The sequence below is a fragment of the Argentina anserina genome, chromosome 4, assembly GCF_933775445.1.
Source record: "Argentina anserina chromosome 4, drPotAnse1.1, whole genome shotgun sequence".
Classification (NCBI taxonomy): Eukaryota; Viridiplantae; Streptophyta; class Magnoliopsida; order Rosales; family Rosaceae; genus Argentina; species Argentina anserina.
This window is the reverse complement of record NC_065875.1, coordinates 15228156-15347666: the sequence shown is the minus strand read 5'-3', so window position 1 is coordinate 15347666 and position 119511 is coordinate 15228156. Positions and strand designations below refer to the sequence as shown.

The window sequence follows — 119511 nt, the reverse complement described above, 5'->3', positions numbered from 1 at the left end:
ATGACCATTTTCATAACTTTTTGGCCCTTTTATGGTCCTTTGGCCCTTTTCATTTTTCTTGTTGGAGTTCATTATAAGGCTAAAATTTAGGAAATAGCCCTTTAACCACCCTTATTGGAGATGGCCTAATACATAAAGGTTCATTATACACCGATCCATGCATTTGCCGGACAGTAACAGTTCTAATGATGTGACTAATTAAGTGATTAGTATGCAATCATGAATTAACATTATATAGGAAAAAACCTAGCAGACCAGCCCTGGTCAGCTCTAGTTGACCCTGGCCAATCTGATCATGACACCTGGCTTTTTTCTTTCTAAAGTGTTATCAGCTCGAGCTCTAAACATCATCACCATCTAACTTTCTCTGCTTGTGTCTCTCTCTTCCACGGCGAGTCGGCAACACTCAAAGTTGGGATAAGATGTATTCATCTTGTTGTTGTGATCGATATTCATGAAACTCTTGTATCTACTAACTGCTCTTAACCTGAGAAAGCTTCCGCGAACCCAAACTTGACAACATTGCTCGGAGGAATGAAGATTAATGGGCTGCCGGATTGCATGGCTCGCAACACTGCCGCTAATTTGGTGAAGTTCTATCGGTTGAAGAATTCATACTGTTCCGGCGAAGAGAAGGAAGAAAAATTCCAGATTTTAGGTTAGGTGCCTGAGTTTCCCTCCTTCCCCAATTAAGACAAATCCATGATTCTCTTCTTCCAAAACTAAGCTCCATGAGCACGGCTCAGATTCACCCTTAAATTCCATTTTCTTTTGTTTATTGCTTCACATAGAAAGAGAGAAGCAATTTCCAAGCTTCAACTAAGGTATAGAAGAAGCATTCAGATAGAAATCATTCGTTCCTAAACTGCTTTAGAAAATAATAATTAAATATTTCCATGTGTTATGATATGATTGGCCGTAGTCAGTTGGAGCTAACCAGTGTTGGTCTGCTAAGTTTCGTTCCATTATAGAAATCACAAGTATGTTTTCATGACTAATTCAGAAATTAAACGAATGGGTAAAAAAGAAGGTTCAAATATCTCGATATTTTCAATATATTTTCCGATATTTCATTTAATATATATATAAAATAAAATGATAAATAAGTATATATATTAGAGATAAATATCTTATTTTCTCTCATATCTACGATATTTCTCCGATAATATAAAATATCTGAAAATTTTCACTTAAAAATTTTATTTAAACTTAAGGATGTCTCACATTTTCAGATAAATGGACCGAAAAGCCCAAGCCCGGCCCATTAGATAATTGGTATATATTGAGATATATCCCAAGTTCCCAGATTATGCACTTAGATTTTACAGATACCAGGCTACTTGATTATACATCTACAAACACCTTAAGAGCTTCAACTCTAGCATTTTATTTATCATTTTCTATAGAGAAGTGCTTTGTTCTCAAGGATTTGATAATGAACCTCGCCAAGCAAGGGAAGATTGAGCTGGATGTTGACGACGTTGCTGAAGTCAATTGCACTACCGTAACATTTGGGTCGTTCGAGCCAGTTCTACTCCATTTTCACCCGATGAAAGCACCGTTCTATTTTACAAAGGAGGCGCGCGAACATAAGAAGACCAAAGAAGTTAAAGAATGTCATGCTTCCACGCATATCCTCCAAGTTGCCCCTAATGCCGATGATGAAGGATGGATATTGGTCACGCGGAGAAGAACTCGCAAATGTATGATGATAAACTCACCGGTTGCCCGACCAAGTCATAAGAAATCACCTCCACGACGGGAGGAGAACAGCTGAGAACATTTTGAGACGAAAGTCGTTCCATATTTGTGGAAGCCTCTTCGCCGGAACTTGTCAATAGAGCACTTGCCTACAAAACAACCGAAGGTCACTTCAATGGCCACAAGTTGTGAAGTCAACTTCAAAGAAGATGAAAAGCCTGAAGCAAGAGAAATAGGTGCAAGTCAAGTGTTAAAGAAAAATGAGGTGTTGAAACAATTGGAAAGTCTACCTTTCCAACTTAGCCTCTCTGACTTGATGCAGTTGCCAAAATCAACAAGATGCGCACTTGTGGAGTTGCTTATCGACGTAGGAAAACACTCCACAAGCATGAAGGAATGTGGCGCGTGTGATGCATATTGTGATACCATTCACTTCACAGATGATGACCTCCAATTAGGCTCTAAGCCACATAATCGGCCTCTTTTTGTGACAGGGTACATACGAGAGCGGAAATTGAATCGCATGCTCATAGACGGAGTGTCAGCAGTAAATATCATGCCCAAGTTAACCATGTCTCAACTCGGCATCAATGTTGATGAGTTATCAAGGAGTCGTCTCATGATCCAAGGTTTCAACCAAGGAGGACAAAGAGCGATAGGAATGATCAGACTAGCCATGGACATCGGAGAGCTAAAATCAAACACCTTGTTTCATGTCATCGATGCGAAGACCTCGTACAAATTGTTTTGGGACAACCATGGGTACATGAAAATGACATCGTGCTATCCACTTTACACCAATGCTTCAAGTTCTATCGCGGAGGTGTGAAAACCGTGGTAGGAGATACCAAACCATTCACAGAAGCTGAATCATACTTTGTGGATTCTAAATTCTACACAGATGAGGAGTCAATGAAAGAAGTCCTTCCGGTCGGAGTACTCTCCACATGGAAAGCCACTAAAGTTAGGGAGAATGATGCCAAATCAAAAGACGTTGAGCTTCTTGGTGAAGTGTCGCAAAAAGTCTCATATGAAGCAGCAACATCATTTGCGGAAAGAAAAGTCAGCCATGCCTTTCCGGTCCTTTGCTATATTCTGAAGTCTAGACGAAGGGAGGGGGAGTCTCAATTTATAGGGACGAAGTCACATGAGTGTCCATGAAGGATCAATCATAATGGTGTCGGTTTTTGACCGTATGAACAAGACAACATGTAGAGGTTCAGTCTTCAATCGCATCGGTAGTGCAACCACTCGGCCTTCCGTATTCAAAAGGATGTCAAGTTCATACAAAGATAAGAAAAAGTCAAACCTCATTCCGCAAAAGCCTGCATTAGAAAGGATCCAAGCAGCTAAGGAACGACAAATATGCAAGAGGAAAACAACTTGTAGTAAAGTGGAGAGCAAAAAAATCCGAAGTCTTATCCCGTCACGCATGAAGATGCATTGTGTGTTGGAAGTGGATTCCACGGATCAACTCAAAGTGGAGCAACATACCATCATATTCACTGGCCAAAAAGGAGATAGCAACCTCGGTAATGGCGGTGAGGATAACATTGTGGTAGCAGTTCATCGACTTGCTGTCAAACCGGAAGCTCGGCCGACCAAGCAAACACAGAGACGCTTTCAAACAAAACTTATTCCTCAAATTGAAGCAGAAGTTGATAAGTTGATTGCTGCATGCTTCATTAGAGAGGTTCAGCATCCCAAGTGGATCGCAAAAATTGTTCTTGTCAAGAAGAAGAACAGACAAATCCACGTTTGTGTAGATTTTCGTGACTTGAATCAGGCATGTCCAAAAGATGATTTCCCTCTGCCAATCATAGAGCTCATGGTGGATGCGACAACCGGGCATGAGGTTTTTTCATTCATGGACGAATCATTAGGTTACAACCAGACAATGATGGCCTTAGAGGATGAGGACTCACTGCATTTCGAACTCCCAAAGGAATTTATTGCTATAAGGTCATACCATTCGAGTTAAAAAATGCATGTGCAACGTACCAACGCGCTTTGCATAAAATTTTCGGTGACATGCTACACAAGTATGTAGAATGTTATGTTGATAATTTGGTTGTCAAAACAAAGAAAATGAGTGATCACCTGCAAGATCTACGAAGAGTGTTCAACATGTTACGCAATTACCTGTTAAAAATGAATCATTTGAAGTGTGCCTTCGGCGTCAGTTCTGGAAAATTTCTTGGATTCATCGTGAAGCACTGAGGCATCGAGGTAGACCAATCCAAAATTAAAGCCATCCAGGAAATTCAAGAGCCAAGAAATTTGCGCGAGTTGAAAAGCCTCCAAGGACGACTTGCCTTCATCAGACGGTTCATATCAAACCTGGCAGGCTGTTGCCAACCATTCAGTCGACTCATGAAGAAAGATGTTCCATTTGTATGGGATGAAGCTTGTTGCAATGCCTTTAAGAACATAAAGAAATACATGGCGAATCCTCCGGTGTTGGGTGCACCTATCGCCGGGAAACCTCTTATCCTTTACATCGGGGCTCAAGAGAGATCACTTGGGGTCCTTCTTGCCCAAGAAAATGAAGCCAAAAAGGAGAAAGCTTTGTACTACTTAAGTCGGACCCTCACCGAACTTGAGCTTAATTATCCACCGATAGAGAAGATGTGTCTTGCACTCGTCTCCGCCATTCAAAAATTGAGGCATTATATGCAAGCTTACACAATGCACTTGGTGGCGCGAGCCGATCTAGTTAAGTTCATATTATTTAAACCAGTTCTAACCGGGCACATGGCTAAGTGGGCGTTACTATTGAACCAATACGACATCGTATATGTGCTTGCTAAAGCAGTAAAAGGACAAATGTTGGCCGACTTCCTGGCAGACCACCCTATTCTAGCGGATTGGGAAATCTCAGATGAATTCGCAGACTCGGAAGTCTTCCTTGCAAAGGTCCTCCATACTTGGAAGATGTTTTTTGATGGCTTATCTAGGGTAGACGGAGCTGGGGCTGGTGTTATCTTTGTCTCTCCACAAAAACAGATATTACCTTATTCTTTCACTCTTGGATAACTGTGCTCCAAAAATGTTGTAGAGTACCAAGCGTTGATCATGAGATTGCAAACAACGTTAGAAATTGAAATCCAAAGTCTCGAAGTATATGGAGACTCGATATTGGTGATTGATGAACTGCTCACTAATTACGAAGTCAAGAAGCAATATTTGGTACCTTATTTCCAACTCGCCACATAACTCTTGAAGGGTTTTGATAATGTTACACTCATACATGTGTCACGGAAAGAAAATCAAATGGCGGACGCATTGGCAAACTTGGCGGCGACTTTGGCATTGTCTGGAAATGAAATTTTAGACATCCCAATTTGCCAAAGGTGGGTCATGACAACAAAACCTTCACTCCAGTGTGCCAGCTCTCATGTAGTGTCAGTTTACACCATTGATGTTGAAGATTGGAGACATCATTTTATCGACTATCTTGAGCACAACAAGCTTCCTGAAGATTCGAAGTAAAGGTGGAGCATCAAGCGGCGAGCACCACGCTTCCTCTACTACAAAGAAACTTTATATCAGAGGTCATTTGACGGATTACTCCTTCGATGCTTGGGAAAAGATGAAGCGGTCAAAGTCATGGAAGAGGTTCATTCTGGAGTGTGTGGAGCACATTATTCAGGACCGAAGTTACATTTTCTAGTAAGACGACTAGGGTATTATTAGCCCGCCATGGTCAAGGATTGTATGGAGTATGCACAATAATTCAAAGCTTGTCAGTTTCACCAACTTCATTCATCAGCCACCTGAGCCGTTGCATCCGACAATTGCTTCGCACCCACTCGACGTCCGTGGAATGGATGCAATCGTACCCATCACTCCGAAATCATCGGCTGGTCATATGTACATTCTAGCGGCCACAGATTCCTTCTCAAAGTGGGCAGAGGCGATACCGCTCAAAGAAATAAAGAAAAAGAATGTTGTGGACTTCATTACGGGAAGTATTATATAGCGCTATGGTATACCACGGTACATCATCACAGACAACGCCAAGTATTTCTCGAATACCGCCATAGAAAAATTGAGCAAGAAATTCCACTTCAAGCTTCACTTCTCTTCGATGTACAACGCTCCGACAAATGGTTTGGTAGAAGCATTCAATAAAACACTTTGTAACATTCTGAAGAAAACTGTCAGCAAGAAGCAGAGAGATTGACATGAGAAACTGGGCGAAGCTCTCTGGGCTTATAGAACGACCTATCGGATAGCCACAAATGCTACACCTTATTCTCTCGTCTATGATGTCGAAGTCGTGTTACCATTAGAGAAAGAAATTTCGTCATTGAGAATCGCTTTGCAAGAAGATCTCACAAATGAGGAAAATGTCAAGTTGCGACTTCAAGAGTTAGAAGCTTTGGACGAGAAGATGCTTGATGCACAACAACACCTGGAATGCTACCAAGCTCGGATGTCACACGCCTTCAACAAAGGGGTTCGACCACGGTCATTTCAAGTTGATAATTTAGTTTTTGCTGTTCGAAGACCCATCACTATAACGCACAAGACTGGTCCCAAATTCAAGTCAAAGTGGGATGGTCCTTACATCGTCATAAAAGTATACACCAATAGAGCTTACAAAATTGTGGCGGAAGACGGTTTGAGGATCGGTCCCATTAACAGCAAGTTCTTGAAGAAGTATCATGCTTGAAAACATAAAAAAAAGCTCCACGCCTGCACGAGGCACACAAAAAAAACAAAAAAAAATCCTTGAACTACGTGATGACTTGATTCATTCTTTAAAAGGATATATAGACAGTTTGAGAATAACAATCTTAAGTTCAGTCACACTAAAATAAAAATAAGGGTTTGTCCATTAAATAATAAAGCAAATTCTTATTTCACTGATAGTAAGTTGAATTTCAAAATTGACTTATTACAAGATGATTGAAAAAAAAAACACATAACAAAAAAAACTAGCAAGTCTCGATCATTCAAGTCAGCTATTATATCCAGGTCAAACTCTTGAAACTACTACGATGTTCTTTAAAACTGGCTCGCAACTTCTTTGCTTCTTCAATCTCTGTTGCAGTCAGTTCTGGAATCTCTCAGATTTGACACATTTTCTGTTCTAGATCAACAAGTCTTGCATCGTGAACAAAAAGGTCTGCATCTGTTGTTCTTTCTTCAAGTTCTCAAGGGACTCAAGCGTAAACTGACGCTGATCAAAAGTATTTTATCAAATTTCTTAGGCTGTTGTGATTTCAGACTCTGTCTCTGCCAATTTTTGGGCACTTGTGCCCATGGCGCATTTGTGAGTGCATGCAAGTCTTGCCGAGTCATACAAGGTAGCGCTTGTCGTCAATTGCTCTAATTTATTTTTTATTGTAGATGGGTGGACTTCGTATTTGTTAAGCTCATTCGTCAACATATCAAGCTCATTCTTCCCGGCAAGAATCATCTTCAGAAAATACGTCACTATCAAGCCTTCTATCTTTGCACAAACTTCCGCAGCTGCTCGTATGCAGATATCGCGGAGCCATTGACTTGTATCCACTATCTCAATATCGCACACATAAACTTCAGGAAATATTGTTCTTTCTAAAGGTTTTGTACTCCCCGTCGCTATGGACAAACCTGCATATAAAAAAAACAGCTGGATGAGCATAAATTATTGAAGAAATACGGGAAAATAATATATATAAATATATTCATGTATACCTCTCTGGTCAACTAGTTGTGGTTCACTCTCTTTTCGACGTACTTCTTTTTCTGGGAGAGTATTAGCTGCACATTCCTCAAAAGGAAATTGAACGTCATCACCTGAGCATATTTCATCAAAATAACCAATATCTTCAAGTTGGGAGGAACAAAATCGGATCAAGTCGGCAATAAGTGAACTGTTGAATATGATACATTCAACATAACTAAATGAGACAATTACAAAAGCAAATACAACAAAACTTTTAAGTGAATACCTCAACATGCGCGGGCACAAGTTTTGAAGGACCAGGAGCATCCCCAAGAAAATTGCCGTCAAGATCAAAATTGGCAATGAGATTATAGTAAATAGGGCCAAGATCAGCATCATCCCTCTTTTGACGTTTGAAGTGCACGTCACTATGAGCACTACTGCTGCTTCTACTACACCTTCTGGATGTAGTAACCTTCTCCTTCGGCTTAGGGCGAGAATTAGATGAATCTCTGATTCCTTCTAAAACTGGAAGAGGTGGAACCTGATAGTTATCAACTGGGGGCAAAGCTTCGGCGGAAACCAAAATTTGAAGAAGAGTTGTCGCACGGTCGTCTCCTTTAGCACTGCTACTAAATCCATTAGCTTTTGGAGGCTCTTGTTATGGCAAATTCACAATGGTTATCTTCATAGGCTTCTTCAACGCACAATAATGAACTTTGAACCAAAATTGGATGTACTCTTGAGTAACCATAAACTTTGTGATGTCACTTTTCAAAGGTAGGATTGTCTCACCATTTGTGCCAAGGTTCATCAAACTACCCCAAAACGAGTATGTCTGAGCCAAAGTTACGGGCCGACGATCTCCGTGGGCACCTCCAGGAACACCATGAACATATCCGAATTGTCGGCTGAATCGTTCAGGGCTATAAGGTTCGACTACTCGCCAACTATCTTGCCGTAAGAACACAAATCTGGAGCGAAGACTAATGAGATAGGCAGAATCCGAAGGAGAGGCTCCGTGGGTGTCAACGATCAGTTTGCGCACACTCGGGATTTTGTCAAATCGTTCCATTTGCACATCATCACAAGCAGTGAACAAGGAACGGGCTTGCTCATCCTCGAAATGCCTTGCCGAAAATTCCCCTAAAATATGGACCATCAAGGGCCTGAAGCTTTCTGGATGTCGATAGAAGAAATGGGTGCCGAAATATTCGCCCAACCACCCATACAAGTAATGAAAAAGAAGCGCAGTTGGATAACTTCCTGGATCATTAGAGACAGATATGACATTCAAACCCTGATATATATTCGCTAATACGGGAACCGCCAGACAATAGTTTTGACCTCGGGATATTCTATGAGCGATCTTAAAAACTCTCGGACGAATAAAACTTGCATGCTTGCTTCTTCTACTCCTAAATCCTCGAATGGTGAAAGGTCTTCCAGAGTTCACTGGCGAATTCCCAGAATGGTGCCAGATGGATTGTGAGTACTGGCGGGCGCGTCCCTTTTGTTTCGTGTACTTTTGGCGGAGGTCTCTTGTATCTCGTCTGGCCTTTATACCAATATCGTATCCATGTAGTTATCTTCACATTACTACGCTCTGTCTTGCACAATCTATGGTAAGGAAGAAACAAATAACGACAGCTTTTGGGGATAAGAAGCTCACCTTCTTTGCTCTTTGCAGAAAACTCACCAATGGGTGGAATGACATGGTCATAAAACCTGCCAAGGATAGGCAAGCCTCCAATATGCTCAAGGTCAAAAAGAGATATAGACATCTCCCCTTGCGATATTTGCAGAGTGTTCGTAGCAGGGCACCAATATTCACAAAAAGCTCGCACCATGGGAGCAACACAATCATAACTGAATAATGACGCAAACACTGGCGATTGTGTTGCTCCTCGTTGCCTGACTTGGGCAATTGGAAGCTGGCTACTTGGCGATTCACTGCGTAAGTCCACTGCGAGACGGGAGTTGAGCTGCCATAGAATGGAGCTTTAAAGACGAATGGCCCAGTGAGAGAGGGATATACGGTTAAGGTGGTACCGTTATTTTGCTAATCTTCAACATTGTCAAGGATAGTAATCGTCCCATCCTTGAAACTCTTGAAAGCAGCCATGCTGAATGTGATGCGTAAAGCCTAAAACGCTTTTATTGAGTGCTGTCAAGTCTATAAAATGAAAGTAGTCAAACGATTAGGTCGTTTACGTTCTTCAAACTCTTGAAAGCCGCCATGGTGAATGTGATGCGTAAAGCCTAAAACGCTTTTATTGAGTGTTGTGAAGTCTATGAAATGAAAGCAGTTAAGCGATTAGGTTGTTTACGTTCTTCAAATCCGCCAGAGATCAATGCGTTTCGAAAGTAGTCAAATGCCTAAATTGACCGCGACTCTCAAATTGTTGTCAAAATCTTACAAAAACGAAGTCAAAGTCAGACCAGTAAAAAAAAGTCAAAAGTCAAAATCAGACAAAAAAACAGGATTGAATACCCGAGCCGAGCTGAACCGAGCCCAGTCGAGTTGGAGCAGTCCTCAGCCCGAGGAAGACAAAGTTTTTTTCCACTGTCTATTTGTCCTTGCTTTTGCTTGTTCTTTTCAACATGGTCGGCTTTTTCTTTTGCTCTTCTCACTCCAAAATGACATCCTGCGCTGTGATAAAGACGAAAGACTCTGAGTGTTCAAAGCATTGCAGCTGCAGTAGCAGTGGCTCATCTGGAGCAGGTTCTCACCAAAACTCGTGTTGACTCAGCACCAAACTATATGAAGTCCACCAGTTGTTTTGATGCAAGGAAGGAGCAGTCACGGGGATATGCAACAGTGGATGGGAAAAGCTAGGATGTTATATCTAGCAAAAGAAAACGAGTGCCAACAAGTTTTAGTGAACTAATAGTTTTTATGCAAGAGTTACAGAAGAAGGATGAATTGATTGAGCAGTTGCATAAGGCCAGGTTTGAAGACCAACAAAAGCTTCAAACAGAGAAGTTTAGGTTTGAGCATGAAATACACTTGATGAATAATCTCTTGGACGGTTATAGGAAGGCTTTAAAGGCAACACAAAATGCCTTTGCTGAATATAGAGCACGTTCTCCACAGGCTGTCGAGCACCACAGAACTGGAAAAGCTGCGCATAAAGCAAGAGGAAGAAAAGAGGTCACCAAGAACGTGGTGAGGATGTGGATCTCAAGCTTAAAATTTGCTGAGGAACATCAATAAAGAAGATTCGAATTCGTGAAGCACAATGGGAACTGCTCAGAGCCACCATACAATCTGGTCATCCACCTCTGTGGCCAAGTACTGTGCAAAGAAGCTGTCAAAGGATTGTGGGTCTAGCGCAGTACAAATGCTTGCTCAGATCAGATGTTGCACTACTCACTGACCCGCAGGCGGCGCGGGTGTCAAGAAGCTTCCAAAACTTCCATGTCTTCATGGATCGTTTTGGTAAGTCAATGAAGAAAATGGGTGACATTAAAATCAAAACAGGAAGTGATGGAGAAATTAGGAAGAATTGCAGAGTGATTAACAAGCTTGATTAGGATCTACATCTTCAATTAGTGATTCTCTGGTTCTCTATCTTCTTCTTTTTTCTTTCTTTATTTCTTTCTTTCTTCTAATAATGGCATGTCAATGGATAAACAAATAGTGTGATTAGTGTCTAAGGATTTGTTGCAAGTCCATCTGCAAAACCTGTACGGTATAAAATAAAGAAAAGATGATCAATATCAGTTTTTACCTATAGTATTTTCGTTCGTAATTTCATGATAATCAATCTTCAGCTTTCATACTAAAAGTTACTTGATCGAGATCACCATTTGTGAGATGCATGGATCTAATAAGCTATTGTCGTTCATACATGAAAATCTAACGGTAAAGTAATAACTAATGTGGGTATGTATATGAAAGTAACACAAGAGTTCTAACTACAAGTATCATCATACAGAACACGAGTGGCCGTTTATATTATACTAGCCTTTTACCCCGTGCTAATGCACGGATTCAATATTGGGACGAAATTATCACATTCCTTATTTCTCAACTACAATTTCAAATATTTCTCATATTATTTTAATTTTGTGTTTGTTTTACCATTGTACCCTTTCAACATATTTGTTTTATGGACTAATTTATTCATAAAAAATGAGGTCTTTTGAAATTTAAAAAAATTAATGAAGCTGTTGACACTAAAAGAGAGGAGGGGCCCATTATACTAATGGAGATTTCTCTTATGTTTAGCGCAAATTTTAGCGAACTGCTAGTTTTCCGACATCAAATAATGTCATTTGGTAACTGCTATAACCAAACTCGTTATGAAACTACCTCTTCAAGGCATGCATGTATATGCATTTTCAAATCCCTTTTCACCTTGCATGGACGATTGTCCATCTCATTCAACTATTCAAATGGGGAAGAAGAAAAATGAGCAAGAAGTAAAAGTAAGAATTCCTACTCCATTGCTAATATAATGGCGAATTAGAATTACAAAAATTACAGATTCGCTTATTTACCATGTAGGTTTTCGTTGCAGAATTCAAAGTCACAATGCACTGCAATGCGTGTGAAAGAATAGTTTCCAAAACCCTGTTGAAGATCAAAGGTACATTATATTCGTTTTTCACCCCTTTCTCTCTCTTTTCAATCAAACCCTAACGGATCGTTAGTTTGCTCTTATTTTTGTATTTCTTTTCTGGGTTCATTAGGGGTGGAGAGGATCGCAACAGACATGAACACTCACAAGGTTGTGGTAACAGGAAAGACCGACCCAGAAAAGATTTTGAAGAAACTGTAGAAAAAGATTAAGAAGAAAGTAGAGATAATTGATGACAAAGAAAAAGACTCAAAAGATGATGTTTGTGCAAAATGTTTTGCTCCAGCAAGGTCAAACAACAATCGTTGAATTAATACGTGGAAAGATGTGGGGTAGGAGCCCAGGCTCAAACTCGAGTCGTATTCCACTTACACGATCGGCCTCCAAGTTGATATATGCAGCGGGATCTTGATGGAACTATCCTTCGCACACCAAGGACACCGGCATGGTGCCAGTCTAGAAAGCTCCGATGATAAAGTCAGAGAAAAACAATATGAACTTTTAAGTGAAGAGGAGATGAATAATGTCTTTTTTTTTCGTTACTTGATGGACGAAGCAAACCCTCCTTTTATAGGGTTTTTCGGGGTGGTTGAACTCTACTGTGGAAGCATGGGCTATGTTCTTCGAGTATGGGCATGTGCTTACTTTCTGACATTTCTCTTACTCAATAAATCTGCTATGTATGGTTTCAACAGAAGTGGTGACAGATGTCATAATTCTGTGACTAGCTCTAAACCCATACCTTGACCATGGGCATGGCCATGACGAGGACATCCTCCAAATGATTTGACTAGACCTAAGTCCTTAATTTAAGGGGTTTGTAAGTCCTTTATTGAAAAAGAAACAACATTCTTTACATAATGTTGCCTTCTTTGACGGGAACTCGTCAGCCCGATCAATTGCTAGTATACCTTTGCTTGAAAATAATACTACTGACCCAGAAAACTACCGAGCTTGATGAGTGCCGCTCCAACCTTAGATCCTTGACGTGAGTTGGACGTGAAGTAAGAGCTATGGTTTCGTCTTCCGCATGCCGAGTATGAAGCTTATACTTTTGAGTGCATCCCTTGGATCTATAACTCTTCACTTGGAGTCAAACTGATGAAAAGTGCGAACTTTACGGATGTTTGGACTTTTCAACGTATCTTACATGTTCAAAGTTGAAATGTCGTGATTAATGTTATGAATAAATTCCGACATGAACATGCCCCCAGCTCCATGTTCGACGTTACTTCTAATGTCGGACCGGGAGTTTCACCTTGAGGAATTTACAATCATAAACTTACTTTTAATTTTACAAAAAAAAGTAGACGTAAATTTCACAACCGAGCATAAAGGTGTTTCAATACATGCATGAACGAGTGTGTTTTCATGGAAATAAGTAATGGCAGAGATCAATTTATTTTTAACATGAGGGCACACCCCTCCTTCCTTTTCAAAAATGCTAGTGAAGAGATTTCAAAAAATGGAGACCCACTTGTGTTTCCAGTTATGTATCCCCACCTTCGTCAGAGAGATGTTACCACACAAGTGAATTTAAGTATTCTTTCTTAAGAAATGGTGGGAAACTTTTTGGGTTAAGTACACATGCTCAACGTAATCATTAAGCTAGGGAAGGCTAAGTGATGGCTTGAGCGTGTGTTGCAAGCCAAATGTCCTTATCATAATTTTTAGCCCCTCTAAACGGTTGAGATTCTCTTAAACCACAAACCCTAGTCTAACTAAGTCTGACGTGTCGTAACTAGCTTTTTCACTATCCCATTTTTCTTAACTTTTGAATTTTCACTTTCCTTATTTTAACAACCGGGTGGTCACCTTTATCTTCATACAAACAAGAAGTCTTTCGCGGAACCACTGAGAGTGCTACAGAACAGTTGCAAATCTTAATTTGGTGACTTCCGATCGGCAAAGTCTTTTTCCGATTGCCGTCTTGCTCGGGGTTTTAAGATTTGCACCCGAACTCTTTTTATGATTTTTCTATGGTTTTTAGTTCTCATCCTCATCTTTTCTTTTATTATTGAACTTCATACCACCACCTCTGCTCATATAGAAGTTTCCTAACTAGTTTGTTGGCAACTTAGAGACTTTTGGATGCAGTGTGGAAACGTTTCCAGCCCCCCCCCCGTTCCCTAATCTTTTGCATTTTTTTTAGGAAAAAAGGATCTGGAGATCTTTTGGGTTTATGGAGGGTTCTTCGGGTGGAGAGGAAGGTTTTAGTGATGGTGATACTGATCTTACATTGTCTAGTGAATATAGCATAGCCCCCCTAACAATCACCTTCTAACTCTAGTAGGGACGAAGAATCCGACGTACGTTCGAGAGTGAAAGATGAGCCCCACCAAACTCCAACGCAATCTAGTGGTAGCTCCTCTCCTTTAATTTCATAGATGAAGATAATGATGACCCCTACCTTACGAACCTCAAAGTCACAATCTTAACAACCCGGGGGACGAAAATATATCTAGGATTGAAAAGCATAAGGTGCTCCTTATATCTAGAAAATTGATGAGCGCCTCTAGGGTGCAACTGTTAGCTTACAGGGCCACTCGTTCATTATGGACTGCCGACCAGGAAATGACCAAGGTTAGCACCGATGTCTTGAGAGAACTTAAGTGGAATTATCAAGTTCTCGACTTAGTTTAATTGAAATTAATTGAAAATGATGAACTACCTAGCAGCCCCCCAAAAGAGTACGTTATTTTGTACCCTGCCATGCTCAAGATAGGCGTTAGGTTGCCCTTTCAACCTACCTTGCAGAAATGGGTGAGGGAGTTAGGTGTTGCCCCCGCCCAAATCAATACCAATGGTTACCAAATGATCATTGCATTAATCACGCTGTGGTTAGACAAGTTCGGTTGTAAACCGCCGCTAGCAATCCTTTACCACCATTTGAAATTGAAAGAGAACCATACCGCCTCCAAAGACCCTATTAAGGGCTTTTATTGCATTGTTCCCCATTGTCCTCCCCTTGTGGTTGACGTCCCACGTCTAGTCAAAGGTTGGAGAAACAAATGATTTTATGCCAATGATTGGTCACTTACCGCCGGTAGCAATGGACTCTCACTTCCAAGTATTAAGAATCGCTTTTGTGATGCAGGTTGTGCAGTTTCACAATAATTATTTGCACTTCAAATTTTATTTTGCTATTTAACTGAACACGTCGCTATTTGTGACAGGTGAGTGGTCGAGGCTTAAGTAGCTCGACGGAGTCGCGAAACAGCAGCTCGAGAACTTGATTACTCTCCCTAGAGAAGAGTGACATTTCAGGACCACTGTTACTAAGGAAAAACTAGAGAGACTTGGCATTGCACTTCCTGCTAGAAGTAAGTTTTTTTACCAACACCCTTTTATTTAACATACTAAGTTCAATTATTGTAGGCTTTGAAATACTTGTGCACCCTTTGTACCTCTAAACTCTCTCCCTTTTTTTTGCAGACATGGAGTGACAAGAACGACCCTGAACTTAAAGCTAGGATCCTCCAACAACGTCAGAATTTTAGGGGTGGAATCTCTCCAAAGCCTTTGATTCCTATTGTAGTCGGCCTGCCTTCAACCAGGGTCTCAAGCCCTAGCCTGGGTCTCGGCCTACTAGGGCCGAATCACCTCTATGACTTCGAAGGTCCCTACCTAAGTCCACCACTGGTTCTTCCGAGAAAGCTTTGGGAAAAAAGGAAAATGAGTGGAAGGAGCTAGATAGGCAGGAGTCTACCAAGAAGAAAATAAGGGGGGAAACTCAAAATGAGAATATGGAGGATGCACGGAAGGTGCCTCGGCCTACCAAGACTAAGCCACGCCCTACTCAGCTTGAGGTCCCTGACCTCTTTTTTGATTATGTGGAGGACTTGATCAGGCTTTTCGACCCAATTGACTACAATGGTGGATTTGTGTAGAGTGAGCTTTGTGGTGACTTTACTTCCCTAGTGGATAGGGCCAAGAACTTCCAAAATAAGGTGAAGATCCCTCTCTTTGTTTTCGTTTTTTGCTTTACTTAGTGCGCTAAACGTATTACGAAGTGAAAATTACACTCTTTTGTGTTGGTGTCATCTTGATAGCATGTCTTGAAGAACCATCTAGTCCTTGACAAGATGGCGGAGAGGATCTGAGAGTTGGACTCACAAGCTGTCTTGACTGACAAAGAGATTAGGTCCATGAAGGCTCAATTGGGTCAGAGGAAAAAGGATATGGTGAGACTAGAGAATTGCGAGAATACTCTGAATGAGAGGGGATAGAAAATTTCCCAACTTGAGGGGAAGCTTGAGACCATGGAGAAGGCTATGGCAAATGAGTGCAAAAAGAACACTGAGTTGACATTGGTAGTTGGGGGACTCAAGGAGAAGATTGAGGAGCTTAATCTTAGGCTTGAAACTGACCCAAGCGAGATTGTGAAGGCATTTCAGGAATCAAAGGAGTTCCAAAACGCCCAAAAGGCGGCTCTAGAGAATAGCTACTCAAAGGGTTATGTTGACTTGCTTAATTTGTGCGAGCTGCACTTTGGCGTGGGTGGAATGGAATGGGTTCATTCTGAAGGCTTGAGAAGACGCCCAAATATGAGCCTACCAATTAAGCGGTGGGTACCATGGATCATGGTGAGGGCATCCGCGGGCATGAGGATATTGTGGCGTCGGAGGGTGAACTCCCTGTCGAAATACTTGAAATAGCTAGCACCCAAAAGGAGTAGGTATCCCTGAGGGTGGCGACTACGTGGGTGAGAAGGTTCAGGCTACTGATGTTGATCCTTGAAAGCTCACGGATTAGACTCGTTTGGTCTCATTAATTATGTTGAAGTTCTTTTGACTTTGTATAAATTACGAACATGTGACCCTAGATTTTACTAGTTTGGACGGTCAACTAGCTCTTTTGTAATAGGGCAGTAACTCTCAAACATCTACGGTATTCTCTGTAACCTTGATATGTCTGAGGATGAGTAGCTGACCTAGTAGTGCTCATCCTTAGATATATTTTGTCACCTAATTAACTTAGCCTTGTTTTAAGTCTTACGTTTTGGGTTGGTAGACTTGCGACTTTTTTGATCGCAAGACGCTAAATATCTAACAAAATCACATCATTATATGTGCGTTTCTCTCTAGGGTTTTACTGACGCACAAGGATATATTCTCATGTTAAATCACTTCAAGGGTAGATAGACTTTTGTTGAGATAGCTATACCTTTGCGTTCTTGCAAACTTTTTCTTCTTTCTGTTTGCATTTTAATAGATGTGTAAAACAAGTACCTCGTTTGGTCTGTGTCTGGGCATTGACCCTAGTTCATCAGTAATGAGTTGACGTAACTAGAATTGATTGATCATATGCTTAGCACGGGAGTCTTTGCCAAATTGTTTGATTTGTGATGGATATGATATCAAACTAATCCGATTGTTCCAAATTCCGATCTCAACACGATTATGGCTTGCTAACTTAATTAAATACCATGGACACAACTAACATTATGAGATTGAAGGCTTGATAGATATGTTAATGGCATTACATGAACCAGTATACTACCATGTAAACATGGGTGATACACCAAAAACGAAGATATAAAAGCAAGTAAAGTCTCCTCCCTACAAAGGTAGGAGGGTGCATGGAGGGAATCTTTCATAGTAAAAATGACGTAGTGAAATTCCAGCGCGGCTTATTCGTGATGGTAGATCTTCAAGTTTTGGATGTTCCAAGGGTAGACAAGCCTTTTCCCGGATAGGTTGGCCAGCGAGTAAGTTCCCGGACGATTGATGCTGACAACTCAATATGGTCCCTCCCAATTAGGACCGAGAGTTCCAGCGAGTTTATCTTTTGAGGCGAGCGTGACTTTTTTTAGGACCAAGTCCCCCACCTGAAAGCTTCGCTCCTTGACCTTACTATTGTAGTATTTGGTAACACGTTGTTGGTACGCGGCCCGACGTACCTTTGTGTCTTCCCTCTTTCTTCTAGCAGATCTAGACTGAGACGTAGTTGTTGATCATTTTTCTCCACATTAAATGTTTTGACTCGATGAGTCAGGGTTTTCAACTCTATCGAAAGTATTGTTTTTGAGCCATAGGCCAGTGAGAAAGGTGTTTCTTTGGTGGAGGTGCACGGCGTTGTCCTATATGCCCAAAGTGTCCGGGGCAGTAAGTCGGCCCATGCTCCCTTGGCTCAACCAATGCGCTTCTTGATAATTTTTTTGATGATCTAGTTTATAGCCTCTACTTGGCCATTAGCTTGTGGGTGGTATGGCACTGCATAACACATCTTGATTCCTAACTTTGTACAGAATTCACGGAACGATGCACAGTCAAATTGTTTGCCATTGTCCATCACCAACGCATACGGGACTCCAAAGCGACAAATGATGTTTTTCCAGATGAACTTTTGGGTTTGGAGGGTGGTGATGGTTGTTAAAGCTTCGACCTCTGCTCACTTGGTGTAATAATCAACGCACACTATCGCGTGAGTGGCCTTGGTAGTGCTTCTAGGCATTGGTCCGATGAAGTCGACACCCCAGATTGCGAATGGGACTGATGAGCACATTGGTGTTAAGAATCCTCTTGGTTGGTGAGGGATTGTAGAGTTCCTTTGGCATGGCTTACAAGTTTTGCCATTGTCCATCACCAACGCATACGGGACTCCAAAGCGACAAATGATGTTTTTCCAGATGAACTTTTGGGTTTGGAGGGTGGTGATGGTTGTTAAAGCTTCGACCTCTGCTCACTTGGTGTAATAATCAACGCACACTATCGCGTGAGTGGCCTTGGTAGTGCTTCTAGGCATTGGTCCGATGAAGTCGACACCCCAGATTGCGAATGGGACTGATGAGCACATTGGTGTTAAGAATCCTCTTGGTTGGTGAGGGATTGTAGAGTTCCTTTGGCATGGCTTACAAGTTTGGACCATCAACCTCGCATCTTCATTTATGGTTGGCCAATAGTATCCTTGTCTTAGTGTCTTTAGAGCCAAAGATCGGGCACCAGAATGGTTTCCACAATGCCCCTTGTGGATGCTTGCCATGATAGTCCTTCCTTCATCCAAAGTAACACATCGTAAGTAGGGGGTGGAGTATCCCCGTTTGTATAGGGATCCATTGACAATTAGATAGCGGCCGACTCGATACTTGATTTTTCTTGATTCAAGATTTCTGTTTTTGATCCAAGCAACGGTGTATACTTTCTGTACCTTGACAATGGCAACATTTCCCCCAATATTGGGTTGTCGCGGCTTCTTATGCTCGTTTGCTGGTGCCTTTGCTACAAATGCAGTATGATTGGATATTTTTGCTCCGACGACAGGTGTGACTCAATGTCCATATTTCGTGCGCAATTGAGATTTTATGCCCCTGAATAGTTTGTTGCTTCTCGCATGAGAGCTTTCAATGAACCTGGTGGGTCTTGTATAACCTTGAAAAATGCTTCAGATCGAAACACCCCCATCATGGCGGTGTATGCTATCTTCTGTTTGCTCCCTCGCACCGATGGTACTTTCCTTGGAAGCGGATCACATGGTCACGCAAATTTTCATCTGGACGCTGGCGTATCAGAGTCAGATCGTTCGGAGTGTAGACCCAGTCAGAGACGATCATAAATTCATCAAGGAATGCCCTCTGCATATCTCTTAAGCTTTGGATGGAACCTACTGGGATACGCCTAAACCAATTGAGAGCTGAGCCTTTTAATGTTTGGGGAAAGGCTCGGCACCAGTGATAGGAGTACTTTGTGCGACGTTCTTAACATGTTTTTACCTCAATTTGTACTTTGCTTAGCCCTTATTGTTGTACTATTGAGTCATTGAGTCGTAATAAGAGTCTTGGGCGGTATTGGATGCATTTTTGTGCTTACATGAGTTAAAAACGCATAATTGGTCTAGAGTCCTAGTTTGACTAGGAATCCTTGTTAGGTTTTGAAACTAATTATCTCTTACTTATGATTTTATTTTCTTATTTTCAGATTTGATTGAAGAGATAATTAAAGAAAAAGAGATGGAATCAAGTCATGCAACAATTAAAGATGATCATTAAAAGCATAAAACATGACATGTTTTAGGGAATAAAACATGACATGATTTAAGGATTAAAGTATGGCATGTTTTAGGGAACAAAACATGGCATGATTTAAGGGATTAAAGCATTGCATTATAATATGAGGAAAGATGCAACTACCCTCATTCTTTCCTCTATATATACATGACTTCATCTCTCAAATAAGAACACTTCTCCTTTGCATTCAAGAGCCAAAACTTTACCAAAATACTACCTCAAACATCCTTCACCAAAACAACAAGCCATTCTCCCCCATATACAAATTTCATCTCCACCGAAATCACCATTGAAGACACACCTCCAAGGTTCTTACAACGTGTGATTCTCGCAACTCATCTCCACGGGTTTGTTCGTTTTTGATTTTTTTTACAATACTTTATCTATAAAGATTGTAGTATGATGTTTGTGTGGGATTATTGTTTTGTATTAAGAATCGAAATTTTCAGATTGTTTTATTGGATTTTTGGATCTTTGCCGAATTGATGGTTTTCTATAATTAATGAGTTTGTATTTCTATTGTTGTGTTCTAATCATCTTTCTCATACTTTTAGATAATTTTCAGATATGTGCATATGAATTTAGTGTTTGGATGCATTCCCTAAGATTGTGTTTGAGTGTTATATTCATCAACCATATTGACACAAATCGAATCATGCCCTAAGTAGGTTCGATTTGTGTTGATTAAAAGTGGTAAAAATTCTGGAAATTTGCATGTGAAACCATGGTGGGTGACGCCATACATGAAACATGTCTCCAACAAAGATTTGGTGCTTAAATGTAATCTTGTTTGATTTCTACTCTAAGTGTTATTGAATTCGATTGCATGCAAATTTAGATTAGGCCCTAAGTCAATCTAAATGTTAATTGAAATCTTGCACGATTAGATGATCCCCTAAGGCTCTAATTGTATTGGTGTCTAAAAAGTATGTAATTGGTCGAATTAGAATGCATGATAGGTTCGAACTTGTAATTATGTGGTATAATGGTAAATTTGGTTTAAGTTTGTTAAAGAGAAGTCGATCATTTAAATAATAATTTATGTTTTATTTTAGTAGTTAATAATCAATCTCAAACCCACCATTATTTGTTAACACTAAAAGTTTAGAGTTCCTTCAATTCCCCAGACTGAACGATCCCTGCTTATTCTATACTAACAATGATGTTTTACAGGATTTATTATAGACGTTTTAATAAAACGCTCTATGAACCAGTCAGCCTCGGTTGCACTCTTGGCATCCATGGCTCATCGAAAGTTGTCCAAATGGTCGTATGGGTGCCACCATCGTAAAGATCGATCTTTTGGAACTTAGTATTCTTAAAGTCTTGACGTGCAATATGGAATCCGAATATGGGAGCGGAAGCTCCTCTTAACCAAGGTCTGTAATGTAGGGTGTCCTTCATCCATCTGATCCATGCGTCGGTACACGACCCCAAGTTCGCCTACCACTACCTGCCTGACTAAAGCTGCCATGGATTCAGCCGTCAATGGTTCTGGTGTTGAAGTGGTTGTGTTGGCATATTTCTTACGTCGACCTTCCGATGCTGCTTTGCGCTCCCGACTCCTTACTCTTGGGCGCCTCTGGTCATCCTTGGACTCCGACTCTTTGTGCCCTGAGTCCCCTGACATACTATCTTCAGGCCCACTAGTCTGTTCATCGTCCGCTTCCGACTCCAGGGGTTCCTCAGAATCTTTGTTCTCATTGAATTTTCGCTCTAAGCGTCGAGTTCTCTCCCGCTGTGCGAGGAGTCCCGCGTTAACCTCTTCCCATTGCTTCGCCAAACGCTCACTGCTAAGGGCCTGGCTCTCGCATTTTTGGTTGATCAACGAAGTTTGAGTTTGGCTGTCTTCCAAGATCTTGGAGAGAGCCCCAAACTGATGGACGAAGCAAACCCTCTTTTTTATAGGGTTTTTTGGGGCGGTTGAACTCTACTGTTGAAGCATGGGTTATGTTCTTTGAGTATGGGCATGTGCTTACTTTCCAACATTTCTCTTACTCACAAAACCTGCTATGTATGGTTTCAACAGAAGTGATGACAGATGTCACAATTCCGTGACTAGCTCTAATTACCCATACCTTGACCATGGGCATGGCCATGACGAGGACATCCTCCAAATGACTTGACTAGACCTAAGTCTTTAATTTAAGGGATTGATAAGTCCTTTATTGAAAAAAAAACGACATTCTTTACATAACGTTCCCTTCTTTGACCAGAACTCATCGGCCTGATCGATTGTTAGTATACCTTTGCTTGAAAATAATACTACTGACCCAAAAAACTACCGAGCTTGATGAGTGCCCCTCGGACCTTAGATCCCTGACGTGAGTTGGACGTGAAGTATGAGCTATGGTTTCGTCTTCCGCATGCCGAGTAGGAAGCTTTTACTTTTGAGTGCATCCCTTGGATATATAACTCTTCACTTGGAGTCAAACCGATGAAAAGTGCGAACTTTGCGGATGTTTGGAATTTTCAACGTATCTTACGTGTTCAAACTTGAAAAGTCGTGAATAATGTTACGAATAAATTCTGACATGAACAGATGCGTCTGATGAATGAAACTTGATGAAGGAAACTTATCGAGACCATTGATTATTCATCCACTTATGTTTGATTGCTGCAAAGAATGTGAACAATTCCCTATGATGTTTAGTGATGAGAATCCAAATGCTTGAATCCAAATGCTTGTTCCATATTGTGAAGAGTATCCAAAGTATGTACATTTTGTGATTTGAGATTAGATACTATTGGTAGTTTCATGCATTTACTATTTTGGTTCCGTAGTGACGTTGGTTTAATTTTGAGTTCTTGAATTCTCAAGAACGGTCGTAGTCGTGACTAGTAAGTAAATGATTCTCTTCGTATCAACCAACATGCGGTGGTCTGGCCTACGGAATTGACATGTTTCTGGAGGCCACTTGGCCTATGGTATCAATAATAGGAATATCAAAAGTTCAAAACCTAATTTCTACTCTTTCAAGTCTCAACCGGTCACCATCTCCCACTATCATCATGTTGTGAAATGGGAGATGCATCGCCGACCTGCCCACTTCTTTGCTTCTGATGGATATATAATTAGCAGATGGAATTTGTATCAGAAAAATCTCAAGTGCTTGATCATCAACATGCATTCATCATTGCCAAGGGTGTTACCATGATAAGCACTACTAGATTAAAAATGCCAGAAAATATCAAAATAGTGATAATACTATTTGAACCTTTCCTACAACTCTATCCTCACTAGAACTACTACCAAAAAAAAAAGCCTGAGATGCATCTAAGTTTGGTTGAAACAGATTCTTGAAGTGCACCCTCGTCGTCCAATTTCGATTTTCCATCTAATTTTCTTTTATTGATCAACATGAAATAGATGGGCTTGTTCACTCCACCATATCGCAGTTCTGCTATGTGGCAAATTCACAATCAAAGGGTTATTCAATTTTATCTTAAATAAAAATTAGTATAAAAATTAATGAAAAATCTTAAATTGTTGTAGAGAAAATAGAATGATTTAATCATCTCATTGATAATCCCCTTTATATAGGGGTCAAGATTACAATAGAAATAAATTGTAATTACAATGGTAATTAAGACTACATAATGGTGATTGATCCGTTACATCCGTTGACCATAAACGTCATTAACTTATTCCTTTATTTGCATTAACGAAGGCACACTAATGATGTTTTTCCTTCAACACTCCCCTTTGTGCCGAGTTTAAAAATATAATGGTACATAAGATGTTGCCTCATTAAAAACATTGCCAAGTAACAAAACCCAATGGGAGAAAATAAAACTTTGGTCGAAGGAGAAAAGAGCACAACGCATTTATTACATTTAAGATTAACATATATGTGCTAGACTCCCCCTGATGTCTGCACCTCCCCCTGATCTTTACATTAATCATGAGAGTTTTGATAACTTTTACATATTTTATTATGCATCTTATTTGGTACGTATTTCTTTACGCCAAATGTGTAACGACATGAATAGAATTCATTCTAATAATGTCGTTTTCTTTTTTCTTTATAGGGACTATAAACCTAAACCTTTAGGTATTGTTGTTGCGTGAGCGCTAAGCTATACAACGAATGAGAGGTCGAGTCAAGTATATTGTATTAAGTGCAATAATGCGTCTTTGCACTTGTATATGGAATCTCATTTCCTGACACTTATTCGTCATCTTTCATTTAGACGAAAACGGATATATCTTTAAAGACTTCGACTGATCATGGGAGCTATGGAAGCCACATTTTTAACCTTTAGAGTGCTTAAATGCCGATTGATGGTTTAATCATCAATATTACAGTCCTCAAGATTCATTTTGAGACTGTGTCTTCCCAATGATCTTTTTCATTCTCGACTTAGGATTTGTAATGGCGACATCTTTTTAGTTCATCAAAAGACTCTACAAATCCATATTGAATACTCAATGACATAACACATCTGATCCCTATTCATAATCAAGTATTTTACTTCGTGAACGTTTCAATTCCTTTTGTAACGCTACGTGATCTAGAACCATTTATTGGGTGGATAAAGTTTGTTCTATGACTTTCATGTATATCTATTAATTTCGATCCCCATAGAGATACCTTATTTCATCATTCATAAGCTGCATTTGTCAGTTTTTCAGAAACTACCAAACTGATAAGGTAGTGGAGTGCAATGACTTCTATTACGAGAATATCTCTTTATGGTTCATTACAAGAGAATATTTCCTCGTAGTCGATTCCAGTGCGTTTGTGAGAGACCTTGCGCCATAAGGTGAGTCTATACTCTTAATTCTCATACGCATCCTAACAAAGATATATGATAGGGTTTACACTTGCGGTGTCGGCTTCACCTGCCCAAATACATATCTCTTTGTTAGTGAACTTTAGTTCATGCTGGATCACTTCTTTCCATTGGGCCAAAATTACTACGTTGTTATTTCTCAACGAAGTATGGTTCGATATGAAGACTCAATATCCTACATCCTCATGTGGTTTGTATTTGGTAGAGATCTCTATACATTCAAGGATTTGTTCTAAAATCTGAGGCGTCCCCCAGTGATAACCAAAATCCAAGAATTCTTATGAGGCGGATTTGAGATTATGGATCAATGGATCCAATTGTGCCAAACTCGCTTTCTTCCCTTAATCGTGTATATATCGAACATCAGGTGGTCTCCCCCTCTTCCTTGGAGAGCCACGGCCTATGACACCATTTATGCCACTTTATGGTGCCAACATGCCACCATCTATGGTGGCAACGCAATGCCCAATTCCTTTTGGGTGGCGTCATGTCCTCTTCTTGCAAGCCTATTTGCAGCTAATATATGTTATCTCATCACTTGTGCAATAGTGAGGATTAAGATGAGACACAGTGGGGACAAACCATGACAATTTCTGTCGTTCCACTTGAACATTCTTTGTTCTTATCTCCCCCTAACGATAGGAAGACTGTCTCATCAAAGTGATATTCCACATATCTAGCGGAAAAAGAGATCGCCTTGTCAAAGTTGCTATATTCCATAAGAACATTTACTCACGTTAGTTGGATTCACCATTATGCGATGTGGCGTCGCAATTTGGCACGTAGGTTAATCTAGTTGAGCTCAAGGATTGTAGATCCGTGTCAATCCTGGCGAGCTCAAGTATTTCGATCCTTTGATGTTATCGATTATAATTCCTTTTACAATGATTAAGGTGATAGCCAAAAAACTAGTGAGTAATAAGTTGTTTATGTAAAAATTACATTACCCTAAACGGAAAAATTGGTGCGTATTACCATTTACCAATATCAAGACTAGTACTTTAGTCATTTTCTGTGAGACCAAGTGGGTTTGTAACTAGCATAAGTAACATTAGTTTTAGTAGTGAATGGTGTGATGACATATGACCAGCGTGTCGACACATCAACCAACACCATAAATTATTTAAAGTGTCGGCAAGTTGGTTGAATTAATCCACATAATTGTCAGTGGATTCAATCCTTGAGCACAGTGAGAATACACGTATTTTGCATAGGATGATCTCAATCCAAATTTCTTTTCAAAAAATTGATAAGATTTGAATGATTAGCTTTACATACCTAATCACAATGGATATAAGAAGCATAATATGGTGTTAGTGCATATACTTATGCATCAAAAATATCATTGTTCCATCTTAGGGGAGCGACGAAATCTGGGGATGAAATTACATCTTCAATTCCTCTATAAAAATAAATTTAAGGATTTTGACAGTACTTTGTTTCCTTAGTTCTTACTTCTATTTTATCCAAAAAATATGAGTGTTCTGGTGTAACTTCTTTCATATATGAACACATATAGCACGACCTGGGTATCCCAGTAAATCGTGTCAAAGCCCAAATATGCCAAAATCCTGAAGGTCAATTTCTTTTGACGTGTTGGATTTATTAAGCAGATTCATATATACTTGCTAAATGGACATATGAACTTCTCTAATATTCGGTTACATCCGTAGTCATTAGAGATAGTGCAAAAAGAAGTAAATTGTAATCTCACTTATTATTTTCACATGAAATAGTCGTTGACATAAATACTCCAAACATTTAAAGGTCTGATTCTCTGTTGTTGGCTCTTGTTACATAAGATGTCAATGAGGTATATAGTTAAGACATAAAAATGGAATATTAACTCAAATGCTTTAGAGTATTTGATAGTATCGTAAAACAATATTTCCATTCCATCATGTATGTACATTATGAATCCCGAAGGATTATAATTAGCGATCATTATTAATATTATTATTTATACTCATGGATATAGTACGATTATTCTTCAGTACTACTACTGTGGGGATCGCATGATGTATTTCTTTGCATTCAGTTATTCATGTCATACTAATATTTTGTGAAGTTATTTTACTTTATGCGTTACTTCGCAAAGTCAAATATTAAAAATCGAAACCTAAAATCAAACATGTGTATATCTCAATTAATATTCGAATATTCTCAATTCATTGAGAAAAATTCATAACTTTGGTTGTATATCATAACGAAATTTTAAGCATATATAATAGTCATTTCAAGTATATCTTGAAAAATCAGTGACAGACTGTAATCGAAGTCTGAAACAATTTGAATTGACATTGATTTGTGTCGCTCTTAAAATTGAGGAGGTTTCTCCTCGTAGTTTGATATTGAATATACTTTTTCAAATTGTCGTACTCTTATTATTCTATACTCTTTTTGTAAGAGAGCATTCCATTGCTCATATCATATCTCCGATGCATTTTTTAAACGGTACATTGTTATCAATTGTCATGGATCGGTTTGTATGAACCTACATGTTCATAATAGTTTCCCTTTGCTTTAGGGTTATTTCTTCATTATTATCTAGAGTTTGTTTTGAGAATTTTTTTTCTCTCTCTTTTTTTTCTGAAAAACATTTCTTTGTCTTGAGAGACAATTCTTTGTCATACAAGATTTTAAATATGCTTCCAAGTTACGTGTAGGAAAACATGTTTGCATAATTTGATCATGGTTGAGCCTTGGTTGGCTTGTAGGGAAGGTTGGTACTCAAATTCTTTAGAGTCCAATATATGTTGTGTTGGTTTAACCAACTGTAAATAGAGTACGAGACTTATTAGTTTCGCAGTCTAAAAGTCTAAATAGACTTACACGAAAATTAAACATACCAAAATATATTATGGTCACTTTGGAGCTTTATGAAGTTGCTTTATCACAGTAAAGATATACAATTTAATTAATTTCCAAGAAATTCAAATCGGATTGCAAGACCAAGAATTGAAATGGTCGTATTTTTCGATGATTCATGAAAATATTTTATCACAAGAATATGTTTGTCCTCTCTTTGTTTTGGAATTATTAAATTATCATGAAATTTCATTATCATGACAATGCTCATATCATATGCTAAATACCATAATTATAAAAATTATATAAACATAGCATATGTAACAAATAGAGCATATCATTTAACATGGTTAAGTAATTTAGCAAGATTTAGGCATTTATCGTATTCATGATACATGCCAATGACCATGTATAAATATATAATGCTTAAAAATTTAAATCATAGCATCACGATTTAATGACATGCTAAGTAATTAAATTTTGATAAAAAGCATAGCATATAACATGAATAATATTTAGAGAGTACTGTACTCATATAACATATATAATTTCATTTATATGAATGAAATGCTATAAGCAAGAAATATAATTGAGATCTTACTTGCATGTGAGTTTGCCATATAAACCGCATATTAAGCGATTCTTGATCTCATAATTCCATGTTGCTTCATTGTCGATTGGATCATCGCATTTCTCGCATTAATCGTCGTAGTGTAAGTGATACGTTACATACAAAACAATTAGAATTATATGATTAGGTCACATTTAATCATATATATATATATATATATATATATATATATACAGTCCCTATCCAGAGTGAAGCTTCACTCTGAAATTTCAGAGTTAAGTTCCAATTTTGGCACATTTTTCGGTCAAATTTTTTCAGCATAAGCGATTCAATATTTAGGTATGCTATTCAAGATCATCTATACAAAATTTCATCCAATTTGACAATGATTTGAGCTTTCAAAATTGAGATTTACACGAACAGTTCACGTTGAACAGTTTTAATTCATTCATTGATTTAATCTAATTTCAATACCTTAACGATGTCCGAATTAGATGAAATTTTGTAGAGATGATCTTGAATAACATACCTAAATATTGAATCGATTATGCTGAAAACATTTGACCGAAAAGTGTGCCAAAATTGGAACTTCACTCTGAAATTTCAGAGTGAAGCTTCACTCTGGATAGGGACCGTATATATATATATTTAACTTACCATAACAATAAGTGGTAAGTTGACAACAAAACATGAAATAATTAATGGTAAATTGCATAATTACTGTATACTATTTTGGTAAAACATAAATAATGAAATAGTGAATTAAAAATCACTATGTGATAATTTTTTAAATTACCTTTTAGTTTACCACTTTAGTAAATTCTGATTTCCCAAAAAAAATCCTTTTTTTTTGTGGATCGGATTGAGTAGATCCGGGTCGAGCACATTGGTGGGATCGACAGATCCAGGTCGAGTGCGTGGGTGGGATCAACGCAGTGAGAAGGAGGGTGGCATGCGGCGCCGATGGATCTCGTCATCAGGTGAATTATGGTTTAATAGCTTGATCATGTTGTGCCCTAGCTATATACTTGGGATAAATAATTAACAAGTCGTCAATATTCAATTATATATAAGAACTTCAAGCAGTAAAAGAGCATAAGAATTTTCTTATCGTTTGGAAATTTGTGATGCCCCCATTCGCTCATGCGGCTGCGGTTTGAGCTCCCAAGTCTTGTTGCTTAGGTATCAATCTCGTTGCCCCCACTTTAGGTTGGATGAATATAATGTGTCAGAATAAAGGTTGTGCAGGCTGAAGGGCTGCGACAGAATTTTGCTAGGGTTTTGATCTCTCTCTCCTTTTCTTTGAAAAACTCAATGGTTAAAGCCACGTGCTGATAACGTGTTGTAGAGAAAATAGAATGATCTACTCATCTCATTGATAATCCCCTTTATATAAGGGTCAAGATTACAATAGAAATAAATGGTAATTAAGGCTACATAATGGTGATTGATCCGTTACATCCGTTGACCATAAACGTCATTAACTTATTCCTTTATTTGCATTAACGAAGGCACACTAATGGTGTTTTTCCTTCAACATAAATAACTAAACAAATTATTTTCTAAATAACCAAAAACAATAACTGATTTTTTATCAACCAAGACTTTAAAACAGATGCACCAGCTCTTTTGTTCTGTTTGTTTCTAATTTATTTTGAGTACAATCTAGAAGCAAAGAACTTTTATTGCTGGTAAATGCTGATAAAACCCTTTATTTTTTTATTATGAATTTATCATATAATTGAGGACAGTGAAAAACTAACTTTTCTTATGGTTAAAAACACAAACTTTACCTAAAATTTATATATATTCTATGGTGCACGCAAGGGCAGAAAGGCATATATTATGCTCAGTATATATCACCAAGTTGTGCAACACTGATGATGGGATTCTTCCCCCCAAACTAGGAGAGAAATAAAAGGCAAAGACTTGAACAAGTATTTGAGAACTTAGAATTGGATTGCCAAACAGTTCATAACATACACATAAGTTGACACCAATGTGAAAGACACGAGCTCCCTTCTAGTCTACTAACTCATTCCTGCATAAACTGCATTTATAGGACACTAAACTGTTTGTGACTTCAACTAGTTGGAGCTGCTAAACTGCTAAATGATGTAAGAAAATTGTTTAAGTTGGCGTCAACTAATGCTATTCTTTACTGATAAATGCCCCTACTTTTATACAGATGTAAATGTAAAAATGTAGAACCCGAGAGGTCTCACTTTATTCTCTTCATGACATTACCTGCAGTGCCTCTCTTGTTTGTCCGAGCATATTCAATACTGTTGCTGCAATATGGGCAGGACTGAGCCCGGCATCAACCAACTGATCAGCTGGGGCACCGTGGTCAATGTACCGATCTGGCAGAACCAGAGGTCTCCACTGCAAGTTATTAACAATGAGTATAAAATGCGCTCAATACTACTGCAAGTTTTGATATATCATTTTTGTTAGGATTACATAACTATAGATTCATACCTTCAGTTTGCCATCCAAAAGGCCGTCAAGTGCCAGGAACTGAACAACATGAGAACCAAAGCCTCCAATGGATCCTTCTTCCACAGTAATCAGATACTCATGTGATTTCGCAAGCTTGCGAATTAGAGCATGATCTAGTGGTTTGCAAAATCGTGCATCAGCGACCGTCAAATGCAAACCTAGAGGTTCCACCAAAGTTGATGCAGCCAAACATGTCTGAACGGCTGATCCATAGCCCAAGAGGGCAACTCTTTCCCCTTCAATTAATATTCTTCCTTTTCCTACCTGCGTGACAACGCCAAATGTAATTAATTTGTAATGTAATATCAGGAGAATGTATAGGTAATTTAATAACAGAGACCGTTGATAGTCACCTCCAGAGGAGTGCCTTTATTTCCTGTTGGCATCTCTACACCAATCCCATTTCCTCTTGGGTACCGGAAACAACTTGGACGATCATCAATCGCAGCAGCAGTGGCTACCATATGGAAAAGTTCAGCCTCATCAGAAGGAGCCATGACCACCATATTAGGGAGGCATGCCATAAAAGTAACATCAAAAGCCCCACAATGTGTGGGGCCATCGGCTCCAACAAGTCCAGCTCTATCCATAGCAAATCTCACAGGCAGTTTCTGCAAATCCACATCATGGACTACCTGTGGCATGAACCCAAAAGACACCATTTTGTAAGTTAACAATCTTTTACTGATGAAGCAAGTATCAAGAAATAAAACCATGATATATCTAACAGATTATGATATTTCAAGCTGAAGATTGAAAGGTAGTTTGACTTGCCTGGTCATAAGCCCTCTGTAAGAAAGATGAGTAAATTGCACAGAAAGGTTTTAGGCCTTCACAGGCAAGACCAGCAGCAAAAGTAACAGCATGCTGTTCTGCTATTCCAACATCAAAGCATCTTGTTGGAAAACAGCGTTGGAAGAGATTCATGCCTGTTCCACCTCCCATTGCAGCATGGATTGCCACAATATTTCTATCCACTTCAGCTTCTGCTATCAAAGCCTCTGCAAAGTATGTTGTGTATGACTGTGTGCTAGCAGTGGCTTTAAACTGCTTTCCGGTCGCAGGATCAAACTTGGCCACTCCTGCCAAAGCAAAAACAAAACTAATTTAGTCATCTTTGATAGACTATGGTGATGCGTTTGTAGACCATACCTACAATGAAACCTGAACTATATCTATGACATTCTGCATTTACCATGGTACTTGTCGGCAGCCTTCTCTGCATATGGATATCCCCGACCTTTCTCAGTGATAAGGTGGATCAGGACAGGACCTGTTGTTTGTGTTGCTTTAACCTCTTGCAAAATTGCTATGAGGTCATCCACATTGTGACCATCGACTGGACCTATATAATATAGTCCAAGCTCTTCAAACAGTGTCGAGCCAGAACCACTGATCATTCCACGAGCATACTCATCAACTTTTGCTGCCAGTTCATGCACAGAACCACCAATTTGTTTTGTAACTCCCTGTAATAAAATCAGATTAAAGTTAAACCATATGACAAGATAGACAATTAAAATGTCAGCCTATATTATCATAAATATTAATTGGGATTCTAAATTGTAAATATACTTACTTTAGCAACTTCTCTTAATTCTCTAAGTGGCCTGTTCGATTGTAGCTTACTCAGAGCACTGCTTAAGGCTCCTACAGGAGGTATAGGTCCATCGAGATTGGCAGTAGGTAATGAAACCTGTTTATTATCGTTGAGAACGATAATCATGTCGGAATCGAGGTAACCCGCATTGTTCATCGCTTCATAAGCTTGCCCTGCTGTCATGGCACCATCACCGATAACAGCAACTACATGATTCTGTTTTCCCTTTAGATCTCTCCCTACGGCCATTCCTGTATGAGCATCAACATCCAACCAGTTATAACCAAAGAACATGATATCTAGTCATTTGAACTGAGACAACATATTCGGTATTCAATTACAAGATAGTGGATATCAGATAAAAGGCCATAGTGGTTGTATGAGTGATAATAACATGCTACATTCTGAATTTATCCATGACACAAAAATACATCAATGCATATGCTTATCTCCTATATAGACAATTAAATGTTAATTGATTAGAAATAGTTACCCAAGCCAGCTGAGATAGTAGTAGAACTGTGACCAGTGCCAAAGCAATCATATTCACTCTCAGATCGTTTAGTGAAACCAGCTAACCCATTGGTCTGCCTCATAGTATGCATCATATATCTTCTCCCAGTTAAGATTTTATGTGGGTAAGACTGGTAATCAAAACAGAAGTTTACAATGAAGTATCGAAAAATAAATTAGTCCAATGTTTTTCAATATTGGTAAAATCTTGAAATTAAAGAAGCATTAAGATTACCAACCTGATGACCAACATCCCACAGAATCTTATCCTGAGGAGCATTGAACACATAGTGAAGAGCCACAGTGAGCTCCACAACACCAAGGCTGGAGCCTAGGTGACCTCCGGTTTTCGAAACATTGAAGATGACATCAGACCTCAGCTCATCAGCTAATTGTTTGAGCTCCTGCAATCAACAGATTAACATAAACAGACTAAACTAAAAATCCTATGCAAAGACAAATACAGTTATCAAGTTACATTTACTAGATAGGCTTTCAGTTATGTCTGTATTTACCTTGACAGAGAGGTTTTTCATGTGAATTGGATAGTTGACAGTGTCCAAGAGAGGAGTGGGTGGTCGCTGTGAGTGATACTCTCCACTCTCCGACAGTGAAGCACATATCCCAATTGGCCTTTTCTTCCCCTGCATGTTTCACATAACAACAAAACGACATTCCATTAACATACGATCTTATCTTTGAGCAAACAGCTTGTGTTCAGTTTCTACAAGACTCTGAATTTTTTTTTTTCAAACAAGAATCTCAAAAACTTCATTAGAACAATGAAATTGAATCATGAAAACCAAAATCAAGAAGAACCCAGTTTTCTCGACTGATTTCATCCATGCAATGAGTTGGGTTTTGTTGAATTCACAAAAGAAAGATGAACTCTGCTCACCTGATTGAAGAGCTTCTGCTGGTGATGAGATGGCAGAGCTGGTCCAATAGAGAAATGGGATGAGAGGTTGGAGGTGGGTTTTTGAGCTGGGATGGAGAATGTGCTGAGAGCCATTGCATGTAGCAGAACAGCAAGGAGGGAGAGAGAGAGAGAGAGAGAGAGAGAGAGAGAGAGAGAGAGAGCTTGAAAGCTGAAAGCTTAGAGAAAGAGGAGAAGGACCCAGAAGAGATGAGAAGTGAGGAAATGGATGAGGATTGAGGGGGGTTTATAAGGAAGAGCGGATGTTGTTTGTTTCCACTGAGGAACAGAGATGGTGGTGATGAAAGGTGTGAAGATGTCAGTGGAGGTTACATAAAATATACAGTGAAAGAGAGAAACCGAAATGCGTTATGGAACTTGAGGTGTGTGGGAAATGTGTGGTAGCTGGTAAAGTTTAGTCTCCAATTGGCAATGGAAGTTCAAAAATGAAGAGAGCCAGGGGAAGGGCCTTCCTTCCATACCTGTAATGGCCAACACCGATGTCTGAGGATCAAGGTTTGCATGTGCTCAATCATTGGGCCACGTCAGGGGAAATCACAAGAGGATAGATTTATGATAGGCATCAATACAGCAATACACCAACTTATTTTTTCAAATTACCAACAGGTGTGGCTGATGTGGCAACACCACTCTTTGCCATCTCATCAGTATTGATGTAATGAAAATTTTTCCTTTTTTCATTTTTGACTTCTAGTCATTATATTCTAATTTTATGAGTATGTTTATGTACTCTTAACGAGAAAATCTCGAGTACAATAATTATTTATATAATAACTATTAAAGGGGAAATGAATGTGGAAAGAAGAACGTAGTTCGTTAGGGTTCTTAACGCATCTTAACGAGAAAATCTTGAATAATAACAAAATATAACGGCCAAAGGAAGTAGTACGTGCATGGCAAAAGAAGAATCTAGTTCGTTAGAATTCTAAACGAGAAAATTTTGTGTAAGAAAGATATATTATTGTTGTACAGAAAATGTGTAATCATTAAAGATAGTCATTGAAATAAAAGAACTAGTTTGTAACACCACATTACAATTTCAAATGAGATTTTTTTTTGGTAAAAATGTTTATGCATTTTGTTATTGTACGGACAAAATAACATCTCATATAACTTAGAAGTTAAAATCAACATGTTGTGTTTTTTAGAGAAAATTAGACATAAATCCATTTTTAGAGCCTTATTTAAAGTTAACCCCACACCTAAATAATTTTTAAATCTACAACCAAATGAATTATTTCAATATTTCTTATAGGTTTGTATCTATAAATTCATTTTTTTCGTTGGCTGGCTTCACTGTTTTGCACTTCTGGTTAAATAAGGAAAACATCTCTTAAGTAGTTACTATTAATCAATTTTTATTCCTTATATAATCCTTATTTATGTTACTGACATGAACACACATTCTATATATATACTAATTTTATTTCTAACACAAATTGATCTATAGTTCTTATCTTTATTATATGTAGGTAGTCTCTTTTGAAAGAATTCCATACATATTTTTCTCAATAAAACCAAACGTTACCGCATAATATTGAGAATGAGAGATGCAAGACGAGGCCAATCATGCATGGTACTTCTCGCCTACCCTCCTAGTCATAGTTGAAGAAAGATGATTGAAAGAGAAGAAAAACTTGGGAGATTTGAGATTAAGAAATGTAAAATGATTTGTAAGTACTTTATATATTATGTTAAAAGTTCATGATCGTAAGGTACTCCTCTTTTTTCTAGATAATGTCGTGTTCCTTATACTTATATTTAAATAAGACAATATTGTCTTCCTTGTAGGTATATTTTCTTATACTAAAAATTCCTCATTGTAAGGTACTCATCTTTTTACTAGATATTTGTTATCTTTCTTATAGGTATATTTTCTTATTCTTAGATAATATTGTCTTCCTTATAAGTATATTTAAACAAGACAATGTTGTATTTCTTGTATGTATATTTTTTTTATGCTAAAAATTCCTCATCGTAAGGTATTCATATTTTTTCTAGATTATGTTGTTTTTCTTATATGTATATTTTCTTATTTTAAACAAGACGATATTGTCTTCCTCGTATGTATATTTTCTTATACTAAAAGTTTCTCATCGTACGATACTCATCTTTTTCCTAGATAATATTGTCTTTCTTATAGGTATATTTTCTTATTTTAAACAAGACAATGTTGTCTTCCTTGTAGGTATATTTTCTTATGCTAAAAAATCTTTTATCGTAAAGTACTCATTTTTTTCCTAAATAATGTTGTCTTTTTTGTAGGTATCTAAAGCAATACACCTCTTATCAAGGTATTCAAAAAACTCATACACATAATTCAAGTGTTTTACATAAATCTTTTATGTTATGTATTTTACCTAACTCCTAGAGGTTAAGTATATCTTCAAACGACTCCTATTAGTCAGATATATTATAATAAGTATGATGGAGACAAACAAATATTTATGTAATTTTAGTAATAATAAATTACCTATAATGAAGATATCAATAAATTGAGCTTTAATCATGGAATAATCTCAACCAATTTTTGTTAGGATTGGGTAAATTAACATTGAATCAGGATTGTGGTTTTTTATTTAGGTTGATGGCATGTTTAGTTTTTATTTAGGTTGATGGAATCAGGATTATTTTAATCTATTAAATGTTAGGAGCTTCTATTCATACCTCTTAAAATGACACTTAAACCTTCTTTTTTCCTAGATAGTTTTGATTTAATCAATGTATATGAAATTACCAAAACAAACATATAACAAATACAAGAAGCGAAATAATTCTTAACTTATCTCTTTTAAAATACAAATGTAGATAATTATTCTTTTATATTTATTTCTAAAAAATCCTAAAATGGGATATCAAATTGCATAAAATGATTTAATTTAAGGCAAATTAGAAAAATGTATCATTTCCCATGATAAATTATAAAAAGGTCAGCACTTATTTTCCTATTATAAAAAAATCATCTCAATTGACTAGAAAATATAAAATAGTCAATAAGCTTAGAACCAAAATAAGAAATTAGTCACTTTAAAAAAATTCCGGACTGTTTTACCCTTCTTCTTCATCTTCTCCTTCTTTTTCTTTATTCTTCTAATTTCGGCCATAACTTTATCGTCCAACGATGAATTTGAACGTGGTTGGTACCGTTGAAAAGATCTTTCTCCCTTCTTTCATTTGATACTATACCCACTCTGAACCGGCCACCGTGCAAGGCGCAGAAACCCTCACAAGGGGCTGCCACCTTCTATGGTGGTGCTCCAAGCTATTCTTGCGAAATCAGAGCTCAAGGCTCCCAAATCTCTCTTAAATTCTATATATTCTCTTCATTCTGAGCATATTCATACCAATCTCCTTTGAATTTTAACATCATTTCACATATTTAGATATTTCCTCTCGGCATGTCACACATGTTGTCACACCCGCTGTCACATTACATGTCACAACTCTTGTCACACTACATGTCACAACCACTGTCACATCCGTTGTTACACTACCTATCACACCCCCTATCACAATACTTGTCACAATACATGTCACACCCGTTGTCACACTACCTGTCACAACCCATGTCACACTTGCTGTCACACTACCTGTCACACCCCCGATCACAATACATGTCACATTACCTGTCACACCTACTGTCACAACCACTGACACACCCCCTGTCACAACTCATGTCACACTACATGTCACACCCCCTGTCACACTACCTGTCATAACTCCTGTCACACACACTATCACACTCTCTGTCACAATATTTGCCACACCCCATGTCACACTACATGTCACAACTCTTGTCACACTATATATCACACCTCATTTCACACTGTCTATCACATTTACTGTCACATTCCCTGTCACACTGTTTTTATGTACTGTTGTGACAAGAAAAAGAAGAAGAAGAAGAAGACAAAGAAAATGACTGGAAATAACAAACCTTTGTTTATTGTTATGTTATCTTGAACTAATAGGATCCACATGTTGACACTTATGTTGTCGTACAAATAACATTAATCACATTACTTATCACATTAGCTATCACACTACATGTCACACTGCTTATCACACTAGCTATCACAGAACCTGTCACAGTACCTATCACAGTAGATATCACAACACAAAATTAGTGTGTCTAGTAGTGTGATAGATAATGTGACGGATAGATCGGAAACTAGTCTATGAAATTAGCTACATTTCCCGTCACAATACTAGTTACTCAAATCTATGAAATTAGAAACTAGTATTCAAGAATGGGCACCCAAAATCTGCTCTGGGCATCCATGTCATCTTCTCCAATCTCCAAGCCCACACTAGAGTTGATATCTCTCTCCAAGAATCTCGTCATGGCCTCGCGCGCTCTCTGACTGAAATCAAACCCCAACCAACACCGTTGCAACATCTCGGAAAATCAATTCATCTTGAAATAGCCGGTTAAATTATTTGAGATTGGTTTTCTCCTTACCGTCGTCGATCGGTTGGCAAAGAGGAGCACGGCGGTGCTGCATAGTTGAGGTTGTTTGATCCTCAGATCTGAACTGAATCTAGATGAATGAGAGAGAGAGAGAGAGAGAGAGAGAGATTGACTTCAGTGGTTGACGTGGACCGGGATCGAAACCCAATCCCAGATCTTTTGCTTAACGACCACCATGGTGTACTTGATGACCAGAATCCCATCATCATCGTTGGAGCTAGTCGTGGTGATTCTACATCGACTTGATGTCGGGCACCGAGAGAGACATGTTGCAGCATCGACGGCGTCAATGTGTGTGATATGTTGCAGCATTGACGGAGATCACAAAAACCTGGACGGTAGCTAGCTTGCCTGAGGTTAGAGGTGAGGGACGGTGACGGTTGTTTCAACACCAAGATCTAATGCGCGAGTAACACCAATTTTAGGGCAGTGGCATTTTTTGTAAATTTTATGAAGTTGATGGGCAACGGTTAAACAAATTAAAATTTGTGACTTTTTTCTAATTTTGCAATCTTGTTTGATTTTTTTTTAATTTCATGTGTCAAAATAGACTTTTTTTTATAAGAAGCCCTTAATTGATTTCCTTTTTTTTATAAACATCATTAGTAAAAAATTTAATGTAGATGATTAGCATCAAATTGAATGTAGACTATTTAATGTATAAACTATATAATTATCTAGAATTTCTCATAAACTTCGATTTGAGCCAAAGAACAAAACTCATTCATTTGAGATTTGAATATTTCATATACATTGATGTTACTTCTTGATGAGTTGCATATGTATATAAATATATATCAATGAATGAAAAAAATAAGTTACCAATTTTATTATGAATTAAGGAAAATGAGTGGAAGAGTGAAGTAATTCTATAACATAGTTTATGTGATTATTATGCATTTTTTGAGTTCTATATAATAAATGAATTTGAAATAGAGTATGAAAGAAATTAGTAGATAGTAGTCTGATTTGATATATCAAATTAGATAATGGGCATTTTAGGAAAACTATGAAAGTCTAAATAACATTTAGGTATATGTAAAAGCAAAATAGAGGTTACTAAATAAGGATGTCTAAATACTATTTTTAAATGTATGAATAAAAACTCCCTTAAATGTTCTTTTTTCTCTAAAAAATAAGTTGGATTTTTTTATTTGGTCTTTAATATATATGAAGACATAGTTTTTCTTATGTTGAAAAAAAGAAGAAGATGAACACATCAATAAAAAAACAATTATTTAATTTTTTTTATATCTATGAAGAGATTTCATTTATGCCCAGTCAATTTCAAATTTTGGCTCCGCCACTACTAATACTCTCTAACTTGACAAAAGAGCATGTAGCCTTCAAAAAAGTTTAAAACGTAAAACAAGAAGAAATTTCAACTTATTAAATGATAAAAAAGAAGAATGACCTTACTGAATAAGAAATTTCAACTCAGTAAATTATGGCTAGATTGAGAAAATTTTCCATCATCAAATAGATAGCACTTCTAAAAACTGTAAGCTGTAAGTTAAAATTTAGTGCAAACTGTCACAAGAGACAAAACAGAGGACTATAATGAATACATCATCCATAGACACGTTGCTCATTTCATTTTTGCCTCTGTAAACAGAACGTGACGATTCACCCGAGGGTCAAATTTTCGGAACTCAAGCTTCTCCACCATCCTAGCAGGCTTCTTCTTGACGTAGAAAAAACCAGTTCCAGCAGCTGAGACAAGTCGAATGAAAATCGTGGCCTTCTTCTTCTTGTCGCCCATGGCTTAATTCAAAAAGCACAAAGTCAATCAAGTAAGTAATAGAAACATGCTACACCGGAATAAGGATGGAAGTATATTATTTACACAACTAAAGATGTAACACTGCAAGAAAGATGAATTCATCAGATGCCCCTAATACATATTTTTACCCAGCCATGACCTACATTTATAACAAAGATCCTACATACTTTTGGGTGTATAATAGTTCCAAACTGGTTGGGTGCACTCACAAACAGAAGCAAAGAATCAAGTGAACCCTCTGAAACAACAAGATCCCATGACTGCTGTCCATCATCTATGCCCATAAGAATCTCTCCATAGTAACATATCTTTATCTCAGAGGATGTTATGTCTTAACTTTGTGACATTGCATGCACATATACACAAATATTTGAGCCAACTAAATTGTAGTATGTGTAGCTATAGCTGGCTAACTTTTTATATAAAATTCAGTGCGCTTATGTGTTCATCCTCTTTAATTAAGACATCTTCAGAGCTAAAATCTACCAGGTTGCAATCACATCATCTGGCCACATTTGACTCAGGATTATTGTGACTGCTAGTTAAGAGCCCAATTTTGGAAGCATGATCAGTTGTATATTTTGCTATAGACTAGCCTATATACATTTGGGTGAAGAACTTCAGCATACCACATGACTAGGGAGCCTGTTAGAAAAATCGTAACATACAGAGACTAAATATTTTTGGGTATCAAATAATGTGAAAGTACATGGGGAAAACCTCAAACATAAGCAAAGAATCAAGAAAGATCTCTGCACCAACAAGATTCAATGAACGGGTATATGCCTACAAAATCTCCAAGTTGATTCCTCTATATGAAATCAAATAACCTTGAGTTTTATCGTAACACCTGTACCCTACCACCCTCAATGACAGTCTTCAGACAACCACAGATACTGCAAGCGCTTAAATGAGCTGATATTAGAAAATGTCCTGTGATTTCATTTCGCCCAAACTAAACTCATCTCAAACTCATCCTCAGAAATTACAATAAACCGCCACTATCAGACTCCATATAGAGAAAATCCACATGCGCATGATACAGACCGTGTTATATATCAAGGTGAACCACAATGAGAGACATACTTGCTTTTTTAGGTCAGGAAAACTAAAGAGCACAGAAATACTAACTCTACACTGATAAACCATGAGCTGAACCAAACCTTAACAACTGCAGAATACCAATATTCACTTTTAAGTTTAGCCTCTATCAAAATCCCCACCTTCCTTCTCTTCCAGTTTGATACCACAGTTCAACGTGATAACTCGTAATGTTTCTCTCAAACAGAAACATATATACATATAATTACATACTCATATGGTTTGCCAATCTCAATAACACCTTCAGCAAGCCTAAAACATCAAACCCAACTTATAAATCACCTAAGGATGAGCTATCATCATCAACAAACCAAACAACAAGAACATTGTTCAATCCTTTATTACATCTTCCATTAGTAGAACCCAAGTAGAACAACAGCAACAAACAATAAGGAAACAAAATTGAAGCTTTCTTCCAGAGATATAAAAGGAGAGAACAAAGGACTTACTGTTCAAGCTTTGCAAGTAGTGACAGTCCTGAAGGAGGAGAAGGAAGCCTAAAAATGGAGCCTTTGATTTCGTTTGAGGAAAGCTGAAATAGAAGAGAGACGAGACCTAAAAGACGGCACCAGAACGCAGCGTTTTGGGTGAAGTAAAGACCAAAAAAGCCCTTACCTTTATAGTTATAGTCCTCCAGCTCCAACTCAGCTGGTAGCCTGGTACTAGTTTGTTATCACCAAAAACCTAAACTTTGCATTTTCCTCATTCTCTCTTGTCTCAGTCTCTTCAGTTTTGAAAGGTAGAGGGCATTTCAGGATCTGGGTTTGTATTGTGATTTGATTTTTGGGGGTTTTGGATAGTAAAGGTTGGAGCTTTGTGGGCAGAGAATCGATCGGAGATGGCGAGCAGCGCGGTGGACGCAGCAGGAGATCCGATCCCGACGTCGGCGGTGCTGACGGCGGCGGCGAAGCACATTCAGTTCAGGTGTCAAGAGGAGAACGTGGCCTTCCTCAAGTGCAAGAAGAAGGACTCCAATCCCGAGAAATGTCTCGACCAGGGTCGCCAGGTCACTCGCTGCGTCCTCTCCTTGTAAGCAACCCCTTTTATTACTCTACCCTCCTAATTGAATTTTCCATATTATGTGAGCTTTGTTGAGTATGGTTTGGGATTTTGGCTTGTTCATTTTAGCTCAATGTGGTTCATATTAGCTCAATTTGGTTTTGCATATGATAGAAGTTGTAGAAGTTGTCGATGTTATGGTGTTACAAAATAGTTGCTTTGAAGTTTGAACTTATAGAGACATGATCTATAACCGGAATTCTAGAGTTGATCGTTCGTTTTAACTTTTAGGAACAGTTTGTGAATGTGTTTTCGTATTACCCTTTTGAAATGAGGTATGGAAGGGGAACTTAATGCAATGGATGTCATGGGGAAAAAAATGTGTGTTACTACAAGTTTGGTAGCTATACCGGAATTATGGAAGTCTGGTTAAGTTACTTCTGTGTTCATCTTCTCCGTTATGAACTTGAGAACGGAATCTACTGCTCGGTACATATTGTAGGAATTCATAAGACTTGTTATTTGTTGGCAGCCCAAATTTGGCACATTGGGACCGTGTACTTTGAAAGCTCTAAGCTAGATGCTACTTGCTAGGAGGCTATTAGTAATGTGTAGATTAGTTTTTCATTTATATCAAGATTGTCAAGTTCCTGGGCTGCAGATTTCCAGATGCTTGTTTTGAGCCTTGTAGTAGTTAAGTTACTACGGAGTACCGTTAGGTTAAGAAACAGAAGGACGAAAGCTCTTCTGCAAAGAAAACTAATGATGATAGAAAATTTGTAAATTTTCCTTTTTGGTTTCTAGTAAAACTAGTCCGGCGTACCCTAACAGTAGATTGATGTAGGTTTACCTTCTACTATCTTTTGATCAGTCTATTTGTTGCTTTTCTTTTACATTATGGACCATGTATGCAAGTTTCCACTCAACATAACTTTCACTGTTCAAGTGTTCAGTGACGGTAGCATCCCCGAGTCATGTTTCTCCTACATGTTGCCCCTTGTTGGCTAACACAGTGGCCTAGAGGCTAGAGAAAGTCTAAACCAATAATGAGGTATTAGGCTGAACTGCAAAGACCAATGTATTATGGACTTAAAGTTTCAGGTTGCATTCTTGAAATTAAAAGACAAAAGAGTATGCTTGCCTTATCTTGTATTTCACTCTGTATGTTTGGTGTTCAGATATATGTAAAGCCTTCATAGCAACTTTAGAATTCAACTGACTTTCAAGCATCAACATTCGCTTCTGCAAGTTTTTAAATCTGCATGAGGAAGTTTGTATTTAGAGTAATAGAGAGTTGGAATTATTTATGATCTGAGTCCCATGATCTCCAGGAAAACTTGATCGTGAATATTGACTGGTAGAAATGATCATCAGTAGATTGTATCGCAGCACACTGATGTGCACCTTAACACTTGCACCCCCAACATACATGGACATCCATTAAATTTATTTTGTTTCATGTCTAAATGTGGCATGCTTCCCCCTGCAGGCTGAAAGATCTTCATCAGAGTTGCACGAAAGAGATGGATGAATACGTAGGATGCATGTATTACAATACAAATGAATTTGAATTATGTCGCAAAGAGCAGGAGAAATTCGAGAAAAAATGCCCATTGGAATGAGAACATACTGCTTGCCCCACCATGATTGCAATAATATATGCAGTACGTGTGCAATGAGCAAATACTATTGCGTACAATTTCAGTAGATCTTGTTTTTGGATCTGGGATGTTTTCTATCTGTATGTCCAAATTTTGCTTGGGGAATGCTTCCTAGCCGGAAATGTTTCAACTTATTAAGCATAAAGGATTACTTCTATTGTAGTTGGAATGGTTGGTGATCCAACTTTGGATCCAATAGTTCATAGAACAATTGATTTTTGCTTCAACAGTTCATGTATGCGTTGCCAAAGCTGAAATCACGGGCACTTCATATCAATAACTAGATATCCTACCTTCCTCATCCTCCGAGTTGTTCTGATTAGTTTCTACACGCTGAAGCCACATAACCATTCTTGTGCCTTTGCATACAATGTAATGTTTATCTTGGACCTGTCCGTACATCAATAACCACGGCAAGGATTTCAAACTTGAAACAAGAACCGTCTACATTTATTTTCAACATACCAGACTACCAGAGGGAACACCTTGTATTCTACTCCATCCCCGACCTTGGACTGGTTTAGAGATGAAATTGATATGCGTGCAACCTTGTAAGTGATATGAGTAAGACATCAATATCCTGACAGCTTGCATTGTTCCAAATACAATTCCTCTCCTTCCAGATCATAAAATTCACCCAAATGCACCAAAGATAGACCAAATAATCTAATAACGAAAAAAAAAAGTCAAGGCGAATATGAATAGGATATGCAAATATGCAATTACAGTTCACTAGGCATAACTGAACGGCTTCTTGATCGAATCGATGCAAAATCATATCTCCTTGAATGTCATTAGTTTATGTGGGGTGACACCCATGAAATCATTATGCACATTGGCATAAGCAACACGTCTCCTGTATGTCATACGTTCTACTTGTTGGTCCTCTATATATACATTTATTGTTGTTTTCATTAGTCAACAATAACAATGTCACACTCATTTCTTGAGACTATGGAGGAAACTAATCCAAATCTAAGAAACATCAAATAAAATCGTTTGTACCAAGAGTAAGTAGTTATTATTCTATCAACAATTCATATTCTTCTCAGTTCAAATTCTTTTTAAACCAGTCAAGGCTAATGAAAGAGAAAAGATGATGGGAGTTCTTGGCTTATGTATCGCGTGTGATAGCCCTCAAAAGTCAAAACAGTATGATTTTTTTTTTCAGGAGTTGAGTTCTTCCGGCCCTGTTTTGCGGGTGTGGTCGAGTCGTTTATTTTATTGAAATGAAATTCAATTTCCTTCTAAAAAAACAATTGAAAAAATGTTGTGTTAGAAATAAATTCACCAAAGTATACCAAACAAAGCTCATGACACCCCTACTCTGGAAAATCTACAGAAATCCCAGCAAATATGTAACACTTTCTGAATAGCCGTTATTGCACCCGATAAGCCTGTGATTCCAGTTTACCTACCCCTTTCCGAGAGGAGTCTATCCATCGGTGGTAGAAATTATGCTCAATGGAGAAGACCTAACCTGCATTTGCCAACGGGTTATAGGTCGTCCACAAGTCAAACTTCGTTGTCAATTATCTCACCAAACATTCACCTCCATACCAGAACCAATCTTGCAGCAACTGTTTTCTTTCAACAATTCCCTTGTACAGAAAACTACAGCAAAGCATAGGATACAAAAGATATAATTCTTTGAAGCTTCATTGATTTGCACTATTGGAGGGATTGTAAACCCCTCCCATCATAAGGGTTTTCTCCCAAGGGATTGTACAAACAATGGTCATTCTATACTTCAATCCCCCTTCTTCTCCCAAGTGACATGTACTTGCTTAAGAAAGCATCAAGTTTAGTGAAATGTACTTGCTTAAGAAAGCATGGCCAACACTTGGTGGCGAAATTCCATCATATAATCTCCAGTGACTTTTGGGTGTAGGTAAAATGCCAAACATCGGCAACCAATAAGAAATGCTCTTGGGGGCTTACCATCCATTATTCAAGACCTAAAGTATCTGCTTTTATGAATATCCATTCTAACATGTTAACAGTGCAAACTGAACATTCCGGCAATGTTGGAATTGCACACGCTGAATAGACCATGCAAGAAATAATACGCAAGGATATGCATGAAAAATGTTCATATACTAGAGTGCAACAACTGTAGCAAGTTCTTTTCGAAAAGAAAACTGTAGCAGGTTATACATGTTTTATGGAAAACCAGCTACATCAAGTTCTTTCAGTGCACTACAATCTACAGGCAACATATGAAACTACAAAAGATTATGAGACTACTTCCCGGGGTTGCTCTCCAGACAGAGAAGTGAACATTCACATCATCATCATCCAAAACAACCTCCTATCATTGTGTTGCTTCTTTTCCTTCTCCATGCTCATCTCTGTCAGCATGAAATTAAGTTATACAAACTATAGAAGATTGATCCAAAATGAATTACTAATGCACTAACAAGTGGGCATCTTATTCCTTGAATGACCATCATCCTTATTTATAATTTTTTTTCCAAAATCCAGTAAAACATGCTTTGCAGACCCAGGCTCCACGTTGCAGCCCCTATTAACTTGGCACTGAATTTATTTTAAAGCAATGTAAAGTATTAATTTAAAAACTGCATCATCTCATATATCACAAGTTTTTCTTCAGAAGACCAAGCTCAGTAGGTCCCTTACGAATAACAGTTATATAAAAATTGCAGGTCTTCTATACATAACAGAAGAGGCACCTTACCTGTGAATGCTACATCGGACTGTAACCTTTACTCCTTGAACTCATTGACCTGGTAGGTGCATAGACTCTCTCATAACGAGGATCCTGATTATTCTCCCTTGGACTTGGGGACCTACTGTATTCGCCCTCAACACGTTCCCTAGGAATTGGGCACTGCCTGTAGTCTCTTTCATTGCGCGGTGAAGGAGATCGTGAAATTGATCTAGACTGCACAGGGGAGTGATAACGATTCTTTGCTCCACGGTCCCTGCAATGGAAATAATACATACAACATTATTCCCTTGTGGAGTAATTCTAAAAAAAAATCACCAGCAGTATAATATCATATATATTGATTCATTAAGAGCTACTCATTAAAACCATCTCCATTTTCACATAAATAAAAGTTCCCAACAATCATCACAAGAAAAAGTAAGTAGCCACAACTTAATTGATATAAGTTATCTGTTGAAGATCACATCCTCTTCATAATCTAATTCATCAAAATGTGACCTTTACCTGAACCTTTTCAGGGTTCTGAACAAAAAACATGTAACTTGATCCAAAAACTCAGTGTTAGCTAGTACTGGTTGATCGGCATCTGACAACTTCATAGCTCTCTTTGCCCCAACTTTCTAAACCAGATAATAATTTATCCTTCAACAATGTCACCAAACTCTACCTGTGAAAATCTTTGAATTGCTTCTTTTCTTTGTAGATGATTTCTTTCTTTGGCCAACTACAAGCTTTATATTCTTTCTTTACTGGATCGTATATGCAAAACAAGATATCAAACTCAACAAATTTTCTTATCAAAAACTTACTTTTAACAGTTGATAGTAAAAGGATAGAAATAACCATTTACTATGATTCTAATCATCTCCCAGACCTAATTTAGCTCGTTAGTTCAGTCAATCATAGAATGGCTCACAAACTCAAGCCATAAGAGTGAGAAACCCAATCCCATTTGTAGAAGATTGATGGTGCATATATAGTACTTATGCAGGGACTTTGGTAGAAAGATAAAGTTGCCATCACTTTTATGATCTCTTTTTGCTTTATACTTTATTAACCCCGAAGTCTTTAAAAGTCTCCTTTTTCACTTTACTATCTGCATAAACAAGGCCTCCAGCAGACATTATAATTTTCCATAAACATAAAAGAAGCAATCTTTGTAGATAAAGAGTGAAGTAAACAAGCTCATAACCATACGAAATAATCACACAGACACAAGTCCATGAATAAACAAAAATATAGAAAAGGTAACTGTCCAAACATGCGATCAGTAAGAGCTCCCACTAAAACTCTGAAGGTTAGAGAGAACAAATATATTGACCAAGAAAAAAGAGTAAGAGAAACAAACAATTCAAAAGACGAATAAAAAGCGGGGTAAAGAAACAGACAAGCAAACTCTATAACAACAATATAATTCAACTATGGCAACAAAAGATGGGACGAACTTCTTTGCATTTCCTCCATATGGCCTCCAAAAATATCAAGCAATATGATAGAAAATGAAGGATGCAGAATCTACACATCCGTGAGAAATAACAATGCAAAATTATCACTATTAACACCATATGGTGCATGTTATTACCATTATAATAAAAAATGAAACCCTGCCTATGAATAGCATAAACTTCTGGAGACAATATACAGACCTTGGGTCACGCCTAGGAGGTGAAACTGATGGGGAGTAGGCTGTGAGCAAAAATGAATAATGGAAATTAAGTACACAGTACAATCTGAGAGGGGACTTCATATAAATATTTTCTATAATTGGAAACCCCAAGTAAAAGTTCAAACTCACAACGATAGTGGCCTCTAGGAGACCTAGGTGGAGATCTTCTTCTTCTAGAGCTTCCTTCGCTACACGACAAATAAACTCTTAAGAAAGTGAAATTGAACAATAAACATCTAATTCAATTAAAACCACATGAGGTGATTGGTTGATTTGAAGGGGGAATGTAATGAACCCTACCTTACACGAGTTGTTGTGCGCATTTCTTGAGGAGTTTTCCTATTCTCCTCAGCAAAAACAATCCTTATTTCACGTCCACCAATAAGTTGATGGTTCATTTGCAGCTTTGCTTCGGCTGCGTCCTCTGCATACCGGTACTTCACAAAACCAAATCCCCGTGGCTCCCTGTATTGGAATTACTTAATTAACATAGGTTGCAATTGCAGCAATATTTCTCACACCAATCAACAAGATTGACTTCTAGGACTTCACAAAAGTATTTATTCAGAATTTTTCAGTTTGACACAAGCAAACTTATGAGCAGGAAAAAGATCCCAATTAGATTTCAAGCAGAATCCGAAGTCTGAAATTGTGAAAAGTCATACCCAGTGTAGTAATTCTTAGGAAGATACACATCCTTCACTGGACCAAAGCGCTCAAAAGGGATCCTAAGATCATCAGACCTGCACATACAGATAAGCAATAAAAAATATGGTTCCAGACATAAAAATAACAACATAAGAAGGATTAAAGAAGAAGAAAAAAACTTAATTTTCAGAATTCAAGATTTGGGGTAAAAATAGTTTGCTGTAACTAACTCAACGCATATGTTTACCATTAAGCCTGAGCTATATATAATATAACATACAGTTGTCTTTGTCAATATCAAAGCATATTTATCATATATCCCAAACACTCTGTCTTATAACACGAACAAACTGACACCATGCCTCATCAGTCTAGCATCCATACCTAAAAATGAGAAACTAAAAGTCCGAACGCCATCATGAGTGAGCTGAGGTACATATACGCTAGCTATGACAAACATTACGCCGCAGATGACTTTCATAACCAAAGTTTCGTAAGTCTATAAGTTCCATTACAGCTCCCACTATCATTTTAACAAATGCGTAATGCAATAGCATCACATATTCATGGAAACTCCAGCATTACTTCAGTTTTCGGCTGCGCATCACTTTGGTTTTGATTGCCAATATATACATAATATTCTTCTTCTTCATATAATACCGTCTAGTTTCGGCTTATTTGATAATCACAATAAAAATTAGGTTTAGCTAAACAATGACGAACATGAACCCTTACAAAACCAGCAAGATCCCCAAGGCAATTAGAAAGGAGATAAAAATCAATACCTAGCGTTAAGAGGAAGATTGCGAACGAGCAAGCCGGACGGAGGCGGGGAGCGGCGGTCACGGTAGCGGTCGCGAGGGGGCTCGCCGTCGTAGTCGAAACGCTTGCGTCCACGTGGCGGAGTTCTGCTACGGCGGCGAGGGGGGCTGTAGCTTCGGCTAAGGCTTGGGCTGCGGCTGCGGTACCTGGCCATTGGTGGGGAGAGGGGTTTGAATAGAAGGGGGAGGAAACCCTAACCCTAGGGGCTGGCGAGCAAAAGCGGCAGGTGGTTTCTGTGTGGGGGGTTTGGGAGGGTCTGGAATTTGGAGGGACGAAGAGATACCCGATTTTAGTTTTATTGGGAGTTTACTACCAAGTAAAATAGTAAAATACTGATGATGATGATGATGATGATGATGGTAATTGGGCCCCAATTATGACTCTCAACTTTTAAGCCCAACCAGTAATTTTGTTAAAGTGGGTTCTACCCAAGATGTTATACTTGGCTTACTCAAATTAGTAGCCTTGCTCAATACTAGTCTGAACTGGTTTTTTTGTTTTCGCGCGACAGAGAGAAAGAATGGCAACTGAAACCCTCTAACACAGCCACTATCTATTGCATCGAAGAAGAAAAAACCCAAGAAGTAGTGACCAGCAATGACCCGCAAACCAACCTCGTGTCATGTCTTTCCCGGAGCATCCGCCACGATATTCGGTTACCGTTTTACATGAGGAAATGAACGAACCAGAAGGCTTCAGGCAAGTTGTAGTTTGTCATGAAGAAGACTTCAGAGATGTCAAGTATGTAAGTAGTAATTACGTAGTTATTGAAGAGAGAGAAGTAAGCTTTCATAGGTGTGGTGAGGGGACTGATGTGCTTCCACGACATCTTTAGTGTCTTCTTTGAGCATCTCCAACATCTTTGGCATTTTGGAAAAAAAATATATAAATTTTAGAAAATATTGAGTTTTTTCTTCTCCAACAAATTATGTATCACATTCTCCAAAATAGAGAAAAAGATGTGAGAGAATGAGAAATTATGTAATTTTTTGCAGAAGCAAGAGCATTAAATGTTATACTTTCCCTAATAACTCAAGTTTTAATAACAACCAATCAAAATAATAAAAAAAATTGAACTATTTATTTCAAATTAGCAAATTAAATATATAAAATAATTTATAGTTATAAAAATAAGATTATATAATATTTTTATTCACTTGTAATAAATGCAGAAATATATAAAATTGAAAACCTGTTGGAGTTTGAATATAACTTTTTTAGAGATTTTGGTACTTTGGAGTCAGCTTTTACCATAGAATCCTTAAGGCCGTGATACCATTAATAACACTCAAAGTAGGTGCTTCAGAAGCAAAAACATTCGCTACTCTAATATGTTTAGTAGAAACAATGATGGGATTTCCATCGGATTCAAGGAATATAAAACCAGCAGACTGAGCAGAGCCATTACAATGTCGAACATAACCATCGAAATTTTATTTGAGGACACCAGGAGGAGAAGGATGAGACCGCACAAGTAAGGAGGAACGTTCTTGACAAGGAGATGAAGTAATTAGTTGGCTTGTTACGCTTAGAATGTAATAGCTGAAGCAAAGAAAATTTGTTTGATTGAGATGAAGAGTTGTAGAGCGGAAAATGGAATTATTGCGAGCTGTCCAAAGATGGTAAGTTGTAGTTAAAGCAATGGTAATGGAGACGAGGAAGGAGAAGATTAAGAATCTAAACGATGGAGAAACTATAAGAAAGAGGATAAGAATGTCCTAATCAAATCAGGGAAGGCAGAGTTCCAAACTTGAAACGCAAAAGCGCAAAGAAAGGAAAAGATGGTTAATTGCATTCAAGGAGTTGGAAGTTGGAACAGAGAGGCTTTGAGTGGAAGTGGAATCATGAGTTGAAAGACGGAGACTTATTGCCAACAAAAAAAATTAATTAATTTTTTGAAGGGAGACAAAGTTTCCAGAGTTTGGACAAGAGATTAGTTTAGAACTTTAGATTGAGAATACGAATTGTGTGCTTAGAAAGAAGAGAGGAATAGCTGAAGTAATAATGAAACGACCATGACCAGTAGCATCCCAGAACATGGTCATATTGAGGGAAGAAAGGTACAGGAATAGATATATGATCAACGACAATAGAATGAAGAACTGAATTATCTTATTCCAACTATTATTCTGACTATAACTGCAATCGTTTTAGAGAAACAAAGATTAGTACAGATAGTATCCAGAATACGATTCACAAAAGGAAAGGGAAAAATCCAATCAAAGAGCCAGATATTAATGTCATGAGACTCATGACTATTGCCAGGGTATTTGATCTTGAAGTAAATTATGAGACTTAGAACGTCTTTCTAAGCAAAGAAGAATGAGCAGAGGAGGGGAGGACATAACATTTCAGAAATTTTGACGCTTCAGAAACTTAGCACAAATCACTTTGACCCACAGATTCCCAAAAGCATGCAGCTAGTAACTTCCAAACAACTTTAATTTTGCTAAGGCATTACTACTGGATTGTCATAGATGTTAGAAACCGATTGCAATCACTATGTTAAGGTAAAGATTGCCATCATCACTATGTTAAAATAAAGAATTCCAGATAAATAGTTGGAGCAACGTAAACAAATTCAGTTGCATTCAGGTGTTCAAATTGCTCAGAACAAGGTCATTACATATCTTTCAGATCAAAAGACGTCAACACACAATCTTTGATACTTGTTTTCCAGCAAATCTAACAGGTGATATCTCTACATTGCCTGAATCACAATCTACGTACAATATTACTTGATTTCTAGCAAATATAACGTACATGTGGTATCTCTACATTGCCGGAATCACAATCTACGTACAATACTACTTGTTTTCCAGCATATATAACATATATGACATGCCTTCCCTAACTATTTGAGCGTCCGGAAAAAAAATTGAGCATTAAGGTGGCGTTCGGTAACGTTTTCATAAAATATGGTGAAAATGTGTAAAACACTATTAGTGTGTCTTCGTTAAAATAAATAACGGAATGAGTTAATGACGTTTATGATAAACGGACATAACGGATCAATCATCATTATGTAGCCTTAATTACCATTTACTTCTATTGTAATCATGATCCCTATATAAAGGGGATTATCAATTAGATGAGTAGATCCAGTTCCATATTTCCTACAGCACGTTATCAGCACGTTGCTTTGACCTTTGAGTTTTCAGCTAAAAAAGAAGAAAAATAGAGAGATGTAAGCCCTAGAAAAAAATTATGTCGAAAAAAGACAGAAGAAGTCAAAAAAAATTCGTCATTCAAAGGGCACCCATAAAACTTATATGGGCACCACTTCTTCTCCTCTTATTTGTCATGATCGGGATTCCTCCACCCGGCGTCTAGCATCAACGCCATCTCCTCCGATCTACATCAGCGTTGCTGCCGTCCCCCGACCTCAGACCCGGTGTTGCTATCGAAGCCCCGACGTCGTTTTTAGCAGACCAGATCGACTCGCGCCCAGAAGCCCAGAACTCGGCTTCAATCTCAGACAATGTTGTGCGTCTCATCGATCCAGATTGGCGGCAAACGCATAACCACTCAACCTCCGGTCACGACATTAAAGCCCAGGCGACGATCCTCAGCCTAGCCACCACCGTATACCTCAACGCCAGCAGTCTCAGTGCACAGCAGACCCTTTCTATGCTTCTTAGATCGGCGCTTCAAAACGATCGTGTTCCAGCCCAAATCGGCGACTGCAATTTGATTGATTGGAATCTGTCAAACCCGACGAACCCACGACTCGGATCTGTTCGGGCCCCGATCCGACCCATGGAGAAAAAAGTTTTTACCTTTGGTAAATTCAAAACTTACCTCTACAGTAAAAAGATAAAGGTAATTATTTTCTATTTTTACCTCTCAGTGAATCATATTTACTATTCACCGTTACTTATCTCAATTTAATAACTACTGCGTAAATGGTAAATGTGCAATCAACTTTACCTTTTATATATTATTTAGTACCTTCATTGAATAAGGTAAATGAATATAATTAAAGTGACTAATCATGTCAATATTGTTTTTTTTTTCATGTGATTTATTTATAACCATATAACGAGCAACATGAAATCACGAGATAAAAAATCGTTTAATATATAGTTTATTTGGAAAACTTACAAGTAAGATCTCCTAAAATTACCGCTTTTATTAAATTTCATTCATATAAATGATATTATATATGTTATGTGAGCAAAGTACTCTATGAATATTATGCATGTTATATGCTATGCTTTTTATCAAAATTTAATTACTTAGCATGTCATTAAATCGTGATGCTATGATTTAAATTTTGAAGTATTATATATTTATACACGGTCATTGACATGTATCATGAATACGATAATTGCCTAAGTTTTGTAAATTACTTAACCATGTTAAATGATATGCTCTATTTGTTGCATATGTTATGTGTATATAATTTTTACTATTATGTTATTTAGCATATTATATAAGCATTGTCATGATAACGAAATTTCATAAGAATTTTATAATTCAAAAACAAAGATAGGACAAACATATTCTTGTGATAAAGTATTTTCATGAAGCATCGAAAAATACGACGATTTGAATTCTTGGTCTTACAATCCGATTTGTATATGTTGGAAATTAATTAAATTGTATATCTTTACTGTGATAAATCAACTTCATAAAACTCCAAAGTGACCATAATATATCTTGGTATGTTTAATTTTCATGTAAGTCTATTGAAAATTTTAGATTGCGGAACTAATAAGTCTCGTACTCTATCTACAGTTGGTTAAACCAGTTCAACATATATTAGACTCTAAAGAATTTGAGTACCAACCTCCCCTACAAGCCAACCAAGGCTCAACCATGATCGAATTATGCAAACATGTTTTTCTACACGTAACTTGGAAGCATACTTAAAATGTCATGACAAAAAAATGTCTCTCAGGACAAAGAAATTTTCTTAAAACGAACTATAGATAATAAAGAAGTAATAACCCTAAAGCTAAGAGTAAATATTATAAACATGTAGGTTTATATAAACTGATCAATGCAAATTGATAACAATGTAATGTTTGAAATATGCATAGGGGATATGACATGCGCAATATGGAACGTCCTCTTACAAAAAGAGTATAGAATAATGAAGTACGATGATTTGAAAACGTATACTCAATATCAAACTACAAGGAGAAAGCTCCTCAATTTTAAGAGCGACACAAATCTAGGTTAATTCAAAATGTTTCAAACTTCGATTACAGTCTACCACCAATTTTCCAAGATATAATTTGTCACACCCCGGAACCATTTCAAGGACCGGAATGCAACAGCATTCACCGTAGCCCCGAATTAATAAGCAATCAACAAACTTTTATGCATCACCATATATCAAAATCAGAAACACAAAGGCAAAATAAGAGGATTTACTACCTCAGTGACCTATGGAAGGCAGACTGCGCAACACTTCCCGACGTCGTCCCGAGATGCTGTTCCTCCACCAAAGCCTCCCCGGAGGTCTGCTACTGTCCGGGAGTTCCATCTCCTCCCCAAGCTCAAAGATAAATCGTCAGAGAGACGAGATCGATAAAAGGAGTCCGAGAGGCTCGCCATAATCCTTAAGGTCACACCGACTGTCCTCCCCTCAATTCGTTCTCAATTGATATCAAATCTCACATGCAATTTAGGGTTTTTGTCGAGGAAAGGGAGAGGAATATTTTGGTGGTGGTATGCCGACCCAGTTCGGCCGAATGGCAGTGGCGCACGGCGGCAAAGCCGCTGTGGTTTCTGGGTTGGAGGGGAAGAGGGAGAGACCGAGCGGAGAGAGAGAGAGGAAGAAGAGAAAAAGAACAAAAGAAAATAGGCTGAGGCCTCTTTAAATGAAAATGGACTGCCCAGATTAATCCACCTAGAACCAACGGTCTTGATATAAAAATAAAAAATAAAGGAAAATCTGTAAATACAATTTAATAGTTGTTAACTTCACAAATGCGTAGAAAGTTAACGAGTGTCAAAAAAATATTATGCGAATACTCTCGCACTCGTGTCGACGTGTAACTTAAACAAAAATATTAAACTACAAATTTGATATCGCGTAAAAATGTCGATTAGTGTGTTCTATATATCGGAAAATGACGAAAAAAATTAGGAGCTCACACTCTAAACCCCCCCCCCCCCCCCTTAAAAAAAATTTCGTCCCGAAATTTCCACAAAAGTAGGAAAAATGCAGGTTTGCTCCTCGAACTCAAGCTCCAAGTAATAATCGCTTGTAGGTTGCATCTCTAAACTTCCACTAGTTCGTTTAGGCGACTTGTTTAGAGAAAGTGCTCTGCTATCTATCTCAAACAAAAACATGTGGCATTTACTGCGAAATACTCTTGTGGTACCCTAACCCAGATTAATAGAGATTAATCAGAATCAAGGTCTTCAAATGTACTACTATCATCAATCTCTCAGAATTATGACCTCAGTTAATAACCCCCCATAGACAAAACTCTAGTCTTAACACAATTGATTAAAACTTAATTGAAACAATAAACTACGGCGCCAGACACGGGCATTAACGTAATCATAATTATAAACTACAGTACTAGACACGGGCATCAACGTAATCATAATTATAAACTACGGTGCCAGACACGAGCATCACTGTAATGATAAATATAACTACGGTGTTAGACACGGGCTTCATCGTAAATATAAACCATATATCAAAAACAGCAACACAAAGGCAAAATAAGAGGATTTACTACCTCATTGACCTATAGAAGGCAGACTGCGCAACACTTCCCGATGTTGTCCCAAGCTGTTGTTCCTCCTCCAAAGCTTCCCTGGAGGTCTGCTACTGCCCAGGAGTTCCATCTCCTCCCTTAGCTCAGAGATAAATCGTCAAAGAGACGAGGTCGACAAAAGGAGTCCGAAAGGCTCGCCGGAGCTCGAAATCTCGCTAGAATTCTTAAGATCACACCAACTGTCCTCCCCTCAATTCGTTCTCAATTGATCTCAAATCTCATATGCAATTTAGGGGTTTTGTAGAGGAAAGGGAGAGGAATATTTTGGTGGTGGTGCGCCGACCCAGTTCGGTCAGATGGTGGTGGCGAGGCCTCTTTAAATGAAAATAGACAGCCCAAATTAATCCACCTAAAACCAACGGTCTTGATATAAAAACATAAATAAAGGGAACTTTGCAAATACGATTTAATAGTCATTAACTTAACAAATGCATACAAAGTTAACCGAGTGTCGAACAAATATTTTGTGAATACTCTCGCGCTCGTGTCGACGTGTAACTTAAACAAAAATATTCAACTACAAATTTGATATCGCGAAAAAAGTCAGTTAGCGTGTTCTATATATCGGAAAATGACGAAAAATTTTAGGGGCTCACAAAATTGTAATGGCTATTATATATGCCTAAAATTTCATTAAACTTCGGTATTGAAGTATATTTGGATTGGACAAGACCTTGATGCAATTGTTGACATACAACCAAGGTTATGACTTTTTCTCAATGAAATGATGAGAATATTTGAATATTAATCGAGATATATGTGGTTCGATTTTTAATATTTTGATTTTGTGAAGTACCGCATAAAGTAAAGCAACTTTACAAAAATTAGTATGATATGGATAACTAAATGCAAAGAAATGCATTTTTGCGATCCTCACAGCAATAATACTGAAGAATAATAGTATTATATATGTGGATATAACAAATAATATTAATCAACGATCGCTAATTTATAATCATAAAGGGATTCACAATGTACATACCTTATGTGATGGAAATATCGCTTTACGGTTCTATCAATTACTCTAAAGCAATTTAGTATTTCATTTTTATGTCCTAACTATATACCTCATTGGCATCTTATGTAACAAGAGCCAACAAGAGACAATCGAACCTTTATATGTTTGGAGTATTTATGTCAATGACTATTTCATGTTAAAAGAATAAGTGAGATTACACTTTACTTCTTTTGCACTATCTCTAATGAATGCGGATGTAACCGAGTATTAGAGAAGGTCATATGTCTATTTAGCAAGTATAGGTCCAATGAACCCTTGGTCCAATAGTTCATCTATCTGCACCTTCAACTCCTTAAGTTCATTCTGTCTCATTCTATAAGGCGCCTTTGACATTGGTGCCGTACTCGGTACCACATCTATGCAGAAATCTACAACTATTCGAGGAGGTAACTCCGGTATCTCTTGGAACACTTCACTATACTCTGATACTACCACAATGTCTGCAATAACCACTTTTTGATCTACAGATTCCACATGTGCCAAAACTCTTGTTCTCATGGCATTATTTGATTTACTGGGATACCCAGGTCGTGCTATATGTGTCTGTATATTAAAGGAGTTACAACATAACACTCATATTTTTTGGATAAAATAGAAGCAAGAAGTAAGTAAAAAAGTACTGTAAAAATCATTAAATTTATTTTTATGGAGGAATTGAAGATGTAATTTCATCCCCAGATTTCGTCGCTCCCCTAAGACGGAACTGTGAAATGTTTGATGCATAAGTTATGAACTAACACCATATTATGCTTCTTATATCCATTGTGATTATGTATGTAAAATTAATCATTCAAAGCTTATCTCTTAAAGAAATTTAGATTGAGATCATCCTATGCAAAGGACATGTATTCTCACAATGTTCAAAGATTGAATCCAACAAAAATTATGTGGATTAGTTCAACCAACTTGTGGATACTTTAAATAATTTATGGTGTTGGTTGATGTGTCGACACGCTGGTCATATGTAATCACACCATTCACTACTAAAACTAATGCTACTTATGATAATTATAAACCCACTTGGTCTCACGGAAAACGACTAAGGTACTAGTCTTGATGTTGGTAAATGGTAATGCGCACCAATCTTTTTGTTTAGGGTAATGTAACTTTCGCATACACAATTTCGTACTCACTAGTTCTTAACTATCACCATAATTATTGTAAAAGGAATTACAATCCATAACATCGAAGGTTCGAAATACTTGAGCTCGCGAGGATTGACACAGATCTACAATCCTTGAGCTAAACTAGATTAATCTACGTGTCAAATTGCGACGCCATATCGCATAATGGTGAAGCCAATTAAATAGAATAAGTGTTCTTATTGGAGACGAGTATCCAGATAGTCCGCTATATTGCAACCTTGACAAGCGATCTTTTTTTTTGCTAGATATGTGGAATATCACTTTGATGAGACAATCTTCCCGTCATTAGGGGGAGATAAGAACAAATAATGTTCAAGTGGAACGACATGAATTGTCGTGGTTTGTCCCCAATGTGTCTTATCTTGATCCCACTATTGCACAAAGTGATGAAATCACAAATTTTAGCTGCAAATATGCTTGCAAGGTTCAATGTCCTAAGAATAGGACATGACGCCACCCAAAAGGAATTGAGCATTGTGTTGCCACCATAAATGGTGGCATGTTGACACCATAAATGGTGGCATGTTGACACCATAAGTGACATAAATGGTGTCATAGGCCGTTGCTCTCCAAGGAAAAGGGGGAGACCACCTCATGTTCGATATATACTCGATCAAAGGAAGAAAGCGAGTTTGGCACAATTGGATCCATTGATCCATTATCTCAAATCTGCCTCATGAGAATTCTTGGATTTTGGTTATCACTGGGGGACGCCTCAAATGTTAGAACAAATCCTTAAAAATATAGAGATCTCTATAAGTACAAACCACATAAGGATGTAGGATATTGAGTCTTGATATCGAACCATGCTTCGTTGAGAAATACCAACGTAGTAATTTTAGCCTAATATAAAGAAGCGATCCAGCATGAACTAAAGTTCACTAACAAAGAGATAGGTATTTGGGCAGATGAAGCTGACACCGCAAGTGTAAATCCTATCACATGTCTTTGTTAGGATGCGTAATGAGAATAAAAGCTTAGACTCACCTTATGGCACAAGGTCTCTCACAAACACACTGGAATCGACTACGAGGAGATATTTTTTATAATGGACCACAAAGAGATATTGTCGTGATGAATGTCATTGCACTCCACTACCTTATCAGTTTGGTAGTTTCCGAAAAACTGACAAATGCAGCTTGTGAATGGTGAAATAAGGTATCTCTATGGGGATTGAAATTAAGAGATATACATGAAAGGCATAGAATAGACTTTATATACCCAAGAAATGATTCTAGACCATGTAGCGTTAGAAAAGAAATTGAAACGTTCATGAAGTAAAATACTTGATTATGAATATGTATCAGATGTGCTATGTCATTGCGTATTCAATATGGATTTGCAGAGTCTTTTGATGAACTAAAAAGATGTCGCCATTACAAATCCTAAGTTGAGAATGAAAAAGATCATTGAGAAGACATAGTCTTAAATGGATATTGAGGACTGTAATATTGATGATTAACCATCAATCAGTTATAATTGCAGTGGTTGGTTTGGAAAAATAACTATTACACTATGGAGGATATTGATGGTCTGCAGGCAGAGTGGGCAAAGTATGTTTTCAAGTTCAAGGATAACAAGTATGTTCAGTAATCATGAGTAGTACTTAGCTTGCTATAAGTAGTTAGAGATGCATTGTAAGCATAAATAAATTTTGAAATGGCTGGGGTTGTGCCTTTTGTAAGCTATTTTAATTTGATGCATGTACAAGTTGTTTAGTTAGTTACCCTTTGTGTACAACTCCTACTTGTAGTACTTTATGACGCTTTTGTGTTGCAAGGATAATATATACCATGGAATGTAAACTACTATTAGAAATAATTTTATGGTGCTTTATGATGATTGATTCTCAGGTTTTTATGAAACTGCATGCAAGCAATATTCTATTTGGAATGTGTTATCTTAAGGAGGCAGAGACAACATATATGTGTAATTTCAGCTGCATAGAAGTAATACAAACCTTTTGATATCCATTGGCTTTTTGATACTAAGATAACACAAAAGAACAAAACATATGACGTCTCAAGGGTGCAACAACAACACATGAAAACAAGTAAGACGTTAAATGATGCTATACTAACATTCATATGACATATATATGGAAAAAGTGTTACATGGGAGGTTATATATCGCCTTATATCAAATCTCGCGACTAATATTTGTTCTTTCAGAAGAATTACAACCACTTTTTATATGTCATAAGAAAACCTAATTAAACAGCCAAAAGAGGGTTTCAAATATGTCGCCTCATAGAGAAAAATTCAAATATGTCGCATACTAGCCTGTCGTCGTTATAGCTATCAGGCGACATATAATATTTGTCGCTGAAAAGAATATCATGCGACATAATATTTGTCGCTGGAATGAATATGAGGCGACATAATTTATGTCGTTGGAATGAATATGAGGCAACATAATATCTGTCGCTGGAATGAATATGAGGCGACATAAGATATTTTTCTCATATGTCGCCTGATACACTTTACAACGACAAATATTATATGTCGTCTGACATCTATAATGGCGACAGGCTACTAGGCGACATATTTGAATTTTCTCCAGCGACACAACATATATGTCGCCTGAAGGCATAATTGGCCTAGTGAAAGTGAGGCTTCTATAAAATCTCATGATCAGTCGAAGTCTTTAAAAATAGATCTGTTTTCGTCTAAATGAAAGATGACGAATAAGTTTCAGGAAATGAGATTACATATACAAGTGCAAAGACGCATTATTACACTTAACACAATATACTTGACTCGACCTCTCATTCGTTGTATAGCTTGGCACCCATGCAACAACAATACCTAAAGGTTTAGGTTTATAGTCCCTATAAAGAAAAGAGAAAACGACATGATGAGAATGAATACTATTCACGTCATTGCATATTTGACGTAAAGAAATACGTAGTAAATAAAATACATAATTAAATATGCAAAAGTTATCAAAGCTCCCATGATTAATGTAAAGATCAGGGGAGGTGCAGACATCAAGGGGAGTTTATCACATATATGCTAATCTTAAATGTAATAGGTGTGTTGTGCTCTTTTCCCCTTCGACCAAGGTTTTATTTTGTCCCACTGGGTTTTGTTACTTGACAAGGTTTTTAATGAGGCAACACCATATGCACCATTATATCTTTAAACTCGGCACATGGAGAGTGTTGAAGGAAAAATATCATTAGTGTGCCTTCGTTAAAATAGATAACGGAATGAGTTAATAACGTTTATGATCAACAGACATAACGGATCAATCACCATTATGTAGCCTTAATTACCATTGTAATTACCATTTACTTCTATTGTAATTCTGATCACTATATAAAAGGGATTATCAATGAGATAAGTAGATCTAATTCCATATTTCCTACAACACGTTGAAATTTGTCTCAAAATGCAGAAAATGAGAAATGAAAATATTTTCAACTTTTATAAAGGAAAAGTGAAAACACATCAATTTAACGTTTTCACTTTTTTATTTTCTCATTTTCATTTTTTTAATTTATTTTTGAAAACTATTTTTAAAAACGTTACCGAACAGGGCCTTTAGTCTTCTGTCATGTTTTGAAAGTTAGACTTCTGTCAACTAAAAAGAGTATAATTTTTCTAAATAAAAAATAAAAAATAAAAAATAAAAAAATAAAAAATAAATAAACTATAAAGAGTATAATGGAACTATTGGCTAAAGCATTATATTTGAAAACTTATATATAGCATTATCTTTTGGTTTCCTGGCTATCAATATGCTTTTAGTTTTTTGATTAAGTATGTTATTTTGATAATTAATATAAGAGACTTTGTTTCTTGGCATGCCATATCATAGGTAAAAGTTGAACCCATGGATCATGCCGTGCGTGGACTCCATTTTGTTTCCCTGAAACGAAGTTTTGGCATCTGAATATTTCACCATCTTGAGTTATATCGTACGGTTCGTTGACTATTTATTTCATATAGTACTTAATAAGTTGATGTACAAGCAATTTTTCATTCATACTGACCCAAAATTTAACCTTATGTGCTTCATATAAGGTTTCATTTTCCATCATGTAGATATGAACATGAACAATAATTGATAGGAGCACAAAGTGTGACGTTCTTAATGTTTATATACCATATTCTTATGCTTTGTTACTTCTTATTTAGTTGTTTTAGGTTCATATTTGTCATTTGTATGTTCTAAGTAGAGCTATGTCGAAACTGAATGACTTGATGATGAAATTGTGTTAAGTGTTAGAAATCCTTATTGAGCTAGGATTCCTTACTCGACTAGGATTCTACTTTCCTATTTTCATTCTTTCATATTCCTTAATCGTCGATTTCTTTTCAGGAAAGACAAATCATACTTGGAAAGGAAGTAGTGATGCCGTGATGCATTCCTAGTGAGACAAGGAAATCATACCTGAGTTGAAGAATGAGAAGAAGAGGCCGACCTAGCTATTCCTAGTTGAACATGGAGAGATGTCGTGCAGCCATACATGTCTCCCTATTGGATTTGGAGTACATGAATCAAAATCCATAACAAAGAAGATTTCAGCTTCCCAATTGGATTCTATCTCCTAAATGGGACGACAAAGAGGGCTTTGTGACTCCTATATATAGAGGCTCGGCCTCCCCATTTAATGATCATCAACCTTGCACACAAACACAAGCCTAGCTCTGCCAAATTTTATACTCACCCTTCCAAGAAATCCTAAAACCAATTTCACCATTCTCCACCAATCTATAGCTTCGAAGTACGATTGTGAAGAAGTTCCATTCCTTTAGAAGTCACGGCTATATTTTGTGAGATCGCTTGATTGATAAAGTGTAACCATGATTCTCTCTATGTTTAAATTCGGTTTTTAGTTTTTCTTGTTCTTGGATGAGTATGCGATTTGTGTAGAGTAATCTTGTTTCGATTTTGTCTATGAAATAGCTACTTGATTCAATTTATATAAAGTTGCGATTTCATGTTTTGGTTTTATGAATTTTGGTTTCTGCCGTGCCTTGTTATTGAGTGATTTCGATATTTTTGTGTTATGTATGCGATTGTAGCATGATATTTAGGTTGTTGGATTAAAGACTTATGCTATGAACATGTTATTCTTTTCTATATGATTTTCGAAATTACATGATTGAGGGTTAAGTAGGTGGCATACTTAATGAATTCGATATGCATGGCTTTGGAGTTGTATGGTAAGATGAACATGTTAAATTTCGATGAAGCCGAGTGGCAAGACTTGAATGTGTTAAGTGTCTATGCATATATGTTACTGATTTGGAACTTAGATTGCATGATCCAACCTTAGTTGTTCATGAGTAAGTCTCGGCATGATTCTAAAAGGAGAGCTAGAACTTGTTTTCGTTAGCTTTGTATGAATTGTTTAGGTGATTGCTTATGTGTTGGTTGGTTGATCACATGTATATATTAGTTTAGGTTTTATTTTCTGTTTTTATCTTTGAATGCCGAACATATATCAAATCTTTTATATCTCTATGAATTCGTGTTAAGTGTTGTGGTCCTAAGCCCTGGCTGGATCCCCGGTTTGTAAACGATACTCTCTTGCTTTATACTACTAATGATGCTTACAAGGTTAAATATTGATGTCGAGTAATCGAACAATCATCAATAATCGAAGACGCAAATTAGGTGACCAAAACTATGAGATAAATCAAGGAGAAATCATTGTCATTACATGAGTGATATAACGAAAAATGTCAATCAGGAATGAAAAACTAATAAGATTGAGAAATCATTGTCATTACATGAGTGATATAACGAAAAATGTCAATCAGGAATGAAAAACTAATAAGATTGATATATATATATATATATATATTATATTTCATAGACGTGATAGAATTGTAGTGGATATACATATATATGTTATGCATACGAGAACGCGCGGCTCATATGACAATGACGGTTATAGTGATGTCAAGTTCCATATAATTATTGGATTTTCTTAAAAATAAATTTATCGCTCACTTTTATCATGTATAATTTACATAATTTACAAATAAATGTCAAATGATTTTTATAATAACCATTATTATAATTTTATTGAAAAAAAATACTTAACATTTATTTATAAAATAAGCGACAAATTTGCTTCAGAATTTTCTCATTGTCGTCACTCAATTCAGGTCGCCACTCGACTTCAAGACACCGAGTAATCGGGAGATCATCAGGCCCACCTCTTGTCCCACTCTCACTACTCTTCTCCGTTCCACCCAAGGACTAAAATTTCGATGATTATGGAAATTTCGATGGTTCAAAAAAATGGAAATTTCGGGAAATATCGATGGAAATTTCGGAAAATATCGATATGAGTAAAATTATTGACAAAATTGATGGAAATTTGAATAAAAACATGGAAATTATATATGAAACTTTTATAGATGATTATTTGACTAATTATCTATTATATTTCATATGGAAACCTTGTACAAACATTAGTGCATAGTTGGTTATAGTAATATAAGGTGAAATAGTCGTTGAGAATTCTTAATTATAATTAATTAAAATTATTATTTTAACTATAATAACCAAATTACTACTAATATATTTTATATAAGTGCATCACTAATCCACTACAATAGGAGGTAAGTGACGGTCGCTAGAGTCTATATAATGCAGGAAGATGGAGTGTTGTATAATTTTTTTCGTATAAGAATGAACTAATGAAAAAAAAAAAATGTATTCAAAATGGATGCTATTAATAGTGATTTTATTTTTGAAAGTAGTTAAAAAAATATTTTATAGTTGAATAATTAGAGGTTGTAAAAAAATAAAGTAAAAAAGTTAATTGGAATTAGATATTTTATATTTTAAGTCCACATTCATTTTGAGTGGATATATATTATAAAGATCCAATAAGAACACAAGGTTGAGGTTAGTTTTGTTAGCTGAGCCCTTAAGGAAATAAGGGAAAGAGCATGGTTCGAATCTCCTCACTTGCAAAATGATTTTGAGCTATATTTTGGTGAAAGGAGGGGCCGCCACATGGATAAGCAACACGTGGGCCAGAACTGATATCGCGATATTTCGAAGAAATTTGAAAATATCACGATATTTCGGAAAATGTCGAGAAATTTCGGAAAATGTCGAGAATTTTGTGTGAAACTAACTTGATAGGCTAAAGATATATCCTCATATGAAAAAAAAACGAAAATATCGTCGAAATATCGACGATATTTTCGATTTTTCAAACCTTTGTTCCACCACACACGCGCATCACGACCAAAAATAGACCACCTACACTGCGCGTGGATACCAAACGCCATATTAAGGAGTAATAATCCCCAGGATGTCGTCACTGTGGCAACACCTTGTTTAAAATGAGCCACCTGATACATTACTGCTTTCCCTACTTTAGGGAGATCTCTAGTTCTGTACTTCAGGTAAAAAATTATTTCTCCACTGTAAAAAGTGATCATTTCTTTTAGTTGTTACCTTTTGTCTCCATATTTATTGTTACCTTTTTGGTGTAAATGTGATTTAACGATGAATATGAGTGTCTCTTTTCCATATTTAATTTCTTTTAAATTACTTTAACACAAAAAACAAACTAGGTCATTACTCATTAGTTGTGAATTACATTGGACCTCCTTGAGTAATTGGGTTGGTAGATTGTTGAGGACCAAGTTTCACATTAAGGCTCCTTCACCAGTTGGTGATTATCTAAATTATAATTAAAAGTTTCATTTTCTATGCATCCTACGAACATGAAGGCGCTTTGTGGGAAGTGCAAGCTCATCTTCAACTTGTAATGAGCAGACTGTGTTCAAAAGAGAGTCTCGTTTTCGTGTGTTGGTTCTCGTATTTGTAAGTACAACTAAACCCTAGACATTAGTGATTTGGTAAAATCAAAATCCATAAAGAACTAGAGGTTTTAAAATACACGCCCTATATCTTTTAATATACACCTCTTTATTTTAATTTTTACATAATCTGATTTAATTATGTTAAATAACCATGATAGACATATTATTATTGGAAAAGAATAAAGAAAGAAAAAACCAGTCTAGGTTTTTCGACCTAGATGTATGTTTTTGTTTCTATACCTCATAGTTGTCAAAAATGTACTGGAGTTTGTTAGCTTAGTAGTTTAACTTATATTGAAACAATTGGATATTTTTTTGTATCAGATTTTGGTTTTTCTTTCAACCTTATTGAACAAGTATTGTATGTGAGAATTGAATAATAAGTTTAGTTGAGATGTTGGGTTACAAGACTTCACTACTGAATAATAAGTTCCTATTTGATGTCAAATGTTTCTAGTAGAAAACGTAAAAAATAAATAAATCTATGTTAGTTAAATTATAATTATACTAAATAATAAAATATTTCATGATATATAGATAAAGGGTAATTTTGGTACTTTGGGATGTGCATTTAGAGAAGAATTGACATAAAATTTTGGATTGATAGTGTATTAAGAAGTGACTGTGTATTAAAAAAATGGAGTGTGTATTTAAACATTCTCATAAAGAACGCATTTATAATAAGAAACATGGATACATGAATCTAGGGATGGGCATAAAAAGCTGAAATCATGATCCCGTCTCGAAATGCATAAGGATGAGATGAGACGGGACAGAAATCTAAAAACGTCCGTCCCGTCCCGATCCCGTTCCGTTTAGGACGGGACGTGAGTCGAATAATTTATATCTCGTTTCGTCCCGTCCCGTTTTAAATTTCATTTGAATTTTAACCATCAAATATTTCATCATCATCATCATCATCATTATCATCATACATTTATAATTTATGAAAACATCTTAGATGCATTTTTGATAAGAAAATGACTAACTTCAAAGAATGAATCTTGGACCTTGGTTTATTTTCTAAAGATAAACAAGTCCCGGTTAATTTTCTCATTAATATATGATTCGAGTTATATGATATAAATAAAAATGATTTGTATATTGCAAATTTCTATGAACTTAGCAATTGAAACCTATATAATCTTATATATAATATATAATTATATATGTTTCTCTTGTATGATAACACTATAATTTTTAAGTACAATATCTATAACGCTTATAATTTAAATGATTAATTTAATTTTATAATAATTAAACTCATGGTATCGAAGTAGATGATGAATGATATTTGGAACAATCTATATGTCTCTTCTATTATAATAATTGATACTAAAATTTTATTAATAGTAAATTAAGTATTTATTATTTAAAGTTTGAGAACGTGGGATGAATCCGGTCCCATTCCGATCCCAACAAGATTGATCCGGGGTGGAACAAACTTTTAAAAACACAAATTTCGTCCCGATCCTGTCCCGTGCCCACCCATACATGAATCCGAAATTTTAATGGTTACTTACACGGCGGCGATATGTGTGTATGTTTATTTTACATATGCTTATTTTACGTAGTACAATTAAACTTACCAAAAGCAGTTAAAAAAGAACAAAAAGGTCGACTTCATTTTGGTGCGTCGGACGTTCAGAGGGAATCTTGAAGTCTGAGGGATGGTGTCTGTTAGGTGTCCCGTATGCTTCGGTTAGGTGACTTCTGATTTTGACCCTAAACGCGATGCAAAGGTCACCCTCCTCCTCCTCCTCCTCCTCTCTTTCCCCTACCCATTCCCAACCCACCCCTCCTCCTTCTTCTCACCTCCCCCACCCCCCAATGGCCGCCGCCGGCGACACCTCCACCTCCACCTCCGTCTGGGACTGGGGCGATCTCCTCGACTTCACCGTCGACGACGACCTCTCCATCTCCTGGGACCTCCCCCCTCCCCCGCCCCAGGACCCGAATCCGGATCCGCCGGCTCCGCGGATAAGGAAACGCGACCCGAGGCTCGCGTGCTCCAACTTTCTCGCGGGCCACGTGCCGTGCGCGTGCCCCGAGGTGGACGAGAAGATGATGGAGCTGGAGGAGGAGGAGGCCGGGCACGGGAAGAAGCGGGTCAGGACGGGTCGGGCCCCGCCCGGGACGGCCCGGTGTCAGGTCCCGACTTGTGGGACGGATATTAAGGAGCTCAAAGGGTATCACCGGAGGCATAGAGTCTGCCTCGCCTGCGCTAATGCCGCAACCGTCGTCATCGACGGCGACACCAAGCGTTACTGCCAGCAATGCGGCAAGTAAGCTCAGTTTTCTTCCACTTCTTTTTCGATTTTTCGAATGTTGTGATTTCACCATTCAGCTGTTAGTTAGTTTTGAACTAAGTTTATGAGCTGAACTAGCTTTGTAATTAGTTAGTTACCTGTCTCATAAGCCTATAACACCCTTCAATGACCAATGGGAACTAAGTATCATTCTCACTAATCACACGATTTCATTTCTGGGGTTTGCATTTCTTGCACAGGTTCCATGTTTTATCTGATTTTGATGAAGGCAAGCGGAGCTGTAGAAGGAAATTAGAGCGTCACAATAACCGAAGAAGAAGAAAGCCCAGTGATTCTAAAGCAGGAAAGGAATCTCAGAGGGAAATTCTAATCGAAGACGGTAATCCTGATGGTGAAGTAGGAGAAGGTATTTTAATGTTTTGGTTCATGTTTTTTTATACCCTTGTAAGAGGCAGTGAAGAGTTGTTGTCTTTCCTGGAAAAGATGTCTAAAAGTCTAGTTTGTATGTGTACTATGCAATGCAGACAGTTTACAGTTAAGCAGCCAGATAAATGAGAAGGAAGAGTTGCTGGAGTCAGAAGGTGGGGGTATTTCTACTCTCTTTTCGATGCCTAATGCCCAGAATGTGGGCAGTGATCGTGTTGCTTCCGCCCTGACTTCTGGTGATACCCAAATGGATGGAGGAAAACATGATTCGAATCACTCTCTTTCTCCGCCACAGTGTGAGAACAAAAGTGCCTACTCATCTATGGTGGGTCTTTTCTGATGCTTTGTTTGCTGCATGTATAGAACATGATTATGAGGAGATATACTGATTTCGTACATACTTGTAGTGTCCGACAGGTCGTATCTCATTCAAGCTCTATGATTGGAATCCAGCAGAGTTCCCTAGAAGACTTCGGCACCAAGTAATATTTAAAGATTACTATTACAGTTTAGTATGTACAGAGAAAAGCTTTTCGTTTGTTGCATGCCATAGGAGCTGATTAATGTATTGGAGTGTGTTTACAGATATTCCAATGGTTGGCCAGTATGCCGGTGGAGTTGGAGGGGTATATCCGTCCTGGATGTACTATCTTGACTGTTTTTATTGCAATGCCAAACTTTATGTGGATGAAGGTAATGATATTTGTAATCTTGTTTTGTAAGATTGATTATTGACAAAATTTTCTCCTGATCTTGATTCAACACATTCGTTCAACTGTTTGATTTGGATTTGATTTTACTCAGTTACTTGATGATCCTGCATCGTATCTACACAAGTTTGTTATTGAACCTGGAACGATGCTATCTGGGAGGGGAAATCTGCTTGTTTATCTCAATGACAAGATTTTCCGTGTTGTGAAAGGTGATTTGATGTTATGAGCTACGCTTGATATAATTTGGTATTAGAATAATTTGGAATATAAATGGTCTATGCTAGTACTTTGATGAACCATTTTGGTATATTGCTTTTGAAACATACTGTAAAATTTTTTGGGTCTTGAGACACTTTCTTTGATTACATGGTTTGTGTTTTAAGATATTACCTATTGTAGGTCGCTCCTTCTGTTTACAACTTTACATTGAATAGCTTTTGGAAACTCGTCTTACCATAACATTTATAGAATGATGTCGATAGACAGATGCATGAATAAAAAATTTCTTCCAGTTCCCAAATGTTGTGGGGTCAGCTGGAAGCCAGGGGATTAGTTAGGTCGAAGATCCTGACACCCTAGTTTTTTTTTTTTTAAATCTTCTTACGTACTTGGATTTTGTATTTTCAAGGTAAATGTGCTTCTTCACCCAACAGTTATACATTTGTGTCTTTGTTTATACTAACCAACATGCTACTTCTCATTTTCATATGCAGGGGGGACTTCTGTAATACAGGCCAAAGTGGAGGTGCGGGCCCCCAGGCTTCATTATGTTCACCCAACATGTTTTGAAGCAGGCAAGCCAATGGAGTTTTTTGTCTGTGGGAGTAATTTGTTACCACCCAAACTTAGGTATTATGTCCTTTAAAGCTTTCCCACCTATTCTGTTTGTAGGAGTTTCTTGTGTTGTATTTTTTTATGATCATATTATTCAGGTATCATTCCGGTTAAGTCAGCTTAGTAAGAAGAAGTTTTAGATAGATATTCCAAATATAAAATCTGCACACACACACAGAGAGAGAGAGAGAGAGAGAGAGAGAGAGAGAGAGACGCAAAGAGAGATTCTAGTTTTGTGCTACATTTGTCTTACTGAAGTTCTTTTTAAGTGTCACAAGGCTGTCGAGAGGGAATATCTATCGAATGAGGTCTAATAAATGATTATTACGGTGGCAGGTTTCTTGTATCATTCTCTGGAAAGTATCTGGCCGATAATTATGATCCAGAATCCTCTCATAGTCGGATTGAAAGGGACAGCACTGCGGGTGATTCAGATCATCAACTTTACAAGATACATGTCCCTCATACAGAAGCAACTAGTTTTGGTCCTGCATTTATTGAGGTAATATATTGTGTCTCCATTTTGCTTATCGCCTATGATTCCTGACCATCAATCTATGTATAGTTGTTGTTGGTCAGCGTATTTAGTTTGCACTTATTTGGCCTCTTTCCGCTGTATGTGTATAGTCAGACTCCAGTGCTCATAATTAGGACCAAAATTTCTCACCGGGATATCAAAAACAGTAGATTCAGTCTTTCAGGATAATGATTTTTTAATTTGTCTGGTTACTGATAATTTATCAATGAATGTAACTGTATTGCAGGTTGAAAATGAATCTGGGTTATCAAACTTTCTACCTATACTTGTTGGGAACAAAGAGATTTGTGCTGAAATGGAGACTATCCAAAAAAGATTAGAAGAATCTCTTTCCGTGGGGGGATCATCAGACGTTTCGTCCAGTGGTTCTCTGCTGAGCTCTTGTGAAACATGTTCACTCAGACACAGAGCATTTGCTGAGATAATTATAGATATAGCATGGCTTCTTAGAAAGCCCTCGTCAGAAAATGTCCAACATATCATGACTTCTTCACGGGCACAAAGATTCAATTACTTATTGAACTTGTTGATATTCTTCAAGTCAACAACCATACTGGAGAAAGTGTTTGAAAATCTGAAGATTCTAATGGATAATGTGGAGACAAACAACCCCGATAGTGGCAGTCTTGATGCTGATTTGAGGCTATTACAAAAGTACATGGATTGTGCTCGTGATATTCTTTGTCAAAAACATCAAAATCCTGGGGTTTCACAACTGAAACCTGAAAGGTTGGTCTCTCATGAGGATCTTAGCTCTCAATATCCAAGTGACCCCCAGAGCAAACAGCATTTTTCAATTTACACTCAGGTGAGTACTTAAGTTTTGCTACGTGAGATTTTTATAATATCTTTTGGTCATGCTTGTTCGTTGAATGCTTAAAATATGCCAGATCAGTTTGGGAATCAGTTAGATTTGATATCAGCTGTTTTGATTTGGTGCTTAGAATTTCTACTTAATATGAAAATATTGAAACTCCAACTGGCCGGAAACATAAATAAAAAAACTAGGGAAGAAAAATGGGGAGAATTTAGTATATCCTGATATTAGTTCTAATTGCCTTCGGGCTGACAGTAAGAACCTACATAAATCCTTTGTTACCTCCCTTTATTGAAATATGACAGTTTTGACTGGTCATCCTTGTCTGTGAATGTAATATTCAATTAAAAAAAAATTATACTAATAAAATAAAATAATTTATTTGTTACCAAAATATTAAATGAAGAGATTGGGAAAGTTTAAAGGCATTTAAGTGGGTGTAGTTATCTTCTATAGGAGAAGATGACTAAGCATAGATCATCTCTCATGTTGACACGTACACAAGGGGAGGATTGGAGACGGGTTCTGGAAAAAAAAAAGGGGGGGGGGGGGGAGAGAGGGAACCTAGGCTGCACGGAATCGGGTACGGGTACGTAGAAGCGAAACGTTTAGAAACGCGGTAGCGTGTTTTTCAAAAATTTTAGGAAGTGGGTACGTTTTGGAAACGTCGAAATAAAAAAAAATAAATAAATTATACAAAAAATAAATATAATAACAAATTTTTAATTTAAGTAACTCAAATAACTTAAATAACTTGGTATTCAACATTCGAAATAATACAAATATAATGAGAGATCTAGGTATCAACAAGAGAGAATGAGGGTCGGCGACTTGGCGGGAGGTCAAAAATATGTTGAAATAAGTCATTTGACTCGACGAAGGTAGGTCTAGCACTTTTTTGGAAACTCGCGTTTCCAAAACACATTTTTCTGGAAACACGTTTCCGGGCGTTTCCGGACGTTTCCGTCGCGTTTCCGGAGTGGTTCTGCTTCGGAAGCGGGAAACGTGTAGGCACGTTTCTGTGCTTCCTAGGAGGGAACTGGGGAGGGGAGGACAAATAAATAAAGGGAAGAACGAGGGTTGCTCTCTGGATCTCTCTTGATTTTCCTACGATTCTTTTGGCACTTGTCCTCTTTCTCTATCAGAATTGGGGATTTTCTCTGTAATTCTAGGGGTCAGGATGTCACAGTGAACTAGTTGTATTATTCAGTGTCAATGCTAGTGCTTTACTTGTGCTATGGCGCATAATTGCAACTGCCAATTTATGTGCTGCTGATATTTCTTTCCATTGTTTGAAATCTTTTAAAAATTTAATAAGCTATTGGTATTTGTTTCATCAATTGTTTTGTGTAAATATATTGCAGGATACAGAAATTACTGTAGATGGTAAGATGGATTTGACGTTGGGTTCAATTCCTAATGAGAGAAGTGAAATTCTTCCGCTTTTAAACAAAAAAGCGGCCAACTGTGGTAATTCTTCTGGGGAGCTCGTATGCTCTCGCTCTAGGCGAACTTTCTTGGGATTTCGCTCGGCTCTGTATGTAATATCTGCCGCAGCTATGTGTATAGGAGTATGTGCAGTTGTCTTTCATGCTCAGAAGGTTGGCAACTTAGCAGTAACAATGCGCAGATGTTTGTTTGACAATTTCTAATTAGATGTCTAGTGTTCCCAATCCCTTTGCCTGTACATATCCCTTGTAGACTACATTCTAACACTGCACCTAGAGAAGACATTAACAAAGTGCGTCTGTGTCACTGTTGGAATCCTTGGTGGATCTACACTGCTTTTGTTGCCAACAGTGTTTGAGACCGTAATTTCTTCTTCAAATATAGGAGTGTTACCTGGCAGATTTTGTAAACAGTAGTTTTGTTGTGTAATCTATTGATGTCCTTTACCGAGAAATCTGTTGTGCGCCTGTGCTTAATAATAAATCAGAAGCCTCTTGCCTGATCTTACTGCTGCTTATTTTGGTGCAAGTCTCTAGTAAGTGGTCTCCTTACCTTGCTATTATAATGTGTAATTGTGCAAAAAAAAAAAAAACTTTGCAATTGGCAGACTCAGGAACTCTTCATTGTTATTCAGCTTTCGTCTCTACTTTAAAGGCAAGTCTTTTATCTGAAATTAAGTATGAGTGAGTCTGATATATGTCTATGTCTGACTGAAGAAGCATGGAAATTGGAATATATCGATCTGAAATAATTGTGTATTATTGAATGATATGGGGGCCTATATATAGTCATTACAAAACCACAATCCCGTATGATTCGGAGTCCTAATCTATTACGGAGATGTTAATCTATCTCCTAACAGGAAACCTATTAGGCTAAGACACACATAAGGGTAGAATAGTAATTCTCCCGGAACACTCCCCCTTGTGTCGCATGCCTAGGTTGCATGGTGCACACATCGTTGCCTCGGTAAAAACCTTGTCAAGCAAAATAAAAACCTCTTCGGTAAAAAAAAAAGCTTGATCGAAGGGAAAAAGAGCACAACGCACCGTCTACATTTGATAGCATCATGTGAGCTAGACTCCCCCTGAAGTCTACGAAACAACTCCCCCTGATTAGTGCCATAATCATGGAGTACAAAGAACAACGTACACAACGTTCATTACATGCTTCTCAAACGTAGTCTTGGGCTAATGATTAACCATTAATCTAGCCACACATCCTTAGATCATCCATGCTATACTTAGCCAAACTTAGATCTTAGGAAACAAGATTGCATAACAACTCCAAACAAGAGTTTGCAATGAAAATCAGATTCTCGGGTAGAATGACCTTCACTCACTTAAACGGCCATAACTTCTTCGTCAAAATAGGTATCAGTGAACCGTAAAATGTTCTGAAAAGTAGACACCCGTGTCTTTCCAGTGACATAAGGTTCACAACCTCATCCGATCGGAGAAGTTCACAATGCTCTGTCGAAGTTGACTGACTTGCAAATTTCCGGACAGGACTGTCCTACTTTGCTAAAACGGCCATAACTCACTCAATATGATAGCTATGAACGAAAGGTTGATGTCCCTTGAAAGTAGACACATAGACCTTTCCAACGGTACTAATTTCACCATATTTCATCGAGCGAGCTGTCCTGTAGGTCTCGTTGAAGTTGACATACGAAACTGGACAGATTCTGATTTGTCACATTCAATGTGTCTTTCGCAAAAAGAATGGGGGAATGGACCAATGAAGGACTGATTTTGGTCCAAGACGGAACCGTACGCATCCTCTACGCTACCAGTGTCGACTGCTACACCAAGGCGTACGTTGATGTTGCTGGAGCTGCTGGCGGCGTTGGTGTGGATAGGATTTGTGTTGGTTCACTAAGTGTAGAACTAAACCCATGTCAAAGAAGCAATGCAAGTCCAATGACAATGCATAGGCGCATAATTAATCACGTCATAATGAAAGCAATAGTGTCCGAACAACACTAGCATGTATGAATGTATAGCTCATTGAATCTCTTCATCATCTATACTTAGACGGAATAGAGAATCAAGAATTAGCTTCATATGAACACATATGGGTATGAGTTCTTGCAACCGATTGTACTACGTTCTCTCGAACGTCGCAATCTGATTACATAAGCTCTCCATGGTCTGGAGGCATTTAAAGTCCCTCGGGCAATCTCATATCTGCGTCAAGATCCCTTTACAGATATTCTATGACCACTATCATATGCTGCATATCAGTTTTCATGGACACTACTACTGATCAAGTAGCGGAAAGAAATTATGTCCATAACGAGAGAATATAACTCATCGTAGTCAATACTAGGATAATGAGACAATCTTTGCGCCATAAGTCCTGTATATATCGCATGACTTTCATCTTTCTCATTACACTTACGAACAACGACCAACATAACAAGTTTAGTTCAGCCTGTATTGATTCTTTCCACTTCGGTCAAGTTGCTCATCGTTGATGCTTTACAACGGAATAAGAGCATAAGCGAATACATCATCAATCATGGGAGATCAATCCATTAAACACACGCGCACGCTGTATACGATCAATTCGTGAGATTTCTATTCTTCTCTAACATCAACAAAAGGAGTCTGTAGCGTCCCACAGAAACTTAGTTGATACACATGTTTAGAGGATATCTCTTGATGATGGGCGAAATACTTGTGCCTACGCACTTCGCTTCTTTCTGGTTTTGATACCAGAGAATAATGGTCTCCCCCTCATCTAGGCAGGAGCCAAGACCGAAGCTATGACCCTTACTAGTCCATCTTTGCGTTTGCCGCCCTTGTTTTGTGGTGTAATACCACGGGCGCCGACAACACCACAGCGTACGATGGTGCCATCGCCGGCTTCATTCCCACTGTCAGGGATGGTGCCAACGGTGCTAGGACCAGGTCATATGAAATTCTCCCATATTCTGAGAGTCCCAACCTTACCGGCACATCACAGCATTTATGTGTGATCTCGTCACTTTCGTAATATCGGTAAAGTCATTGAGCATCGAATTTTTGACTTTCTGGAGGTCGATAGTGCGTTGCACATTGACTCACTTTGAGTAGTGCGGGATCTTAATGAGACATAGTGCCACACCACGTCAATTCCTGGCATTAAAACCAGAATGGGACCATTCTATATCTCCCCCTAATGACGGGAAGTATGTCTCATCAAAGTGACCGTCTGCTAATATCGCAGGATAGAGATCAACGGTTGTAGATTGGAAATAGCGGACAAGTGTTGGTGATTCATAAATCATAACCAACCAGAATACTTAATCGTTTCAAGTAGACCCATTGAGATAACTACAATAGAGGCACATAAACAACTTTAACCAAATAGGCGTTTAAGGAAAAGAACGTTGGGATCGTATCCAGTAACCATCTGGTACGCACTAAACACTTGGCAAGTTGTGGGTCTGAAACGAATAAGTGTCGCTGCATGCAACATCATTACATATCTCCATGCAAAAATCGGCAGGTTAGTACCCATAACCAAGTCCGAGCTCTGCTAGATCGTGCAGTGAATGAACATGAGGAACTATGTTCAACGACGATCCCAGTAGATATGCAAAACAAAATCATCAAAGTCGTGGAGGTGAACTCTCCAACGGTATCCAATCAAATAGATTTGAGAGGATGGGAAGGGTGGTGAGCCCTTAGTATGATGATCATAGCTAAAAACTTTAGCAAATGCAGCGGTTCTTGTGGAAAGCAAAGCGACGTGTGACCAACGCGTCGATGCTCTTAACCTATACCATAAAAATACCGAAAAATGTCCGTATTCGGTTGGATATGGTCCACTAATGTCACCTTAAATACTTCGTAAGAATGGAATGTTCTCGGTTGGAGCATTAGCAAATAAGGACTTCCTTGAAATCTAGCAAAAGAACAAGCTTTGCAAAATGAGCGATGAGCATCATAGATTACCATGGAGGCATTAGAAAACACGGGAGGCATCACAAGATCCTGTGAAGGAGGGGATGCCGCCACCGACGGCCTTAATGCCATGGAGCCGCCGAAATAGGCAGGCTCGGCCTCACCGTGTGGAGCATGGGTGAGGTAGTCCTCTAATCGCTTTGTGAACATGAAAAATATATGATAATGTGAATTTCAAAGAACTCGAATCATCATATCTTGTTCAAAATGACCAAAAAACGATCATGTCAAAACCGAGAAGATAGTAAAACCGAACCCATGATTCAAAGAATCTTGAGTTACATAAAGCTACTGCTGCAGACAAGCAAAACGATGTCTGCAGGCTAACAAAGCTACTGTCGAAGCTTGAAAAAGATACTGTCAATGAAATCTGACAGATTTAGTCCTCTCCATTCTTAACACAAATATCAAGATGAAAATCCATCATTGGCATGAATGGCCTTTAAAACTTAGCAAGGCACGAAGATATAGAACACAATCTCCGCACGAGATCCGTAAAACAACTACCTGCGCCGTAGGACAGTGTGGGTGGTTACGCAATTAGCAAGACACTCGATTTCATGGCGGGACATTCTCAAAATGAAGATTAAGAGAGTCAACGACGCGGTGAACTTCTCTACACAATACGCCGTAGGATATTGTAAGAGAGGGGATTGAAACAAATGGCAATCCCATCGAATGTATCACATGGCAATAGAACTACATTCTTCAACTCAAGAGTTGGAAAAACATGGTATTGGAGCAGTTGAATACCAAACAATTTGGGTGGTAAAAACCATCCAATTGGTGCGGGTGGTCACCAATAATAATAAAATCATTTGAGCTATGAAACAACTTGGAGAAAACCGGAAAATTAACCGGAAAACCATGTCAAATTAACTCAAAACCGGGTAAATTGTGGACTAGGAAAACATGGCAGCAAGAACTGCTGAGATATGCCGGAAAAATGACGAGAAACGACGAAAAAAAACGTCGGAAAAACTCGTCGGAAGCCGGCCGGAAGTGGCTGGACCTGGCCGGTATGGAGGCCATAACTTCAGGTCCGACAGGGAACGCCGTCCGGAACCGGATGGCGGTGCCGGAAACGCCGGAATATGGCCGGAAGGTGGCGAATACGCCGGTAAAACGTCAAAAAACGTTCCGGAAACGCCGGAACAGTAACCGGGAAAAACGACGTCAATTTTGACGTTCCGAGGTCCGTTTTCCAAATTTCAAAGTCCAAAATCACAATGTAGTGCTATTGGGGGTCCCATGTAACCCAAAAGCGCCCAATTTAAAAACCACGTGAGTTGCAACGTTGACCATGCATGCTAAGCCAAGGCAAATAAAATTCTCACGAGTCAATCTTGTAAACAAGAAATACGAGAGATTTTATAGAATATGCCAATATTTAATACAACACAAACAAGCTTCCAATTCCAATAGACGACTTAAGCTAAAGTCGAGCAATAATCATGGCAATGCCAACGTCATACTTGAAAAATAGTAAGCAGAAGACAGTCAAAATAGATTGACTAATCAAAAGTCTGTAGCAACAAAATCTTGCATATCGGATTGGGCGGAGCCTTAGCCTGAGGCTCAAAAATGTGCTTACTTGAGAATGGAAGAATGTTACGTTTCCATCTCCAAAATTCCCTCAAGAAATAGATACAGGTGCCAAAAATGGCATGCGTTTCTTTGATGTGGAGTATGCATCAAGGTCAACTCTGATAATACAACGTCATAGACGTCATTAAATCACTTTTAAGTGTGTCCCATAGAATTCGTTATTTTTGGGATCTTTTTGTCAGCAAATAGTGCTGCATCAGAGTAATGAATCAACTCAAATAAATGAGTACGTAGACCTTGACATTATCGTTTATAGACATGAGTTTAAGAAAACTCAAACATTCAAATAACAGTCGCGATAGCGACGCATCCATAAGAAACGAGGGTTGTATAGGTTTCAAATAATCGAAACTATTCAACTATGTAACCGGAATTAGAAGGTTGTGATGCATATGGTCACAAAATAATCGATGCATATCGGCGATTCTCATGATCGCACCCAAAACAGCGGTGCACTCAGGCGACCACACGAAATCGATATCTTCCTTTCTTAAATAATAACGTGACTCCCCCAGGACCGTCACACGAAAACGTCGACCAAGAGGGAAATCATATCCCTCTTTGGTCTCATCGGCGTTATAAGAAAGACCGGAAAAGAAGACATGAAAAAAAGGCTAATAGCGCCCGATAATTTATATATATATATATATGTTCAAAAGCAGCAACTTTAAGAAAAACATACTTGTTGGTCTGCCAAATAGACCGCATATAAGTAAATTGCTCTGCAAATCGATCGTCATGCATGAAGTTGCTTGTTGAATTCCTTTTCGATCTTCATCCGATGACATAAACATCTTGGGAGGATACGATCAAAATCATATGTAGATGACAAAAGTATCGTCCATCTCGGCATGAATGTCATCACCATAGTACGACGAGTGATCACTTTTCCTATGCAAGCACGTGAAACATATTTAGAAAACGAAAACGTGCAAATAAACGATTTAATAAGAAATAGGAAAAGAAAAAGGAAAAAAGAGAAATAGTTTAAAGGCCCAAAAGGGTAGAGAAGACGGGAGTAGCTTCTCTTAAGCGAAGAGTTTGCTTGTGCAGTTCGCGTTCATTGCGTATATATGCGGGAGGAGCAATTTTGAATCCTCTGATGCGGGGTTTTTCGGGGCAAAGAGATGTTTTTGCGGAGCGAATGCGGAGGATACCCTGCGGGGCTGCGTGCAGGGGCAGGAGGGGGGTTGCAGGGGCTGCATGGCAGGGCAGCGTGCGGGGCTGCGGGGGTAGCATGCAGGGGCTGCGCGCGGGGCTGCGGTGGCAGCATGCAGGGGCTGCGCGCGGGGCTGCGGGGGCAGCATGCAGGGGCTGCGCGTGGGGCTGCGGGGGCAGCATGCAGGGGCTGCGCACGGGACTGCGGTGGCAGCATGCAGGGGCTGCGCCGACGAGGAACGTCGACGGGAAGATGTCGGAGGCCGGAGACGACGGTGGCCGGCGGTGGAGAAGAGAAAAAAATTTCTAGGGCTCTAAAAGTTCAGGGTTTTAGAGCAACGTGCTGATAACGTGTTTCAGGATGAAATAATTGTGTATTATTGAATGATATGGGGGCCTATATATAGGCATTACAAAACCACAATCCCGTAGGATTCGGAGTCCTAATCTATTACGGAGATGTTAATCTATCTCCTAACAGGAAACCTATTAGGCTAAGACACACATAAGGGTAGAATAGTAATTCTCCCGGAACACGATCATGTTTTTTTTTTTTGATAACACAGATCTTGATTATCTTGTGAAGATTTTGTTATATTTTTGTTGACTAGATGTCCTTTCAAACAAGTATACTTACCAGTATTGTATATATTTACTAGAGCGTGATTGAGTTTCGGCAAACATTGTGCTGTAGTCATAGAGAGGAAACGAGTTCCAAACATTTTAGTAAATAAGTTCCAGGCTAGACAGGGGCAGCCTTAGGTCAAAGGCTGCTTTCAAGTTACGTTATGTGTTTTCCCTGCCTTGCCCTAGCTATAAAGGGTAGCTCGATCTGTGTTTCAGTCCTCGCCTTGGTGGATTCTGTGGAGCGGCGCCGCGAACACATTCAAAGCTGTTTGAGTCTAAGCTGCAATTTACAGCAAGTATCGTACCCAGATCAGGTTTTAGGGGCTCAGTCAAGATTAAACCCTAGTCCGAATCTTTCTGGTCGATGCGTACGCGTTAACTTTGCTAGTAGTTGCACGTTTTTTTTTGAAAGATTTTGCGTTGCATGTACGTGGATCAATGGCTAGAGAAAACAATGGAAATCCTATGAAACTCAGGAAAAGAGGAAGCTGGACACCCAAAGGCGCTTTTGACATGGAGCAACTTCCACAACCTCTAGTAATGGACATTCTCTTAAGGCTTTCCTTCAAGACCCTCTGCAATTGCAGGTATGTTTGCAAAGACTGGCTTCGAATAATTTCCGACCCTCTGTTTGCTCATCTACACCGTTCAACATCACCCATCAGTATCATGATCAAGACCGAGCCTCCTTGTAGGGCACAAAGTAAGCTTCAGTCAATTCATGTAGAAAAAAAGTGATGGGTCTCGTATGCGAGTGGATAGATTGAGATTTGCTAGCAATAGCATACCTTGCCCTCTTTCTCGAGCACTGAATTTGATAAATTCATGCAACGGTTTGATTTGTCTGGCTGATGGATGGCGAGATGGTTCCTTGTATGTGTGCAATCCTATATTGGGTCAGTACATCAGCATTCCTTCTCCTGATATGAATAGAAGGTACGATAGCAATTTTACTGCAATTGGTTTTAGCGCCAAGACTAAGGAATACAAGGTGGTGCAAACAGGTATCAGGGTCGACAGCTACAATCGCCATGAGCCTGAGGTTCTTATATACACCATTGGTACCGGGGTTTGGAGAAGTCTTGGAAAGTCTCGCAGATGTATCTTTGAGGAGATACCATTTAATTCCTTTCTCCATGGAACTCTTCATTTTGTTCTTGCAGAACGTGAAGGTGCTAGAGTGATACAATCGTTTGACTTTGAACAGGAAGAATTTCGACCGCTGCTAGCCCCAGCAAATGTGAAGAATGTCAACAGTTATTACTATGGTGGATGGAAGGTGGGAGTCTTGAAAGGTTGTATGTTCTTATGTGTGTTTTCTCATGATGGTAAGAATAATACAACATTGGACATGTGGATAATGAAAGATTATGGTGTCCAAGAGTCTTGGACCAAAATTCTTGTCATCGAAAGTTACTTGCTTGCTTATTCATTCGAACCAATTATGTTCTTCAATGATGGGGGATCTTAATGACGAGCAGCACCAATCGATCTGTAGTCCGCGGAAGAAAATCTGCTGTCCCTTTTTCTCTATCCCCTTTCCTGTCTCCCTTTTAAAATCTAACATGTGTCAATTTCATCCAAATCAGCTTAATAGCATCTTACCCCTCTTAACCCCGTTTAACTCTAGTCTAACCCAAAACCTAACTCATCCTTATTTATTATATGATTATACCAAACGTCAACCTAACTCCTCTTCTTCTTCGTCTTCATCTATCAATGAAATTATAAAAGATGCAAAACCAAGTTGCGAATCGAAATAGAATTCTTTTTCCTCATTGTCTTCAATTGTCTGTTTTGTTCTTTGTTTGAATATTGCCAAACTTGAAGGCCAAGCTTGCTAACCATGGAACCTGAATTTTCTATGCCATCGAACTCAAACATGGCAGAATCAACACAGGTCATTATGTTTTTTTTTAAAAGCTTATATAGTTTAATTATATATAGATATATTGAAGCTTTTGTTTGAATTCAGAATTTTCTAATATGTATACATGTAGTGTGTGTTGGATTTTGAGGTACCACTAGATCAGAGGAGATTACTAAGATTACATATTTATTGAACTGGTGTGCAAGTGTGTTTTCCAGAATTTGGAACGATTATCACTTAAAAATGAGATTACATTGATTGATCAAGCCATATTGAATTACCAAGAAGTATATATATGACCAGAGCGTATGAAATATTATATATATAGTTGGAACCTCTAATGTATTGATCTTATATTTCAGAGTAAGGAGGCTACAAGTACTACTATAGACTTGAATGATGATTTTGATGGTGAAAATAATGAAGTTGGAGTTAGTGAAGAAGAGTCAGAAGAAGCCACAAGACTTAGAGAAAATGCAGATGTAATTCATTCTAGAATGAGTGAAGAATTGATTCCTGTGGTTGGTATGGAGTTTGATACAGAAAAAGATGCACTTGCTTTTTACAATCGATATGCATACAGATTTGGTTTTAGTACTAGGTTAAGTAAAGCACATACATGCTCCAGTGGGTTATTGAGGGATAGGCTTTTTGTTTGCTCGGCCGAAGGTAAACGTAGAGAAGACAAGAGAAGCCTATATGTCAAATTTCATCGTGCTGAGACAAGATTTGGTTGTGGAGCAAGAATAAAAATTAAATATGATCTATCTTCTGGAAAGTACACTGTTATGGAATTTGTTGCTGATCATACTCATGTGACTTCAACTCCTAGTAAGAGCCATCGCTTTCGGTCTCACAGGAAAATCTCTCTTCCTCAAAATGTTCAAGTTGATATGGCTGATGATTCAGGACTTGCTCCAAAAGAAACTCTCGAGCTATTGAGTCGACAAGCTGGAGGGCGTGAGCATCTAGGATTTATTGCAGAAGATTTAAGGAACTATTTACGTTCAAAGCGGACTAGAGAGATGATGTCGGGGGATACCAGTGGTGTATTGGAATATTTACAAAAGATGCAATCCAATGATCCTAGTTTTTCCTATGCTATACAAGTTGATGCGGAAGATTTGATAACCAATATTTTCTGGGTTGATGCAAAGATGAAGATAGACTATGATTATTTTGGTGATGTAGTATTGTAACGACCCCAAAATTTCGAGTATAAAAACTCAAAATTTCAAAGTCGTTAAACACCAAACAATCTCGATGAAATCGAAATCATTTAAAATGCCACAGCGGATCATCTCTGAGTTCAAAATACAACTCAGTCAAACCGATTATTACAACCAAATTATAATTCAACATTATAACAAATGGAAATGTATAATCCTCACAACAACCTCACAAGATAGTCACACAAAATCCTCACATAAGCTGGAGATAAATAACTTCAAGTCCTCTGAGTGGTCCGTCAATTCCCGCTAATCCACACATGCGGAGTTATCCACTACACCATCGAATTGGTGCACCGGGATTGTAAACACAAACCCGGTAAGCTTTACAGCTCGTATGAGTAAAATGAAAATATATAACTCGCATATCAATATATACGAAAATTCACAAATCAAACAAATATAAATGCACTCATGAGTCAGTGGACGGCCCATCTGGTTGTCCCAAAGAAATATGAAATAAAACGCTCATGAGAAATTAAGTAACGCTTCTGGTTACCCAAATGCATTTATATTACGGGTACCAAGAACGCTGGTACACATCTGTTACCCCTCTCGTAATACACCGCCGACGTTGGATAGCCACCCGCTACCCAACATCCAAAACAATCTGAGTACCCATGAGTAGATAACCACCCGTTACCTCACATGCAGTACTAAGGCAGACAGACTAGAGCTCTAACTGTATCGTAACTTTCGCCCAGCCAAAGGCTAGGTTCCGACTTGCCAAACACGTACAATAATCTCACATCATATTGTACCAATCACGTCCGAAGACAAATCAACATTTTAACAATCTCAATGTTAAAAATCACGTACAATAATCTCACATCATATTGTACCAAAAATCATGTCCGAAGACAAATCAACATTTTAACAATCTCAATGTTAAAATCACGTACAATAATCTCACATCATATTGTACCAAAAATCATGTCCGAAGACAAATCAACATTTTAACAAACTCAATGTTAAAATCACGTACAATAATCTCACATCATATTGTACAAATCGAAATCACATTCTCGATATTTAAATCTCGTCATCGAAATGACATAAATCACGATAAAATCATAACAGTATATTATATAGCAAACTATATATATATGTACATATTTACCATTTATACAATATATATATAATCCATTATATCGTATACATGTCATATTTCATAAACACGTCCGAAGACAAAAACTCGTCCGAAGACAAAACTCGTCCGAAGACAAAACATTTTAACAAACTCATGTTAAAACCGCGTACAATAATCACACCTCATATTGTACAAAAATCACATCACATGCTCAACATTTAATTCTCGTCATTCGAAATGACCAATTCCAATGAATTCATAACAGTATATAATATAGCAAACTATATATATATGTACTTATTACCATTTATACGATATATACGTAATCCACTATATTGTATACATGTCGTAATTCAATATTAAAAACTCTTGCAAAAATCTTGGAATCACCGCAAGGGTAGATTCGTAAATAAGTGAGATTTTACTCACCTTTTTTCCTGCGTGCAACTTCCACGACCCTGAAAGTAATTTCCTCACTCGTTTCGTCAGTCACCTAATAGCACGATAAATGCTTAGAAAATGATACTTAAAATATCAGGTGACGAGTTCAGCACAACTAAATGTTGTTCATAAAACATTGTTCACGGAACACTGTTCATGTTTACTAATCACTGTTTTTACTAAACCACTGTTCACAGTTACTGTTTTACCATGACACTGTCTACATTTACTGTTACAGATCACTATTCACAGTTACTGTTACAGATCACTATTCATGCGGAGTTACTATTCATTCGGTGTTACTGTTCATCGACCGCCACCAATCATCACCAAATTTCACCACCACAACCTAAACAACATTTCCAACAACTTCGTAGTTGACACCAAGGTCTAAATCCGAGTCTAAACAGTCCAAACAACGAAGAACATCAAATCGGCACTATTCACAAACCTTAGAAATTGAAATTTTGATTCGGGTACTTACACTTCGATTTGGCTCGATTCCTTTTGTGGGAATGTTGCTGGGACTGAGACAAGCAAAACCCCCCAAGAATCTTGAGCCATGGTGGCCGGAGGAGGCGGCGCCGCCACAGCAGTAACTTCCGGCGGTTACTACACCGTGTGTGGTTGTCGCCGGAGTGCAAGGCGTAGCCCAAAAGATGGAGCTCGTCGAGCCCGTCAGTTTGATAGGTGGCACGACACGAGGCGACGTCGGATGGTGGAGAAATCGGCCGGAGAAGGTTTTTGGGTCGGGTGAACAGTACCCGAGCTCGGGTGAACAGTACCCCCGATCTGATTTTTAGAAAAAATCTGATTTTCTGATTTTTAATCTCCTCTCCTTCCTTTTATACTATTTCCAAAATCGGAAACGAACTTCCGACGTTAATAACTTTTGCATCCGACGTCCGATTCGAACGCATGACATGTCCACGAATTTGTATTGATGAGCTCTACGACTTTCGTGAAGGAAGTTTTCGCAACCGAGCGACGGAATAAAAGTCGATCTATACGTTGCGGTAACGTTACGTTTTCTAATTAAACGATCCGAGAACGTTTCCGTTTTCGTTTCGAAATGTCGCAAACCTCCAATTGTCGTCTTGAATTAATTTCACAAGTTTAACACTTTGAAAATACTCGACATTTAGTTTCTAAAAATTCGGGTTATTACAAGTATGTTTTGACACTACCTATAGGAAAAACAAAGAAGGAAGGCCATTTGCGATGTTTGTTGGAGTCAATAATCATAAACAAACACTTATATTTGGTGCCGCATTGTTATATGATGAGACCGCTGACACTTTTAAGTGGTTGTTTGACACCTTTGCGAATACAATGTATGGGAAGACACCAAAGAGCATATTGACAGACCAAGATGCTGCAATGGCTAAAGCCTTAGCTTCTCAATGGCCAAAAACACATCATCGACTATGCATTTGGCACATATATCAAAATGCGGCAAAGCATCTTAAGAGTGTCTTTGAGAAGTTTAATGATTTTGCTAAAGACTTTAGCAGTATCATATATGACTATGAAGATGTTGAAGACTTCTTAATTGCTTGGGAGAAAATGCTTGAAAAATACAATCTCCAAGAAAATAAATGGTTAGACCGATTATTTGATTTGAAGGAGAAATGGGCTTTAGTTTATGGCCGGCAAACATTTTGTGCAGATATTAACACCACCCAACGCAACGAAAGCATGAATAATGCTATAAAGAGGTATGTGAGTTACAAGTATGATTTGTTACGTTTTTTCCGTCACTTTCAAAGATTGGTTGACGATCGTCGTTATAATGAGTCGGTTGCTGATTTCAAGGCAAGTCAGACCTCCCCTTCATTATCATTCCCTGTGAAAATGTTGAGGAATGCAGCAAAAGTGTACACACCAACAGTGTTTAAATGGTTCCAAGTTGAGTTATGTAAAGCTCATGATTGCACCTTAAAGTTATTTAGTGAGATTGAACCGATGCACATATATGAAGTTACTGCTCATGGAAAGCATTTCCACCATATTGTAACATATGACTCGGCCGAAAATACTATCTCATGCAGTTGTAAGAAGTTTGAGTTTGCTGGAATCTTGTGCTCACATGCTTTAAAGGTTTTGTCATCTAATAACGTGAAGACCATTCCTGACCAATACATCTTGAATAGATGGAGAAAAGATATCAGAGATCAAATACCAAAGGTGTCTTGTTCAAAAGCAGATTATGATGATGATGATGATGAAAAAGCAAAAATAGCAAGGCGTTATAAAGACTTGGCTCGCTTGCATACTGAACTTGCAACAATTGCTACTGAATCTGATGAAGCTTATGAGATTGCTACAGTGGCTTTTCACAAAACATTAGCTGATGTTAAAGAGACTCTGAAGAAGAAGAAGACCAATAAAGAAGCACCTCAAGTTACCTCACATGTCAACAATTGTGCACCTGAGGTTATTACTGATGATTTTGATGAGCATAGAGTCAGAGGAATTAAAGTTAAAGAAAGAATTGTTCGTAAGGAGGATTCCATCAGACCAAAGAATGCTTTGGAAAAGCTCCTAGGAAATAAAAGGCCTAGAAAAGATGTAGATAGTTCATCTAGACACCAGAAGGAACCAGAATTAGATCATTCAACTGTGACCTCCACATTTGTCCCTGCTACACAAGATCAAGGCCACACGACACAACAAATGCAATTGCCAACACATCCTTCAGTTGTTGATTCCATAAGTGTTCCTACCTCACAAGATCAAATGACTGAACAAGTATTTCTTTTTATTTTATTTTATTTTACTAATGTGTTGAAGATGAGTTCTTTTATTGCTTTATTTACTTATTTATTCACCTTACTCAATTTTCAGGAGGTCATTGTTGCAAAATCTGGTATGGACAATAGAGTTTTACCTAAACCACCACACTTACTTCAGGTAATATATGAAAATGTTATTCTAAAATGCCATATGTTCTACTTACTTGGTTATTTATGAATTAATTTAAAAACATTTGCTCCAGATTCCTTTATCTACTATGCATGCTAGAATGGAGCAGCACATGGAATTGACTCATAGAGCCCAATTCCCAGAGGTAATACGTATTCTTAACTTTATCATTCTCTCTGAGCTTTAGACACACACACACACACACACACACACACACATATATATACGCTAATTTTAAGGACATACATAATGATGTTTCAATATGATTTATACAGATATTTCACATTAGTAATAGAACTCACAAGCCAAGTACCATGCCTCCCCAACTGCAATTTACATCACCCGCTTTGCCTCCCCGAGCGGAATTTACATCACCTTTTTTGCCTCCCCGAATGCAATTTACATCACCTAGTTTGCCGCCCCAAATGCAGTTCACATATCCATTTCAATTTGTCCAGGTAACAAGAATAATATTAAAGTGTCCCTAAATGTCTATATGTTTCACCAATACGTTTATGATGTGCTTGATTAGTACTTGCTACTGTTATTGAAATTTTGTGTGTGGTACTTTCAATATATCTACAGAATTTAGGTGGCTCTAATGTTGGAATATATTATCCGCAAGAATCTAAAATGAATTATCAGCAAGATTTGGCGACAAATTATCAACAAGGTTCCATTTCTAAGTTACTTATACATGTCCTTGTTGATTAAACTTATTAGTGTGTTAATTGTATGATTGAGAGAAGTTTCATGAAAGCATATACTGTGTGAGTGCAGGCACAATTTCTACTGAAAAAAGACCAGACATGCTTTACACAACCTCAAAAACCCCAAGATGAATCATGAAATCGAAGAGGGGAGACCATGATGATCCATGAGATGAAAGCTGAAGTCCTCTGTTTATTTAGATCATAGAAAAAATTAATTTGTCAGAGCCATAATATGAATATTTCAATTGGTATTTGTTTTCTCTTGTAATAAAACTTGAGACTAAGTTGCTCTTCTGCAATGTCTGATCTAAAAATATTGTAAGTCTGTTTCAATGAATTCATTTTTGAGTTGTTGACATTCTATATCTTTATTCCTTTTATCTATTCATGCATTCAACTAGATAACATAACACATATTAATATATACAATAAGGCTGTTATTTCCTTTTGTACGAAGGTATGTACTTGTAATTATGATAATAAGACACTAGTGTTCAACTAGTATGAACCTGTTTGCACCTAAATTGCCAAACAGAACCAAGCCAAGCAAACAAGATATTAAAGCACGTCCATATAACCAGACTTTTATTTACACACCAGCACCTTTTGGAAATACTAAAGAAAAATTAATCCCCACGTCAAGCAAACCCAAGGATCTGATAATTGTCATTTAGCTTTATAATTTGAATGCATAATCGATGTTTTGGTATTTCTTTGAAAGATTTCATGATCAAGGTTGCATATACTTTTGAGACTTCAGAGTGCATATCTTCAATACTACTTCATTGGCTAACCTTTAGGATATTAATCAACAAGAAAAAATTGATAAAATTTGTTCATTGCAGAAGAGTGGGAAAAGCAATATACGTGGGAAGAGGAGGATGAAGAAGAGATGTAGAGTCGTTCGATATTCTCCCCTTTTGTTTTCAAAATATAATCAAATAATTAATAAATAAGATTGAGTTAGAGTTGAGTTAGGTTTTGGGTTAGACTAGAGTTAAATGGAGTTAGCAGGGTAAGACACTGTTAAGCTGATTTGGATGAAATTGACACATGTTAGATTTTAAAAGGGAGACAGGGAAGGGGATAGAGAAAAAGGGACAGCAGATTTTCTTCCGGGTAAGACACTGTTAAGCTGATTTGGATGAAATTGACACATGTTAGATTTTAAAAGGGAGACAGGGAAGGGGATAGAGAAAAAGGGACAGCAGATTTTCTTCCGTAGTCCGCTATGATAAAAAAACCAAACGTCTCGAAGGAACTAGCATTATTCGGACCGAGTCTCGGTTTCAAGCACTTGGTTACTGTCCTTGCTTCGTTTCACTACATGATGTATCAAATGGAGAGGAGGTGAAAAGGTATGTATTCTGATCGAATTACTGATAGAAATAGATGAATTTAGCTGCATGATTCTGTTATGACTTTTACCTTTAGTTTTTCTGTGGAATTGCCAAAGTATATTGCCTTATATATAGTTTCCCTACATTTGATGTTACTATTTAAGGATAACATTATCTGATGTGCTTATCCAGACATAAATCACTTAACAACTTAGAATCAGTCACCATGAGACTTGGTCTAAAGATTATGTTAGATAGAATTAGTTGTATCTATGACCATTGTTAACTTCTTTATATAAAGGCACATATCTATCAATAAAAATTCAGATTGATTCATCATTCATACGTTGTTTATATCTCTATATTTTTCTCAATTTTCCTACAACAGTTACATGGTTTTTCATATTGACATGTGTAGGGTAAGAGACAATAACAAGATTGATATTCTTCTTGGTAGAGGGAAGCAGTGATGATGCTTGTTCCAGCGTGCCACCTAATCACAATTCCAGAAAGCTTCAGCCTCAATGGATCATTTTTGTAGAGCGTCTTCTTAAAGCCAGTAATTTCAGTGAGTAGCCTAAAAACATCTCTAACAGAATCTCCATATTTTCTCCAAAATAGAGAGGCAAATTTTAAGATCTTTAAAAAATTTATGCTCAAACTCCAACAACTTCTTTATTTTGCAGATTTTTGCATTTATTACGACAATAAATTATTCATAACCAGAAAGAGTAATATATTTTTATATTGTCGACTTTTAATAAATTATAAAAAAAATCTATTAGTTATAATTTAAGGAGGGTGTATTGTATTTGATTCGTGTGGACTTATTTTAATTGACAGACTTTTTAGAAAATCCACGGACTCCTTAAAAAGTTCACAGACTTTCATAGAATTGTTAAAATCACTGACTTCAACCACATACTTTTGACTGATTTCTACAAATTTATATTGATTCACGAAATCCACAGAATTCATATTGATCGACTTCTACAGATTTTTTAGTACTCATACAAAAATTAAAACTTTCTTTTTTGTTAGTTAAGAAAATAAGACATGGTAACTAATTAATGTGCATACAATGTCTGTCAATTACAAGCTTACGATTCTGTTGCTTCACTGTCCACAATTCTATGATAATTTGCTTTACTCCCGAGTGCGCCTTAAGCATCTAGGTTGGTTTGGTTCTCTAAGGCCTCGTGTGTGCTATTAAACGGGGACTTAATAGTTAATACATGCTAATAAAATTTTCTAAGGAACAATTTTTATTGTGACATCCCAACTCAAAATAAATCAAGAAAATTAATTCTAAACACACCAAGTACTGAAATCGGGGAGCAGTTTTATAGAGGAGAAGCCGAGAAAGTTTTTGGGCATGGTCTTGTAGATCGGTTCCCACAGGTAACGACGTCGTCCATGGCGACAATGCTTGACGATAAATTTTATGGAGAGAGAGAGAGAGAGAGAGAGAGAGAGTTCCTTTTGTTTTTATATCTTTCCCTCTGTCGGTCGAAACCGACTTCCTTTTTTTTTTCTTTTTTTTAAATCGATAAGTATATATATTCCTTAATATAATTAGTATAATAAACTTATGCTATGATTTTCGGGTATTATATTTATTCTAAGAAAATTTATTGGTTGTGTCTATTATAAAGAAATTAGAGAATCTCAATTATTTATAAGAAAGTAAGAGAAACCCTTCAAATTTAATCCTTTTTTTTTCTTATGTACTTCTTTCATTGTCATTGTTTTTATTGGTAGCATTGGACATGTGTCCACAATTGAGAATGAGGTTTTAGTAAGTATAAAGATACAAGGTAAGAACATAACATAGATAAGAAGAAAATAATCAAAGGGTGAATAACCATGTTGGGTTATAGGAAAAATAATCAGTAAAGAAAAGACAAAAAGAAAATAAAGAAAAATGATGGAGGATGAACATTGATCTTTGAATGAAATGAGAAAAGTCCATTTCAAATTTCAAATCTTTGGTCTAGAAGCTAGACAAATTTTAAACTCTGGTGTGTATATTTTACACTATAAAGTCCATGAGATTCCATGAGTTTATAATTCCATAAGTATTAATGATATTTTGAATACCCACAGACTTCTATTCATTTTGAAAAGTCATGATTGAATAACCCAAGACTCTCATGGATTTTTTAAAATCATAATTGAATACACCTAGACTTGTATGGATAATTAAAAATCTGTAGTGAATACACCTAGACTTTTAAAATTCACGGAATTCTCATAAACTCTCATTAATTCCATATACAATACACCCCCCTAAGTTTGAGTTGTTGGAGAAAGTGTATGCATTTAATATTTGGTTATGCAAATTTTTGCAGATTGTTGTAAGTACAGATAAAATATCGTTCTCTCACCACTTTTTCTATTTTGCATAATAGGATATGGAGAAGCTGTTGGAGTGAAAATTGAGTGATTTTTCTCCAAAATCCAAGATTTCTCTAAAATGCAGAATTTGTTAGAGATGCTCTTAGTTCATAAGTCATTTTTAATTTCTTATGCATGCCTTACCCCTATTTGTTTATCTGATTTTCTCTTGTTTTTCAAAGAAATTAAGGACCTCATTAGGTTCTATAGACCTTGCCAGTGTGCTAGCTTGTTTCACAGTTCCAAATATGTAGAGAATTAATATTGCACTTTGCCAAAGCATAATGACTAATTTGTTTATTGCTGAGTGTTGAATTAATGGTTTGTACTTTTGGTGCGGGCTTATTTTATCTCAAGCTAGAAGGTGTACTGTACATTGTTAGTATGAACATGCTGGAGCCATGCAGCTTGGTTTATTGTTTTCAGACCAAATATTCAAATGTAACATTGTTAATATGTCAACTCATGAAAGTACGTATATGGTGTCTGTGCAACTGAAGAAGCAGTGCGTGTCATACATTCTTACATATTATCCTGGAAAGTGCAGATCTTGCTTATCTTCATATTAAACTTTTCCTTTTGTTTCAATTACTCCCGGGTCAACTCAGGTTGTAATTGATTTCCATTCATACAAGTATAATTCAGCTTATTAGTATGGTATCTCTTTTGTGTCAGTAGTTGAGTGGTTAAGAATTTCATGGTGGTTAAGTTTCGACAAAGATTGATGTTATATATCTGATCAGTATGATCAGATTTATGCAAATCGACTGTTTCATTATATCCTTGGGAGTATAGAGAAGTGTTTCAAGTATATATACAATATATTACAACATGCGTATTCTTTGAAGGGAAAGGAAATCGTCCTAACGGTACCCGTCGTTTCAGCTCTAACCCCTCAAGTTTGGAAGACTCAAAGTTTGTAATGTAAATTTAGAATTTTAGATGTCACAACATGCGAATAGACTTTAGGTAAATAACATTGATTGGAGAAAACAAGCTAGTTCCAAGAAACATTCAAGAAGATATGGAGTTCCCAGATCTTGATGACGCTGCAGTCAAAGGGTAATATCTTTGATTTCAAATTTGAATAATAGGGACGTTTTGTGTTTTCCCTAGCTTGCCCAGTTGCCATGTAAAAGGAAACTCTGTGGTCACTTGTAGTCAGACTTTGAGCCTTCAGCACTGTAATTTCTGGTATCACACCCAAAGCTAGTTTCAGCGGCTCAGTTAAGATTTACAGACAGAATCTTGTGGCCAAGTCCGCCAGCCGGTGAGTTTACTTTCCTAATAGTTGAGCTTCCAATATTTTACTTTGCAAGTCATACTCTTTAGCCTTAAGAGATTACCATTTTCAACTTATATTTGTACTCCTAATTGTAGGTTTCACTGTTGAATATCGGGCGAGAGGAATAGGGGGAACGAACCGAATCGCTATAACGTAGGAATTTTGTCTGAAAGAGGAACAATGCCAAGAGCAAAGAATGGAAATCTTATGAATCCCAAGAAAAGAGGAAGATGCAAAGCGAAAGGTGCTTTCAATATCCCAGAACTTCCACTGGCAATAGTAATGGACATTCTATCAAGGCTTTCCTTCAAGACCCTCTGCAGTTGCAGGTGTGTTTGCAAAGACTGGCTTCACATTATTTCTGACCCTGAATTTGCTCATCTACACCGTCCAACATTGCCCCTCAGTATCTTGATCAAGACCCAGCCTCCTAATAGAAAATTAAGTAGACTTGATTTATTCCATGTAGAAAAAAGTGCTGGTTCTCGGATTAAAGTCGACAGACTGAGATTTGATCCTCAAAAGAGCATACCTTGCTCTCTTTCTGAAGTGATTTTGATAAATTCATGCGACGGTTTGGTTTGTCTGACTAAGGGAACGCTATGGAAATCGCGAGATGGTTCCTTGTATGTGTGCAATCCTATTTGGGGTCGGTACATCAGCATTCCTTCTCCTGATAAGAATAGAACGTACGATAACGATTTTACTGCAATTGGTTTTAGCGCCAAGACTAAGGAATACAAGGTGGTGCAAACAAGTACCAGAAACGACTGCCATGAGACTGAGGTTCTTATATACACCATTGGTACCGGAGCTTGGAGAAGTCTTGGAAAGTCCCCTAAAGGTAGTGTCGCTCAGTTACCATTCAATTCCTTTCTCCATGGGGCTCTTCATTATGTTCTTGGTGAACATCCATGTTCTCAAGTAATACAATGCTTTGACTTTGAACGGGAAGAATTTCGACCTCTACTAGCCCCAGCATATTTGAAGAAAGTCAACCGTTTTCGTGGTTGCTATTGGAAGGTGGGAGTTTTGGAAGGTTGTATGTTTTTATTTGTGTTTGATGATAATGCGGGTACAACATCCGAAATGTGGATCATGAAGGATTATGGCGTCCAAGAGTCGTGGACCAAAATCTTTGTCCTGGAAAACTCGTTGTTTTCTAGGGCGTCCCCCTCTTATTATGAACCAATTCTGTTCTTAAATGATATGGAAATTCTAATGACAGAAGAGAGTTATTGTGTGGTCTGCTATAATCAAGAAACTAAATGTTTCAAAAAAACTAGCGTTGTTCGGACTGAGTCTAGGTTTCAGGCACTTGGTTACTATCCTAGCTTTGTTTCACTCCAAGATGTTTCAAATGGAGAGGAGGTAAGAAGGTACGTATTCTGATTGAATTACTGACATTTCATAGATACACATGGATAATTGTAGCTACAGGTTTCTGTCATGACTTTTACATCAATTTATTGACTCACCCTGCCTTTTGCTTCACTGGAAATTTGTTAAGAAACAATTGATGTTACATGGTCTTACATGTTTTGAATATGTTCCAGCGTTTTATCATGCTTACTATATGACATGTGCAGCATACGAGACAATATCGAAATTGATATTCTGCGTGGTGGAGGGAGCAGTAGTGATGTTTTATCCAGCGTTCCACCTGATCACAATTCCGGATAGCTTAATTGATGCTGGACTGCTTTTGTGAAGGTGACTAATTTCAGTGAGTAAACTTTATTCATAAGACGTATCTAATTTCTTATACCCTTCCCCCTGTTTAATTGTTTGCTGATCCTCTCTTGTTTTTTTGTGGATGTGTTGCAATGGTTAGACGCAAGTACCTTCCCTCGATGCTTCAGTTACTTGTTTGAAATACTTCAAATGCCGGCCAGACCTGCATTACAAATAACAGAGAAAGGACTTCATTTGGTTCTATAGACCTTGCCAGTGTACTAGTTTTACAGTTCCTAATTAATATTGCAGCTTTGCAAAAACATACAGACTTCTATGCTTGCTGAGTGTTGAATTGATGGTTACTACTTTTAGTGGGGGTTGTTCTATCTCAAGAAGGTGTATACTACATTATTTTTATTTTATTCTCTTTTTCTTTCTCTCACGTACAGTCTTGATCTGATGCATAAGAATCACTTATAATCATGGTTTTGATCCAGTTAAAATAAATCCTCGTACATTCTCGAGAAGGTTTCTTTCTGTAGTTCATAACTTTTCTTTCCATGAGTGCTGTACAGTAAGCTTTCAGTAGTCCTTTCTGCAAAAAAATAAATCTTCTATATTTTTTTCAATTGAAATGTGTATTTGGCCTATAAGAGGAAAAATGCCAAGAGAAACCTAAAGGTGCTTCTCACATCTTACAAAAAGTTAGAATGCACTGGTGTCCAAGTTGTTGAACGCTTGATATTTGCCTTTTTTATTGGGTGGGGAAGACTTGTGCAGTTTGATGTGCTAAAACTCTGGTGGTTTGCAATAATGTTTCTTACCTATTATCATGACCACATTATATTCCCCCAGACTCCAGTGAGTCCAGTCTATTCGTGCAAGCTGCAAACTATGATAAAAATTTAATTTAGAAATATAGATTGCATTTGCCAATTCACCATATTGTTGGGCAATTGTGATGAGATTAAATTAGGTGATAGAGGTCAAGATTACAACTCAAAGATGAGATGAGATAAAAGCCCTACAGATGGTTACAGCATTGAAAATTTATGCTTAGGCCTATCAGAGAAGAACATAAAATATATGGCCAAGTGCAACAATGATTGGACATTTAGTGTCGTATCTATCAAATGGGTAATATTGTGGGACACTAAGAAACACAACCTTTTCCCTTCTGCCATTTTTGAAGGTTGTAGAAGATAGCAGAACTCTTCAGAAGGGGCTTTGCCCTTTAAATCAGAATCCAGTTAATGGCCAGATTTTTCTTTTGGCAATAGAAGCTCGTTGTCATTACTCATAAGTGCAACTCATAATGATCAAGTTTGGCCAGTGTGATAAAATATCTCCACCTTCGTTGTGACAACCTCGAGTACTATTTTTTCTTTATTCTCAAGATGAAATGACTTGTCTTGGCTGTGTTCAAGATCAAGAAATATCTTGTCTTGGTTCTCTGTAGGATCAAATTGGCTTACAAGGATGACTGTGAATCTGTGATACTGTATATCATGCATGATACCAAATGTTGAGCCTAGCCTGCCTAGGGAAAATGCATTGGCTTTGTGTCCCAAACAAGATATTTCATGAAACCAATCAAGTTAGCGTCGACACCCTTGACGTTATTCCTATGACGTTGATGCCTTGATCTATGTGAATATATATTAGGAGTAATGTATGAATGAATGATGAAGGGTTACTACAGAGAATAACTTCAATATCGGACTGAAGATTTTTTTTCCAGATTAAAGTATCTACTTCCATGACATACATGAGGAATTCTCAAATAAGTTCTTTTTTTCTTGGCAGCTTCATCTTCCCTCACTAACAAACAAGCACACTACACTGTACTACACGCGATATTCCAGTCTTGCCGCCATAGCCGATTTGTTTACGTTCTTAACCCATCAGTCCGAGTAATGTCCACGTACACATGCAAATACAACCAAAACTCAATCATGCGATCCAGGCAGAAATTCACATGCTCGATTTTCTCCAAATTGCAGTTGAAAACAAACTCAATGATCTCTTGGTCCAGTTTTACCAATCACAACTGGATTTACATATATGCTCAGTGACAGCTGCTAGCTTTTTCCCACATGCTAAGCAAATCATTCGTATCATATTCAAGTTCCTATATTTAATGGAATAGGTTTCTCATTCAAGTAGTAGCAGACAAACCCCATAAAATATCTCTCTACGATTCTACCCCTGATGGAGCTATATATACCCTCCAAAACAAACCATCATACAGGAAAAGATTTCCTTTGATCCCAACGAGTACCAGGAGCATTGTTCTTGCTCCTGTTCTTTTTTTTTCTTTTCCTTTTTTTTTTGTTTGGGTTTGAATTCTCAGAGTAGTGTAGTGAGGAATTCAGATATGGCAATTGGGCAGTGCAGAGATGTGGAGAATGGGGAAACCAATAGTCTTGAGGATTTGGAACAGCCCTTTATCAAACAAGAGAAGATCATTGTTGTTGATTATGAAGATGGTAATAATGGTTCAATTGGGATGGTTTTGATTAGCACATTTGTTGCTGTTTGTGGCTCTTTTGAGTTCGGATCATGTGTAAGTACTCTTGAGTTTTCTATGAGGTTTTACTGGTGGTAGTGTACTGAAAGTTATGTTCTTTTTGTTGTTGGTGTTTTCTTCTGGTTAATTAGGGGGAACAAAAACAAAGTAACTCAATACAGAAAATAGGGTTTGTTTAGCTTAGCTTAAGTTATTATTTTGGCAGGTGGGTTATTCAGCACCCACTCAATCAGCTATCAGCCAAGATCTCAACCTCTCTCTAGCCCAGGTTTGCCTTGATCTCTTTTGCCCTTCATATTTTCTTGAATCATAGTAGAGTGACTGGCAAGTAATTTGAGTCATATGGCAGTTCTCCATGTTTGGCTCTATACTGACAATTGGTGCAATGCTGGGTGCTATAACAAGTGGTCGGATAGCGGATTTTCTTGGTCGAAAAGGGGTACGCTTTCTTGTGTAAATGAATAGAACTTGAAGCTTATTTTGGAATAACCTGTGATCTGAACATACTAAGCTTGAAACTTTGTGGAACAATCAGGCAATGAGAATGTCAGCTACTTTCTGTATTACAGGATGGCTAGCCATCTATTTCTCCAAGGTATATGCTGTTAAATTGGATCATCTGGATTTTGCATTTAACTGAAGACAATCAAATTGTTTTTTTATTTATCACTAGAGGCACTAAGTTCAGATTAGTTAAATGTCTGATGCAGGGAGCTCTGTCACTTGACATAGGAAGGTTTTTAACTGGATGTGGAATTGGAGTTTTCTCCTATGTGGTAAATCTTTTTACCAACTGTTAAGTTCATTAGATGACATAAATTTTAACATACTCATGAATTTATCAATGTTGCTCAACAGGTCCCAATATTTATATCAGAAATTGCGCCTAAAAATCTCCGTGGAGGGCTTACGACACTAAATCAGGTACAAAATCAGACAAGCTTTGCAGATTGTCTCTAACTCAAGTGACACTCCAAGAGGCGAAGTGACACATAAAGCGTTCCCAAGAGGTGTAGGAGTCAATCCTAGCATCTCTACTACCGAACTAGCAATAAATGAATGCGATGCTCCCGTATCAAACAGTACTCTAGCAAGGTAGTCAAACAGTGATAATGTACCTTCCACTCCTGTGTCTCGCTGACCCACTGCGAACACTCTAGCTTGGCCCGCTGGTAGCTGTCTCTGCGGCCGTTCCTGCCTACCCTGAAGTGGTCGGGTATAATCCCGAGCTATGTGTCCCACTTGCCCGCACCGGTGGCAGCCTGCTCTCTTCGGTTTCGAGCATGCTGAGGCGTAATGTCCCATCTCGTTGCAGCCATAACACCTCACCGCTGCCAATGGTCTGAATGGTGCAGCCCTGTTAGCTAGGGGTGTCGCCCTTGCCGGAACCTGATAGTGGGGTCTTGGCCTCTTCCATAACCTACCCGTCGGTCCTGAGTGCTCGCTACCTGTACAGATTGCCTTGCCTTTTCCCTTTGCATCCCTACTTCCCACATCTCCTGCTCGAGTCTTATCAGCATGCTCCAAGCTCATGGCACTCTCAAATATCAACTCCTTAGTAGTCAGGCAAAGGACTGATATCATGGTCTTGTACTCCTGTTTCAGCCCTCGTAAATACTTCTGAGCCAAAGCGGTCGTACCCATAGGCCTGACATACCGATACAGCTGCGAGAATCACGCGTCATACTCTCTAATGGTCATGTCTCCCTGCACTAGTGCTAGAAACTCCAACTCTAAGTCCTCCTATACTGAGGCTGGAAAATACTTCTCTCGGAATATGGTGGTGAAACCTCCCCATGTGAATGTAGACACATCCACAGTCTGTCTCATGCTCTTCCACCAGTCTAGAGCATCGCCTTTGAGAAAGAATGTAGCTATCTTTCTCTTCTCAATCTCTGTGCACTCTATCATCTCAAAATAAGTCTTCATACCCTCGATCCAATGGTCAGCTACCATATGATCTAGTCCTCCATGAAAGGTCGGCGCTGACAGTGCACTAATATCCTTGATCAGCTTCAACACTCGACCGTCATCTCTAACCGCAGGAGCTGGCTCAACCTGCTCCTCCTGTTGAGCGGCCTCCTCATACAGGTTCTCCACGTTGCGGACTCGGCCTGCGGCCCTACCTCAACCTCGGCCTCTCGCCAGTCCTCGGCCCTGTCCTCGGCCCTTATCAGCGTTCATCACCTTCAAACAACGAAACACTTAGTCAATACTTGTGAAGTCTCGAATTCAGCTAAAACAGATTCAATAGACATCAACATGAAATTCAGAATACGAAGAATCATCGAAGTATCATCACGATACTCCCTAGAGGACCAAACCATAAGGTATGGCTCCTAAAACACTCTCGCGTACCCGACGACATATCAATACCGAGGAGCATGTGATGGGTACCCGCCTGCAGTCGGATCATCGCTCCCGGATGGTATAGATAATCGCCAAATACGCACTTAGGCTCTGATACCAACTGTAACGACCCCAAAATTTCGAGCTTAAAAACTCAAAATTTTAAAGTCGTTAAACACAAAATAATCTCAATGAAATCGAAATCATTTAAAATGTCACAGCGGATCAATTCTGAGTTCTCAATACAACTCAGACAAACCAATTATTACAACCCAAATTTATAATCCATACATAAAATGGAAATGTAATAATCCTCACAATCACTCACAAATCTCACAAATAAACCACACCAATTCTCGCACACAAATCCACGCTAAAAACCTCACCACCAGTAGGATACGAACGACTTCGAGCCTCCGGAGTTGTCACTCAATCTCCACTAATCAACACCTGCAGAGTTATCCCCTACACCATCGTATTGGTGCACCGGGATTGTAAACACAAACCCGGTAAGCTTATAGCTCGTATGAGTAAAATGAAAATATAATCGCATATCAATATATACGAAAAATCACAAATCATCAAATATCAATGCACTCATGAGTCAATGGACGGCCCATCTGGTCGTCCCAAAGAAATATGAAATAAAACGCTCATGAGAAATTAAGTAACCCTTCTGGTTGCCCAAAGTAATTTCAATTTACAATTACCGTACGTAAATAAAATTTACATTTACCGTACGTAAATAAAATTTACATTTACCGTACGTAAATCACCTTTTTACATTCACCGTACGTAAAAATAAATTACAAAATTACCCTTTTCGGAAACACTGTTCACGCCGCCGCATGTGGCGGCGCGTGGGGTGCACGCGCCACCTCCGGCAGGCCGCGCGTGGCGCTCACGCGCCACTCACTGTGGCAGCGCGTGGGGCCCACGCGCCGACACCAACCAAGGCGCGTATGACGCCACCGCCACCCCAAAACCAACCTGCTTTCTCCCCTCTTCCTCCCCACGGCCTCACGCCGCCCTTAGACCCCTTCACGCTCCCACACGCGCCGCCTAAGGCGGCGGTGTTCATAATCCTCCGATCCCCACAAATCCGACCCAAATCCTCCAAAAATTCATCAACAATACATCACAACAATCACACAAGGTTAATCCTTACCTCAATCAATGTTTTGGACCGTCGGATTCCCTCGGAGGAGCTCCAAAAGTCGCCTTGAGGGTTCGTGTTCGGGTTTGGAGGAAAGGTGATCGATGGCGTCGCTGCTCGAGGTGAGTCTCCTGTGGGTTGATTCGTGTCGTGGAGGAAGGGGGCGAGGTCGTGGTGGTGGTGCCGAGATCCTGCGATGCCGGCCACGTCGAAATCGACGAACCCGTGGTCAAGCTCCGTCGGCGTTTCTCGATCCTCGCTCGGGGTGCGTCGCCGCTACCACCGGTCGCTGCGTCGTGGTCGCGCAGTCTCAGTGACACCGGCGGTGTCAAGCACGGAGCCGGGTGGAGGGGGATCGTCGGCTTGGAAGGAGAAGGTCGGGGAGAGAGAGTCGCAAGGGAGAGAGAGAGAAGGAGGGAGGCGGATGGAAGAGAGAGAGAAGGGTTTCCTGAAATGGAAACCCTAATCACAAAAATACCCTTTTATACTTGTTTTCAAAATCGGAAACTAACTTCCGACGTTAATAACTTTCACCTCCGACGTCCGATTCGAACGCGTCACATGTCCACGCACTCGTATCGACGAGCTCTACAACTTTCCTGAAGGAAGTTTTCGCAACCGAGTGACGGAATAAAAGTCGATATATACATTGCGAAAACGTAACGTTTTTCTAAATAAACGTTCCGAGAACGTTTCCGTTTCTCGTTTCACAACGTCGCAACTGATCACATTCATTCCAATTAAATTTCACAACTTTATAGAATTCAAATCAAACCAAAAATTGTTTTGAAAATTAGGGTGATTACACTAATTGGTTATCGATAGTAGAAATATCCACACATAATTTTTTATTTTTTTTAATTTCCAGAGGAAAATTAGAGATAGGATCACATTCAGCTGATTTCTGCTCATTACCCTTTGATAATGAGTGTCACCAACGTGCTACTCTTGTTCATGTAGCATAACAATCGAAGTATCACTAACATACATATGGGAATTAGCAGTTGAAAGACATCGAAAATGGGGGTATTAATAGGCCTGAGGAGTTGGAGCAGCCTTTCATTCAGCCACAGAGAGTTGTTGCTCATGAAAATGGTGACAGCGATAATACTATCAAAAATGGATCAATCGGGATGGTATTACTTAGCACGGGCATTGCAGTTTGCGGCTCTTTCCAGTTTGGAATATGTGTGAGTGTTCATAACATATCTTTGAACATCATAATTTATGTCAGAGCCGGGTTACTTAAACATAGGCTTTCTATCTTTTTATTATAAGCTTCCTTGAAATCAATGGCTTAAGAAGGTTTTTCGTTTGTTCTGGATACAGTATATGGTTTATTATTTTTGTTTAGCTTAGCTTGAATGAACGTTTTGGCAGGTGGGCTATTCAGCACCATGTCAATCTTCCATCAGGAAAGATCTCTGTCTCTCTATAACTGAGGGTTTTCCCTAGCTAGCCTGTTGTGTTTGCTTACATTTTTACTAGAGTGATTTATAGTACAATGCAGTATTACTAATCTTCTGTCATCTGGCAGTATTCCATGTTTGGTTCTATACTATCAATTGGTGCAGTGTTGGGTGCGTTTACAAGCGGTAAGAGTGCAGAGACTATGGGCCGGAAAGGGGTATGGCAAATGTGACTTTCAGGCGTACAAGAATAACAAAAGCCAAACCAAAAAAGTTGAGGCACTAGCTTCATCCAATTTACTAAGCTTCTTGAAATTTTTGGAAGCAGGCAATGAGGGTGTCTTCTGTCATTTGCACCGTAGGATGGCTAGCCGTCTACTTTTCTCATGTATATGACAGTACTGAATTCTTATTCGTTTTTTCTTTTCTAATTAAATTAGTTATACTTAATACTGATGAAGGTATTTGTGACAAATCTAATGCAGGGATGTTACTTGATATAGGAAGGTTTCTAACTGGTTATGGAATTTCATTGTTCTCTTATGTGGTATGTCTGTGCAGTGTATAGATACCTTTTTGACTATATAGACATGTTTTAAATACAAGTGCATTCCTTTAGAAAATTGACATAAGTTACAAAACTGGATGAATAGGTCCCAGTATTTATAGCCGAAATAGCGCCCAAAAATCTCCGTGGAGGGCTTGCAACACTGAATCAGGTTAGAGAAATAAGAGCCCTCTGAACAAAGAAATAATTACATGGAAAATATATGATCATTAGTTCATTATTATTCTTTTCTTCTATGCTTTCCTGCAGCTCTTCATTATCCTTGGAGGATCGTTTACATTCATAGTAGGAACAATCATTTCCTGGAGAACATTAGCTCTGATTGGTAATTTATGATTCCATTGAAAACTTTGTTAGTTCTTCATTACAATAACTGGATGTACTTGATTACATTGGGAAAGAAGTGAGAAGAGAGTGATTATTGGCTTTCCATCTGTAGCGATTTTGCCTTGCATTATCCTGGTTTTGGGTCAATGGTTTATTCCAGAGTCACCTAGATGGTTGGTAAGAATTCAAGTTCTAATACGCTTTCCGCACTTTTGTTTCCATCACGGTGTATATGAAAGAAGGTGAATAATAAGAACTGGTAAGGCTAAAATCATTAACACTTGCAGGCAAAGGCCGGACGAGAGGAAGAATTTGAAGTTGCACTACAGATGCTCCATGGAAAAAATGCTGATGTATCTGATGAAAAGGCAGAAATTCAAGTACTTCCTGTCAAGGAAACCAAGTAGAATTATATATATTTGTCATTTTAACTGAAGATATCTAACTGTGTGAACTTTCTTCTTTATCAGGAATATATACTTACTCTACAAAGTCTTCCAAAAGCCAATATCGTGGATTTGTTTCAAAAAAGATGTATTCGCTCTGTCATTGTAAGCAACTTTCATATATAAATTCGAAACTGTTTCTCTTAAGCCATTACCGTTATGATTTTTCTTTTCTTTTATTGAAACATGCTTAACATGGTTATGGTTCAAGATTGGGGTTGGACTAATGGTGTTGCAACAATTTGCTGGTATTAATGGAGTACAATTTTATGCAAGTGAAACCTTTGAAGCAGCTGGTAACTCTATGCTTCATTTCACATATTTTGTTGTTGTTACTCTTTCATGTGAAACTTACCCTACTGTTGTAATGCCAATTGCAGGATTTGCAGGCAGTATTGGAACCACAGCTTATGCGTGTCTTCAGGTAATTACATCTGGTCTCATGTTTAAGCTCAGCCATAAGAATTTATCTCATGTGAAATTTATTGACAGATCCCAATCACTCTATTAGGAGCATTTCTAATGCATAAGTCAGGAAGGAGAGTTCTCGTAATGGTATAGTAGCCGTTGATCTACTAATCTTGGTCTATCAGAAAGGATTTATTTCATAGGTTATCATTTCATGATGAAAATTTGTGCTGATGTGAAGGTTTCAGCAGCTGGGATGTTCATAGGCTCTGTTGTGGTTGGACTTTCTTTTTTCTTTGAAGGTAGCAAAGTGCTACACTATATTTTTTAACAATTTCTTTTTTCTTGTGGCATTCCTGTCATATTATGATTTTAATTTTTCATACTTATCACTATTAAGGGAGATGGTTTGCTGCTGGATTGGGTACCGATACTTGCTGTGACTGGTGTGCTGGTAATTTAGACCATTATAGCTACAAACTTCAAAAGTAGTGTTACTTCCATGCTTTCCGATTCAATAAAGGCTCTCATTTTATGGCCAGTCTCTATTTAAAATCAGGTTTACGTTGCATTTTTTTCGATTGGTATGGGAGCAGGCCTTGGGTGATAATGTCTGAGGTAAATGGGGATCAGAGAACCTATTATTTCCTCTATTCCTTAAATAACTTATATAGAATAATGTTTTAAAAGATCGAATACGGAAGCTAATCGGCTACAGAAGGTTCAACTGAATATTCATGATCTACTGCAGATTTTCCCACTTGATGTGAAGGGAGTGGGTGGAAGCTTGGTGGTGCTTGTGAACTGGTCTGGTGCCTGGGTGGTTTCCCATACTTACAACTTTCTTATGAACTGGAGTTCCTCAGGTAAGTGTTGTTTCTTTCGACACTAACTAGACCTGCCAAAATCTAACTCGACAGCGCTAGCAGAATTTGTTGGGAGTGTTTTTCAGCAGGTAGAAGCGCCTAAAGAAGGTTGTCCAAGTGCTTTTAGAGGAAACACTAGGAAGTAAAATTGAAATTTTCTGTGCATCTAACAAAAAGGCTTCTAGCAAAAACAGTATCAAACAAATCCCGAAGTTTTGTGAACCAATGGTACAAGCTTAAGTAATTTGTATTGTTTCAACACTGAAGTCTGATTCGCGCTATGTATATGCCTTTAATGTGCTTTACAGGAACTTACTATCTGTATGGTGCAGTCTGTATTTTGACAATCCTATTTGTGGCCAAGTTAATCCCAGAGACCAAAGGAAAAACTTTAGAAGAAATAAGAGGAGAAAATATATGAAGACTTACATATCTATGACATTTGGAAGTTTCAGGTCATGGAATTGAAGAAGATCCCTCACAGAAGATACAACATTGTGGTAATGTGGTGTCTTATTATTTGGTCTTTCAATTAGTAGATGATTACTCATGGAAAGTATAGGAAGTATAGCATTTGATCAAAGAAAAAAGACGTACAGCAAAATGTGTAACCGCTATTATTCTTGTTGATTGGAGATGATGCGTGGACAACTATGTAGTGCAGACTTAAGGATTGTGCAATTTTTCTTAATTCGCAACTTTTCTTTTTAAACAATTTGCAACTTTTCCATATCATATTAATTTTGTATCACTCATCCAACTTTGAGTTAAAACATTTGTGCAAAAGTTTAGCTAAAATCGGTAATCACTAATCGAATATATTCTTTGTCGAGGGAAAATTTTAAAAGCTGAGTCCGTTGAACCTAAAATATAATTACGAACAATCACAAATGACAATTTTGAATGGCTTCTGACTTATTAATAATTTAGCTGAATTTGGAGTCTAGAGTATGATATCAAAAAAAAAAGTGACATCATTTATAATTATATGTTTCAAACAAGTATCAGGTACACCCCAACCTAGTATAATAGCTAAGACTTCAACCGTGTGATTAGAACAAGTGTACTTTGGTCTTCTATCAAGAACTAAACGGTCCACATCGAAGCACAGTCCTCCAGAGTCAAACACCATCTCATGCTTCCCCATTCAAACACGTATACTGTTATTAGGTCCATTCCTTTTAACACCGATTTCATGACTACCTCCTCCTGTGACTCCATTTGAGACATAAACCTCGTATCTCCCAACTTCCAGGGCTCAAATTTCGATACCCCACTGTCAAGTCAGTATCGTTGATCATCTCTGCAAGGTGTGCCTTCTAACTTTCGAATCTTTTGTTCATCTGTTATTGATTTAGTTGTCTGAAGAATTGAATTGGGTTCCAGTGAGGTAGTTTGTGAAGTGTGAATATGATGAATTGATGATTTTGATTTTTAAGGTTAAAGTTTGGAACTTTATTGGCTAAGTAATCTGAATTATACAGTTAGTCAGTTACTATATGCAGGTGGCCATAGCCAGAATTGTGGACCTGGTTTCAGTGATATGAAGGTGAACTGAATAGTAGGTATTGATTAAAATTTGAGAAGATATGAGTTCTAGAAGGAGGTTTGGGAAAGATACTAGTGCTTGTGATGGTTGTGATTCTGTAGAAAGTTCTGCTACAAATGAGGAGGCCAATGAAGCATCAAAGAGTCTTGATCATGAGATTGGTCACCTCACTAAGCTTGGGACAAGACCCCATCAGCATTTGAGGGGGGTCTTCCCTGGAAAGTTGAGGCTGCCAGTGTCAACACTGAAAATGTTGATGGGCCGTGAAAGTAATTATTCGGGACGAGGGAGGTTTTCATCAGCAGATGCTTGTCATGTGTTAAGCCGTTATCTGCCCATTAATGGTCCTTGGGGGGTGGACCAGTTGAATAGCCCTGCCTATGTTTCTCAGTTTTCGAATGATGGCTTGTTTTTGGTTGCTGGGTTTCAGGTGTGGTGAATTGTGTTAGCTTGATGATGTCATTTGTTTGTTCATGTCGTGATTTTCAGTTAATGTGCTAAAGCTCAATTTGAAGTCCATATGCTTTGCAGATTAGTGATGCAAATTTTCCTCGTCTTTTCAAATGAAACAGGGAGGCCATATTAGAATATATAATGTTGAAAAGAGATGGACAATTCAGAAGGACATTCGAACCAAAAGCTTGAGATGGACAATTACTGATACATCTCTGTCACCAGATCAACGAAATCTTGTGAGTTTGTGATGGCTTACTGCACAACATGGAAATGGGGTATCTTAGGACTATTAAGTGCTGGTTGTTTTGGTTAATGTGCTGAGTATTTTTGTTGATTCAAAGACTAACGAATTCTGTAAGTAGCAAATCCAAAATCAACCTATGTATTTGTTGTTCACCCTGTTCAGCTTCTCACAAGTCTCTTTAGCTTGTACAGATGTATTGTTTTTGTCCTCTTGTTGGGACAGTTTTAGGTTGTATCTAGGATGAAGATGACCTTATCTAGAATGATGGGATTTTTGGGCTATGATATTATATTATATAGAATCTGAATGACCATTTAACAATACCTGTAATTGTTGTGTCTCTGATGCTAAAGTAGATGTAGTTTTTTATTTGTCTGTTTAATGGACAGTTAATAGTGTGTAAGCTTGATAACCTACTGACACATAAATACAAATCTTTTAAGGAACTCTATAGTAATTAAACCATACTATATTAGAGCATCTTTTGCAATACTAGCCATATTTCAGTTAAAATTTAACCAAAATAGCTTAAAAGTCATTTTGTTTAGCCAATTTAGAAGATGTCTGCATTAATTCTCTCTATTTTAGCTTTATTTGAATTCAAAAGCATTCATTACATGACTAAAAGATATTTTAAATATTTATAAATTATATATAATTCCCTACAAGGAATGTTTTAATTGTCGAGCAACATAGCTCGAGTTAAAGTAAAGTTATAATAGAGAGTCTGAAGCAGCCCCTATTTTTCGTAAAAAGCTAAACATGCTCTCAAATATCTAAAAAGTTATAAAAGAGTGTGTGCTAAAGATGCTCTTACACAATATTTTTGTGTATGAAATGCTAGTGAAACTCTAATCTATATAATACTTTATTACTGCATGTGTCTCTTTATTTATCAATCACACTTATTTTAATGGTAAATTTTGCAGGCATATGCTAGCATGTCACCTATTGTCTATATTGTCAATGTTGGATCTTCTACAACAGAGTCACTTGCAAATATTACGGTAAATACCAATAAAACTATTACTAATGCGATTAGTTTCACTTTAATATGAAACAGCTCACAGAATTCCGGCTCAGATGATTTATCTGTAGGTCTCGTTTTAATCACATTGCTAAGATTTCCTTATTGTTTGTTAAGTTTTCACACTCTTTTGGCTTGTAGCCTTATTAGCATCTTCAAAGTCGGAACTAAAAGCTAGTTTTGCTATCTGTGGTGAGCTAGCTATCTGGCTATAATTATATGAAATGATTTTTACATAATGATGTTGTATAATTGATGAATGAGAAGGATTGTTATTTGTCATATTATCAGGTCTGTAGTATATGAAGTCAATCGGTTTGATGATTTTTCGGTTACTTATTCTTGGACAATTGTTTCTTTTTTTCTCTCTCCTTCCCCTTCCCTTTTTTGTTGTTGTACTGCTGATTCCAATGATGTAATGCTTGGCTTTTATCTGATCATAGCTATAGGGCTACTTGTGTTCTTATGCATTACAATTATAGTGTTGTTCTGTTATAGGCTGTGCATCATAGAATCACTTTCCAGTCACGTTTGTATTTTTCTTGTGTTTGTTTGACATGTGCAAACAATCACTTCTTCCAGGAAGTACATGAAGGGCTCGATTTTTCATCTGATTATGATGTAGATTTTGGAATATTTTCTGTAAAATTTTCAACCGATGGACGAGAGCTTGTTGCTGGAAGCAATGATGCTTCAATACATGTTTATGATCTCCACGCAAACAAAGTTAGCCTCAAAATACCAGCTCACACGGTATGATTTTTGTTTTTTGTTTTTTGTTTTTCTATCATCAGCAATTGTCTCTCTTAATCAATATTTGTGGCAACATTCCCCAAGATTATTGATAATAATAGCACCTGCTCTAATTCCTCATTTCTATCTTTCGTCTACGATCAACAACAAATAAATTTTTTTTGAGCCACATTTAAGTCCTTGAGAGCAGAAAATAATTAAACTGCTTCATGATATTGGTTTGTCAGAAAAGATCTGGGTACTTTTCTTATTCAGACTATATTTCTTGTTTTAGTCTGACTCAATAGTACTTAAAGGCATCAATTAAACCTTGTTTTCCCACTTGGCAGTCAGATGTAAACACAGTATGCTTTGCTGATGAGACTGGCCATCTTATATTTTCCGGCAGTGATGATAACCTCTGTAAGGTAAGGGTGATGTCCATTACTTAATAGAACGCTAGAAACTAATATTATCTCTAAATTGTAGGTATGACTTTTGTGTCTTTCTTGACCTGCATTTCTCTTTTCAAGAACAAACTGCAATTTTCTCTGTAGTCACTGAAGTGTTATACTCTTGCATGCTTATTCACTGTCATGCTCGTTCCAAGAGTCACTTCAATTTTAAATTCTTGGCTAGACGTCAGATTCCAAAAGCTTGCACATATTACTGTACTATTTTGGAAACAGGTGACCAGGGTATCAGAAAGTTATGTTGTAATGACCGTGGGCACAATATCAGTGACACTTATTTCGTATTTAGGAGGGGAGAGTTGCTGCTTGTTGAAATGGACATAGAGATTAATTCTTATCTCCGTGCTTACTTGCTTTATTAGATCTTCATGACAGAAACTTTAGCATTATCGATGTGCTTTTACAGGTCTGGGACAGACGCTGCTTTGTCACGAAAGGGCAAGCGGCTGGGGTTCTGATGGGACATCTTGAAGGCATAACGTTTATTGATAGTCGCGGAGATGGACGTTATTTAATATCGAATGGGAAGGATCAGACTACCAAACTTTGGGATATACGGAAGATGTCTTCTAGAAATATGTTGTACGCAATATTACTTGTCCTGCTCATTTTAATTATTCACATTTAACTTTAGTATCAGATATAGTGACTTAAGTTATAGTATTCTCATATGAACATAAGCTTTCGACATATTATGAGTTATGACAGTCTTAGACTCTTAGTTGATTACTGGACTATAATATTGTATTAGCACATGTGAGTAGTATAAAGAAGAGGATACATGGTCTGGTAATATTAACCTGTAAGTGCTGAACTGCTGATACAAGGAGAGAACATTGGATATTTTCTGATTAGTTTCAATTTTTAAAGCAGTTCTACCTAAGGTTTAGGAACAATTCTTATCATCTTCTCCTTTCCTATAAGGGCCTTGTACCAGTTTTCTCTCTCTTTATTTCATATTGTGGAATCAAATTCATAAAATTTGTGCCAAAAACAACTGTCAGTAAGAAGGCTTCATGCTTGTCTTTCAATGATGGAAAAACATGTGGTGAAGTGGGGAAGAGGATCGTTGTAAAAGTATGTCAAGTTGTTCTAAATGCGTGGAAACTACTTTGTATTTTCTTGGCGACAAATATATATACATATGTGTATATATATATATATAAATTATTTTTTACTATAGTTTTGATCTGTTATTGTGTTTATAGCATCATAGCTTAAAAAAGCACGGGTTCACATATCTCAAGTCTGTTCCTGTGGTGTGGGGATGTGGGTGAATTCTTCTTTGGTTGTTCATAATGTTTGATTCCCTTTTACTGCCTTTACATTTTGGTCGCACTAATATCTCAATGCTTGAACAGTCCAAAGATTAAAGATCGTGACTGGGATTACAGATGGATGGAGTACCCAGCACATGCAAGAACTTCGAGACATCCCATGGATCAGTCGTTGGCTACATATAGAGACCACTCAGTCCTGCGCACTTTAATTCGCTGTTACTTTTCTCCAGCATATAGGTAATTTTAAGTGCTGTATTTTAGTCCTATACTTTGAATTCGGTTTAACAAATGTGAAGTTTCAAAACTAAAGATTGATACTGGCTTGAGTATGTGCAGTAAGATAGACCCTGTAAATACAGAGTTGAGTGTGTTAAGGCTTTACTAGTTCATGATTTTGTCACTGAGCTCTAATGATTAATGAACTGTAGAAGTAGGTGTATGCTTGATGTCGTGTTTCAGACACAGTAATCTGGTTTTTGTTCTCTATATGTTATTAAATCTACCAAGTCCTTTGTTTATGGTGTCAACTCCTGGGAAATTGTAGTGAAACGGCTAGTTTACCTTGTACCCAGTCTTGTAGACTTTTGTTTTGCTTATATGGCATCATTTTACCTGAAGATATGCTATACTCAGTTTGCCCTGTTGACAATATTTTGGTGTGTTGGATAAGTTTCTTACTTTTAATCTTTCTTATTGTAGCACTGGACAAAAGTACATCTACACTGGATCTAGTGATCATTCGGTCTATATTTATGATCTGGTATGTATCATATCTCAATATCAAGACATGCGTTTAGCATTTAGTTCCTGTGAAGTAGCTAATGGATTGAAATATGGTAACTGTAGTTCATCTGCACACACATGATCATAATATAATGGAATGGCCAAGGAAGAATGACGGCTGTTTCCCTTTGTTTTCCTGTCTCTATTCTCTATTGGTAGAACACTACCATGAAAATATCAAAACTTTGCACGTCATTTTGTTTACTTAAAGCAAGCATGGGTGTATGGATTTCTACTAATCTTTTCATGTTACAAGAATGGTAATGCCAATTTTTACGTATTTGTGCACTTTATAAAGGTGACTGGTGCTCAAGTAGCGAAATTAGTCCATCATGATGGACCTGTAAGAGATTGTAGTTGGCATCCTACATATCCAATGTTGGCCAGTTCTTCCTGGGATGGGAGTATCGTGAGATGGGAGTTTCCAGGAGATGATCAAGTTCCAATCCTGGTCAAGCCAAGAGTAAGGCGGCGGAGGGCTATCTATTATTAATGGTTCATTGCTTTGCACATTAACAGTCTTGACATTTAATTTGATAACTGCTTTTGATAGTAAGATTATGCTCCTTAGTTTCTTATAAGGTGCAGACACTCAGTGGACTCAGTACAGAGAAATTACAGGTTCCCCAGAGCTGTCTAATGTCTGTACAATTGTACAAATATATGTATGCCCAAAATCTATATGTTGTATATTTAGATGATTTTTTTTATTAACCGGTGAATCCCATTGGACCGGAATTGGAAGATGTACCAAATAACCGAATCAGTAAATTGTAGATTAAGCTTACATTTTTTATTTTTTGATACGTAAATTAGACTTAGATTTGGATAAGAGAAAAGCGATGTGGTACAAAAGTACCCACACATACTGCGTGAAAAGCACGCCGTGTACTGCAGATATTCTACACTATCTGATTTATTTGGTTCCCCTAGAGTACAAGCGTAGATCATCAATAGTGTCGAGTTTAATGTAAAACTCGTATAACCGGCTTTCCCTTTAGCGCATTTTACACAAGCTAATGGGGTTAGAGTCTAGAAAAGCTCATACGGAGGTGGTGGTGATGGTGGTGGCTGATAAGGCCAAAATAGAATTCTCAATTAACCATGTAAAAGATTATCAATTGTAGTATATAATAAGCGGAGATTATTCGATGCCAGAGATTGAGGGTATTTTCATAATTTACGTTAAACAAAATAACACAAATAAATATGAGGATTTTAATTATCAATGCCAAGGTAGAAAAACAATGTAAATTAATAATATATAATGAATGAGATGGACAAGTTAGAAACTACACCAATTTACCACCGATTATACTTCACTCTTGATCAATCCTAGAAAATACTTACCAATTATGTGACTGACAACAAACAAGAACAATCATGAAACGCATTGAAATTGTTCTTACTACTTCCCTAAAGTTTATTTAACACCATGAAACTCACTTTCGTTAAAAATATTCTCTAATTGGTTTACTAGCTCTGAAACGCAATAGTTTAGTAACTCAAGCAAAAATCATTAAGATCTATGAAAATTTGTTCGTTAATTAAAGTCTAGGTAGCGTGAAACGCACTCTCTACCCAAATCAATAAGCATCCAGTTTCGAAGCGGAACTTCAGGAGCATCGTTGAATGGATTGAGATCCTCGTAGTCACATCAGTGTTGAATGGGGTCTAAAGCATTTTCCTTTTTTCAAATAACACAATTTATTTCATTTCTAGTACTCCTCTTTTCATTCCTAAAAACATTATTTACTGATGAACCCCTGAACTAGCCCACCATCACTCTTGCACCCTCTTGTTCTCTTTATTCGCCTATTTTTTTTATCCTCTTCTCCTCATCCTCCGTTCCATTCTCTATGTTCTTGTATATGGAATTAGTATGAGTTTTAAAGAAATCCATAGAACTCAAAAAGTGTAGCTGTATTTAATATAAACTTTTAATTATTTGTAAAAGTCTATGTGTATTTAATGAGGATTTAAAAAATTCATTATGGAATCCATAAAAGTCTCGGGTAATCAATTAGGTGTTCTTAAAATAAATAAAAATATGTGGGTATTTAAAATATCATTCATACTTATGGAATTATAAACTCATGGACTTTGATCCATGGATCAATTTGATGCTCATTTCAATTATATATAGTTTTTGTTTTCCTCAGCCGGAGCCGAAGTACTACTGTTAGGGGTGGGCACGGGACGGGATGGGACAGGACGGGGCTCATCCTACGCCCCATCCCACTCTTTTAAATCGGGACGGGATCGGGACAGCACGAGGGTTTTTAAGAATGCATCACACTCGTGATTAATTCCGGTTGAGACGGGATGGGACAAAACCCACCTCATATGAAGTTAAATAAAAACCTATATTTTTACTTTTTCATTAACAAAGTAACATTTAATAATGAAATTTTAACCAAAAAAATGGATATTATGTTCAAAATCTTAACATTTATTATTATTATTTGAGTTGATATAATTTTGGAGTTATTAAGAACATAAATTAGTTTCATTTTGATACAAATATATAAGAATTTTTAAGTTTTCATTAAAGCTGGGACGGGACGGGACGAAGCGGGATATAAATTATTCATCTCACGTCCCATCCCACTATTATGAAACGGGACGGGATCGGGATTTCCGTTTTTTATGCCCACCCCTAACTACTGTAATGACTATCATATTTCACTATGGTTAGATGAAGTGGATGCTCACTACACTTAGATTAAACACCACTAGACTAGATCTGCTTTTCTTGTAGCGTTAATTATACACACCACAATCCAAAATCCAAAGATATTTATGGACTTTCTCACTGTATTTAAAGATGTTCATTCTCCATCACTTTTCTTTATTTTCTTTACGTCTTTTCTTTACCAATTTTTTTCCTACAACTCAATATGTTTATTCAACTTATGATCTCATAATTGTTTTTTTTTTTGAGAATTTATTTATGTTATGTTCTTACATTGTATCTTTATACTTACTAAAATCTCATTCTCATATGTGGACACATGTTCAAAGCTAACAATAAATACAACGACGATGATGATGATGGTGATGGCGACAATAGTGATGATAGTGACGATATCAGCCATGACCTTGATAAGAGCTAAATCTTCTAACTATGATGAATGAGCTAACTATGGATATGATGCGGAAATAAACCGATTTTATATCACCCTTCAATTAGAAATATGTAAGAAAAAGAATAATAATAAAGAATATCAATGTTTCATGAACACCGATTTCTTTAACTTGAAACTTTCTGGACAATTTATTTACTTCTATTTCTTTGTTACCTATTGGTCGATAGATTAAATTTGAAGGGTTTCTTTTAATTTCTTATAAATAATTAAGATTATCTAATTTCTCTGTAAACTAAAAAATTTGCTTAAAATAAAAATGGTTCCATATAAATTTTCTTAGCATGCATCAAATCTCCATCCAATAGCACCTGAGGCATCCGAGAACTCATTAGACCAACCTATATGCTTACGGCGCACCCGAGAGTGAATCAAACTATCACAGAAGCTGTGAGCATGTAGTTGAGACACATGAGTCCCAAGGACGCCTTCGGCATCCAGGGTCGCATATGCACATTAATTAGTTACATGCATTATTTTCTTAACTAACAAAAAATAAATAACTTCAATTTTTTTTACAACGGGCGAATGTCCTGCTAGATTATTTGATTATTAGAAGACAATAGAGGATACAATGAGGGGAACATAGAGCATGTACCTCGAGAGATTGAACAACCATCATCCATAAGAACATCTAAAATAATACTACGGTTTGATTTACCCAATACTCATCCATAGTACGCTTTTTAGCAAGATGAGCTAACCTCTGAGACACACCATTTGCTTCTCTACAATATGTTTGCAAAAAACAAAAATCAAACGACGAAATGTACCTGCAATAATCTTGTAAAATATTACGCACCTCAAGCAAATCACCATTTGTCTTGTGCATAACACTAATCAATATAAGCTTCAATTTTTTTATGAGTACTGAGAATTTTATAGAAGTCGATCAATATGAATTAAAGTGAATTTTATGAATCAATAAAAGTTTGTAGAAATCAGCCAAAAATCAGTTGTTGAAATAAGTGATTTTAACAATTCTATGAAAGTGTGTGAACTTTTTTAAAGAGCCCATGAATTTTCTAAAAAGTCTATCAGTTAAAATAAGTTCACGCAAATCTAAGTACAATATACTTCTCCCCCCTAAGATGATTTTTCTATTTGTTTTAACTGGTGAATCTCATTGGACTGGAATTAGAAGATGTACCAAATAACTGAATAAGTAAATTGTGGATTAAGCTTACATTTTTTATTTTTTAATACGTAAATTAGACTTAGATTTGGATAAGAGAAATGCACTCTGGTATTTAAGTAAAACAAAAAACACTCAAACACATTGTGCGTGAAAAAGCACGTCGTGCACTGAAAATACTCTATACTATCTGATTTATTTGGTTCCCCTTGAATATGTGTAGATCATCAATATTGTTGCCCTATGTAGCTTTACTTTTGAGTTTAATGTAAAACTTGAATAACCGGTTTTCCCTTTAGCACGCTTTACCTTGTACACAATCTAACGGGATTAGAACTTAGAAACCTCGTATGGAGGTGGTGGTGATGGTGGTGGTTGTGACTAGTTGTACTGTCAAGATGTACAACTGCTTGTTCCACAAACCTCAAAATTCAACAAAAAAAAACATAAATTTTAAATAATTCGCTCATATACTACATAACAGATGCACTTGAGCCTAGCACTTTTGAGTTTAATGCAATCCTAATTGATTCACTCATATACTCTATAAGAGAGATTCTATTTGCACCTATGTAATTATTGAGTTACCTCCATTACTTTTTACACCTCCCATTTACTTTTTAATCACTAGAAAATTTAAGTATATCTCCTCATGCTTACCAAAATACCCTTAAAGTAAACACATCTCATTGCTCCTTAATCCTTCAGTTTCGGGGGTTTAAACTTGATGAATTCGAACAAACTCCTTCGGGAGTGAATGTATTTATATGTGGGTTTATGAGTAAGATTATTTTGAACTGGGTTTAGGTATGCACATTCATCTCCTTTTCTCCTCTCTTGTTTGCCATTATCGTGAGAAAGAAAGAGGGGAAGCAAGAGTTTCTGGGTTCTCCACTTCTCCCTGATGCAACCTTCTCAAAATCAATCACAATAATGAGGATCAATTGTTGACGTTCGGTTGGTGGTCGACATCATCTTGGCCGATGACTCCCTTCTCATATAGTGGGTCTTGCATGTTTTGGGTTGATGCTAAGTTTCAAGATCTAAATATGATGTCAAGTCAGTAGATATGTAAATCAACCCAATTATCTTATTTTCTTATTTAACACTAACATTTGATTATGAACTCTTAACAAAAACGGTTCCATTTTTTTGTGAGAGATGAAGTGCTTCCATGTTGCCCATATTAACTGTGATTTGACTCAGAACCATGGAATTGGGAATCTATTTCATTTTTATTTATGAGTTTATGGGTTTTTTTTAATAACGAGTTTTTGGGTTCTTGATGAACATGATTTCCCCAATTAATTTGGGTTTTGCAATTGGCTATCAAACTTCAAAATCTTTCAATGTTCTCCACCCGAAAAAAGAAGAGAATTGGTCATGAGGTACACTAGAAAAATAAAAATTAAGATATTTATTTATTTGTCTATTTTTGTCATTTCATATAAGTTGACAAAGTCAAATAATAATAGAAAAAAGACGATGTATACTTTGCAACTATGGAGTTGCAAATAAACCCCCCCCCCCCCCCACTCTATAATCAGAGTAAGTGCTTATGATAAAATCTGCGTCATTGATTACAAATTTAAGAATTTTTTTTATAAAATTAACCGTGTGAAATAGTATAATGAATTCGAGGGAATAACTGTAATTTTATTAATAGCATAGAGGCTTATATATAGACATTACATCAAAGTCTTAATAAATCAGGGAAAAGATATTATTCCCCTAATGTGATATAGTGCAATACTGTTGCCTTGGTAAAAACCTTGTCAAACAAAACAAAAACATTTTGGGTAAAATTAAAAGATTTGGTCGAAAGAGAAAAAGAGCACAACACACTAACTACAAATGGTCAAATGCATGTGATGTAGACTCTCCATGATGTCTACAAAACCGCTCCTCCTGATCTTTAACTCAATCTTAGAGCTCTGATAAACGACGCAAGGCAATTCATCTCACATGTTTTACAAATGTAGATTTTGGAAGAGACTTAGTGAACAAATCTGCCACATTATCCTCATAATGAATCTGATTAACTTGGATATTCAACATCTCTTGGTTTTGTTGATTATAGAAGAACTTTGGTGAATTATGCTTTGTGTTATCACCCTTAATGTAACCTAACTTCATCTGCTCAATGCAAGCAGCATTATCTTCGTAAAGACATATAGGTTCAACTGTAGTAGAACTTAATCCACTAGCATCTCGAATATGAGTAATGATTGCTCGAAGCCAAATACACTCTTTGACTACTTCATGCAATGCTATAATCTCATAATGATTCGAGGAAGTAGCAACAAGGGTTTGTTTGGTTGATCTCCAAGAAATCGCCGTATTCCCCATGGTAAAAACATAACCAATTTGGGAACGTCCTTTGTGTGGATCCGAAAGGTATCCAGCATCAGCAAATCCTTCCAACTCATCACTAGAAGTTGTAGGATATGAGGAATTGGCATTCAAATGCTGAGAAGTAGCACCTGCAACAACACTAGCGGCGGCAGGACCATGTCCAGCTTTCTGAGAGAGCATAGCGGCGACGTTATGTCGATCATCACCATCAATTCTTGCCGGAATAGCACTTTTCTTGTCGGAATACTGATAATACAACCCCATAACAATTGAACTTTTCAAGTACCTAAAGATGTTCTTGATATCGGTCCAATGACCCATAGTTGGTGCATAACTAAACCTTGCCAACAAGTTCACTGAGAATGCAATGTCTGGACGAGTACATTGAGCTAGGTAAAGCAAATCTCATATAGCACTCAAATATGGATATTCAGGACCAAGTATCTCTTCATCATCATCTTTTCGGACGGAATGGATCTTTCTTGGTATCTCATATAGCACTCAAATATGGATATTCACGACCATGGGAGTACTAGAAGGGTGCATAACTTTGCCTATACAAAACCGCCTGAGCATCTTTTGGACGTATGCAGACTTGTGTACAAGGATTCCACCAACTCTATATTCAATTTCCAAACCTAAGCAAAACCGAGTCTTTTCCATGTCTTTCATCTCAAAT

At 37.6% G+C, this 119511-nt stretch overlaps 10 protein-coding genes across 14 annotated transcripts; 7 read left to right on the top strand and 3 right to left on the bottom strand.

The window, feature by feature from the left end:
- Nucleotides 1–11752: 11752 nt before the first annotated feature.
- LOC126791932 (heavy metal-associated isoprenylated plant protein 19) lies at nt 11753–22626 on the top strand. Its single transcript, XM_050518435.1, is given in 4 exon segments — nt 11753–11794; nt 11874–11955; nt 12059–12205; nt 22514–22626. Coding segments are annotated over 4 exon segments (375 nt in total). The 5' UTR covers nt 11753–11761.
- A 7486-nt stretch (nt 22627–30112) lies between these two features.
- LOC126790627 (probable 1-deoxy-D-xylulose-5-phosphate synthase, chloroplastic) lies at nt 30113–34092 on the bottom strand. Of its 2 annotated transcripts, XM_050516946.1 has the most exons (11): nt 33811–34092; nt 33641–33778; nt 33258–33386; nt 32982–33146; nt 32723–32873; nt 32209–32480; nt 31825–32098; nt 31400–31711; nt 30983–31260; nt 30609–30893; nt 30113–30512 (listed from the first exon to the last, which is right to left on the bottom strand). In XM_050516946.1, the coding sequence occupies exons 2-11, from the start codon at nt 33752–33754 to the stop codon at nt 30363–30365; spliced, it is 2130 nt and encodes a 709-aa protein (XP_050372903.1). In that variant the 5' UTR covers nt 33755–33778; nt 33811–34092; the 3' UTR covers nt 30113–30362. The 2 variants fall into 2 exon arrangements, with proteins under 2 accessions (XP_050372903.1, XP_050372904.1); XM_050516947.1 differs by lacking the exon at nt 33811–34092 and having other exon boundaries at nt 33641–33787.
- Nucleotides 34093–39573: 5481 nt separating this feature from the next.
- Nucleotides 39574–41589, bottom strand: LOC126791334 (uncharacterized). Its single transcript, XM_050517771.1, has 2 exons — nt 41484–41589; nt 39574–39914 (listed from the first exon to the last, which is right to left on the bottom strand). The coding sequence occupies exon 2, from the start codon at nt 39910–39912 to the stop codon at nt 39739–39741; it is 174 nt and encodes a 57-aa protein (XP_050373728.1). The 5' UTR covers nt 39913–39914; nt 41484–41589; the 3' UTR covers nt 39574–39738.
- Nucleotides 41590–41684: 95 nt separating this feature from the next.
- On the top strand, nt 41685–43863 carry LOC126791081 (NADH dehydrogenase [ubiquinone] 1 alpha subcomplex subunit 8-B). Its single transcript, XM_050517484.1, has 3 exons — nt 41685–41773; nt 41859–42063; nt 43523–43863. Exons 2-3 carry the CDS (start codon nt 41873–41875, stop codon nt 43653–43655), a joined length of 324 nt encoding a protein of 107 aa, XP_050373441.1. The 5' UTR covers nt 41685–41773; nt 41859–41872; the 3' UTR covers nt 43656–43863.
- Nucleotides 43864–45743: 1880 nt separating this feature from the next.
- LOC126790542 (serine/arginine-rich SC35-like splicing factor SCL28) lies at nt 45744–49788 on the bottom strand. Of its 2 annotated transcripts, XM_050516821.1 has the most exons (7): nt 49486–49788; nt 48718–48795; nt 48353–48517; nt 48182–48240; nt 48033–48072; nt 46393–46639; nt 45744–46045 (listed from the first exon to the last, which is right to left on the bottom strand). In XM_050516821.1, the coding sequence occupies exons 1-6, from the start codon at nt 49674–49676 to the stop codon at nt 46402–46404; spliced, it is 771 nt and encodes a 256-aa protein (XP_050372778.1). In that variant the 5' UTR covers nt 49677–49788; the 3' UTR covers nt 45744–46045; nt 46393–46401. The 2 variants fall into 2 exon arrangements, 1 of the variants encoding a protein (XP_050372778.1); XR_007671743.1 differs by lacking the exon at nt 45744–46045 and having other exon boundaries at nt 46490–46639; nt 46891–48072.
- Nucleotides 49789–67911: 18123 nt separating this feature from the next.
- On the top strand, nt 67912–73751 carry LOC126790252 (squamosa promoter-binding-like protein 7). The gene is made up of 10 exons (XM_050516421.1): nt 67912–68518; nt 68743–68909; nt 69028–69254; nt 69337–69411; nt 69515–69622; nt 69734–69851; nt 70356–70491; nt 70813–70978; nt 71241–71822; nt 73196–73751. Exons 1-10 carry the CDS (start codon nt 67968–67970, stop codon nt 73481–73483), a joined length of 2418 nt encoding a protein of 805 aa, XP_050372378.1. The 5' UTR covers nt 67912–67967; the 3' UTR covers nt 73484–73751.
- A 12837-nt stretch (nt 73752–86588) lies between these two features.
- Nucleotides 86589–92669, top strand: LOC126792246 (protein FAR-RED IMPAIRED RESPONSE 1-like). The gene is made up of 5 exons (XM_050518708.1): nt 86589–88007; nt 88104–88169; nt 88255–88326; nt 92586–92591; nt 92646–92669. Exons 1-5 carry the CDS (start codon nt 86589–86591, stop codon nt 92667–92669), a joined length of 1587 nt encoding a protein of 528 aa, XP_050374665.1.
- Nucleotides 92670–94068: 1399 nt separating this feature from the next.
- Nucleotides 94069–95599, top strand: LOC126792245 (F-box/kelch-repeat protein At3g23880-like). The gene is made up of 2 exons (XM_050518707.1): nt 94069–95295; nt 95473–95599. Exons 1-2 carry the CDS (start codon nt 94097–94099, stop codon nt 95597–95599), a joined length of 1326 nt encoding a protein of 441 aa, XP_050374664.1. The 5' UTR covers nt 94069–94096.
- Nucleotides 95600–97900: 2301 nt separating this feature from the next.
- On the top strand, nt 97901–106073 carry LOC126789982 (sugar transporter ERD6-like 16). Its single transcript, XM_050516102.1, is given in 19 exon segments — nt 97901–98159; nt 98329–98391; nt 98473–98562; nt 98659–98718; nt 98834–98899; nt 103691–103756; nt 103855–103930; nt 104045–104109; nt 104220–104312; nt 104403–104483; nt 104590–104674; nt 104759–104802; nt 104871–104933; nt 105028–105088; nt 105191–105240; nt 105346–105379; nt 105382–105404; nt 105538–105652; nt 105961–106073. Coding segments are annotated over 19 exon segments (1437 nt in total). The 5' UTR covers nt 97901–97970.
- A 764-nt stretch (nt 106074–106837) lies between these two features.
- Nucleotides 106838–112961, top strand: LOC126790107 (LEC14B homolog). 3 transcript variants are annotated; one of them, XM_050516245.1, is made up of 10 exons: nt 106838–106962; nt 107145–107631; nt 107774–107893; nt 108831–108908; nt 109511–109681; nt 110011–110088; nt 110540–110715; nt 111495–111650; nt 112113–112173; nt 112495–112961. In XM_050516245.1, exons 2-10 carry the CDS (start codon nt 107242–107244, stop codon nt 112687–112689), a joined length of 1425 nt encoding a protein of 474 aa, XP_050372202.1. In that variant the 5' UTR covers nt 106838–106962; nt 107145–107241; the 3' UTR covers nt 112690–112961. The 3 variants fall into 3 exon arrangements, with proteins under 3 accessions (XP_050372202.1, XP_050372203.1, XP_050372201.1); XM_050516246.1 differs by having other exon boundaries at nt 106840–106962; nt 107158–107631; XM_050516244.1 differs by having other exon boundaries at nt 106841–106962; nt 107141–107631.
- The last annotated feature ends 6550 nt before the right edge of the window (nt 112962–119511 follow it).

Excerpts from the sequence above, each read along its gene's own strand:
- LOC126790627 (XM_050516946.1), bottom strand. The coding sequence starts at position 33,754 with ATGGCTCTCAGCACATTCTCCATCCCAGCTCAAAAACCCACCTCCAAC. Across the intron at positions 33,387-33,640 it reads AGCAGAAGCTCTTCAATCAG|GGGAAGAAAAGGCCAATTGG; the intron begins GTGAGCAGAGTT and ends TGAAACATGCAG. Across the intron at positions 32,874-32,981 it reads TGTGGGATGTTGGTCATCAG|TCTTACCCACATAAAATCTT; the intron begins GTTGGTAATCTT and ends TTTGATTACCAG.
- LOC126791334 (XM_050517771.1), bottom strand. The coding sequence starts at position 39,912 with ATGGGCGACAAGAAGAAGAAGGCCACGATTTTCATTCGACTTGTCTCA.
- LOC126791081 (XM_050517484.1), top strand. The coding sequence starts at position 41,873 with ATGGCGAGCAGCGCGGTGGACGCAGCAGGAGATCCGATCCCGACGTCG. Across the intron at positions 42,064-43,522 it reads ACTCGCTGCGTCCTCTCCTT|GCTGAAAGATCTTCATCAGA; the intron begins GTAAGCAACCCC and ends TTCCCCCTGCAG.
- LOC126790542 (XM_050516821.1), bottom strand. The coding sequence starts at position 49,676 with ATGGCCAGGTACCGCAGCCGCAGCCCAAGCCTTAGCCGAAGCTACAGC. Across the intron at positions 48,518-48,717 it reads CCTAAGAATTACTACACTGG|GGAGCCACGGGGATTTGGTT; the intron begins GTATGACTTTTC and ends ATTCCAATACAG. Across the intron at positions 48,073-48,181 it reads TCCTAGAGGCCACTATCGTT|CCTACTCCCCATCAGTTTCA; the intron begins GTGAGTTTGAAC and ends TTTTGCTCACAG.
- LOC126790252 (XM_050516421.1), top strand. The coding sequence starts at position 67,968 with ATGCAAAGGTCACCCTCCTCCTCCTCCTCCTCCTCTCTTTCCCCTACC. Across the intron at positions 69,623-69,733 it reads CAAACTTTATGTGGATGAAG|TTACTTGATGATCCTGCATC; the intron begins GTAATGATATTT and ends GATTTTACTCAG. Across the intron at positions 70,979-71,240 it reads TTGGTCCTGCATTTATTGAG|GTTGAAAATGAATCTGGGTT; the intron begins GTAATATATTGT and ends ACTGTATTGCAG.
- LOC126792246 (XM_050518708.1), top strand. The coding sequence starts at position 86,589 with ATGTATGGGAAGACACCAAAGAGCATATTGACAGACCAAGATGCTGCA. Across the intron at positions 88,008-88,103 it reads AAGATCAAATGACTGAACAA|GAGGTCATTGTTGCAAAATC; the intron begins GTATTTCTTTTT and ends CTCAATTTTCAG. Across the intron at positions 88,170-88,254 it reads AACCACCACACTTACTTCAG|ATTCCTTTATCTACTATGCA; the intron begins GTAATATATGAA and ends CATTTGCTCCAG.
- LOC126792245 (XM_050518707.1), top strand. The coding sequence starts at position 94,097 with ATGCCAAGAGCAAAGAATGGAAATCTTATGAATCCCAAGAAAAGAGGA. Across the intron at positions 95,296-95,472 it reads AATGGAGAGGAGGTAAGAAG|CGTTTTATCATGCTTACTAT; the intron begins GTACGTATTCTG and ends AATATGTTCCAG.
- LOC126790107 (XM_050516245.1), top strand. The coding sequence starts at position 107,242 with ATGAGTTCTAGAAGGAGGTTTGGGAAAGATACTAGTGCTTGTGATGGT. Across the intron at positions 107,632-107,773 it reads TTTTGGTTGCTGGGTTTCAG|GGAGGCCATATTAGAATATA; the intron begins GTGTGGTGAATT and ends CAAATGAAACAG. Across the intron at positions 107,894-108,830 it reads CACCAGATCAACGAAATCTT|GCATATGCTAGCATGTCACC; the intron begins GTGAGTTTGTGA and ends TAAATTTTGCAG.